Source organism: Oreochromis niloticus, linkage group LG10 (genome assembly GCF_001858045.2).
Source record: "Oreochromis niloticus isolate F11D_XX linkage group LG10, O_niloticus_UMD_NMBU, whole genome shotgun sequence".
NCBI lineage: Eukaryota > Metazoa > Chordata > Actinopteri > Cichliformes > Cichlidae > Oreochromis > Oreochromis niloticus.
The window spans coordinates 21,224,879-21,337,100 of NC_031975.2; the positions used below are offsets into that span (position 1 = coordinate 21,224,879).

Genomic DNA, 112,222 nt, shown 5'->3' on the forward strand with positions numbered 1-112,222 from the left:
ATCCATGATTTTGTGGTGTTTGCACCAAGTTTGCAGCATAATTGAGACTCCTTACAGCAGACAATGTTCCTCCAATCTTCTAAATCTGTGTGAATTGTAGCCTCAGTTTTCTGTTCTCAGCTGGTGTGCTCTTCTGCTGCAGTAACCCATCTGTTTCATGGTTACATGTCTGAGTTACGGTTTCTCTCCTATCAGCTCAAAGGAGTCTGGCCATTCTCTCACCTCTGGCATCAGCTAGGCATTTTCTCCCAGAGTACTGCTGCTCACTGGATAATGTCCTCTGTCCACTCTGTAAACACTAGAGATGGTTGCATGGGAGATTATATGCTACCATGTGATTGGCTAATTAAACATTCACATTAACAAGCAATTCAACATTTGTATCCAATGAAGTGCGTGGTGAGTGTAACAAACTTGTTCTCACTTCACAATTCCTCCAAGTTTAGCACTGCTACAATGAATGACTGAATTTGCTATACTATCTAGCATAAGTTACATAAAAACATCCTGTATATCATCACACTCCTGCGTTTCTCCACAATACTGTCCTTGTTCTTTTTAATAACCTTTCTGTGTGTGTGTGTGTGTGTGTGTGTATAGAGGAGTTTTTAACCCCATAAATCTTTTTAACCAACTGTTTAACAAAAAAAAAAAAAAAAAAAAAAAGATTATATCAGTTGACAGCCTTGATGTGTTTTCCAATAGAACAGGTAGTACATGTTACAAGGAATCTCCACAACAATCCAGCATTTATAAAATCTGCATTTATTTACAACAGTGGTTTCTTCTGAAAAAGTTTTATTCATACAGTCCCTCCACACAAATAATGTTATGTAAACTAAGGCAGAGAGTCAGAGATACAGAGCCAGTAAACAGATAGAAAAGAATTGTAAATGTAAATACTTCTGATATAAGAGAGATTAAGCTGTACCTGATTGTGGACCTGATTCAGTGTAGATCTGCAGGCCAACTGCAGTTAGCTGATGCAAACTGCTCCACTAAAACCGCTCCTCACTCAAGAAATCATGATTTTGAGCTGCAAACTTGCTTTAAGTAGAAGATTAAAGAGCTAGAGGCATCTTACAGCAGACTGAATTGTTGCACTCCCTTAAAATGATATGAAGAACTATTGTGTAAAAACCTAAATTATTGCTATTGAATACCTTAAAATTATAAAATGGTTAAATCATTCTTAACCAAAAGGCTTTTATTCACCTCCCAAAAAAGGTTAACATATATATTTTTGGGTTTAAGCTCTTCATGTTATTCTCGCTCTCAGTGCAAAGGAAGGCAAAGTTTAAGAAAAATAAACCTCTTTAAGCTTAGCAAAAAACATGTAATATTGCACATTGGTTAGCATTTACTGCATGTTGCATAACAATTGTACACTTGATACATTTTCAAATTTAACTCCCCTCTATAACATCCTGAAAAAACAAAAAAACAAGCAAACAGTATTTTGCTCTGGCTTTCCCAGTTCCCATCCAGTGTGACTGATTTCTACAGTAATGATACAACAGAAAAAATAACTGAGCAATACGGAAAAAAACAAAAACTTGTGTTCCCTTATTAGTTAAAAACAAAATCTTAAAAGAAACCATCAAATTCAAATATACATTGCATTCAGCCTTTTCCCTCATTTAAAAAAAAAAAAAAGATACAAAATCATCACATCCTTCATACCATGATTGAAAGACAAAGTAAATCAAAACTATATAGGGGTAAGCTGGATAATGTTCTTTGAGTAAAAATAAATAAAGGCAAACTTTGGCAGCAAAGGCAAAGTAAGGCACAGAGAACAGGAAATTAAAAAAAAAGATTCAGTAAATCAATACATTTCTAGAGGAGTTTTTGGTCTTATTTGAAAGATAACCCTGAAAAATAAAGGCAAGCAAGTACTCATTTACTAGGTCGTTAATATTTATAGCATTCCTTGTTGTCATGGGAAAAAAAAAAAAAATCATCTCTGGCTGGGTGCTTGGGGGAAAAAAAAACAAAAAAAAACCTGTTGCCTAATCATAAGGTGGTTTTTCTGAATATTTAGTCAGATAATTTGGTATCTTCAGCTCACCCCAATAAATGGCCTTTGTATCACATTATTGAGAAATCTGAAGCACACTTGAAAAGAAAAAGAAAGCAAACACTGTATGGGAGCAGATATTATGTCAGGGTGTCTAATGACGCACATCAGAACATGAATTAAAACATAAATATTTACTAAAACAATAAAGAAACCTAATGGAAGGATCAGTATTCTGCCATTACTGGTAAAGCAAGAGAAAAAAAAAAAATAGTACCAGTGGGTGTGTATATGTTAGTGGCCAGAAGATAATATTGTGTAATGTCACAGCATCTGTTCTCATGTGGTAGTCTCGTCTTGATACGGCATAAACTTGGAGACTCTTTTGGGAGAACTGGGGTTTGGACAATCGGAACTGTCACTCATCCTGAAGAAAGCCTCCTGCTCCCTTTTCCTTGCATTCAGCTCATCTTCAAGGGCCTGGGAATGTTAAATGCACAAGTTTACCTCACAAAGATGTAAGCATTTGTAATGTGAACAAAGTAGAAAACAAAGAGCACCAAAATTATGAATTATTTGATATATCAACGTTCCTGTCATATGATTGGGAAAGCAGTTATTACTTAACTACTATTTTGGTAAACTTTGTTTATTGATTTGCATGGCTACAGTAAAATATGCTTTAAGAATGAACCTGGAACCAGAAGAGTTGACCTCAGAATGAAAACATTTCCAAAACACCCTAGCAAAAATATCGTAACCATAATTTCATTTTTTACAATTATTTGCATTTATTACAACTTTAGAAAGAAATAGGAGCATTTTTATCTTTATCTGATACTCAATTCACACCGAGCACATTTCAGTGTGTTTTTGATAATCATTCCCAGTAAGCCTGCTCTTAAAAATATATAAATTAACATGATGGTAGTATTTTGGGGGTATTGAGCCACAGATCTTACCTGACAATGTATTGGAGCCACGACTCCAGTACATTGTTTGTGTATGAAATTGTGGGTGGAGACAACATACCTTCTTTCTGGGCTTTAGCTGTTCCCTCCAATCCTTCATCATGTAGTTGTGTTGCTCATCCAACATTTTGAGCCTCTGAGTCTCATTCTCAATCAACAGGTGACATTTTTCATTCTGCAGCATAAAATGTGCTTGTTAAGCAATGTGGGCTAGTTATTATGCTCATTAAGTATATTCTTGAAAAAAAAATACAAATAGATTTGTAATAAAAATGTGTAATTATGAGAAAATATTTGCCCTCATTCACCTGTAGCTGCAGTAGCTCTCTGATATTGCTTTCACACTGACCAGCCATCTCCCTCATCTGGTTCTCGTGCTTCTGCTGCTGATGCAGCCTCTCCGCCTTCTGCCGCTTCTCCTCCTGCTGAGAAAACTGGAGAGCCACGCATGGAGCAAGTTAATAAATAGTTAACTGAATGTGTGAATATGGAGTAAGAAAGCCCCTCTGTCTCACCAGTTTGATCTTCTCCTTGTCCTCTGCAGCACTGCCCGATGAGTTAATGCGAAGGCTCTTTTTGAACATGGTCATTCGAGTCTTTGCCTCACTGCGCTGAATCTTAGGCAGTCGGCTCTTCTCCAGCTGCTGCTTAGTTTTCAGGATCTCAACCATTCGCTGATTGTAGTTCTGCATCTGTTCCTTTTCCTGCAGTGACAGGAAAAAAACACAACAATACAGAATTGGTTAACTTGATTTTGTTAACTTGATTTTGTCATGTAATCATGATATCCACTAGTGTACCTTCTCATGCTTTTTGAGAAGCTGATGCCTCTGGAGGAAGTACTGATCTTTCATCTGCTGCTTCAACAACTGATGTTTCTCATAAAGGTTCTTCTCTTCCATCTCCCACAGTGTAGCTTCACGCTCTAATCAAATTTAAAAAGTTGACACTGAATGAAATCAAACGGTAACTACAGCAAAGATGGGATAAACACAAAATGAAGAAAACAAATAAAGCTGAAATTGTTACTGTGATCCTGTTTGGTTTACAGATGTTGTACCTCTGATTAGGCTTTGCTTCTTGTTAAGGCAATCCCTCTCCAGGTCTGCAATCTCTCTCTTGTTGTTGGAAATAATATTCTTCAGTGTGGTGTCCAGATAGTTTTTCTGAGCTACCAAGAATTTCTCTTCCTAAACGAAGGAGGAGGAGGAGGAATTGAGGAGTGGGTGAATAATCAGACAAAAATCAGCAGTTTCATGCAGGTGCCGTTTTCCTTCATACAATCTACACATGCCAATTACAAGAAGCCTGCAACCAACATAACTCAACCGAGAAACATGCCATCAGTGTTTACATCTAGTCTCTTTCCTGGTAGATGTATATTTCTAGCTGTAGTGATAAAGTTCCTAGATATAGCACCCATTTACCAGGTTCATTATTTCTGAAAAAGAAGCTTTTTCCAGTGCATTCAATATAAGTTTTTATGATCATGTCATAATTGTAAATATTTCCAAAACTGAGCAACCTGCACCACCAAAACAATGTAGACTGAAAAATAACACTAAATTCAAGAGTTTAAAAAATATACATTTGATTTAACTGAGCTGTAATTATGCATCAAAATGGCACAAATGACCTAGCATCATACCTCTGACATCTTCATTTCTTGGAAGGAATTCATCTTCTGTTTCAAGGTGTCTTTACGCTGACTTCTGGGCAGCTTATCAACAGATTGTTTTACCTAAAAAGAAAATACACTTCAGTAATTAAACCTCCGACATCAGAACTTCAGAAATATATACAAAAATCAACACAGCTGTGCAGTCGTTGAGGCTGAACACTGAAAGCTTCCTTTGACTTGCACCCTTTCTTTATGTTCTATTGTGAATCAAGTGGGCTTAAATAAAAGCAAGAATATGTGAACTGATTACTGGTTATTTTGCTTGGGTGTACACACACACACACACTTTACCTCCTTTTTCTTAAGTTTTAATTGGTCCTGGAATTTCTGATGGTCTCGTTCCTGTTCTGCTTTGATACGCCTGGTTTCTTCTTTCAGTTTAACTTTGTGTTCTTCCTCCATTTTCTCAATTGCCTGCTTCTGGTTCCTCTCCAGAGTCTCCAGCTCTGTATCATAGTACTTCTTCTTGGTCTAGGACACACCAACAGGACATATGCACATCATAATTTTAGCTGACAGCAAACAAAATAAAAAGTCTCCAGTTCAAAAGTTTATTGCAACTGAAAGTTGCAAACAACATAATGCTATGAATGATTAGATCGAAAAAATAAATAATTTTCCAAGTATAAGTACATTATCCAGTGGTCCAAAAGTGTTTGGCTCATCCTGATTTCTGAGTGTTTTGCATATTTGTCACACTTACATGTTTCAGATCATCAAACCAATTTTAATATTAGATAAAGATAAACCAAAGAAATACAAAATGCAGTTTTTAAATGATTTCATTCATTTATTAAGGGAGAAAAGTTATCCAAACCTGCCTGGTCCTGTGTGAAAAAGTAAAAAAGTAATTGCCCCTTGGCCTTCTTAAATCATGGATTAACTGTGATTAACCACATTTTTTGGAAAATACTCTGGAGTGACGAGACAAAAGGTGAACTTTTTGGAAGGTTTGAGTTCCATTACATCTGGCATAAAGCTAACACAGCATTTTTCATCCTACCAACAGTAAAATATGATTATAGTGTGACGGTCTGGGGCCGTTTTGCTGCCTCAGGACTTGGAAGACTTGCTGTGGTAAACAGAACCATGAATTCTGCCGTCTACCAAAACATCCTGAAGGAGCATGTGTGGCCATCTGTTTGTGACCTCAAACTGAAGCACACTTGGGTTCTGCAGCAGAACAATGATCCAAAACACACCAGCAAGTCCACTTCTGAATGGCTTAAGAAAAACAAAAGGCTTGTTTTTCTTGAAGACTTTGGAGTGGTCTTGTCAAATTTCTGACCTGAATCCAACTGAGATGCTGAGGCACGACCTTTAAAAGGAGGTTCATGCTCAAAAACCGCAATGTGGCTAAATTACAACAATTCTGCAAAGATAATTCCTCCACAGTGCTGTAAAAGACTCACTGCTAGTTATCGCAAATGCTTGATTTTAGTTGTTGCTGCTAAGGGTGGCTCAACCAGGTTTTAGGTTTAGCAAGCAATCACTTTTTTCACACAGGGCCATGTAGGTTTGCATTTTTCCCCTTAATAATAAAACACCTTCATTTAGAAACTTCATTGTGTGCATTCTAGAGATGGCACGATACCACTTTTTTATGTCCGATACAGATACTGATATCATAAATTTGGATATCTGCCGATACCGATATGAATCCGATATAGTGTGTTTTTTAATCAATAAAACTATTTTTTTAATATCTTGCTGCATTTTGTATAAGTTCATACTCAAGTTTAAATAAACAACACTACTAAAGCTATTCTGTTATACCTGTATGTAAAAAATACACTGCACCCAAAATATTTCATAGTTCAGCAACACTGATCAATCTAATAAACTTAAGCCTACTCCATCCTCCCTATTCTGGTATTTTAAATAGTACTTAGCAGAAATATTAAGCAACCTAACTAATAGGGTTGCAAACTCCCAGCAAAAAAGAAAATAGGGAACCACCCCCCACCCTCCACCTCATGATGCTTAATCGACGTAATCAACTTTAATTTGATGCAGTGTGAAAAAAAAAAAATGCACAGAAATAAATTATTTTTCAAGAAAAATTAAATAGATTCAACATCTTTCTTCAACAGGATTGCAGACTGCACAGAGGGTATCTTCCCAAAGGAAAAAGTACTATAGCTTACTAGGGTATATTAGACTTCATATATACAGTAATGGACTTCTATATATTTTACACAAGATTAAAACTTTGGGTGTAAGATTCAGATATTTATTTATTAAAAGCTAGACATTTTAAATGAGAATAAGAAAGAAAAATATGTCTTTGTGCCCCCTTTTCCCTGTTAATGCCCTATCGGCCCCCCTGGCTACACTTTGCTAGATCCGCCCCTGCACAGTTACCAGCCGTCAGCTACGTAGAAAAGGATCCTGGTCTAGAAAGTAATATTAAATAAATTCTAACAACAGCTTATCAAGCTTAAACATGCTGCTGTTGTTCAGCCGCTGGTTTCCTCTTTCTGGTGCAAAGTGGGCCAAAAACAAAGAAGAGACGGACTCGTGACAGAAAAGCCGATCAGCTGATCATTGATCAGTTTCATGAAGTAGCGGCAGGAGAGGGAGAGAGAGAGAAGAGGCAGTCGCTCCATATATCGGTTGTTAAGCTTAACGTGGGATTGCTTTACATTTTTTTTTTTTTTTTTTAATTCATATTTTAAATGGACAGAAACATTAACAAATATACAACAGGAATAATCATACTGTCAGTTCTCTGTCCGCTTCTTAACAACAACCAACAAATAAAGACTAACAATAACTAAAGACAAACAAACAAACAAACAAAAACCAAAAACAAAACAAAAACAAAAAACAAACAAAAAAAAACAAAACAAAAAAAGAACAAAAACAAAAAAACAAAAAAAAAAAACTCCAGGAGAAACAAAAAGATAAACCGCCTCCTGGGAAACATCAACAAAAACAAAATCAATGGGGGCTAAACCCCCGGGTGCCAAAAAAAAGAAAAGACATAACCTTGACCACTGATAACATTAGACAATTTCTTCCCTCTGCTGACTTTCAAAGTAAAAGAACAACAACCAGAATACCAACGACACATGAACCCCCCCCCAAAAAAAACCACTTATCACAATATCTAAGAGACATTGTCGATATACAACAAAAAAGGACCCCAAACCTGCTCAAAAATATCTTCTCTCCCCTTAATTCTGTACATAACCCGTTCATATGATGCCATCTTAGACATTTGTTCAGTCCATTCCCTGAGAGAACAGGGGCTGGATGACTTCCAGTGCCTCAGTATTATCCTGCATCCTGTTATGAAAGCCAGACGCATCCACAGTCTCTGTTTTTTTGAAAGAATACTGTTGTCAGGTAACAGGCCCAGGACACATACAGCTGGAGACTTAGAGAGATTAAGTTTAAAAATATCATTCACCAAGTTAATGATCCCATCCCACAAATAATCATTTTTCCGACATGTGTACAACATATGAACTAGAGTCCCGGCTTCCTCCTGACATTTCCAACAGGTGTCATTATCCACAAGCTTCAGCCTGACTAATTTACTGGGAGTCCAGTAATTTCTGTGAAGCAACTTGTACTGGATAAGTTGAGACTGTGTTTCAGGTGAGCAAACATACCATGATGAAACCAGCTGCTTCCAAGTGTCCTCTAAAATCTGGGATTGCTTTACAAACATTCAGAGATGAACTTACACACTTGCTTTACTTCTCTCTGGGATAACTTCCTCGGAGACGAAATGCCGGATTGCTATCGAGGCTACAAATACACACAGCCGCTCTATCACGTGAGCACACTGCTCCGACGTGCTACGGTTGTGAGCCGAGTTACGCCGTGTCGCAAGTTTTGTGAGGTGCTTTTTTGATATTTAATGGATCAGATTACATTTTTTATTTCTCTCTGATATCCAATCCAGTAATTTACGTCAGTATCGGACCGATACCGATACATAATATTGGATCGGTCCATCTCTAGTGCATTCATAGGTTATATTTGTCTAATATTTAAATTTGTTTGATGATCTGAAACATTTAAGTGTGACAAAAATACATACGACCATAGAATTAATGCAACAACTGTCTGACTAAGTTTTAGCTAAAGATGAAAATGCTGTTGTTAAAGCTGTTAGAGTAATGTGACTCACATTCATCTCCTGGTCAAAACGTCTTTGTATTTGTTCCCTTTGTATTTCCAGTTTGGCATTCAGAGTAGCCAGGGCCCGTTGCTCTTCCTTCTGCAACAGACGGAGCTCGCGCAGCTCCTGTCGCCTACAAAAAAAACAAAAACAAAAAAATAACATCTGTTATCCCTCCTCAAGTACAATGTATTTGGGAAGAACTGTTCTCTTTTCACACCACCTAAGGAGCAGTATTATCTATCTATCTATCCATCCGTCCATCTATCCATCCATCTATACTGAGCCTAAATCGAAAGGAGAAGCAAAGTAAAGAAAAACTGCGGAATTAGGTTTTGGATATATTGTTTTGCTGGTAGTGGTTTTGAAACAAATAAGGACACCTAAAATAACTGAAATTATGTCAGGTAAGATCTACTATAACTGGTAGCAAAATAACACAGGTGCTTAAATTACAGGTTAGAACTTTATCACATGTTAGATAAGGACACAGCAGCAGAAAAGTAATGAATAAGAGAGTAGACTAAATAGAGCTCTTTTACTTTATAATAAAAACAACGTTTATGCTGACAGAGCACTAACAGCACTTTGAATGGTGCAAACACAATGGAAGCAAAAGAAAATGCATTTTTTTTGTTGAGCACCAAGTTTCTGAAGATTATTTTCACCAAATTTAAACTAAGAATGATATCATAATAGTACTGCAGCCATAGGTGCAGTATCATAGTCCCACCACTAGATGGCAGGAGTAAAACACAGGAACTCACTATGCTTCAAAGGATGTGTGTTTAAGACCAAGTATAGAAATCAGTTGTTTCAAATACCAAATACAGATCACCTGAACTTTGACTTAACCAATAAGTAATTTCAGAGATTTAACTTTCCTCTCAGACCAGAGACCAAATTAGTCTTTTTCCAATAATAGTTCTAATCTCCAGAGACTAAAGTCCCAAAGAGCAGGATGACTGAAATAGTAAGAACTAAAACATAAAACAAAAATAAATAAATAAATCACAATCCAGTGTTCACTGTGTCATGAGAACACAAGAGTCCATGCCTCTCATTTAGAGCGAATGAAAAATGGCTTAGCTACCAGGGAATAATAAGATCACCCACATACCTGAGGAATCTCATCTCCTCATCCTTCTTCTCATCATCTCTGATGATCTTGGAGGTGGTCACACTCACCGCCACACCGTCAACAACAAACTTTCTGGTCCGCCTCAGAGTCTTATCTGAAAAGTTCTGACAGGTAGACAAAAACACAGAAAAGCCTGGTTTTAGATGTATTCAAACTCAGAGTTTAACATTTTTCATGTACTTTAAGTTTAAATGCAGGTTTTTTTAGTAGTTAATAGGTCCGTACTACCAGATTCTTTCACTTCCATAGCATAATTAGACTCTCGCAATAGACAGGTTTTCTTTTTGTGTGTTAAAAACAATTTGCAACTTTACTTGTAAAATCTCTGTGCTTATATCAACCGTGACTGTAAGGAACACCCCAATATGCCCCCCCACCCCAAATCTTCAGATCACTCACAGAAACTATTTTCATGCAAATTCCTATGAATTAACTTCAAATATTTCAAATGTGTCAAGGTTTATCTGTAATGTAGTCTTTATCTATTGAAGGAGAGACTGAGTAAGTATGTATGGCAGTGTGCATGTTTACATGGCATTAATATCCTGTAAGGCAGGTTCTACTGTAACAAGAAGCAAGATGCTGATCTGTTAGCATAATGGAGAGCCCCATGGAGGAAGTAACAACATCATATACCAAATACAGCACCATGTGACTTGGCTTCTCAACCTTCTTCAACAAGAATACTGCTTAAAAGCTTTCTTTATCCAGACTTGTGGATCTTCACATTGCCTGAAAGGTCATTTCTAACCATTCGCCCACAGAGCAGATGACCTTTTTCCTCAGCCAACGAAGGTTTGTTCAAGTTTGCTCTAGCTCAAAAAGCACAAATCAGGCAGTTCAACCAAACAATGTGCTGTGATGTAAACACACGTTTCCTTTCAGTCAGTGCATGAGACATAGCGTTTTGTAATTGCAATGCAAAACTGTCACGGTTAACTGGAGCATGTGTAACTGAGAAGTTACAGCTTCTTTGTCCCCTGTCCAAGTCATCCTCCAGGGACAATATTTGCAAAATGATATGGCAGGGTTTACTCAGCAAACACTGGGAAGTTCTGAATGTCGTCACTTCCTGGTGTATAAATAGTTCATATATAATGAAGAGGAGATGAGACCAGAGAACTAAAGAGAGCATGAACGCAAGACGGAAGGTATGAGGAAAGTAAGAGAAAGTCATTTGTGCTTCAATGAAATAAAAATGAATGACAAAACAAAAAGCTAATGACATTTTTGCTTTCACTTTTACACAGTGAATAAGAAGTTATCTTAACTCTTCCTCTTGAGAGAATGATACAGATCTGCCTTGAAATTTAAAAAAAAGAATGATTTTCAGAATTATTTTATCTAAACAATTCAGTTTGTTTTATCTTTTAATGTAACAGGGACTTTCTTGCAGTTATGGATGTCTTGTTTGAAGTACTTGTCTTAGCAGTTTTTTTTTTGTTTGCTTTTTGTATTTGTCGGCTTATTTCTGGTCTTTTCTCCATTTTGTTCGAAGAAAACAAAACATTTGGCTGAAGATTTTAAAAGAGAAAGAAGAAAAAAAAAAGAGTAAATATATCAGGACAGAAGGACCCTAGGAAGGTGTTCCCCACTCAGAGGGAATTATTTTGGTTTGCACAAACTGCTGTTTGCCATAACAAAGCTTCCCCATGAAGCCAACACAGCTGAGCAAACACGCTCCATATGAATCTGTGTGAGGCTCCTGTCATAGCTGGCAGCTACCGGATGCTAATGTCGCACTGCTGAGTACTACTGAATCATTTTCTGTGGAACTGACACACTGACGATGACAATAAATCTATGTGCTTGTGTGTTCTGGTGTGTTATTAAGCGCACACTGACACCAAGATGAAAGGATATATCCATCGCTCTGCAGTTCAGCTGTGGCGTTCATGTTTGAGGCCATCCGTGACTGTGCCGACTCCCTGTCACTCTTCATTCACACAAAAAGCAAACAAACAAAAGAAAAAACACATGTAGGTCTCACACACACCCCATGGATTTATGAGTGCATGTGCACACTGATGTTTTCACTCATTCTCTCGTGCAGAAATAAAGAAATCATATTTTAAAAAAAAAATAAAAAAAATCTGACATGTCGAGCAGCCATGACTCCACGCACAGTTAATAGGATTTTAATCATGGTCAGTCCATAAGCCTCCAGAAGCAACTCACTGACAATGGGCTGCATAGAAATTTCCACTCACAATAGTGAATGCTGAACTGTGCCCACACAAAGGCCACCACTGGTCTAGATGAACTGAAAGTGTTGCATATTTGGCTTCTCTTCCCCAACGTCTAGCCTCCCAATCGTCTCGCTTACAAGGACTGTCAGAAATGGATTTGGTGATTCTTACGCAGAGATAACCTGTCCTAAGTGGGTTTGCAAAAATATCCTTTTTAAAGCTGGTAAATCAAAAAAAAAAAAAAATCATTTTGGAGATGCCCCAATATGCTTTGTCACCAATTCAGCCCAAACTTGAGAAATAAATCCCAGCATCCTCACAGTCAATAAAAAAAGTTACTTAAGTCCTCATGAATGTAAAACTTTGGGTTCCCTAAGTTCAATGTGCGTGCAAACCTAATGGGAGACAGGCAATACTCTGTTTCAAACTCCCACACCCTAAAACAACACAATGCTGTTTCAGTTCCGCTATGAGGTCAGAGAAACACTTCTTTTTTCCCCCCAGGAGGGGTTTTCCTACAGAGCTGCCCTCTGTACATCTTTAACACTTGGGCAATGGTTTCACCATAAAGATATGTTCTGCGAAAACACTTTAGAGAATGAGGGATCTGTCTTCTCTGACCACTCCTTTCTGGCATTTTAAAAAAGTTTGAGTAAATGAATTATATGAATTCCTTTAAGTACAGAAAGCTTTGATCTGTGTTGACTCACCCGTGCAGAAATGGATGTGTTCTCCCTGTGGACAGACAAATCCATGCTCTCAGATGCCATGCTGCCTGAATAGGACAACCGCTCAATAATCCCTCCATTGAGATAAGATGAACCAGGGTCATCGTTTACTCCCATTGGTGTCTTCTCAGGGGAATCCTCTATTAGGCTGCCGTTTGCTACCTGGGTGGGAGCAGAGGAGGATGCAGACGAAGGTACAGGAATCGAAACACCACTTGAAGTTGGCAATTCTCCATTAGCTGGGATCTTGGAGACCTCTGGTTCTGCTGAACCCATAAAGTTTATCGCACGCTCCTCAGATCTCTCAGATTCCATATTAAAGAGAGATGGTGGCTGTTCTGTCTCTGGGGTGTCTCCGGCAACCTAGAACAATGATTTTAGTATTAATACTAAAAATAAATAAATACATTATCCAACTTCATAAATATACACGAGCAGAACAACTTTCAAAAAGTACCTTTTCCTCCTCAAGTGTGGGTGTACTCTTCCCATCCTCAATACCCGAGTCTGAGAAGGTAGTCTTGGTTGAGGACTCACTCTCAGATTTCTCAGACTCGGATTTCTCAATTTCACCCATTTTGTCTCCCACCTCATCTGGATCTTTCTTAGGGAGATTCTGCCGTGGCAGGGGTACAGGGACTGCCATGGTGGAGCCTGGCTCTTCCTCTGTTGATGTATCTGGCTGGTTCAGCTTCCTGGGGAATGGTACTGGTCCAGGTGAAGAGGGTGTGGTAGGGCTTGGGGTTTCTGGGGGCTGGTCACCTTCCAAACTGGTCTGACTAGTCTGGCATGGCTCCTTGGCTGAGGACTAAAGGAACAGAAGTGCTGTTAGGCACTGGTGTGACAAAACATTTCATGTTCGTAAGACATTAAGTCATGGGTGGTCTCCAAAACGTTAATGTTTTCAACCTTTGCTTCTGGTCCAAACACTAATGGAAGAAAAAAACCATTCAGGCTGTTCACCTTTTTGCTAAGGAACTTTAATCTCTGGTTTAGTATGAATGCAGTCATTCCTGTTTTATACTTGCACACTGCTACTTTTAAGTACGGCTTAGATGGCTATCTAATCTGCAATGGCAAGCTAATAATTACAGAGGTGGAAAACCTGTGTAAGTCAGCACAGACTCCCAGGACCTGAGAGTTAATGGCATTATCATTGCTATTATGAAAATCTTGATGCGAAATAAATCAGTGTGCACTCTTTCACTTTTGCATACAGCAGTGCATTCCTTAAATGTACTTTATTATGCAGACAAAGCTGCACTTCTACAGCGTCAAAAGTATGTGAAACACCTGCAAATATGCTGCAAAACCAAAGCCCAAGACTAACAATCTTAGATAAATTATATTACTGCAATTAGCATGTATAGAGGTAAGGGAATCACATCTCAGAACCACCCTATCAAATCAGACTAGGAAAGAATTAACTGATTATGCAGCTCAAAGAAAGCAAAAACAAACAAACAAAAAAGCCAATCATTTAAATGATATAAATGAATTTTTTAAAAAAGAAAATTGTCATGCAACACTCTAAACAGTAACCAGAAATAACGTAATGTGTATGTGCAAAAAGAAGATATTGCACAACTATGTATAACTGCACTTTCATGTCTCAAACATGTGAGACAAGAATTCTACATATGTGGACATCTCTAATCAGCAGCTCTGTATCAGGAACAGTCTCTTCTCCCTCAGGTAAAAAAAACAAAACAAAAACCTGTCTTGATGATTCACAGCTTCACTAATGTCTCAGCAAACATCATGTTCTCACTTTGTGAGATATATATAGAAAAAGAGAAACTGTCTGGTTTCTGCTTGTTTCAAAGTCAGCAATTTGTTACTGTATGTATGAAAATGTTGCTGCCTGCAAATGAGAGGGAGCTTTATTTGTGATTTCTAAAAAGAGATAATAAAATAACTAATGATTTTATGAAAAAACAAAAACAAACCCAGAGCTGGCGTCGTACACAGAGAAATAATAAAACAAAGTAAGATTTTAGGGAAACCATCTTGTTCAACTACCATGAAATGTGGACCAGTGTACTTTAGCAGCATTTTAAAGGGTGCTCACACAGATCATTGATTTGATTTAGTTACTTTATATAAAGATAACTGACAACTACTTTTAAATAATAACTTTCCTTTCAATGATTAATGTACAATAAGGTGCACAAAGAAGACCTCCTACAGAAAGCTATTCCAAAGACCTGCCCAAGTAAGACCTACACTATTCAATTGTCTAGATCAGAGTGTTTACTGTTTAGCACTTAAAAGCTGGCAGTTTACACATTTCCAGATTGCACCATCAGTATACTAGACATGAGTTAGTCATCCAAATAAAATAAAATAAAATAAAATAAAATAAAATAAAATAAAATAAAATAATCCTTAAATGCCACAACATGTACAATAAGGAAGTACAATGTAAAAGGCTATTTTTCTTCATAGAGAGAGAGAAAAAAAAATGTATGAAAACATTTGTCTCATTACAGCATTTGTAAGATTATTTCAAGGATCCTATAAAGACCTGCTATAGCTATGTAGAGATCCTCATGTTTTTGATTAAGGGTCAGAGTATCTTGGCTGAACAATAAGCAACCTAAAATAATTTACTCCTTTAGGGATTGTGAGGCAATAGCTGTTTCTACAGGCCTATATTTAACCATGTGCCGGTGTGGGTGAATGCCTGTGTTCCGTTTTCTGTTCCTTTGTTTGTGCTCAGGGCAGGCAGCAAACTGCACTTTCATCCCATGTTACTGTCTAATCTCCAGTCCTCTGTGACTTCATGAATGACTTCAGTGGAATAAACCATCAATCCTTCTGCAGAAAGGCTATATTTAGCAAAATATGCTTTAAGAGGAGGTCAACAAGCCAGGAGTACAAACGTGAGGGTCGGTGGTTAAGGAAGAACCTACGTGATTTTTGGGGAACACATGCAGGTAAGTGCACGCCTTTTTGTCATTATGTGTGCAAGTTGCAACTTAATTACACAGTCTGGACACTGAAATTAAGGGTAATTTCCATCTCACTGTGTGGTCTGACAGGAAAATGAGAAACGTCACAGAAATGCATTTACTTGTAAAGTCAATACCACTTCTACGTCAAAATGCATCCATTTTCTGTGCCATCATTATGTTTTTAATTTAAATCAAACATTAATAAATTAACCTATAAATTAAACCAATTGAATGGAAGAGCATGAACTTGTTTTGGAAACACCAAAATAGAAAGGACAATGATAATGAACAGGTTTGGTACCACAGTAAGGTCCATGCCCTCGTCTTCCTCTCCTTCCTCTCTATTGTCTTCGATTTCCTCCATGACTTCAGCCTTGACTTCAGCCACCAGCTCTCTCAGCGGACGGTTGGTCGTCACCGATTTCACAAAAGGGTGCTGTAGATATGAGAAGAGACAGTTATTAAGGCTCATCAGAAATTTATTTTAGGAATAAATAATATAAACACTACACATTTAGTTATTGCCTAAGAGTGAGGCCGACTAAAAGGCTTACAACCATGAAGCAATATTTGCAAAAAACACAAGAACAGTATTTTCCACAGGTTTAAATAATTAGCAGATGACACCACTGAGGAATGTGGCAGCATTCTGCAACATCTCAACTTTCAATGATATCAATTTCTTTTCAAATAATATGTAAAACTTTAAAATGCAAAATGATGGATCAAGTGATGAGTGAAGTGAAATAAAATTCTGGTGTTTAAAAACGATACACTAAACGAAGGTAACAAACCGGAGGAGAAGACAAGACAACATACTTTCACTGCTGGGAAACTCTATCTGACACCTGCCAGTTCCTGCGCAGCATTAACAATGGGAACATCACAATACAACTCTCCACTTGAGGCAACTGTTTATTCTAACAGAATGCACTTAAAATAGCAACCCGTCATCAACTCTACTATAACTAAAAAGAAAAAGCATGTTTTCCCCGTGCTTCAAGTAAGGCAATAAGAACACTAACAGGAATATAAAAAAGACAAATTAAAAGTTGAGTGCTCCAAGGATAAAAAGCTGATCATCTATTATTTAGATGCTTTGCACTCCTGTGTAATTTAACTGGAACAGCTGACAAAGGGGAAAAGTCTGCAAGGGGTACTGGACCATGAAGTGTGTAGAAGTCGGTGTGTGTTGTGGGTCTCCACAGTTGTAGGTTCAGGAGCTTGCTTGTCCTTGAGGACAGCATTAGGCTTGCGTTTTAAGCTTCTCCAATGACAAACAACAGTCAGCTATTGCCTAATGAGATGTACACAAACGAGTGCCATTTGACTGTTTGTGAGGCAAAATATGAATGCATGGATAAGTTGTATGCTTAAATGCATAGTGTCTACATTTGGATGTCATAGTTTTTTCAATGTCAGCCCATTTTATGGCATCAGTTGACAACATGAGTAACACAAGATAGAGTTTTTAAATCTTAAACTATTCCTGTACAGCCAGCCCTTTTTGATTTAGTGATTTTTGTAAGAGGAACATCAACATGACTGATGCAGCCATGCTGGTTAATTAAAGACAAACTTCAACTGAAATGGCTCCGATTTCAGCAACCACACGACCACTTCCTCTGTAATCAGCCAACAGATTTATCTTAAAGCCATGTAAACCTGTAGAGTAAACAAGTCACATGAACATATGGTGATGGCAGTGAATGCTTCAATAATTCTTCAGTTTGTCATGCTTGGTGGAGACAGTGCTGCAATAAATGCACGTTTAAACGTGAAAGGAGCTAAAATAAACTCATCTTCTGTTTCCACCATCTCAATTCGAAAATTGCACAGAGACTTTTTGGAAGTAAAATTTCAGACATGTTTTAGATTTACATTAAGCCTAAGCAAGGTGAAACATTGGAGAAAAGAGTTAATGTGAGAAGCACTACATTAGGAGTACTCCAATTCTGAGAGAAAATAAGGCATCTTATTCTTTAACATGTTACACATCCAGCAAGGTATTTAAAGCTGGGAACTGGCAACTAGTTTCATAATCAACTCATGGTTGTTGCTTTCTAATAAATTAGAGAACTATGAGAAATGTCCAGTTACAAATTCATGAAACCCACGGAAATATCGAAACATCTTTATATCAACTGCTTTAACCAAGAATCCAAATATCCCGATTTAAAAATGTTTCTCAAATGTTAAGAAAATCAAATTCATAAATCCATAAAAATGACTTAAATCCTTGAAAGAAATTCAATTATGTCAATTATGTAATCATTGTTGCTTTAGTAAAGCTTTTTATTTCATTTGAATGCCTACTGAAGACCCTCAGATTATAGATTATTTTTCTCCCATTGCCATTGAACTTATATAAGGGATGAGTATGAGTAGCTAGTAGCTAAAAAAAGTATGAGTAACTAGTAGTGTCAAGCACCTACAGCAGTAAACCTCTGAGAAATCTGCTTTAAGCTGTATAATCCAATAAATTATACCAGACCTCCCATACTCCAGGTAAACACACTCTCACTGAGGCAAAACACAGGGCAAAAAAAAACAAACTGTTAGCACAGGTGCCTTGTTACACAGACATAGATGTGGATCAGTGGATATATGCACCGTCTTATAGGTTTTGCATTGCTTTAGACCGAGAGAGGGGGGAGATTTGGTGCACATGGCTTCATATAAAGATTAAATGTTAACAATATGGACCATTAGGTGACTAGAAGAGAAACCTGCAAAAAGGCCACGTGTACATGCACAGCAATAAAAATAGAGTGTATGCTTTTGTCCCTCCATCTTTATTGACAGTTCTTGAATGATGGAAATTCTTTAACAAGTTCTAAAATTTTGGTGGCGCCTAATCTTTTTGAAGGAGGGTTTGGCAGTTAAGCACGTTTTTACGGTTAGGGCTTTAATAAGTTAAGTTCGGGGTAAGAATTTTACTGGGCAAGGTGCAATTTTGGTACTCAACTGACTTGACTTTTATTAACCCAAATTTAGTAATTTAGGACAGATTTCTGTCTCAAAGAAGTTGTTCATAGAATTAGAAGATTACATTCTTGTTTAAGATATATTCTATTAAGTTTAGACAAACAAGATTAACTCAGAGAGCTCAAAATGTGCTACATTGTTCTACTGCAGAAATGTTTATATGCTTTCAAGGGAAGCTCTGCCAAAAACACATAAAAACCCTGCACATGAGAAACTATGGGAGGAGACGCTGGATTCAATATAATACTAGTCATCCAGACAGTCTCCCGGCCAGCCACACACCCACAGTGACTGATACTGTGTCATGTTTTTTTGTATACATTCCTTACAGCCGCACATGTGGGACAGACGCAGAGTAATTATGGCAAAAAAAGGAAGAGGTTAAAAAGATGTTTATAGCCAAATCCTGTTTCCTGTGAAAAGCTTAGTGACTAAGACTTTACAAAGCTTTATTTTTATATCCCTTCTTTAGTCTATCCTGCACCAGGGATATTTTTCTGACATTTTATTCACCTGTATTTTTCCACATCTGCTCACTTCACCCTGAAGCCTGTAACATAAACTGATGGTAACTCTCAGCAAAGTGACATGATGCAACATCCATCACAAAGCCTCAATATGATCACGCCCACAAGTGCCTACAGCTGTTAGGAGGCAGCGGACATGATAAACATCTAAAACTTGCAGCACAGCACCAAAAATTGGGCCGCGCCTGTCTCTTTCCCTCCCCACTAGAGAACACATGGAGAATTCCCTGCAGGCCTGACTAGGGTTTTCATCTTTGCCTCGGTCTAATTGGCCCAAGGTGGCAAACTCAAGTTAATCCTGGCATACCATTGGCTGAGAGCAGGAATGTAAATAGCTGGCAGTTCCTCAGCTATGGGATGCAGACAGGAAACTGTGGCTCTGAATTTTAATAGACATTGCTCTTGTTCTGTAATCCACACCCTGTTCATGGTTTTGCTCATTCTACTGGCTCTGAAATCTAGAGTCTGACAGAAGCTCATCTTTAGATATTTGCATTTCATTGCCACAACTTAGAATGGCCATATGATGATGCCTTTAACAATTAATCAAACAGCTGCTTAGAACCATGTTTGCCCAGGATCGTATGTATAGTGAAGTCTATAAAGGCATCAAATAAGCTTGCTAACAAATACAAAATATGGTCAGAATCTGAATTCTGTTTCTGAGATTAATAATGTGGAAAACATTTTTGTAGGGTCATATAGTGGCACTGCAAAGTTAACTTTTGACCTTTTGGACATAAATTTCTTATCATATAATAATTTTATCATGTTAGAGATTGTGCAAAATGTAATAATCATGATAAGAATTCCTGAGTTAGAGCCAAAAGGTGCCTTGTGTGGCAACACCAACCTCAACCTAATTTTAATAAGGAAGAGCAAGTACAACAACTTGTTTTAGATTTGTATTTTTTTTTGTGGGGGGGCGGCGGCATTATTGAGGAGACCAAGGCTTCTTGTTTCTTTTGGCTACTGCACATTTTCTACCTAATAATTTTTCACTTTTACACAATCGATTTCTTATAAAGCTTTTCATTTTCACCTGCATGCCTGTGCCCGCCATGGAACACCAACCTGGCACAGATCACTGTATTCAGGTCTTAAAATAGAAGATTAAACTGATCTGTGTGTGTGTGTGTGTGTGTGTGTGTGTGTGTGTGTGTGTGTGTGTGTGTGTGTGTGTATCAGTACAAGATAAAGATAGAGAGAGTACGATGTTCCATTGTATGTCAAAGTGCAGCACTTTATAATATTCACTACTATTCAGTTACACACTGCATCAAGCCTACCTCCAACAATTGAGCTGCAGTTGGGCGAGTCTCTGGGTTTTTATCCAAAGATTTCCGCAGGAAGTCATTAAATGCCTGTGACCTTGAGTAAATAAAAGAGAGAAGAATAATCAGAAACAAAAGCAATGATTAAGATGTAGACGAGTGAAGAAACAGTTAAAACGAAAAAATAATTGTAAGTAACATTTCCAGTTGTGTGATATTGACAGATTTTAAATCATCTTTGTACGCAGCTCTGTTGTGGAAAAAAAAAAAAGAAAAAAAAAAAAAAAGGTCTCGGCAGGAACAATGAATCAGCACCTTTCCAAATCTCCCTCTACCTGATAACTTCGCTTTCACAGTAATAAATCCACTGCTACGGCACATTTAATCTCATTAAAGAAAAAGGTAGGAAAAAAAGTTATAGTTTGGCACTCATTTAAGTGCAGCCTCTGTTGGAAAATGGTTGGCAGGTGGAAAAAGGGAAGGACAATTTGATGCATGACTGTCTAGAGCAGATTACAGTATACCAAGTGTGCAAAGTACTTGGAAGTGATTGAAATTAAATGACTTGTTGAAATCTAGACAGGGAAATAAAAGCCCCCGTTGACTCCACTTGCCATGTTGTAGCTTATGAATCATGGAGGCAGGTTTCAAACTCCCCACTTTTTGGTTAACAAATTCCTCTTCGCAGCCTGTACATATTATACTAGACAGTTGCAGGCCAAATGTGCAACAGCTGAATTCAGATTCTCACCATTTCTTCGGCTGGTCCAGGCTAGGAGGCTCAGACTTTGCGATCTTTAATAGCACCCTCATAGGGTTGAGCTCGTGGTGTGGGGGCTCAATCTGCGCAAGCTCGATCAGAGTGATTCCCAAAGACCAGATGTCGGCCTTGTAGTCATATGGTGCGTCCTTCATTGTCTCACACATGACCACCTCTGGAGCCATCCTGAGACAGATAAATAAGGTTAAACATTAAAGATTGTGGCATGCAAAATCCTCCACAAACACACCACACAGTTCAGCACATAAATACTCTGTTGACTAACAACATGCAGCTCCCCATGGGTAATAAAATGATTATTTACAAGTAAAGAATCTAAAATAACCATCAAGATGTAATTAAGTAATAACACATACATAAATGTAATATAAATAAGATGTAAATTTTGACTAAGTGTAGTCAAAAAAGTAGCATTTTAGATTTTTGGAGGTTTTTTTCCCTGATCTGATCAGGACTGTGCACAGTTATGATTTAATTGAGCTGGGATGTTGGGGATGAATGATAACCTGTTCTAGTAAATGTTTAACTGTCATATTGGTATAAAGGAAGGCACAATGGAACAAGGTTCACTGGGAATCATTTCCAATTTGGAGGAGCACTATTTGACAAGAATGAAGGACTGAAATGAATACTGAGTGTACGCACAGTATCATTTTCTCTCTCTGTGAGCAGAAATCACTTTCAAAAAGGGTTGACCCACCAATTTTAAAGTTCATGGATGATGTCTTCACAAGTGCTATGTATATGAATTATATTAAAGTAAATATTTAATATAGTTGTTTTGCATAACAGTAATAGATTTACAGAAAATGTTGCAAATCAGGGAGCAGGACTGTTATATGATAATATGGGATTTAGAAAAAGCAGAGTGTAATTTATATAGTAGCTACTTGAAAGCTCTGATTTGAAAGGCATTGAATGTAGTGTACTAAGCGAGCCCCCCACCCCAGTGTTGCTGACTGAAACTCTAAACTTACCAGTATGGTGTTCCAATGAAAGAATCTCTTCTTTGTAAGGTTTTGGTATTTTTTGCAGACACACCAAAGTCAGCTGCATGAAAAAACAAAAAAAAAAGAAAAAGAAAAGTCACGTGATGGAGGAAAGATGTTGACTAGCATTTCACAGAAGGAGGGAATGAAACCAGTTCAAAAACTTCCGGCTTTCTTTCTTTTTTTCTTTCTTTTTTTAAAACCACGCCCGTTGAGGTAGACAAATACTTTTTAGCTTGTAAAGCCATCCTGACTGTGTGATCTTTGGAGTTACAAATCCAGAAACAGTAAATTTATAGCAGTCCGGTTTCCTTAAAAAAAGTTGCCAGCTTTCCAGATTACAGGGGTCTTGTTTTCACTTTAGTTTTTTCCTCCCGCCTGTCAGAAGGAATACCATGTGTACCATGGTGGGGTTAGAGAAGTGCTTGGCAGTAGCGCTTAGTTTTTGCACACAAGGCAGCGGGGTCACATCTTCAATTACAAACTGGCATGTTCTATTATGGGTTCTTAAATGACTTTTGGTTTTGTAGACTACAATTCAAAATCTTTGGCTTCACTGTCAAATGGATCACTTGAAACAGTCTGAGCTTTTGCAGCAAGGATTTCTACATCTGAGACACTGAAATTAAGCAGTCCTTTTATTTTACATTGAATAAGAGTTAACACTATGTTTTTGGTAAAAAAACAGATTATATAGTTGTTCATTACCTATGCCAGAGCTCTCATTATGTTCTACACTTCCAAGAACTAGTACACAATAGAAGGTTTTAGCAGGAGCCCCAAAAGAACAGAAGTAATGTTAGTGGCAACCTCTATGCTTTTATCTTTTACCACTTCAATTATGCCCATTAGTCGGAGTTTATCCTCATCAAATTCGAGGGTCTTAGTGTCAGAAGCTGCTTGCGGCCCCTTGAAGCCAATTTCTGATTTTTTCCTTTGTTCCCGCTGCCGCATGTCTACTACATTAGTTTCCAAGATTAACATCACTAGTTCAGTATTCGACAAACTATGTAATATGCTCATCCTCCATTACAGTGCTGAACAATGTTTTCTTTGCATAACATTTTGATAGCAAAATGAAGTAGACCATTAACTTTAGAATTTATTATGACCCAAATAATTGTTATATGAGATCACATTGACCTTTAAACACCAAATTCTAATCAGTTGATCCCTGGGTCTAAGCCTATTTTAAAGACACGTCTCAAGGATTTCCTGATGAGAATAAAATGACAAAAATGTGATGGGAGAAAGACGTAATCACTGACTCACAAGTCCTCACTGTTCACAGGTTATCATCATTTGTGCAGTACAGTTAGAAAGTGATTAGTTTTCTTGGTTTACTGGTTGGATGTGTTGCATAAAAAAATAGAATTGAAATCCACTGAGAACGACAAATGTGACGTTGTGTTTGAGAAAAATCTGTGTGAAGGTCATCACTGTAGCAAGTCTCTTTAAATTCTGGCCAGTACTGTAGGGAGTTGTAGCGACTCTTGTGAATTGAAGGACAGACGATGGATACAACAACATGGCATAACCGGATTGGCTAATCATATAGGCTAAAAATAATGTTTCCTTTATGACGATAGCAGGAAGGCATGATACCTCTGATGATGAAGTATGACTCATTAGCCTGGTGCTGCCTGCCCAATATTCATTTGCTTTTGTTTTTATCGTTACCTGGATAAAGCAACAGGAATTATGAGCAATTTTTTTGCCATCATCAACATTGTGTATAGACATGTACACCAATTCTTGGCACTGGTCACAACTGCTGTAAATAAGTTCATAAAAGTCATTAAAGACTTTTTTAATCCAAAAAAAGAACTGCAGGAGTTCTGCATGAAGATCAGACATTTTAGCTGACCTCAAAGATAGTTTAATTGCTGTCTTGTTTGAATTAACATGTATTTAGATAAGTTTGGACACTGTAAATGAGTCCATGTCATTACATAATGGGTTTACAGAGGCAACTCCCAGTGATTATAGGCAACTGTGGTGGAGCTGAAGAAGAATGTAAGCAGGAAAGATTCTTGGCATGCAGCTTAATGAGCACAGTTTTTGACAAAAATGTGTCATATGAAGTTTTTTTTTTTTTTTTTTTTTTTTGTCTTAGCTCAGTAAAAATGATCAGAGAGCCAATCAGAGTAAAGAAGGCAAAACATCACGCTACAAACAGTTATCTAAAGTTTCATATCTGAGGATCCTAAATGTTATGTAATCATTTAGACAATTCATCACTTGCTTACCTGGCACTTAGACAAAGCACTACACTAGAACACCACACTTCAATCTAAAACAAACTAGAGTGTGGATCCAACTTTTGTCGTCCAGCCATGAAATGTCAAGAATGTGAGGAATGCTTCAAAAAGCCAATAAATGAATAAAAATATGCAATGTTCGCAGATCACAGTTTTCCCACACAGTGCTTGCGATTCTCTGACAGCAGCAAAGGAGGAGTGCAGGACCTCTTACTGTGCATGTTATGTGTGGCATGCATTTATGTCAAAGAAACAATGAACCTAAAGATTAGCCAAGATCCCAGAAATAACCTTCAGTGAGCAATGTGAATGTTACATTAATCTGGGAATTAGTCCCACAATAATTATTTTGGCAGTAAAATGCAACAGTTGCAAGTCACAAATGTTTTTTAAGAGGTTAAAAAACTGCTCGAGTCAAATAAGAAAAGCAACCAATACTTTGTATTAGTCTGTACTATATTTTCTGCCTGAATATCAAATAAAATCCGAGTTTTCAAAACAGTACTGCAGTTTTCTGACTGTTCATACAAATGTGGGTGCAAAAACAAAACATCATTCTAGAGGCATCATGTCCACCATGATGCCTCTATAATAAAAAATAAGATCAATGCATTAAACTCTGCTAGAAATGAAAAACCTGAACATCACAACATCTAAAACTAAACACTTACCCAGTTTGATGTCACCATCCAGCATTAGGAGGATGTTACCAGCCTTCAGGTCTCTGTGGATGATCTTCAATCCATGGAGGTAGTCTAGCGCCTCCAACATCTGGCGACAAACCACCTGAATCTGTGGCTCTGTCAGCCCCCGATCCAACTCTGATATGGACAGGAGAGGAGGAGAGGTTAGAGCAACAGCAAAATGAAAGTGTGAACTGAGAAGACTAGCTGAGACTAGCAGGAGAGATGGAACACTGCATACTTGCAATTCATACAATCATGGCAAAATAAAGAGTACAGACCTACTGTGTGAGCTCCATGAGAAAAAAAACACTAAACCCACCATAGCAGATCAGATAGCATTACTCGATAAGTAATCCCAGATTAGAAAAACCTTCACACATCCAAGATAATCCTGCCCTGTAGACTTCGTTTCATCTCTGTCTGTGTTTGGTTAGCTGCAGATGGCGTGCAGGCAGTTACGAGGATGTGGATTACCCAGTGAAAACACCAGGGGGATTTCCCACACAGAAGGACTCCACTAAGTCTGACTGTTTCAAGGCTTCAAGGTCAAATTAATAAGACTGTAGTATGATGCTGTTTTTCAGGATTTTCTGCCTGATAAATTTGAGATTTTTAAATACATATACAGTCATGAAAGCTAAGAACTACTTTTGACTTAAAAAAAAAAAAAGACAAAAAAATAAAAACACTCCCTGAGGTTTGGAAACCAACTGTTGTGGTAAAGGAAAAAGATGTAATTTTTAAATGAAAATACAGAGACAGAATGGCCTACCTAGCATGGCGGCATCCACAGCACCTCCAGGGCAGAACTCAATCATGATCTGGGGGGGGAAAGAGAAACTGATGTTAAACTTAACACAGGAATTATAAGTAATGAAACTGACAGCTGAAAAACAGTCAGTGAAAGTCTTCATGAGTTTGAACTTAGCTGTTGATGAAGCTTTTAATGTGTCTGTCATAGCAGAGACATCAATACACAGGGTGGGCCATTTATATGGATACACCGTAATAAAATGGGAATGGTTGGTGATATTGAAGTCCTGTTTGTGGCACATTAGTATATGTGAGGGGGCAAACTCCTCAAGATGGGTGGTGACCATGGTGGCCATTTAGAAGTCGGCCATCTTGGATACAACTTTTGTTTTTTCAATAGGAAGAGGGCCATGTGACACATCAAACTTATTGGTAATGTCACAAGAAAAACAATGGTGTGCTTGGTTTCAACATAACTTTATTCTTTCATGAGTTATTTACAAGTTTCTCTTTGTTCACAGCCATTGACATGTCGAAGAGGTTAACATGTGAGGAGCGGATCGAAATTGTGTTGATATCTGGTGAACGCAGTAACCGGGTCATTGCAGCAGATTTCAATGCAAGACACCCTACGAGACCACCCATCTCCCATGCTACAGTTAGCAAACTGCTTGCTAAGTTTCGTGAAACTGGTTCAGTGTTGGATTTGCCACCCTGTACTTTAAGATGAATGATTTTCAGTGGCACATAAAAGCAGACAATCTAAATTTATATCAGAAGTGTGTCCTTCTTGTTATATTATGTCATCACTACCTGTAGAGACAGACTGCCAAACACACATCAGTTCAGCAGTAAAGTAAAAGCAAAGGCAGATGGAGGGGGTAAAAACTGAAGACATTTCCTAAATGGAGTCTTATTAGCCATGTCCTCAAACACACCTATTAGAAAACAATAGTAAGATTGAACTTCTTTCACAACACATACTTCATTTATAATTATGTTTTGAATCCAAACTTGAACTCTTGGTACTACGAAGCATACCTGCTGTGTGATCTCATTTTTTTACAATCATCAGTTTTCCTTGCTATGACAACACTGTCAAAGCATCAGCCAGGCGCTGGACAAGGCGTGGAGTTTCAGCCCAGACAAAGCCATACAAAGAATGATAAATACCAAAAGGTGAAACCACACCGTTGCACGTCTGACGGTATGAAACTATGCATACCTCTGTGTAAACGCGGTCACGTGAAGGCGAACATACTTTGCAGAGAATCAGAATATGAGGACTGCCATTCTTGGCATTCAACACCAGGGGGAACAATGCTCTTCTGTCACGCTTCATTAATTTGGGCTCTGCCATGTGTTATCAGCGATCTTCCATTTTGCTTAGTCTGTTTAAAAGTTAGTTTCATATCAGATTTTTAGTTTTTTAAAATAAACAGCTGAAAGACTGTCTGGCCTGTGTATGACGCATGTTTCCAGCTTTTAGATCTTTGAACTAGATCGACGTTTTACCACGTGTTTAAGTTGTTTTACAGTAGCGAAAAACCTGTTTTAAGATTCCACTGTTTGATCAACAAAGAAGAAAGCGAAATCTAACAAAGGTCAGGTTTAGCATTTTATTCTTCAAGTAAGAAGATTATTAAGGAAATAGGGTTTCGCACACACTTCAAAAATTAACATTTCCTTTTGATATGCATCTTTCCACCATTATGATCTGCAAAAGCTAAATAAGAACAGAACGTATCATTTTAAAATGTGTACCAACTGATGTGCAGTTTCTTCCCATCAATATTATCAGTATCAGTATATATACACTCTGAAAATATTCTGTTTATTCTGTAATATTCTGCATATTCTCAACACTACAGAGGGTGGGTAATAACACCTTTTATTACAAACCACATCCCTGTTCCTGCTCACCAATGCCCATTTTTTTCACTTCTGTTTAAAAACCACTCTCCAAGTTAAACGAACTGCACTTTAGTGGTAGCACAAAGCGCTGGCCAAACTAAACAGCTGTACATTACTCGGCTGTGACAGAGGCAACTGGTTTGTGTAGTCATCAGTGTGTCTGCAGCAAAGATTTGTTCTCGCTGCGTGAAAGAAATTTGGATGACGTGTGATGCTGTGGGTAAAGAATGTGCTCCAACTGGTCAAGCTGCATGATATTCATAACCACTGTGGGCTGAACACACACGTACACTCAGTGTCCCTGTGTATCTGAGTCAGAGTGAGACTTAAAATAAAAATAATAATAACTAAACAATAAGCCAGTGTATTTCATCCCACCTGTTTAGAGATATATCTCACATTTTACTCTAAAGGGGTGATTTTTTATCTTCAAGTGTCTTACAAACCATTAGGACAATTTATGAGTGTCTTTTTCTTCAGAGAACAGCTGGACGCAACTTGATAAAGTCTACAAACCCCTAAAAGCTTTAAAATAAATGGAGCAGGCTTAGCTGACACCGCAGTGTTCCTCCAGTTCGCCACTCTGTACCTTCACAGTGATTTCTTACCTCAATTTAACAGACGGCAAAGGAAAGTAAAAGGCTATTTGCCAGCAAAAAACCTGTTATACAATCAAGGATAACTAATCCTTCAAAAACGCAGACAAGGTGGTGTAAAAAAAAAAAAACCTTAGAAAGTCTTCTTTCTTTGTCAAACAGTACAGCGCTTAACTAGAGTAATGTGCACTTACAATTTCTCACTGTATCTAGGGCTAGATACTGTTTAATGACCCATTTAAGATGGGTCATTGAAGACCCATGGGATGGGATGATGGGATGATACAAACTTTGGTTGTAACCATTTTCACTGGATACATATTCAGAGAGCAATAATTAATTGGTACAAATCTGGCACATATTTGGCCTACAGACTGTGGCTGATCCGGATTCCCTCAACCTAGCCATAAGCCTGTCTTAATGGGCAAAACTTGAAGAGTGTAGTGGCATTTAGGCTGCACCCAGTCCACACACACACAAAAAAAAAAAGACTTAACCCATTACCCACTTTAAGCCTACCTCATGAGTTTCTGACCACTGACACATTTGACAGTGCCAAGTTGCACATGCCTTAAGTAACACAGATTTTTGTAGTATTAGACCGTTTACAGATAGATCGCTCATTAGGGGGGAAAAAAGAAAAAGAAAATTTGCATAGCTAACTATGACTAATAATACTAAGGGATAATGTACTTTTACATGCTAAATGATATGAAATATTCTCTTAGCCATCTGTTTAAATCCTCTCTTCTCCTGCGTCTTTCTTTGCCTCTCCCTGTTTGTTCTTCTCAGTGCTGACATCAGCAGTCCCATCTCCACGTTAAAGGCCCCGTTTTTCTCACGCTGTGGGCCAGGCTGCCTTGCTAACCTCCAGACCAGATTGGAACAAACAGCCTCTCACTGTCTTCTCTCTTTGTGGTAGAAAGCAGAGCGGGTGGGTCGATACTGGAATGCACTGACTTACACTGCCCAGTCCACCCAATTGGAGGTTACCAAGGCCTGACCACCAGTAACCACTGGGCTAATTGTTGCGCTTACAGCAATGAGGTGTAGAAACTTTTCCAGATTGTGCTCTTGTAAAGAATTACAGACAGCCTGGTGTCACTTCAGTGACAATCTTTAACACTGATACTTCACATAAATTTCTTTTAAGACACTGAGTGTAATTATGTGTTAGACAGAGAAACACAGTTACTGGAAACAGCTCAGAATTCACATGACGAGCAAGGCCTGTTACTCTGAAGCCACAAAACACAGGAAACATGTGGTCTGAATGCAACAGGCAGAGAGGTTTGTACATTTAACTTATCAAGCTAACCTAATAGTTGCACAGGGTCCAGCTTTCACTCATGGGCAATGTTCAACCCCCTCCACATTTTATTTAGGTCAACTACTAACTTCATTGTTGGTTTAATGCATGTACGCAAAAAAGCACAATTACATTGTGAATGTGCAATTTTTAGTACATTAATTCTTTATTAAAACATGAGTTTGGCTTTGCTGCGTTACACCTCTGGTAAAGTTTTGACTGATCAGCAGTTCATTAAGTGTTAACTTGAAGTTTAATAGCTTACGAGTTCTGTCATGCTTGATTTAAGGTTTGCAATTCTAATGCTTAATAATTAACTGATAACTAACAGAAAAGTCACAAACATGCCAAACTAAACATCTACATTTTGCACTTATAGTAACCGCAATAATCTTTATCTTTAGCCTTAACACTGCCTTGTAATTCTTCAAATATTTAAAATCATGCCCCGACATGAGGTCACCATTTGTCTTGGCCAGATGGAGTGGGAGATTACAGAGGGAGTTGAAAAGTTTACACTTGACCCAGTGTGTGTGTGAGAAGAAAAAAATGATTCAAGAGCAGGGGAAAAAATAGCTGAGATTAATCCTCATTCTTGTAGTATCATCAGGGTCACTTCTGATGCATTATGTCAGCCAGGGGTTCTTCTGTCATTCCTATTTAGGCAATAGACTCTTCTTATCACTATTTTTACAACAGAGCTTGCATACGGAGGAGAAATATACTCAAGATAAAACTGTTGCAATAAAAACAGTTGTCACAGAGTGAAACAGAACATCCCACGAGCCATTCAGCTTGCACAGTGAAAATATTTGTTTTGTCCTTCTTCACTGACTGTTGAGGTTTGTGTGTCATGGCTTTTTTGGGTCTTGGTTATGAGTGGTTTTGTGAGGAAGACGACTGAAGTTCCTTTAGTGCATTATGCATCAATCTAATTTCAGCCTAAAATCATTGAAAAAGGTCTAATTTATTTAATTGCTTTGTTTTGTTTTTCTCCATCCAGATCATGTTAAAATGTGTAAAGATAGTGTGTCAGTGTTTGTGGTTAACCTCTTTGACAATGTTCAGCCAAAGAAAAATAAAACAAAGAGCCAGAGGGCAGCAAGTCTGTGGTTTTTAACTTGAGTCTGATTTGCTCATTCAGATTTCAGCATTACCTACCCAGAGCTTATTCTCATAATAGAAAGCGTCAAGCAGCTTGACAATGTAGCAGTGGTCACATTTAGCCAGGATGTCAATCTCGACTATGTAATCTTCCAACTCTTCCTCAGATTTGGTCTCGATCACTTTGGCAGCAGCCAGAACTCCTGTCTCCTTGTTTCTGGCCTGTGAAAGAGGAAAACAGATCAATGTTAAATGAAACATGCATGAGTAATGGCAGACCTTTTTAATTCATTTTACTCCCGTTTTTGTGCTCAAAGACTTTCAAAGCAAAATTAACCAACCCTGTGAATTTAAGTGTTTCAGGTCTTCAGAGAGACCAATTTTTTATAGTTTAGTTATACAGAAAACATCAACAGTGGGGGAGGTTATTGCCAACATTTAATTTGTTATGGCCCATATAACAGGGAAAAATAAATAAATACACAGTATGACCAATGTTAAGATTAAGGGCCACATTTACAGTTCAAAGGACCCTTTTTTGTTTGAAAAACTACAGTTAGAGATTAACTAAAGAGGTGCAGTGTCAAGGCGTAGTCAGATGCATTTTTCCAGCTAGCTGTAATTAATGCAAAATGTGTTTGTAGGAGATTCTGTAAATTTTCCACAGTACTTAAAATCATACAAATGTGAATTTTGCAACGTGCAATTTACAATAAAATGTGCTAGGGGCACGTCTCATTTTGCGCCTCATGTGACTGTGATAGTTTCCTGTAAGAGTGGTAATTTATTTGGAATGTCAGGCGGAGAAATTATCAAAATGAGCTCACAATTGGCAAAGATGGATGGCTCAAAGCTCAGAGCACGGTGCTAAAGCATTAACTCCATCCTTAAATGAGTCCCTCAATGAGTTCTCACTCTGAGTTTCTAGAGACAGAACAATGCCTGAGATTAGGCACACAGCACAGGAACATCTAACGATAAATAAGGTTTCTACTTTTTCTGCACATCATACAGCTCCACTTTTATACACACTGATATTTTATAACCCTCCTTTGGATAAATGCTGGACTCCACCTGAGCTGTCAGTTTTATGCAGAGATAAGATGAGATGGTCCACAGCGAATTCTAATAGGAGAGTTCCTTATATCAAAAACATATTGATTCTCCTTCTCCAGTTGCCTCTCTTTTATTTGAATTACAGTTTCCAGAGAGAAACACATGTGTAAAACCTGAGCCTACACTATATTATCTTACTACCTTGTCAGGTCTGCTCATTTTTGGCCAACTAATTTGCTCTGCTCTTGGTAGACTGCATGAATAATCTTTTTAAATGAACTGGCTGCATTTATAAATTAGTACAGAACTTTCCACTCCCATCAATGCACTGAGGAATCATGGTAACGTGCCCTGCATAGTTTATCAGGTGCCAAGAGTCTCAAGTTGTTAAAGTCACAGTTTGTTCAAAAGAGATAACTTTAATCACAATGTGTGCTGGACTTTATTGTCCATGCTCTAGCCAAACGGAAGATGTCTCCAAGATCCACACGACAGCAATTAAAATGCTGACTAACATTTACAGGCAAAACTGGAAAGGAAGCTCCACACCCTCCCCTGAGCAACTGAAGAGTCAGAGGAACTGAAAAGAAGAAAATGCCACTTTAGCCAAACCCATCACACGCACAGACAAAGAATTCCTCATCGATCTGAGTGGTAAAGAGAAGAAAATAAAGCAACAAAACATTCAAATTGCAGAGTGACTCAAACAGCATCAAACACATGACGCTCTCTCTCGTGTATGAGGTAGACTTTTTTCAATGTTTTTGTACAGTCAGAAGTAAATATTCACTACAGTCATTTTTAGTGTTCAACTGGAGACAACAAAGACTTAAAGTGGAGTCGACAACAAAGAGCTAAAGGCGGGGTCATCTGCCACACCACATTTAAACACCCGCCCTAAAAAAATACCAATTCAATTTCTTTGCTGTAAAAATCTAATATCTAGGAAGTGATGGTTTCATCACAATCATGAATGTTGTCTGATTAATGCGGCTTAATATGACTAAATAAGGAAAAAACAAAGAAAAAGAAACAACTGCCTATGCTGGTGAAATCTGGACCCTGTTGTGGTCTACATCCACCCAGTGGCCTGCAGAAACAGACTATATTAAGTCTGGTATCTGAATCCTTCATGGTTTACAGAGGCTGTGGGAAAACATCTGAACAAACACATGAGGTTCACAGCAACACATCCTCATCGCAGTACTCCAAGGACTATGCGCGTTTACCTAACAGAGCACCGGAGAAGTTAAACTTTCCCCAGCAGATTAACCTAAAGTGTGACTCAACAGGACGCGATCTCTTGCCATCAAACAATCAGTCTGTTAACAAGCCTCAACTGTAAACACAGACACCAAACTCTTGCAACTGCTTTGCTAACATTACAGCTCTCTGCAATGGCGCTGTGTCAGCTTCAACAAAGTCACCATCTGGCGTCAGATTTCCGAAGAGATGCATGTTTTGACAAGCTAACAATTGCAACTACATGTCTGTGGGTGCCATGAGAAAAACACACATCTGACACACACAATCAACACTGTGTGAGGAACCTTACTTTTAGTACAACAGATTTTTTTTTTTTTAAAGTTCTAAACTTCCTTGTACAAAATGAAACTCTGCACACATGTAAGAAATTTGAAACAAGATAGTTTGTTCTCATTTAGTACAATTCTTCCTCGTCAGACCTGCCTTCCTTGTTAAGTAAAAGGTAACTTGAATTCCAGAAGCTTTATTGGAGTTCCAGTTACTAGTAGAGTGTAAAGTAAAATGATTCAGAGAAAGGGAGTGTGTAAGTTTAACCTAAGCATTTTTTACCCCATTTACAAACGTATGTAAACAAATCAGTTAGGTTTCCCTTTAACTATACCAGTGTGGACATGAAACACAACACCAGTTTCACTTTTGCGTGAAAGCAGCAGCACTAAAAACTATCAGTAATCATAGCTAGCGTCCAACTATTACCGATGTTGGGATATTTAAAAATCCAATATTTCAAATTTTTTTCCTTTTTCAGACATTTGCAACTTCCCTGTTGGCAACACACATGGAATACGTGTTTGGAATATCCCAACACACGACAACGATATCGCAAACACGACAACAGGGTAGACCCGAACAGTTGGTCAAAGCATAACTGAGTGAGCAAATAGCTAAACATGACAAACGTTAGGAGAGTCTGTGCAGTTTTTGTGTGTTTGAAAGAAAAAGAATACAAATATTGACCAATACATTGAAACATTTGGTTTTTTAAGTCAAATATCCGTATCAATCGTTTAATTAAAAAGAAAAATCATACATCAGTCAGACTCTACTCAGAAAGGCCGTCTGTCTCTCATGCACACATGCGGGCATGCACGCGCGCACCCCTTTACATCTCAGTGGGAGCAAGGCAGAGGAATGTGCCTCTGGCGTTCAGCTGGTTGGGGGTAGACTCAATGGGCAGACTGAGAGAAGTGAGTGTCCGGCAGTTATGTGGTCCTTTTTGTGTGGAGTGAGGAATGCATTACGTCAATGAGGATCCTCAAGCATGGTATATAAACACAAACGTGTTTATATATGCACCTTACTATCTGTATACATTCCACTAAGAGGAACAAACATCAAATCTCACAAAGGACAAGCTGAATTTCTGGAAACTAGCACCACATCAGTGCACAAGCGTATGCAGTCAATGTGCACGTTTTGGTGTATAAATGGTAGTGCGCTTATTGCACCCAACTAGAAAACTGAAAATGTTTTGCACCACATCATCCCATATAAGGAGGATTGTACCTTTTTTGCACTTTATGCAACAAATATGACAACATTTTCTAACTTGTAACAGTTTTCCAACTTGCAACTCCTACACAACTCATCTGTTATAGAGCAGATGACACACACTGATATCAGCTGGCCCAGGGGCCACCTACAGCATTCTTAACATGTTCACTCATGACATAACCAAAGTTCCTCCACTTTTTAAAAAGCATACTCGGGCACCAGATGTTAAAGTTGAATAGGGAAAAATATCACGCTTTATTGAAAACATTAACATCTAATTTATTACATAACGACGGCACACCCACAACCCCTTAAGGAGCAGAGATATAGTCAACTTGATACTGTAGCCGTTGCCATCCCACGAGAAAACACTGTTTCAAACCCGATGACTCTTTACTTCCTCTGACTCTACTCCAGAGGAGAACAACTGTCTTAGGCTTTGTTTTGGTCTGGTTTCTACCTAAAGAACTTGTTTCTTCTCTGTCCTCATGGTTCAAAGCTGTCTGTCTGTTTTTACCATTTGCTCTTGTGGCATTTAAACAGACGGCCTAAGCATTTGTTCACTTTGAATTTTGTAAATTCTGAAAATATCTGATTAAACCACACATCAACTAACAGACTACATAATGCTGAGTTATTAACCTGGACCACAGACTTATAATTTGGGCTGTTGCAATTAAATACTGCCATTTTTTAATCTGCAGATTAATTTGGTTTATTAAAAACCAAAGAGTTGCCAAAAAATATTTCGTTTACTCCAACATTGCATAATTCCAAAGATTGCAACAGAGTTACCATTTGTGATCCTGTCGCTATCAAATTCTTAGCATTCAGATTGGAAAAATTATTATTTCCTTATCAAAATAGTTTCTGGCAACCTTTAGAGCAATAATATCTCCGAGACTGTGAAAAGAAAACATTTCTTCTGCATCTTTTCATTTTCTTTATGTTTTTTTAATCAATCATCCACCAACCTACTATCAGAGTGCCTTTGTACCCATCTTCCTGAGGGTGATTTAAGTCTCTCATATGGTTTTCAGTCTACTTAATGTAACACATGTGCAATAAACCCAGTCCATCCTCCTCACTATGTACGCAAAGCTGTAAATATAAAATGTGTCTGCCAACCCTGCCTGACTAGTTTCCCCATACTACTTTCTGAAGCTCTTGCTAGACAAAAGAATTAAAAAGGGGCAATGACAGATGTTACTGTCCTATGTGTCCACCTACACACATACTGTAGGTACTGATAGACTAAGTAAACATAAACATACAAAAGCACACACTTCCAGTCTCCTGTGTTTGTGTACCAGTCTTTTCAAAGTTAATCAGGACTGGAAGCAATAATGTCAAATATTCTGTGTTGACTAAAGTATTAATGATTAATGTGGGTGTTTTGATTCAAAAGCACACGTCTGGATAATACAGCAGCTAAAACCCTAATCTCAACCTTAACAATAAACTTAGATTAACGTTTTCCCCCTTTTTAAAATGTATCTTTGTTATTGTTAAGAACATAAAAAACTAATTCACTGACATGTCAAGGGACCAGGTGACCTTATGTGACTGATTAGACAGACAACTTTCTCTGGGGTCACTCACCTACAGGCTGAACAGGCATTAAACACATACAGCTCCCTTCAGGAGAATGTGTGCATGGTAGACCTTTGTCCCTTTATAAACCTGTGAACCGTCTCGCCCCTACAGGCCCTTCCCACATGCCTCCGAGCAAGAATGTGGTTCTTAGCGCACACCTCTTATTGAGATGCGAAGTATGGCACAAGCAGCACATGTTAAACAGCTACATGTAGGATGTTGACTTATTTATCTCTTGTTCTGTGATGGCTGTCTCAAGTGCCAAGTGGAATATTTGAGTATTTCTGGTTAGTCAGGCAACAGTGTCAAAATCAAAGGTGTTATTACTCCTGGGGATGCCTTTGACTCACTTTCGGTAGTACTAATTTCTTTTTTATTGCCTCTGCCACCTTCACATTTCCAGTATGAATCAGAAAGCAAATGCTTCTAAAGTGGGCTTGACACTCGCTTAAAGGTGGGAAAGTAATGAGCTGATCAAAATAATTAAAGCTCGTCTGAGTCATCTTTTGCTATTGTTTGCGTACAGCAATTAGACCTTACAGGAAGTAGAAGTGACTGAATAGTGCATCTGCCTGGATTCATCCACCCAGTCAAGTCACCAGCTCTCCGATCTTCTTAGTAGAGGTTGTTGTTTGCAGCTTTTGAGGAGGGCCCCAGCCACTATCTTGGAGCCCCCCCATCCCCAAGCTCCCTACACTTTAGGCCAAACTGACGAACCACTATGGAGTAATGGATTGTGCTTTTTGTGATAAAAAAATAGAAAATACTGATTGGGGGTAAAGGTCGACAGTATAAATGGTTTATGTGGAAGTATTTTACCCAGTAAAGTATGAAAACCAATGTAGTCATCATCTTTTATTTACTGGATATGATGCATTCATGTGACATAGTAAAAATGTTCTTCCAAAAAAGGCACAAGGAAGCATACCTATAACTCTCACATGACATATTTTGAACAGGAAAGGAAATTACTAATTTGCCACTGTTACTGTGTATTAGGATTATTTTTAAGTTCCAAGAAAGTAAAGATGAATGATAAAAAGGCTTCAGTGTGGTTGTCACTGCTCCTAAGAGCAGGTCTTCACTGGGTCTAATCTCAAGAAGAAAGTAAAGTAAGTAAAATAAGTTTACTTATTTTACAGCAGAGAAGAAGAAGAGTGACTAAAATGTTTCAAGGCTGTGTAGCCAGTGCTTACCTTTCACCTAGACATATGAATGGCTCTGCAAACCCAATCATTATGGCTAACCCCTACCTTAAAAAAAAAAGAGCGATTAAAGTCATGAATGTAGCTATGGCTCTGTTGCGAAATACCAGAAGCTCTTACAGCGAAATGCATCAGTGAAGAACAAAGATTGTTTGACATATTTTCTTCTTTCAACGCCAGAGCATGACTCTTCCTCCTCTATCAAAACCATTGACTGTAAAGACAGCACAAATCTATGAATTTACAGACTACTGGGCAAAGGATACCTGACTGGAACAAATTTGTACAAAAACTGCCTAGCAATGAAGCAATGAGCCTTTTCAGGATGTGAAAGTTGTGATCAGCATTGCAACATGCCCCAAATTCAACCCCGAAGTCACAAAAACAAAGCAGGTCAGTGAGGCAGGAAGTTATAACATACAATACCACAGAAAGCCTTGGAAGAAAACCTGTAACACTTAATTCTTTAATCAGTGATACACAGGCCTTCAAACCTTGACTTTCATGACAAAGGAGTCAAACTTCCTGAGTGCAGACTAGAAAAAGCAAGCGCCACACTGGAGGGTTTACACGGTCTTATTTAAAGCACACCACAAAACCAAGCTCAGGCAAGTACTGCACAATTACCAGATTAATCAGTAAAAGTGTACAAGTGACACATGAGACATTATGGTTTGATGTTAAATTTCCAAAATGTAGAAAATCTGATATAACTGAAGAAAATTCTACATCTTTCATTTTCTCGATTGCTAATGCTGTCCGAGTATGAACTCACACATATCAGAAATCTCATGCAGATCATTAACCTCAGACCTACAACTAGAAACACAGATCAAGGCTTTTGTAAATGCCACTGACAATGTCATCACGAGGATAACAGGGACTCCAACCATTCTGAGCCCACACCCATCCAGCTGGGCTCTTATCAGTCAGCGTGGGCCCAGCTGCTCCCTGAGATTAGACCCAGGGAAACCCTGCTCTCGGGAGCAGTGACGACAGTGCCACTGAAGTCTTTTTAAACATTCGTCTTGGAGCGATTCTTGATAAATGTGAGCATTTCATATGAACCTTGCGGCTTTCCTTCACAAAAAGGAAGTTGCAACCTTTGCCCCCTCCCACTCACCATGCGAGTTTCTCTTTGACTTCACAGTAGATGGTAATCGTATTTTAAGTGATTTTCTGCAAGTCTTACAAAAACACTACATAGAAGAGAAATGTCTTGTTTTATGCCTTTAACCAGTCCAGGATTTCCCACAACATTTTGGCCCAGTGTATGACCACATTTATCCAACCTAATGTGCATAAATACAGTTTTTTAAAAGTTTTAAAGACGATCAGATCCGTTACATTAAGTACTGTGGCCTAAACACTTGGCCGGCTACCGTACTCGTTTCGTTTTTGCCATAGTTGAGGTCACCTACACACTTTCTACTACACAACATCCAGGCTGAACACACTGTCAGACCAACAGGGACAAGATTCACTGCGCTTTTCATCCCACAAAGGGAATTTGACAGTGCGTAACCTTAAAGCCTGTGTGTGTCTATGGAAACATTTCACTAGCAGCAGCAGGCTAGTGTGCTCAGTGGCACGTGGCTCATTAATTAGTGAGAAGGGCTATACAACTCAATTGTTTCATGCCTCACATGCAGCCACAACACCTTCATACACAAGCGCAGGACTCCTTCCAACAAGTGCAAACACGCACAGTGAGACAGAGCAAAGAAATCATCCTATGACACACTGGATCTGCAGGAAGTGGAATATGAGACTTGATTAGTCAGTGATGGTTTAAAAAAAACAAAACAAAACAAAAAACAGGCCTACAGGGAGACAGAAGTGTCACAGTATCGTGGGTGTTTGTGGGTGTGTGCATTGCATTGCAAACAAACCAGCATGTAAATGACTGATAGCAAGCATCAAAATGCAATTTAGCATAACCCATGCTAATAAAATTTAACTGCAATTTGAATATAAACGTAGCACTGATTGCACACAGATTTTTTTGTGGTCAAAGCTAACTTACTGACAAGAAAAATGTGCTCTAAGGTTAAAGATATGTTTGGCCCCCGAGTGATAAATGGAGTGTTAGAAACATCGGCTTTCCATTTAGCTGCTCTATAATCCCATTTAACCGCTGCTGGACAGTGATACTTTAACCTCATTAACAGAGATCTAGAAGGTGTAAACAACAGCATGTTTGAGTACATGTTTGCATCTGCGGCGTCCTGTGATACTCAGACTCATTTACAAAATGAATATTCCCCATTTAGGTAATTTATGCATCAAAGTATCAACCAACACACGTGCACGCTTAAAAAAAGTACTTATAGCACTTGGATGACACATATTTGCACAATATTTTGACCCTCAATCTCCAGCAATAAAAAAGTTAGAAACACAGGCTTAAGTTTTCTAGACAGTCATATTTTTTTTTTCCTAGCAGCCTTTCAATAATGGAAAAGTACAGTTTCACCTACAGGGAAGAATATATTCGATAACTGGGGGAGTATATTGCATTTTATGAGATCCTTCTTTCACACTGTTCCTGGGTTACAGCCACGCACACACACAGATTGATTTGTCCTTAACACTACCCTTAAGCCTGGGAGTTGTTATTCTCCTGCTGGTGACATTAACCTTTGGAGAATCAGCCCGTGTGGAGCACTCTGTACTCTCTAGCAAAACTGCACAATTACACAAATCTGTCCTCAATCTTGAAGACAGAAACAAAAAGAAGCTCTACAAGCAGGGGTGTCCGACACATGAAATTTATACTTTCTTCTCTTGCTGCCCATTGCACATGAACAACTATCTTTTTTGTGACCCCTGCCCTCCCCCAAACAGTTTGACAAGTAGATGATCTCACAAGTGACAGGACACAGAGCCTCCTTCCCTCACGCCTGCTCTATCAAACGCTTCTAACATCGGAAAGCATGTACAATTCACCGCACAAGGCCTTTCCCTCCCACAGATGGGCCAATTATTCTGAGGTCTGGGAGCTGCGAGAGGAAGCCGTCCCCTGATGCAGTCCCACAGTTTCCTCTCTTGGCCATCGTCTGCTCCTGCTCTGCCTCCCTCCACTCCATCTGACAGCTGCAGGTGTGGAGCTGTCCTCCTCCAACCAACTGAAGGAGGGGAAACATGAACCCAGGCAAATATAGTGGGGAAGGGACATTACATTTTGTAAGTTTGCCAGTTGTCTAAGTAGCACTTAATCACACTAAAGGTACCAGCCACATTTGTGCCTTTCATTTGGCTTTAGCTTTAAACACTTTGGAGCTGAAGTGGACTGTGTGTACTTCTGCACTGAGAAACCTGAGTAATCCCTAAAACCTAAGTAATAAACAGCAGCTTATTAAAGGTTTCTTCAGATTTAAAGAACCTTGTACCGGGTCCCTGCCTTAGCTTCTCAGGAAGAAAACTCAAAGTACTGTGTGTTTTCATAGTATGCTTCAATGTTAAAATAAATTATGCAACTTCACTTCTAGTTCTATAACTTCATTGCCATGTTACTATTTTCTTTTCATTAATAGCTTTGCTGGAATAGTGGGTTTTATGGTGCTCTTCACACCACTTTCCCCACATGTATGTAAACTTTCCAGTAAAAACAAAAAAAAGAGAAAAATCTAAACAAGGTGGGGTCCTCTGAAAAGACTGCGCTCTCTGTTCAGTGTAGAATTCTGCTTAAAGCATCACTTCTTCCACTGAGGCCCCTGATGTCTCAAAGACCTTCACTGTGCTCCACTGGGCTGTGTAGACACAGAAGGCCTGTGCCCCGCTTTGCAGAGGGCAGTGAATGTCTTACAGAGCCAGATTAAATATCTCCACCGAGTCAAAGTGCTGATGGTGGTGGTGGTGCTAAGGTGCTTTCACTGTCCCTGCAGGCTGACTTAACAGTGGAGTCACATAATGGCATTTTTCTAAATCCTCCACATGGCATACATAATTTCAACTGCAATCACACAAGTTCTGAGAGGTCAGACCTGAGAGAGAAAAGAAGAGAGGTGCATCGAGGAGCCACACAGAAGTAGTAGTCACCCATGCTGATTCTAAAGACTTAGCGAAACTTTTACACGACACCCAAAGTTAACAATGTAATGACCGCATCGGTCTGTTTAACAGTAGAACTCTTGACCAGCAACATAGTTCAGATATCTGTCATATTACAGCAATGCTGGGATGGTTCAGCACCCACAGGTGAATGGAAGTAGTCCACGCCCAAAGGATGCAAGTTATCCTAAACGACAGTGTGTGACACGTGGGGGAAAAATACACAGAAACACCCATTTGAAATGAAACTGGTATAAAGTATATATTAGGTCGTTTACTACATTTCGTCAGAGTAAACTTAAGTAACTTTTTGATATTCGAGGAAGTTTTCATAAGCTTTCAGAACTAACAGCCAACAAACGGGCAACTTATCAACATTTCGAGAGGACTACTTCATTTGAGGAAAAATGGGGTTCTTGGGGTTCTACAGCATTGTCAGACAACAGGTGCCTCGTGTCTTTTGAAAACACACTTACCTTGTAGACCTTTCCAAACGCACCGTCGCCCAGCTCGCCAATAATTTCCCAAATGTCGTTGGGATTGACGTCCCGGTTGACGTGCTCGTACTGTTTGGCTTTCTTTTTCATATCCATGGCGGGTAGACGAAATAGTTTACTGAATCTACCGAACGCCATTATTTATAATGTACTAACTTCAACTTTAAAAAGAAAAAAATATATCAAAAAAATAAAAACTGTCAACAGTCTTGAGCACGAGACCACTAGGCACGCAGAAACGTGCAGTCCGCTAAAAAGAAAGTCTTATCTATCAATTTACAGCGTCACTTTCAGCGTCCTTGAGAGAAGAAAAAGAGAACTGGGCTGGTTCACAAAAAAAGAAGAAAAAGTTAATCTATTCCGTCCATTTCAGCCCGTGGGCTCTGACGTGGAAACGTGGCGTAATCCAATTAACAGACTGTGGTTAAGTGCTGGGCGCGCAGTGACCACCTGCCGCTATGAAGACACGATGGAATTGCTGCTCGCCTGTCTGGCTGAGCAACTTGTTGATTCAAAATAGCCCCACCTCGTTTCTGAACAGCGCTCGTGCTGCCGTCATGGAAATGTAGGAAATGTAGTTCTTTGGGTAGAACGAGTCGGTTGATATACAGCGTCGAGGCGGTAAAACAGGACTTCATGTCCGGGTTGATGCTTGGTGCTCTCTGACAGCGGCGGCGTCTCCTTCAACTTCAACAGCTGTGCTGTTTACCAAAGTATAACCCATGTATGAAGTTAGGACTTCATTATACACAGATTTTGTCTTCTCGTTCTCCTGTTTAGGTGTTCTGTTTGCTTTTTAAAAATATATCAATAAAGGGCAAAAAAGAAAACAAATTTGGGTGGTTATTTATTACAGCTCGTTTACATTTTTTTTAAAGCTCATTAATAAATATTAAAAAGAAAATGCACTGGTTTCTTCTTACTTTCGTTTGTATTTCCTTTTAATTTAATTTCCTTCCTGCATGCTGGTTAAACTTCACTCAACTGAAAAAGCAAGGTCACACCGCCCTCTAGTGGGAAAGTCATTGTTTTTCTGTGTAATATGTGGGGATTTTGACGTCAGGAGCTGTGCAAATGAAGAAAATGATGGACATATTATCAAGGTGATTTGTCGTCAATCCTGATATTTGTATAAATAAGTAATTATATAAGTGGTGTCCGTGGGGCCCTTTCCCAAAAGAAAAATTATGTAATTTATTATTATTTCAACCTCTGATTCACTGCCATTAGCTCATTTTCTCTGAAGAACCTATCACATGACACATTTTCCATGACTTCACACTATGGTGTAAAAGAGAATGTTTACACCATGGTAGTGTGAACTGTTATAATGTAAGGTTGGAGACGGTGGCACTGACAAAAAGAGAAGAGGTGGACTTGGAGGTGGCAATCAAATCACTCATAATCAAGATCTGATCGTAAATTGATATCCAAGAATTCTGCAGTCACTTTTGCAATCAGTCTGACACACAGCCAGCTGTCCACATCAAACAGAATATCAGGGAGGTTATCTATGTTCCTGAAAATGACCTTCCATGACAACTGAGCAAGACTGTTTTAAAGAGTATTGTAAAATTTCTTTGAATGCTGAAATATCGGTGAGAAATAAAACAATATAGTAATATATATAAAAACGTGGAAACATACATGGAAATGCAATATTTAAGGCAAAAACAGAGTGTGTACAATTCTAACAAGCTTAAAAGTCAGTATTTTATTCATGAACTCTCTTAGCCAGAGTTTCTACTAATTTCTTTAAACGGTCTTCAGGATTAGTTCTCCATGTTTCTTGCAGGACATTCAAAGCTCTTCCTTGGATATTGGCTCTCTTCTGCTCTGTTCTCTGTCCCACACAGCTTCAATAATGTTCAGGATTGGGCTTTGGGGAGACCAATCCATGACTGATGTGTGTACCATTATGTGTTTTTCCATCCAGGTATGCTTTAACTGCAATGGCAGTACGTTTGGAATCATGTTGAAAAATTAACCTCTCCCCATTTCTCCTACAGAGAAATCAGGGATGGTTCAAGAATTTCGCACAATATTGTAGTCATCTTCTTTTTTATTTGCATGGCTAGAGGCATAAGGAGAATACATTTTTGGACAACTCAACTGATTTAACTTCTATTCTTAGAAAGCCAGCTTGCATCTTCTTCTTTCAGCGGCTCCCTTTAGGGGTTGCCACAGCAGATCATCTGCCTCTATCTCGCCCTGTCCCATCCTCTTCTGTCACACCAACCCTCTGCATGTCCCAGAAAACCAGCTTGTATATTACAAGAAAATGTGTCTTATACTTAAAAGTATAAGTTCTGAATAAATCAGCTTGTTTCACACAATAGATAAAACAGGGGGATGTTTGTTTCAAAAATGTAATGACTTAAGAAGTGAAAAAGACCGGTGCACTGTCTTACTGGGGCACTAATGATATTTTCCTGCTATGGCAAATGAAAATGTCTGTTGCAGATACTTCACAATCCTTACTGTTGCGTGTCATGTGATCCAGTTTTCACTGTATTTAAAACATGTAAGGCACAAAAGAATGACTGTAATATCTCCATCGTAAGATGCAATAAAGCTTACTGCTGGATCATGCTGGAGCTTACTTTTAATACCAAACCTTATATTGTGCTGCAAAGTCCATTTTACACATTGAGAACATATAAAAGCAGAACAGTCACACCTCAGTGTCCATTTAGTAGCTTGTTTGTGGCTATTACAGATGTTTTTAAAGATGACAAAAGCAAGATAGAAGTGTCTTGGCTGACAGATCTTTTACTTGTCTGTTACTGTTACTTAAGCGCTGCCCTAATACAGTCAGTATGACCTCCACTATGCACTATGCAATATGGTTATCTGGCAACCTGTGTGTGAAAAAACCCTGGAAGAAATATAATGAATGCTGTCTTTATCACATTTGGCAGATCAAAGGTACTCAGAAGGCTCAGTTTTAATTTGCTTCCATAGGGGTTTAACTCATTAGTCTGCATTAAAAGTTGTTTCTTTGTTGTTGTTTTTTTGCATAATTATTCAAACAACTGTCTATCAACCAAAAATGTGACTGTATTCATTCTATAAGAGGCCTGTGTAATTATTAAAAAAATAATACATCTTATTCTGTAAAATATTTTGCTTTATCATCTGGTTGGTAATAAATGTTATTACAAAGAGAATACATGCTTATAACATCAGAATCACAATATGGTTTACTCAGGTGATCTCAGACTCGTGTCTTCCAGTTTTTATTTTTTACAATACTGTCATTACTTGAAGAAATAAAGAATGTCCACTGAGACTCTGGCTGTCTCTCTATCAACGTTCTTGGTGAGCAGCTTGAAATATTTCACCATCCAGGATGTCAGCGCTCCAGGGCAGAGCAGTCAAAGCCTGTGAACACCAAGTCCTATGAAAACAAAACACACCATGGGACACTGGTGAGGGAGGTGTGAACGTTTTAGCAGTGACTTGTTTTTCACTTGGTAAATAATGTTTGTATATGCTTTATGTAAGCCACGCAGAAGGTTACCCTTCTCTCTAATGTAAGTGAAATTACTCTGACCCTTCTCTGAGGCATTGTGGCCTCGGCTAGACGGGCAGATCAGTCATGTCAGGACACCAATAGCAGACCCAGATGGGTCTGACATCACAGATCAGGTGAGTGGGATCAAACGCTCACAGAGCACAGAAGGTTATTCATAATCTGCATCATAAACCCTGCTTAATCCTGTGAAATCACCAAGTGAGTGACCCAGTAAACAGCAGTTAGTTTGAATGCATCTCATCACTGTTAGCCTGTTTTCAGTTTATGAAACTATATCAGGTGCGTGAGTGAGTTAAAAAGCAGCTCGGTGACTACATATTCAATAAAAATGTGGTTTAATCAGAGCTATACGTTTGATCTTAACTATGAATTGTAATTTACTTTATGACGTTTCTAGAGTTTCCAAGCACAAACGCACTACACCACACTTAAGTCCCACAAGATGGGATGTTAATATCTGATATATCACTGAGTATGGCACAGTTTACACTTATTTAGACAGCTTGTCTTGTCTTACCCCGTGGCATCTCTCTGACATGATGATGAAGAGCTGTCGCATAGTGACACCCAGCTTCCTTACGTCTCTGGTGTAAGCACAGCGGCGCTGTCGCAGGCTCTCCACCATTTGGAGGTAGGTGCTCATTTTGTACATCACACAACCATTCTGTCATGAGTAACAATTAGTGTCCCTGCGCATGATTTACTGCAGCTGAAGTTTGCAGTCAAAATACCACATAAGTGAGCGTCAAAAATGCAGGGACGGCCAGATTACTCAAAACAATGTGTGTAGATCATCGACAGAAAGGCGAGCGCAGAAAACATTTTCTTTTCGTAATGTTATATGGCAAAAATCATGCCATTTTATTATTCTTTTTTAATAATAAAGACATACTTACATGAACATCAATGTAGAGATTTGGCATGCGTGCCATGCAGTAACTCTGGATGAAAAGAATGACAGCTGTCAAGTCGCACAGATTTTACAACCTTTCCTGACTTTCCATGATTTCTTTGAAATCATGTTTCTCATGTCACTAAAGTGACTGAAATAATATATAATTATTTATGTAAAGTACAGAATCTTTATTATTTACAGGTTTTTAAACAGTTAGAATAGTTATAAAATACCACTTAAGTGTAAAGTAAAATAAAAAATTACCAAGCTGACTTACAGTCTCTGGGTCCCTTTTCAAATCTGCTGCCCACTGGGTGAGGTCCCGGGCCATGCTCAGCACCTTAGTATAGCATGTTGGTGGGTAGAAAGGGTAGCTCAATACCAGCGGCATCAAAGATGAGATAAACAACACGCGTTTAAAGATCGCCATGACTCACTGACACCTAGTGTACCAGCAGAGCTTTAGTTTGGTTGTGTGACCAATGCTCACATGGAGCCACGTATGCATCTGGATGGATTTTAACACACCCTTTGTTTACTCCAAAATAACTGTGAAGGAATGACAGGGGAAGGTCCTTTGTGATGCAATAAGGCAGATTTGCATGCATTGTGTGCATTTGGGTTCAGCATCGATTCTCCTGTTCTAGTGCATGCAAATTTGAAATAATTAAAAGATACAACTTTGAAGTTGTATCTGCATTACTGCTCAGTAGCTGGAAAATATTTTTTTTTATTGTTATATATGAATCTTTAGAAACAGTATTTTTTTTCACTGACACTGATACCTGTTAGGAAATGAACTACAGATTCTGATTAAGTTTGGTAAGTGTTCTCTCCACCACAGATGATACATTTTCATACACTTTTTAATGTCAACAATTTTTATTTGTATGATACATACAAACTGTGAAGCTAACTGCACAATATCAATTTTCCAACTCAGCATAGAGTACTTTTTGCATTAAATTGGCGCATGTCTTAGTCTATATATATATGTTTTTAATATCTTCTATGCAGGAGGAGATGAGTCCAGATAGTTTAGATGTTGAATGAATGAAGGTATTTGAACTAGTTTTCCATTAATGGCTGGAGCATCAGCTTCAAAATGATTTTTACTAATTGCATCATCAGAACTAAACTAAAATACCAAATAAACAAATGAATAAGTAAATAAGCAACAGAGCAAACTCTTCTTTAACAATCTAACGTAAGAGCTAGTGATGGACTTTAAAAAAAAAACATCACTATATATTACTGGTTAATTTAGAAAAAAGCAGCTGTTTATGAATATGGGAACAAGTGATTGTTAATGTTATGTGTGGTCATATCAAATAGCTTCACTGCAGCAACTATCAATTTTCAAAATATAAAGCAGATGAGGTGTGGCTTAAGACTTGTACACATTTTTAAAGCTGGCATATAACACTTACTTAGCCTTGCCAACTACCCTTGCTGTATAAAGTTTGACTGGTGTTAGGCAACAATCTCACTTTTATCCATTAGATGGGGCTAATTTCACAGACTTGTAGGCTCTATAGTTTCTGCATAAAAGTTCTGCAAAAAAAAAACAACCAAAAAATCACCACTCCTCTATTCAAATCTGTATCCAGTATAAATGGGCATAACAATGACAGCTTCCCTTTGCAAATAAAAATCTCCCATTTTCACTTATAAAACTGGGACAACAGGGACACATTTTATGGCCTCAAGCATGTTATGTAGCTTTACTTCGTCTCTGCCCACATCTAAAAAACATGTACACTTCCCAATGCTGCCAAATGCCCAGTAAGGGACTGGCCTGGTTTTGAATGATATCTGCTCCCACTTCATAGCGTGGGGCGATCTTGTCAGTAAGATGGATGGCCAACACTGAGCGTCTTAGCATGACGGGCATAAAGAGGAAGTGCACTGTAAGCATGTCTTGCATCCCCCAGTCCCACTACTCAGCCATTCTCCTCTCGACCTTGGCCTGCTCAATTAGCAGGGGGAGGCAGGAAATAGTGCAGTCCTGACTATGGATGGATGTGTTTTACAGTTAGTAGTTAATGGCTGCAAATGTTAATATATAATCAGTGGCTGCACTAAAGAAATATGGCCAAAAGGAAATCCAACTGCATTGCAGTAAGCAATATACTTCACATATTTAATGAAGATCATCATCTACATCATCATGTATAGGTGAGGATGTAGGTCTCTGCATAATTATATATTATAAAATGTGGAAAGACTGTCACTCCCTATGTGTCTGTTCTCACAGGTAGGCAATAAGAAAACTTATAACGCTTTTGACTATTCAAGAATATTGATAGCTGGCATGAAACAATACAATAAAGTACACTAAGATCTGCACGGACTCAGAATGGAACACTAGAGGGACATTATACGTGGAGAATTATGGACGCTAATTACTATTTCCATATAATTTTAAAAGCTATTATGGTGCAGCAGGCTCAGCTGGACTATAAAGAGACTTTCACCTGGGGCACCTGGTGGAAACAGTTGTGATGCCTTTAAGGAGTGATTACAACTTCTTGTCAACACAGTATGACCCCTGACTCCATGGTGGCAACTATAGGGAAATGAGCAATATGAGGAAATTTCAAAGTGATGGTCTATACAGTAAGAGAAGATCAGCACTTGGTGATTTTTAAGAGCTGAGCGGGGGGGAAAACTGAATAGGAAATCTGATTTGTCTCAATGTGGAAATTCACTAGAGAAGTATTAATGAGTAAAGATTCGTGGAAAAAAACAGAGGGAAACCTCAGCCCCCACTACAGCAGCCTACGAAACGTGCCTCTCTCAAGGCGCACGCGGGTGGCCAGCTCTTAAACAGGAGGTCAGCCGCTCATCAGTGTAAGCAGCCCAGTAGCAGTAACCCCCCCCCCGCCGCCAAAATATCAGTGTTTCGTCGGCTCTGTCGTCTGTCCTGTTGTCCTCCAGAAACACAGCGCAGGATTTCGCATTGCACGCATTCGGCACATCCCGCAAGTCACGTCTTCCCGTGTGGTACCATTTGTTTCCCGTGGCAGATGTCCCGGTGCGTCGTCGTCCGAACACGGGACTACAAGTGATGCTTTGAGCAGCACTGTTGCTCTTCACCTCTCTGCAGCAAAGCGTACTAGAAATGGTCCTATGCTCAACTAAGGTAGGTAGGTGCCCACGGCTGTCCTGCATGGAAGCGTGGGGGTACTTTCTATTCAGCGCATGCTTTCCTATTTGATCAGATAAGGGCTCCCGGCACAATGTCCTCTGCGGGGTACTCGGCACTGCGGCTTCCCGCACTACTTTTTTGAATATTTCATATTTACCCAAGAGGGACATTCACATTCGCGGTGGTGACCTTATCACGCAGTCTCAGGATGACATTCATTAACGGGCTTCCCCAAAGGACTGCATGCAGGCGGTTTACCTACATCTCACAATTTAGACCCTCGTTTTTCCTAAAGGTACTGACAAGCACTAAAGCGTGACATTAAAGGATTTAATGGAAAACCACTGAAATATGATACGATATGTTAGGAAATTATCATGCCATTTAATCACTTCAAGTCACTTCTTTGCAACTCATAATTGCATTGTGCATAACTGTTCTGTAAAAACTGAATTTTTCTTTTCTTTTGTTTGTGGAAAAAAAATGGAGAGAGAAACTTTTGAAATCTCCTGTCCTAAAAAGGGCATCTGAATGGATTCCATTCACAGTACATAACACCACCAGACAATAAATCAAGCCTGCAGCTTTTTTGCTCTTAATGGAAAAAACCTTACCATTCATCACACTTGCACTGTTCTGTGGGATGTGCTTATGATTAAAATATAGAAATTCAATTATTGATAAATGATGGTAAAAGTAAAGGAGGAAGGAATGAAGGAGTAAGAGGTGGAAAAGAGATCTGCATATGTAAGAAATGCAAATAACAGTCATTTCCTAATCAAGCCCCAGTGAGTTGTTCATTTACTGCTGCTATTAAAGTTTGTTTATTGGTATCTTTAAAGTCTGCTGTCTCTTCCCTCCCTTCCTCTCTGTCCCGCCTTCTCTCACTCCGATGGTGGTGTCATGTTTGCCTGCCTTCCTGCACAGGTTAGACTCTCAGTCATCAGAGGGTCAGAGGCAGAGACACATCACCCACCCTCCTCCTGGCTTGGAAGAGCTGCCCGTCTGCCTGCAGTCGCCTGAACAACAGCGAAGACAGACAGGGAACGTACGCTGTAGTTGTGCTGCCTCTGTGTGTGTGTTTGTGTGTGCGTGTCAGCACTTCAGTGCCTTTAGTGTTTTCCCAAGTCCTTCACTCTCTGTGGGCGCGTGTATGGATCCAGTGATGTGTGGTTGTGTCGAGGTGGGCAGTTAAGAGGAAGACGGGACCTATTCAAGTCAGCAAAACGCAATCGAGCACGTGAGGCTGTCTGTGTGTATGTGTGTGTGTTTGGGGCTAGTTGTTGACCAGGCTATGAGTGAGTCTCAGAGGGAGAGCTGTTCGGTGCTGAGTTGAGTTGAGCACAACAGGAAAAATCCGCAAGAGAAGCAACCATGGGGCTTGGACAGTCCAGTAAGGCTCCGGTCACGGAAGACACAGATGAGGGTGAGTATTAAACCTTTAAAATAGTTCTTCTTTCACTTCTTTTCTACTTTTAGTGTCTTTACTTTAGTGGCTCAAAAAATTGAGATCTAAACAAAACCAAAGACAGCAGAGGATGGGAGCAGGATTCACCACCACTGAGTGATTGGCTTAACCCATCTTTTCTTCAGCTTTTTTTTATGTGCGAAGATGTTTCCATCCTCTTTCCAAGATTAAGAGCACTTACAGTTAATGCATAGAAGTGTAATATGCTGATTAGGTCTACCGCCACTCCTCATCAGTAAGGAAAAAGAGGAATACCTCTTGATATACAACTGTTTAGCTTTAATATGACCACAACAGTGTATATTTTTTGCAAGTATTCGTATAGTTAGGCGTACAGGAGAGAAAAACAAAAGCTGTTTACTGAATGCCGAAGACATTCATCAAAACTCATCTGTTTTTTTCTTTAATTCTTTACTCTTTACATCTATCATTATTGATCACCCAAGTCTTGCATGGTTAGGAATTGTCTTTCTTTTTCAGGCTGATTGCAGTCAAGGGAGCCTTTGATAGGACTAGTACTTTACCTCGGGAAGCTCCTGGTTTGAATAAATCTTCTTTTTCTTTGTGTCCTGAGTAGATAATACGTTGTGATGTTATTGATCGGAAATTAATTCCACTCTGGCTGAACCCCAAGGCCTTCAAAAAAGTCTGTGTTACATGAGTCCGTAATTTAGTCAGAAGTGGAGTGGTTTTTCCAGGTTTTCTTACCTTGGAGATCCTTCTCTTTATCCAGTATATCAGGTGATGTGATACATTTGTGTCTTTTTATAAAGTTGCAGACTAAGGCTGCATTTAGCCAAAGGTTTAAGCCAGGGCAAGATGCTACTCTACTCTCCTAATTATCATTAGAATTTTAGAAACGCAGCTATTATGCGACCAACCAGAGTCAGATTTTTCACTCTGGCCCACACTCTCTAATGAAATCTGTTGTTTTCTCTTTTTCAATCGAGGCAACCTTTATCAAAGATCAAGTAATTATTCATGGTTAACCCTGATGCTTAGTCATCTCGTGTGCTATTCTGGAAATGTCATTCATAACGGAGCTCCTCTGAACTCTCGAGTTAATGCCATAGTGTACCTTCTTTTACACTTCTCTTTCTCACAGATAGAGCGTGGGTGATTTCACTGAGAGCAGGGGAATAATAAACACATTGTTGAGAAACATTGTTTTGACTTTTTTTTTAACAGCCCTGCATCCCCGAAAAAAAGTCATCCTGTCACTGATGAAAGTCCCGTGAGTGACAGGAAGAGATAGGTGTCCCTTACTTTACTATTGTATCCCCTCATTGCTCTATACTGTCTAGATTACCTAAGATACCTGAAACCCAGTGTAATTAGGGGAATGAGGGGGATATTAAAGAAGGTGAGGAAAGATTATTGGAGAAAGAGACAGAAAAGTAAGAGACTGCTCCACATACAATGGTACAAGTTGTTTTTTTGTTTGTTTTTTTTGCATGGCTTAAAGGTAGGGCAAGCATGCCTTCCAATATTATTTGACCTCCTAACCTGCCAAGAATCTCCACTTCTAATCTTTTCTTTTGACAAGTGTCGGTGGTCCGTATGTTAAGTATACATAATGTGCTTGCTGCTTTGAGTAGCAATAAAGATGCAAATTGAAGTGTCACTTCATGCTTCAGAAGCGTCAAAGGTCGCTTTGAGGTGATACCAGTCGCAGTGATTAAGTTTATTTGTAAAGTGAACATTTATAAATGGTCATATTTCAAAATCTTAGACTATCATTGTGTGTCAGATTGAAAAATAATGTGTTGATTCTCCATATATTACACCTGTATATAAAGAGATAAATGATTTCTCGTTTATTCTGTTGTTAGCCTTAAGGGAGCTAACAGTAGTTTGGAGCTTCTAACACTGCCAACAAATATCAGGCCCGAGGCTTCCTGTTGTGTCTGCCACTGTTTGCACATGCAGCTAATTTACATTTAAAAAGCTATTAAAAAACTAAATAGTTGCTAGATAACAGCCGATGGTTTCAAAAGTGCACTTCAATAGATGCAATCTGTTGTTTGCTCTTGGTTCATGCAGCTAAAGCCTGGTCAAACATGATTGGTCAGTGCAGCCCAGACTGCAAACGGAAACCAGAAACCTTCCACTTATCTTCAGGTTATTTATACTCACATGCAGAGATTAATGGAGATTAATAACTGACACAAATGAATGTGAGATTGCGCGCTTAATCGAAATACGCAGCTATGCAAATATAGCTATATTTCAGTTTGTGCCATTTTCATGTGCATCCTCTTTCTTTTGTCCCTGCTCATTTGCAAATGCATTTAAGGCAACAGTAAGAAAACGCAGAAAAAAATAGACATAAACTAAACACAAACATTTTTTAAATGTATTTTTTGCTCATTGATTAATCCGACCCTGTAATCAATTTATTTGTGGCATAATCTGTTTTCTGTGCTGGCTTCAGTGCATATTTTCTAGCTTACGCTCAACCCATATTAGGTGATTTACACAGAGGTGTGTGCATGAAGGTGAACTCTGTCAAGACATGTTTATCTCCCCTGGGGAATGATGGGTGTACTTCATGTGTCCCTCATGCGACACGTGCACGTACTACTTTGTTCAATCCGAAGACTCTAGTATATTGATGAGTCCTGTTTACACCTTCCCGTACTATAGTGAGATTAGAGCGGACTGACCAGTGGGTTCTGTTTTAGTTGTCAGAGCAACTGTTCTAGAAAAGCATGATATTTGAAATGTTCCCAGCCTGGGCACTCTCGGACCGAGTAAGAAAGAGTACGTAGCAGTCATGCTGAGAGTGTGAGAGACTGTGCGAGGCTCAAACTGACCAAGCGTGATTATTTCAATCCAAACTGATAAGCACATGTCAGTCAGATTCAAATTGACTAGCAGATGACTGCCAGAGTCAGTCACATGACTTCCTCAGCTAGTTTAAGTCATGGAAAGGCTGTCAATTTGCCAATTCCACTCATATGCAGACTTGAATCATTACATGCTCTGTTACTCATGTGTCCATCACATTAAACCACTGAAAGCACTGCTAGTAAATTACGAGTCTCCACCTTGCTCTCACAGCCTCTCTTTCTGTGTCTGCCTTTGTCTCTATCACTCACTCACTTGCTCTCTCTGTGGTTTGTCTTCTTCCAACCACAATCACAGCTGTCTTTCTAAAAAACCCCAAAAACTAAACAAAAAACATAAGCTCAGCAGAAAAAATGACCATGTTTACTAAAAGTGTTCCTCTATATGCTGAGTTCATGCAAGTGCATCAGTATATCGGCTCATACAAGCATGCATGTGCATCACAAAGCAGACCTCATATGGAATAGGTTGTGTAAACACTCCAGCGCCGAAAGTGTGAGACGAGGATGTGCCAGATATACGTGACTAACAGAGCATAACATTAACTGTCACATCCAATACATCTAGTGACTGCAGGCTGAGTGAGCGTGTGTGCGCACGGTACACTGCTGCAAAAGAGGCAGGTAATGTTTTAGGTCAGCGCTATATGTCAGAAAGCAAGCGTGTTTTTGATAATGATTGTGAATGCAGCCGATAATACACGTGCGCGTGCCTCTTCCCTCTGTCTGTGTGTGAGTGTGTGACCACGCTCGCGCGCAGACAGATGAGTGGAAAGAGTGGGCAGCAGCTGTTCCATCCTCGGGGAAACAGCGGAGAGGGAAAACCTTCTGTCCTGGTTGTCATGACAGCAAGAAACAAACAGCCTCATCCGGTTCCAATTGGCGATAAATGTTGCTGATAAATGGAGACTGAGATATGGAGTTAAGCTGCGGTTCAGGTTGCGTCTGTCTGTGTGTGTGAGTGAGACACAGGGAGCGAGGGAAGGACGCAGAAGCTGGCAGCAAAGAAGCAGAGCTACAGAAATGCTTAGGTTGTTTGAAATGGGTGTTTAGGAACAGACATCATATCAGACATCTTTGTGGCTGAAGGTTATTTCATTTCTCTGTCACATTAGAAACCTGCGACTTCTGGTTGCCCCGGAGACCTCCATCTGCTTCAGCATGACTGGTGCATTGTTCTAAAATGAGCTTAAAGCAAACCTCACAGTGAACCTACTGTAACTGGTGTGACACATGCAGGTTTTTGCATTTATAATACATCAGTGACCTAGTTTTAAAGGATGTGCACTTGTAATTTCACTTCCTAAAGGTTTGTATCTTCCCCTAAGTTATTTTCAAGTAGTTCACTTTTAGTCCTCCAGGAGCAAATTCATAAAGCTGAAATCCACAACTTTCTCAAGCACAGTGCTTATCACGTTTTCTAGCCCACCTGTCATGAAAACAACAAAACAGAAATGCTTTAGAAATCTGCCAAAAACATGCTTTGACAAATGTGTTTTTTTTATAAAACAGCAAAGGCTATAAACCTTACAGTAGGTTGTGATCCAATGACTTTCATGAACACAGCACTGTAACCGAGGATACAATGTCATGCCACGGACTCATTTTGATAGTGAATGAGTAAAAATAATACATCAAAAAATCTAAAATATAACACCATCTTGTTACAGTTACGTACGTAATATTTTAGGTCTGAATTTCTGTTTTACTTTTGTGTTGATTCTAAGAAACTGTTTTTTTTCTCCTTGCTTACCCCAACAGTTAATTTCGACCATTTCCAGATCTTAAGGGCAATAGGAAAAGGGAGCTTCGGAAAGGTAAGTTTCTTTTCATAATAAATTAGATGGAATATAAACCCAGATTAGCTGGAAACAGCAGTAAAACACAATCTTATTTTTCCCCAGAGAAGAACATAATTATTATAGCAATAAGAAAGTTAGGTGGGTCACAGCAATGAAAATCGTACTAGACTGGGACACCAATACTGGACTGACATACACACACACACACACACGCACACACCTTGTTCTGGTGTTGCACTATCTGTCTTTGTTTTGTTTTTTTGCAATTTTTGCACACTTGCACTTTATGTAGTCCTGTGTTGATTGTCTGTTACACGTAGCACCATGGTCTTGGAGGAACGTTGTCTCGCTTCACTGTGTACTGTACCACTGCACATGGTTGAAATGACAATAAAGCCACTTGATTTGACTTGACAATACACACTTTCAGAAGACTAGTGTTGCTTAAGATGTTGCCTCGCCAATAATTTGAGAGAAAACGGCAACAACAAATATATAATGGAACTATAAAACTATCAGTTTTATGGGTGAATTATTGAAATGTAAAAAATCAGTCACAAAATATTAAAAAAATAGTTATTCCATATAAAACTAAGTCTGTGTTTGTTGTGACAGCATGCAGGCAAACCTCTCAGGTTGTTCCTAAGTTCCATGTAATCCGAGAGCTGCAGCCACTGATTAGTGTCATGGCTTATTAATTTGCTAATTTTCTACATTATTCACTGTGAAATTAATGGCCATTTTAATTCCCTAAAGCCAAAGTAGATGGATGTTTTTCGACCAACAGTCAATCCAGTTTACCGTCAGATTATCTGATAGAATCTGCACCATGTAGAAGCTGAAATGAGCAAAATTTGATGTTTTGCTTACAAACTGATAATAAAACTAATAATTAATTCTCAGTATGGCCCCCAGTTTTTTTTTCAGCAAATCAACCACTTGTTTGAGTTCTGCATGATTTAATTTCCTCTAAGCACACAGCACAGCATGTTGTCGCAAATGAAACCACACCCCAAGACGTGGTAAAAGTTTTAACAGCAGCACCATGTTAAGCCAAGTGCCGCATAGTAATTCACATCAGCACCTACAGTACATGTAAGCTCATACAGAGATGCAGGCACTCCCATGCACATGCATGCACACAACAGAGACCCACAAAACATCGACACTCTGTCCAGTGACAGATAAGCAGTCTAATCACAGTAGATGGCAAGCTGTTCAATGGGAGGAGTGATGTGATCAGGGTTTGGCTGATTAACTGTGCCAGCTGGTCCGCAGATCACTCTCTTAGCAGCAATCACTGGCTTATTGACGCTTGTAGCTCAGACAAACACGACTACAAAAAAAGTGTAGTGTTATTACAACTCTGCATATTAATAAACATGCATGTGTTTCCCTGTTTGAGTCGTCATATACGGTCTGTATGCATTTGATACACAACAGCAGCTTTTCACATCACACCCGGGTTGTTATATTCCGCTGTTTCTTTTTGCTGGATCATATAATTAATGCTATTTATTTGAGAAAACTGACTGCATTCCCCACTGACACACACTAGCAATTCTAATGAGTGCTAACCTGATGTTTCCCATCTCTAAAATGCTAAATATGCTGGTGTGAAAAGTTAAACATCTTAAGAGGGGATTAAATTCTTGATCGCGGGCTTAAAGACAAATCTTTTCCTCCCAAACTTTCCATCCAACCTTTTTCGGTAGACTGTGTTTCTGGTTATTGCAGGAGTGTTTCAAATGCTCCACCTCTTCCTTTATCAGTGGAAAAAAAAAAGGTTTTAGATAAGTATGGATGAATGATGGAAAACAAAGTCATATTGTAAATTTGTCAGTTTGAGTATTTTCAAAACAGAATGCTGTTTTTCGATTCATATCACAAATAATGAATTAATAATCAACCGGGACACAATGTGTCAGAGCAATGAGGAATTTACCTTACGCCATGTTGTCACATGTGATCTTGTCACTTAAGGTCTGCATTGTGCAGAAGAAAGATACCAAGAAGATGTACGCCATGAAGTACATGAACAAGTTAAAATGCGTGGAGCGGAACGAAGTGAGGAATGTCCTCAAAGAACTCCAGATCATGCAGAACCTTGAACATCCTTTCCTGGTCAACTTTTGGTAAGTCATCATGCTTTAATAAGTGCAGTTGTGGTCAGAAGTTTGCATGCATTCATCATGGGCAATGTCATGGTAATTAGCATGCATCAGCATACATCCTTAATGATTTTGAACAATAAGAATTGGGTGCACAAGTTTGAATTCATTTTGGATTTTCTCTAAGCCACATCTATACACTTAAATCTTTTATTAAGTGATGCTGAAGGTTCTACAGTGTCTTTTAACTCTTTGCTAGCATAGAAACGATTTGTTTGACAGCACTCATTGGATTGACCAATGCACAGAACAATGACAATGTCCAAGGAACTCAGTGAAGATCTATCTATATTTTATATTTAATCAAGTTGGGAAGGAATTTTAACTGGAGCCTTTTCCAAATGAGTGCAGATTCCAAGACTGAGCGCAGAAGTGGATAAAGCATTCTTACATTAAGCTTACAGACTTTTTCCAAAGCTCCGACCTCAACCCTGTTCAAAATTTGGGAATTAAACTTAAAGCTGAGTCCGTGCCAGGAACGCGAGCAGTTTAAGTGAACTCTACTAATTCTGTCAAGAAGAGTGGTCAAATATCCAGGCAGAGTTATGCCAGAAACTTGTTGAAGGCTACCAAAAGCATCTGGTTGGGATGCAGCTTTCTAAAGGCGATTTAACCAAATAAGAGTGGAGGTGTGTGTATATATTTTGAGCCTGTATACATACTTTTGATCCAATGTGGATAAGAGAAATGATTTCAAACTTGTGCATCCAATTCGTCCTGCTTAAAGTTGGTAAAGATGCATGCTGTGCAATCATTCCACCCTGGTAGAGGAACATTTCAAAGGCATCATTAAAAACCCCAAATTACCGTGATATTCATGCCCATGATTAGTGGATGTAAACTTCTGTAAACAACTGTATTTAGATGTTTGGTTGGATCTTTCTTTCATTCTGTATGTGTGTCTGATAGAGGATTGCTCATTCATGAATGAATGAATGAGCAATCTTGCCAGGGTCATTTCTATCAGAGAGTTTGGGGACTCTGACAGAAATGTGTGTTTTTTTTTAAATTCCAGCTCAGAGTGTATTGAATTTAGCACTAAGTGACTTTAGCAGACTACTGCTGAATTCATTAAATATGTACACAAAAGGCTGCTGTGAAATTATGAATGCTTTCCATTTCAGCAGCTGATCTCAAAGGCTTGTGTTTCACACTGGTTATTGCCATCAGCTATAAATGCCCCGTCGTTGGTTTAGTAATGCATTCTTTCTCACTCATTTATTTTATATGGTGACTGGATCCTATCAAATCAGTAAATGCACAGACCCAATGAAAGAGCGTCATCAATTAAACAAAACAACAAAAACAAACCCTTTTTACACAGTCTTGGAGTGAGCCTGCAGATTCATCCAGAAAGCTGTTGACCACTGAAGAACAGCACATATGAGCAAACGTATCTCCTCTCTTGGCAGCTTCCCATTTGCCTCATCGCATCTCGGTTTGAGGAAATCTTTTACTCGACAACTGTACAAGCTCATTCAAACTGGGAATGCTAATCTAGGATGACTCATCAGGTGCCTTTAACCAGCCATTCGTCATAATTTGAAAGCTAGAGTTTATTGAGCACCAAGAATCATACTTAAGATGCCTGATAAGTATAGCTTGTTAAGTTTTCTTCTGAAAGGCGTCATTAATTCTTGATAAGCACTCCCACACTGCAACGTTTGAAAGGAAGCCACCCTGGTCTTCTGTCAAGCTGAGAGGCAGAAAGATGTCTTTCCAAAGACGAAGAAAAACAGCAACAACACATGCAGTCTGCTTTTTAAAGATTAAAACATAGTTGTTTGTTCAGTTCTGTTACAATGATAGTGATTATTATTATCATTTCCTCTTACATGTTTTTTGATTTTAAGGCTGTTCCCACATTAGGTATGTCCTTCTGAACACTTAAATGAGGTATCAGGTGTTTTCTACTCTTTATCCATTGTGTCACTTTTACATCATAAAACCTAATTTGGTGAGAACGAATAACAAGTCATTTAAGCACATTTAAGCACATTTTTTCAAAAAAGGAGAGGAGGAGAGGATAGATGGACACATGAAAACACAGAAAAAGATAAGAAGCCACAAGGCAGAGTGCAGTGCAGTCTGTGCAGTGTACAGACTCATCAGACAAACAATACCAGTGCTTGCTTTCTTGCTTGATTGCATGCTGTGTTGGACGAAAAAAAAAAAAATTGGAAGTTAATGCTGTTGGCAGTGTAAGCCCCCCAGGGTGGGGGTGATATCCTCCAGAGATGTGCTTGGGTCAGCGCTATGCCCACTCTCTTTCTTTCCCTCTCTCCCTCTCTCTCTCTCTCTCTCTTTCATGTTGAGTTGGCATAAGTTATGATTGTCCTGAGGTAAGTGCTCAAGGTCAGAGAGAGGGAGAGATTACCTGCAAGCGTATGAACTGCACTGAGCCAGTTAGATGCAGAAAACTGCCTCCTGGCTGTCCTCTCCTCTTCCTCTTCTGTCCTCTTTTCAGTCACCTCTTATGTGTCTTCTCTCACCTCTCCTATTTCACTCCCTCACCACCTGCTATACTTCCCTTTTGCTCCTCTTGCTGCCACTGCACTTGCGACTGGGCATTACCTCAGAATGTCTGGAAACTGGGCAGCCAAACAGCAATGCATTTGAGAGACAGGAGTGAAAACAAAGCTATTTATGCTATGTTACCCATTTAAAATGTAAAAAGTATTGGTTTTGATTGCACCACAAACAGTAAAGCAGCCAGTTGTGCATGAAAGTCATACATTGTGGTGTCAACCACTCGTTAGCATTAAAATCCTTTGACTAAAAGGGAAGGGATACTGTACAGTCATGCTGCGAGAGACACAGAGAGGCTGCAAGTTTCAGCTTTTAGGCTTGCTGCCTGTTTAACTGTGGATTTAGCATTTGATTTGTTTGTTGATGAGGGTATAACACAGAGGGAGAACTTTTTTCAAACAGCTTGTTTGTTGCTTAGTGTATTGGAAGTGTTGAGCACTGGTTGCGCACTCGTTTTCTTTGTGAGCAACACTAGCCTCAAGCAGAGAAAGTCAGTCATGCAGTAATTTTGACTGTTGTAGACTTACTTTAGTACTTCAGAAGTCTCCATAATGACATCTAGGGCTGATCCAATATCCCCGCAATAATGCTGGTATCATCTTTTACAAATTTAATAAAAATGTCATATCGCTGTATCATTGCTATAGCAATGCTAATTCACACAATAATGAGACGAGCCCAGGCATGTCTGAGAGCCAGAGCGGCCTCTGGTGGCAGTTTAGTAGCTAAGAAGGGAGCTACTTCAACAACCTCCAGCAAACCACATTATGCTGCAAAATATGCAACAAAATTGTTCGAGCTACAGGTGGAAACAACAAACTTGTTTCACCACTTGAGGCAAGAACACACACTAATGAGTACAGTCAGCCTACGAAGGAGGAGAGACTAGCACTAGTTATACTCCATATGACAGAAAGGGCAAACAGTAGGTGGAAAATACTGCTGTGGTTACGAGGTGGAAAAACAAGGCTTCAGGCAGCTGGTTAAAAAGCTCAACCTAAAATGTAACATCCCAGGCATAGATAATATTTTTCAGTTTAATTACATGACAATATCGTGCAGACTCCTGACATCTTGTTTCCATTACGAACTGTGTCAACAGTGACAGAAGCACATAGGAAAAGAAGAATGGAAAACGCTCTTCATTTACTTACACTTAAACCTGTAAGTTGCCTGCATCAATGAAAAGTTGATACAAATTTAATAGCTTGATATAAATTTTGACCTCCATTTGACATTGCTAAATTCTGGGACCAATACCTTCACGATATAACATGCCAATTATAAAAAAAAATGTTGTATAACAGTCAAAGGCAGAAAGAAAGAAGTACATTAACAAAAGTCTGAGACATTGTGAAGTAAAAGCTTCATTTGCTTTAGGGAGTCCCTCTTTTGCATTATGTAATCTTACTAATGCACTAGATTTCTATGCAGAAAAAGGCATCATTCATCATTTCTCATTCATGTGCATCTTTGTTCTCAGAAGCCACGATGCCCTCCCACACACACACAGAAAAAGGCAAAAAAGAGGACTATTCGTCTAAGAATCCTTATATAAAAGGTTCCGCAAACACATTGTATTCTGCAGAACTACAGTCTGCTTAGAAACAGGATGCATTTTAGAAGATTGGTACAACCAAAGAAAAGCCCAGCTCCAGACTCGAATATCACGATTACTGTAATGAGGCCTTCTTGAACGTCAGGTACAAACAGTATCCTCGTGTATCTGCGAAATTTGTGTGTGAAACCCTCAATTTACTTTTAACACTGCAGCCATCGCTGAATGCTTGAAAGCAACATGTCAGCATGTCAATTATTTGGTCTTCAGTCAAGGTGACCTGAATCAGAAAATATGATAATCAAGCACTGTTACTGATTCCCTGAAGACGCAGGCACACAAGTAGGAAAACCTGCTGATAAAAAAATGCTAAAAAAGAAGTTAGTTGATTAATATTTTTATCATTTGCTAAATGATTGAAGTACTATTTCTTATTGCTTGTTTAAGTGTATTAGTTTATATATGTGAGGGCAAGAATTTAGCAATGCACTTCTTTTTTTGTATGTGCTGAAGGAGCGTTAGACGCAGACTGATGGAAGCTGTCAGTCACAGGGAGGTGTTGGAAGATTGGGTGGGAGGAAGGTCGGCGGGCTGTCGGCATCGATCCGGCATGTCACAGTCTGAGCGGTTGACTGTCTCTGCCCATTTCAAACAAGGTGTGGTGGTCAGATTAGGCGTGTGTGCATCTGTATAGTATTTATGTCTGATCACTATAATTGCATTACTCTTTGGTGAACAACAAAGTCCTGATTAGGCATTTTATCACTGAGATTCACTGGTGTGGTTGTTATGCTGCGGGCATTCAATAGATAAATGTTAATGACCAAAAATCACTCAGCAGTTTAGAGGGAGTTTTAGTTCATTAACTTCACAAAAGGTGTATGGAAGATGGATTACTGCAAAGACCAAAAGTCTGTCATAAGTGCTTCAATATTAAATTTAGTGTTAGAAATACAAGTGAGGCAGTGGCTATATTATTTTCCTTTTATTATTTAAGTATGTACTAGATGAGAGTTCCATTCAATACCGTATAGAAATTCAATTCAGTTTTATTTATATGGCTCTGATTCAACATAAAAGTCATCTCAGGGCGCTTTATATTGTGATGAAAATATAATTCCCTTTGGAAACTGCAGCACATTCAGTATTACTTCATTAACTGTGTAGCCTTACATGTCATAACTGTTACCTTTGACAGAGGAAAAAGGGAGTCTTTTTGTAAGGACACGTTACCATTAGGTTGTGAGCCCCTGTGGTTTCTTCCATTACTAAAGTGGCCCGGGGTGTCTTTGCTTCTAAAAGCTCCGTGGCGGATGCTCTCCCATCAGACCGGCTGCCTGGAAGCCACCAAAGGGGTCACATTGAAATGCATGTGTAGCACAGTAGAGATAGGCACAGAAAGAAAGAATATTATGGAGGTGGGAGCGGTTAAAACACAAGCTGAGGAAACAGAGAGAGCGAGCGCGCCACAGAGACACCAGGCTCGATGCCAGGAAAGCGAATGAAAAGTTTTTCACAGTTTCAACGTAATGCACAGGTGCTAATCTGCAGCCTGATGACTCTTGGCTTCTGTCAGCCCAAAACTGTGGTTGAAGCATCAACAGCGTTATTTGCTTATGGATGTCTGTTCTTTCTGCAGGTGCAAAGGCAAATGGAGACGGGACTCCCATTACTGACTGGCTGATTATTTTCCATTTCATTCTTGTACAGCTTTTCATCTTCATGCCATTATGTTGTTTATGTCATCCATTATTAACAAGTTTTGTGAAACTTTATCTGTCTAGCTGCTATTAATCTAGGATACAACAAAAAATGTGTTGAGAAAAGAAACAGCAAACTACTACAGCTGTGATTGGACTACCACTTTTAAAAACAAGGTTATTTAGAAGGGGGGTTCTCTAAGTTGTTAGAATTGTTTTCGTTTACATACAGTGATCAGCGCAATGCACAGTTTTAATATGAGACAGCGTCAGTGGTAACTCAGGTAGCTTCTGTGACCCAGACTCTACCTGTGGCAAACAACATAATCAGTGCCATTTCTAATTCATTTTGACAGCAGTGGCAGCAGGTCACTAAAGACTTCATTCATATTCAACTGCCTTCCAAGTACCAGCTCCCCATGGCCAGAGAGCGACTGAGATGGAGAGCACATTCACAAGCACTGTTTCTTTCTTTCTTTTTTAAAGAGACAGTGCTGAAATAGCTGAATTATAGAGCTGTATTAGTACTAAGTCAGTCATCTCCAGATCGATGTTGTTTATTATCAACTATCATTAAAAAAAAATACCTAATGCACTCTAATCGCAGCGCAAAATCCACAACCATACAAACAGAGAGGTCTGTGTGAGTGTACTATGGTTTGTCTCTTTTATGTGGAAGACTTTGGCAAGTCAGTCACTCCTCCTTTTCCTGGAGGACAGAACATTTCCACCCCAGCCCCCCATCCCCACCCCCAATTATGGCTAAGCCCTTTCAGTTTTTACCACCTTGTCTCTTTGACGGAAATCCTACTGGGACAGGAAAACATGGAAACATCAGCCAAGCGTGAGAGTTGGTTTTCTACTCGATTAAACTGGTTTCACAGACGGCTCTAGAGTGATATCGATTAACTTGATGGCCTCGCTGCCCTGAAGCCAACACAAAGTTGTGAACCAACTCATCAAGTAGTTGAAGAAGTAATACATTGAACTTTCGTATTAACGTGTGCGTTAATACAATACATGGTTTATTCTGACCATTGATAATCTACCAACCAACTAAAAAAAACAACAAAAAAAACTCTTGTATTTCTTTTTCCTCTAACAAGTGACAAGAAAATTTAAATCCTGTAACGCAAGTAAAGTGAGAGCGCCATCCACATTTAAAAAAATGCATTTATGCTCACACACTGCTTTATTAGATACACCTTGGTCCCTTACCTTCATACCTGCTTTAATTCTTCATGGCATTCTGGAAGGTGCCGGAAACATTGCTGCAGATTTTTTTAGCTGCACATCCATGATGCAAATCTTCCTGCTCTACCACATCCCAAAGGTTCTCTGCTGGATTGAGATCTGGTGACTGATGTTTGCTTTGAACTTTTGCAGGTGATCTTGACCATATCTGCATGCCTAAATGCATTTGGTATCTGGCAAGTGATTGGTAATTAATGAACTAATTGGATGAATAATGAATTAAAGGCAAAGAATAGGAATGTCCAATATTTGTTACCCTTTTTTCTCATTTTTTTTAATCTCAGTCTATTAAAATATACCTAAATCGACACAAACAGAAATCCACAAGATTGGCTCATGATATCTCTAGTATACATGACATAAAATAAATAATTATTAAATACTTAGTAGTAATGAATAAATTAGCAAGAAGCACATTTAACTCAGATGTAAAGATCAATTCCCCTGTCTTGAAAAAGTTGCTGAACTCAGCATATTAGAAGAGATCATCTCATTGTATACATATAAAACAAGTAACTCCTTTTTTTGTTTTGTGGCCAAGAAAAAAGAGGAATTAATGTCCCGTTTGTGTCTCCTAAATACTTGTGACAGAGTCCCGTTGTATTCTTTACCTCCTTAAATCGGCTCAGTTAGAGGTATTTACACTCCGTGTGTGTGACAGAAAGAGAGAAACACTAAGGTAGAATAAGAGAGAAGGGATGAGAGAAACAGGAGACAGCAAGAGAGCAAATGAGAAGCAAAGACAGTCAATCAAACGATTAGTAGATGGAGTAAAAATAGAGTCTATCCGGCAAACAGTAAAAGGTGTCTGGCGGACACTTTAAACAAAAAAAGGCCTATTTTTCCTATCTTGGTTTAAGAGTCTTTGGCAAGATTTTTTTGCAACTTTATCAGATTTTCAGTCATCAGTATTTCACACATTTTCAGCATCGCATTTAAAAATTTGCATACATGTTCCTGCTATTTAACTCCTTACGGTTTATTTTTCTGTAATTCTTCTGTAATTGCTGTACGCAGTAACAGGATAGCACCTAGACTGGCATATCCAAATGTGTGTTTCATTAGTTCTTCACGTATCTTTGTACACAGAACTAGAGGAATATAATTAGCTAGAACATTTTTACTCTCCATGATCACAGTTGGAGTTGTGTCATCTGAAAAAACTACAAATCCTGCATCAAAGTGAAGCAATGCAGAGAGTGTGGCGTTAATATGATGCAGGTTTGATGTGTGTCTCTTCCTTCTGTGCCAGACTCAAGCGTCATATCGTTTTCCAACTCACTCTCCCTTTCTTTCATCACACACACAAGCATACATGCCAAACCACTCTTTCACTCTAGTTATATCTGCAGCAGCTGAAACTTTTCTTTTCCAGAATAAAATCTTGGTAGACTCCCGTTAAAGGTCTCCTCTTTTCCGAATACATTTTTATTCTCATTGTCCCAACGCAGCGACGGTTTGTACAATGCAAATGAGCTTTAACGTCAATATTCTGTATGACCAGTTTTATTCTTCATCGCAACCTGAACTCTGTTAGACAAGCTTTTCTGTAATTTCTTTAAGACATAGTTCTTTAGAGTTTTTGAAGGACATTCAAAGTTCTTCTTTGACGTTTGGCTGCCTTTTGTTCTATTCTGTGCCAAGATGAACCCCCCACATTATTGAGGTCCAGGCTCTAGCGAGACCAATCCATGACTGATTGCGTTCCATTGTGTGTTTTTCTATCCAGCTATGCTTTTACTACATTGGCAATTTGTTTGGCATCGTTGTTATACTGAAAAATGAAGCTGTTAACAATGAGATGCTTTCCAGATGACATTATTGGTGGATTAAAATCTGATGCGTTTCTGCCTTTGTAGTTCCATCAATCTTAAAACTATGACAGAGCATCCACTGTGTTTTACAGATGGCTGTAAACACTCACTGTTGTACCTCTTGCCAATTTAAAATATAGGTTTTTCACTCCATAAGAACTGTTGCACTAAAATGTTCACTAAAATTCTTCTGTAATATGACATGCCTCAGCCTTTCCTACATCTACACCCACTGAGACAGTTTCTGATGAGGCTTTGGTGAATTCTTGAGGTCCTGTGTCACGTCTTTGCTGGATTTATTTTCTTATTCATAAGGACATGACTTCCAGATACTGTTCATCTGCTGTAGATTTATTTTGGCTTGACACATTTTTAAGGATACGCTGCACACCATACTGAGATATGACAAGTTTTTGGCATAGATCTCTTTTGGAATCACCTTGCTGGTGCAAAAATACCATATTTTGCCTGATTCAGTGTAGTTGACTTTGGGGTAAATAGGATATCCTAAAGAGGGTCAGAAATAGGATTATCTTTAGGATAAATATTTATTTTTGCATATAAATATATGCATCTCCAGGATGTCCATGCCACAGATAGTCTTTCCAAACTCGGAGGCTGCGGCAATCAGATGTTGAGTGGTCTCAGCATTATCTGAGCCATAGTAGACAGTTTGGAGTCAGCTCAATCAATCTCCATCCATCCAGTGCAGAAAAGCTTCACCTTCAGTTTAATGTGAAGGGTCTAGAGGAAGGGTATTCACCAAGACAGCCAAAGCCATCCTTGGCCATTACACTTTGACTTTCTGCCAGCAATAACAGAAAGACTCTTCTCAACAATACAACAATTTAAGCTGTAGGCTGTTTGCATCCGATTAAATCCACATTTCAATCGAGTGTAGCAGCAGATCTGATATTTTATGCAAGATATGAGCGTGGAAATGTAGGACATTGTGTTGCGAACTGTATGCAGAACAAAACCCTAGGCGAGGTTTGAAAAAAAAAAGTAGGCAGCTGCGATTTTTTTATACAGTTTTTGCATAAATTAATCGTGGGTGAGAAACTAATTAAGTCATTGTTTAAATGAAGTGAATAAAAAGCGCAGCCCCGGTGAGAAACTCAGCATGTAAAATCAATTATTTGTGCAACAGCTACTCAAAGTGCAACGCAGCGGACTTCTCGCTGAGACAGGCTGGCTGTGCATGCTGGAGCTTCAGGGATGAGCAGACTGATGACCGCAGTCACACTCAGCGCATTCTTCACAGATTAACACCAATACTAGACTAAGCCATATACAGGCAAATATTAACTACAGTGTACTGTAAAAACTATGCAAAATTGAGCCCACGGAAAATTTAAGAGGAAACAAGAATAGTTAGAAAGCTATTCATGATACAATGACATGTGGAGACAACTAAGAAGGCACATGTTTTTATCCTTGCCATACAAGTATAAGGATGATGGCTGACATTATATTTTTAAATCGAGTGATGATGGATGGATGGATGGATGGATGGATGGATGGATGGATGGATATTTATTACAACTGACTGACAGGTTATTATGATTAATAATAATGACTCAAACAAATAAGGTTGTAAAAGTAGACATTGTCCAGAATGTCTACTTTCTGTAAACTGTCATCTGAGAGGAGATTTTCACGTTTCAGCCTGGCATTTTCCCATTATTATGACTTTTCAGTCAATCCAACAAACCCCATTTCCCTAAACATACCTGTACCCATGGAGCCACATGGATGGGGGAAACACCTGGAATTCTTCTTTAAGCTGTACAAAAGTGCTCAACCAGGAGTGTTGTTTCAGCTGTCTCACATGTCTGCTGTGTAGCCACTTCTGTGGGATTTTCTCAGTTCTCTGAGCCTTAAAAGTGTCATAACGAGTAAAGCTTTGTCAAAGGACTCTGAAGCAGGACCTAGACCAAAGCGTTCAGTTTACAGAAAGATTAGGGAACTGATCAGGGAACCATCCCAAACTTCACCTGAGAGCACAGGAAAGGGGGAGAGGCAAGAGAGAGGAAGGGAGAGAAGGAAGAAAAAAACCAATGAGCTCAGGACCCTGACAGAAGGTTAATAAACTTTGCCACAGGCATCACGTAGACAGCATGTGCTGCGAAAGACTGTGATGAGTATTTTTCTTTAAGGCCCAGACTTAGAGGAGCACCTGTCCTCGGAGAGTATGTGAGGCTTCCGAGGTTGTTTTTAATAGAGATCATGTTGTTAAAACCCCGAAAGGTTTTGTTGAACCTTTTGTGCTTGTCAAACTTTGTATACTAAGGTGTTACACATTATGTTAAAAAGGTTGATTTGCCTGAGGTGCACAAACCTGGCATGAGTTCAATTTGCGCTTGTTATCTTATGTTTTTGCTGATGGGCTTATCACCTCTTGATTCCCTAGTTCTTTTCCCTCCTTCTCTTACACGTCTCCTCAATTTTTATTTCTTTCTCCAGTTTTCTCGACATTTCCCTGGCTCTTTGTTACCATCACTCTTCTCTCTTCAACTTATCTTTCCTTATAGGTATTCCTTCCAAGATGAGGAGGACATGTTTATGGTGGTGGATCTGCTTCTGGGCGGAGACCTGCGCTACCACCTGCAACAGAATGTGCACTTCTCAGAGAGCACCGTCAAACTCTACATCTGTGAATTGGCTCTGGCTCTGGGATATCTCCGCACCAAGCGCATCATACACAGGTAAGAGGTGTTTCTATAAACTGACATTTTTATAACTCAATATATAGTTTTTTTGTAATAACCTTTAGTGATGAAGTTAAAGGTTTGTTGCGTGTCTTTAAAAATAACAGGACAGAAATAGTCTTCAGCACGTGTCCTCCTTATGCTTCTCTGCCTCATTTTTCACCAGAGCCTGGGCGTTGTGTACTCTTCTTTTCTCCTTGGCTGTTTTCATCCACATAATTTTCTAATACTGCTTCACCACTGGGCAAGGTCAAGATGTCTTGACATTAAGGTCATCCCTGACACAACAGTTTACCCTCTGCCAGAGACTATGGGCATCATCAAATGCGCCAGTTTCATCTATGTTGCTGTGTTGATGCCTTACTTAATTTTCAAAATGCAAGTTAAGTGCTTTTCAGGCAGAAATATCTGCTGGTATGGCAAAGCCACAACTCACAGAGCCAATAAAAGCGTGCCTACTGCCAAATGTTATTATTTTAAGCTGCTGAATAACTCAAAGTGCATGAGATGTTCCATTATTGGCTAAGGTGTGCTGCCAAAATACATTAAGTACATTGAGTGTGCAAAATGTAAAAAAAAAAAAGCCTTACTCATGACATAACAGACAACAATACAGCAACCCTGTATCATACAAAAAACTCTATTCATTTACCCGGTGCATGCTTTACAGGAAAGTTTTTGTACATTTTTTGAATTAGCAGTCCATGAAAATTAGCTATCACTATTGATGTTCACTGAAGCAATGAAATTTCTGTATTCAGTGCACCACTTATTGGGAATCCACATTAACTGAGTTAAGTCCCACTGACTCAGGCCTCTGTTTAGTGTTTCTGTCCCTGAGAACAAGCTGTCTTCCAAAGCGGACCTTAAGGAAGGCAGCCAGACCCACTGTCTACACCAGATTGATGGAAAAATTTCCCGTATAAAAACGGTTTTGATGATGGCTCAGCAGAATAAATCATCTTTTACCGATTTTCATTCATTGATTTTAGAGGGCACGACAGGTTTTAGAGTGCGTGTGGATGGGCACACTTGATGAAATCCAGACACTACTGATAGACAGCAAAAACAGTTGATAAAATGCTTTCTGTGTATAATGGTCTTTGGAATTACTCCTCCACTCTGATGTCTGAGCAAAGACACAAACATAGGAAAGAGAGACCTTCTCAGATCATGACTAATAGGAAACATCACTGTAACAGAGAACACTAATTTATCAACACCCCCAGATAACAAATTACACCATTTAACGTTAAGCAGGCTACTTGCTCTTGTCCACGCTCTTAAACCTCCACAGGAAAGAGAGGAGGAGAAATAAGTGGGACGGATTAATAATTTGCTTATTCATTCAGCCCATTGAGGGGTATGAATATTTAAATTATGTTTTCTATTTCAGTCCTGGAGAGGACAGTCTTGCCAGTTGATGCGCAGGTGTTGGGGGCGTTTGTTTAGATGGAATCAACATCTTTTCAATCTGCATTCATTAGCTTCAAATAGGAAGAGGAGCTGAAAGTAACTCTCAGCTCATCTGTATGGAAATTGAATATATAATTTCCTCACTCAGACGTGGACGTGCTGACTTGGGTTCGCCGAGCGAATGCTTTTCAGTGGACGTTTGTGTGTGTATGCACCTGTTTAGATGGCTATAAGTACAGATTCTCTTTCCGTTGGTCTTTGATGATTTTGATGATAATTAGGGGAGCAATGATGATAATGACATTAATCGCATGCAACACGATCACATGTTAATTATGTTATTTACAAGTTTGATCATGCAAGAGGTAGAATACGCATTGCATTAGCTTCTTCCATATGATGTCTGGATATCAGCAAAGTACTGAAGCTTCTACACACACACACACACATACACACACACACACACAAACCCCTTTACTATTACATATGTTATTTAAGTTATCAGTTGGTAGAACATTAAAATTTCTCAGATTGTGTCTAGTTTGAGTTCATGTTGCAGCTCGTATGAGCAACTATATTGTATGTATGTTTGTTTTATGAATCCGCAGCCAGTCAGATGCTTTCCAGATCGTAATGCATGGTGGATGAATATCTGATGGTACTTTTATGTATTCATAATTCCATCTGTTTTGAAAAGATCTCCAACACTACTTGCTGAAAGAGCCGACACCGTTTTACTGTTGCACTCGCTGTTAGACTTCTCTCCTGACCTCCTCCGTGATTATTACACTAATAATAATCACTCGTGAACCAACATTTTGTAATTTGGATTCATGACTTCATATGATCTTCAGCCCAGTTCCTGTGTAATTTGGCATACCTCAGTCTTTACTTCCTCTTTCCCTTCCTCAAGAATGGCTTCTTGACAGCCACCCTTCCACTGACAGCGTTTCTGATGAGGCTTTGATGAACAGTAGATGGATAAAGAGCCAATGCATCTCTCAGGTCCTGTGTCAGATCTCTGCTGTGATATTTTACTGCTTTTTTCTTAAGATCTACCGTAAATAGGCCTGGCAATTTGCCTTCCACTTATCCAGTTTTCTTACATTTTTTGAGGACAAACTGCACACACTGTTTATGATGATAGCTCCTTGAGGATCACTTTGGTACAAAAATACAATGTGATCCCTGTAAAACTATGTTATCTTGGCCATTTTTCAAACTCAACTAAAGAAATGAGAAGAAATTATATGTTTTTTACATCAGGCTGCTAGAAATGAAGATACCATTTAAAATTAGTTATTTGCCAAGATGTCCGCTATGTGTAAACACAACGCTGGTTCATCCATTGAGTTTGGACCTTTTTTTTTATGCTTGAATGATTCATAGGTCAGTGTTAAGTGGCTTAACAAGCAACAAAAAGACATTCCCTCGCTTTGAAAGACCTTCATAACTAGAGAACTATTGATCAAGAAATACAAGAAATTACAAGAAAGTCTGATTCCTTAGAAGCAGAATAATGACATTATATTGATAACTAAATAATGGGAGGTGGCTCAAGGCTTTTACCCTGATCTCAAACCACACCAAAACCTACATATGCAAATGTCTTTTATGCAGTTATGTCCCAGTTATATTCTGGGTACCATAATAACGAGACAACAATGGCAACATCAGCAGACATATCTATGTAATTTTCAATAATGAGTTCTTGCACGGTATAGTTTGCTGCTATATGGGAATATGAACAGTCCCATGGGAGCAGTCAATCTTAGCAACAGTCTTTCAAATATGTTTAATGGAAAATAATATTACCTTAAAATAGACTTTGTAAGTTTGATATTGTATATGCTATTACACTACAGAGGTACAGGTTTTAAACAGGTTTTTAAACATGGGGCCGTAAAACATATTTGTACAGTAAAATGAAGATGGCACAGTATGAGTGCTTTAAATTTCATTTGTCAGATATAGAAATTCTGCATTCTAAATGGTCACATCTTGCACTACCACATCACGTCCTTTAGACACTAAACTAGGGAGAACTGTACCCAACCACCTGATCCTTTTTACTTCTACCTTTTACCCATTTATTTTTTGTTTTTTGTTCAGTATCAATCTTTATAAAGCAGTTAAGGGCATTTTTGCATTTAAACAACAAAAACTCTCTACACACATGCGCTTGTTGGAATATGTGTGTATCCATATTATGACTAGTTCAAAAGCACATACATATAGTATATACATAGTGCTTAACACGTTTATTAAGCCACCTGTCATAAAAACAAGCAAACACAAATATTTTTGAAATATGTCCAAAAAATGATTTAAAGCAAAAACTTGCTCAATTTACATTTTGATGCCATACTTTTTGCATTTTAATAAAAAAAACTAATGGGATTTACTAGTCCATAGGCTTTATGGGCCATTAATATTTCTCAGTTTCTGGTTCTCCTATATCTTGTAAACCTAATTCTGCATTACTTACTGTTTAACATAAATCTCTGTGGGAAGTCTGAATTATTTACATTAGACTGAGTCTCAATTAGATGACATCTTCAGAGACTTGACAAATCCTTCCAAACAAGTGGAAAGATAAATGGCAAGAATGTCATGGTGGATGTGTGTGTATTTGTTTGTCCGTGCACATGCGCGCGCGTGTGTGTGTGTGTGTTCTGTGGTTGTTTACCTCATCCCATCCTCTTTGACGTCAACAACAATTATCTCTGGATCCTCAGGTGCATTTCAGTGTTTCTTAGAATCCTCATAATGGAAAAACTTACATGTTGTCAACCAGTCTATGCTCTTAACGAGTCAATATGTTGCAGTCAGGAAACAGACTGCCCATTAAAGTCGTTAAAGGATTAATCGTTTGGCTTTTTTTTTTTAAATGCCTTTTAGGACTCCCCTAAGTTAAAGCTTCAGTTGCAAGTTAGGAATTATAACATATAAAGTCTGATTTTTTTTAAAGTGCATTTATTGGGCTTTTAGCCTTTATTGTGTTAGGATAGTGGAGAGAAGACAGGAAAGCCCACAAGGGAAAGCATGCAGGCCAGATTCAAACCAGGCCTCTGCTTTAACATTATGGGTCACCTACTCAACCCAGTAAGTTAAACCCAAGCTACATGCAAACGTAGTAAATAGTTACTTGACATTCAAATGAGGCATTAAGTTCAAAGGTTCTTCAGATGCTCCTTTATTTTGAAAGGGTCCCCACATGAGGCAGAACCACATGTTTGATTTGACACAGATTTGGGATCGGCACTAGGCTTACACTTGCTTGTGACCCCTTGAAGCTAGGTTTGTGTCTCATCTTAGTCTCAACCGGGGGACTTTTTGTCTGTTAACCACTAAATTACAAGCAGTGCATGAAAACAAGCACTTATATGATAGCACTTTAATAATATGTTATAGCACTGATTGCTGCTGCAGTGCATGCAATTATGGATTCTTTTATTAAAAGTTGTCTTCATTTGCTATCTGCACTGCTTTTTTTAATGTACTGAGAGATAGCGATGTGACTAACTCTGAATGAGTGAGACTGGTAGTGCAGCACATTCATCTTAAGCACCTGTAGTAGATGTTCTCTTTTCCATTTCCATCATCTTACAGCATCCGAATGTTGAAGCTTCACGAGGACACTGTTCACTTTTCTATTAAGCTTACTACAAAACTCAGTCTGTCACACCTAATCACATCTCCTCATTTCAAGGCAAAAGTCTAAATTGCATATACTTGCATCATCAGATAGGCGTGGAGCTTTCGATCAGATTCCCTAATGGCAGCCAGACTGATATAGAATGTGATGATTTATTAGCTAAGCTCGAGCCAGAACCCCACCAGGGTACCAGCTAGCTGCATTTTGAGTTGGCTGCTCACCACGATGGCAACGAGGTGCTGGACATTGGCTTAGACAATTAAAGGATGAAAAGGAGGGTTTGTATTCAGGCCAGTATGCCTTTGCTGCTATGCCAGTTGGCCAGGATGGCAGCAGAGGTTCGTGGACTCAGTTAAAGGGGGTATATTTGAGTGATTTTTGGGCTGTAGTCAGTTGGTCACCACCACATTTTTTTCATCAACCACTTCAGTTGCCCATTGTGTCCTCATGATAGCTACAATGCACTAGAGTGCTGGGGGGATTCTAATTGTTTTGGAGAAAGATCCAAACTACAATAATGGTACATTTTGTTTGACCAAGTCACTTTTTAACTGGCAATAAGATTAACATTTTATGACATGAAACATTTTTGCTCCTTCTAATCCGGGAGGAACACCCTTCTTTCAGACAATCTGTGCAAGGGGAAGGAGTATCTCTCACTTGCTGTGCAGCACGCTGGAGGATTGTGCTCTTAGTAAAAATGGTGGAAACAACTAAATTTTCAAAAGTGTGGCTATACTTAAATATAATCAGTGCTGACACTACAACAAGAAATTTGCGCGTACATTACATCCTGCAATGCATGTATGGAAAAATTCATACAGGTATGTACCTTGGCTCCATCTGTTGCTGTCATGGATATGCCTGATAAAGCTGTAAGGACCATTAATATACAGATGGTTTCTGTCATTCATATAGATAACTTCAAAGTTAACAATACAGTGATCTAAGACTAACAATACAAAGTAACCAGTAATACAAAGTCTAATTGCTTTAATATAAACAATTTCTTATTAAAAGGTCATGACAAATGTTAAATTGGTCTTACATTGTTATTATGTTGTATTGTTTCCTGTGGGATAGACCTTTGTTCTTGTCCAAAAAGTATTTTAAAAAGCTTCAAACTAAACTACAGATGCAATGATCAACGAGCCAGGAATTGGTATTGGCAGATTTTTAAGCATTCTTGGCCCTGACCCGCTGGTTAGCCTCATGTATAACCAGTTGCTAGCTGGTCGCTTTCATGCATGCACAACATCCACACGGTGCTGCAGTTAAGTCGATACAAACACACACACTTGTAGCCACATGCTATGTTGCTAGCGTGAAAGCTCTTCCCTCTGAGTTAAGATGAAAGTTTGCCAAAGTGGGACCACCACAAACAAGATTGTAAGAACAAACTTAATCAGATACTTAAATTGCTTTCATTCAACTGAACACAAACATTTGAAAGAAGCCAACAAAGGTTAAGTGGCTAAAACTATCCAGAATTTAGAGTCAGCCACAAGCCAGCAGCCTCAGAAACAGCCTCAGTATGAGCATAAGCATAGGTAACTATCAGACCAACTGACATGAGACATTTGAAATCACTTTCATCATCTTCTGGACCTAAAAACTAAGTCAAAAGAGTCAAAAGATACTGAAAAAACTGACAGATCCCATTGTTTGCTTTTGCCTCTGTGGAAACTAACCAGTCTATTTATTGACATTACTATTTCTTATTAAATGAACTGAAGCATACTGAGACCCATCTGTTGCAGCAGCAACCCTATTTCAGCTAAAGAGGCTCTGCTTTTGCAAGCTCTGATCTCTTCCCCTCATCTCCTCTTTGAGCCTCTCTCTCACATGTATACACACATGCAGTACCTTTTCCCTCATAATCTCTTTCATTATTGCTGCCTTTTTTCACCTCTTGTGCCATTTCCTCTTCCTACTGTATTTCTTATCCATGCTCTACTCTTGTACATCCTCGTTCTTAGTTTTTTCTTGTGCAGGGTCTCTTTCTTTCTCAGAGGGAGTGGCACAAACATAGCTGTGCTTCAAATAATTTATTTGCTCTTTCCGTCCTCTTCTCCTCAAGAGACCTTTTGCTAAGCTGCCGAAAGGGAATATGATCTTAATTCACCTATCTGCTTAAGTGAAGGTGAGAGGAAGTGGGTCTTCTCGTGCTCTAAAAATAAGGAGAAAAGATAGTAAATGGTATGCATGGATGCAGACAAAGTCATTACTCTTACTCTCCATCAGCTGTTTGAGATGGGGAGCATTTGTCAGGTCTTCAAGTGAAGTATCCTTTATTCATGGAGTGTGTTAATGTTTTATTTCCCAGCAGATGAAGAAAAAGAAAAAAAACAGGAGGGAGGGAAGAGAGGGAGAGAGAAATTATATGCTCATATTTCATAAATGCAGATTAAAGTGCCAGCTGGTACTAGCTTTCCTGATTTCCACCAAAAAACAACAACAAAAAAACGGTGAATTGAGCATTATCTTTGTCGAAAATCTCCTTCAGCTCAGCCTCAGCTCACAATAGCAGATTAAAGGATGGGAGGAGGTTTGCGCTGTGAACACGATAGACTGTTTACAAGCAAGTCTGTTCCAAAAAGATCACTAATTGGCTGCTTGTGTATTTAATTCACAAGTGTTCTGTAGAATTTAAAAAAAAATAGAAGGAGGAAGGAGAAAGCAGCACATTCAGGAAATCCGAGGCAGACTGAGAGACAAAAGAAGGTGATAAAAGACAAAGAGGCAGGGAGAGAGAGAAAGATGACATTTTATTTCTTTTGCAACAATCTCTGAATGTTTCTGACTCTGTGAATTATTCATCACCAGTAATTGTGATGCGAGTTTTTAGGGCTGACTGGCTGCTTCTTGTGTCTGCTCGCCGCTCTCCCAGAGTCCGGGAACTCGTCAGGGCCAACTTTGTTAACCGGGCCACAGTCGGCATTTATTGATGAATAAAGAATGAACATCTCTCTTCTCAACTGTTGGTGCACGCAAAATATTGTTTACACATAAACAAGAGGACGGAGACACACACATACACACACGCACACCTGTCTCTTTCTCGCACTTGTCAGAGCTGCTTGCCGTTAACAGGAAGAAGAAAGGGTGGATGAGAGATGCAGCAGTTTGTTGGATTGGAGCAGTTAGTCTCTGTGGATCAAGTTGGGCTTTCAATTCACGTTCAAAGGCAGCGGCTGTCTGACTCGCTCTTCAGTGGCTGGTGGGCGTGGGTGCTGAGAACTGAGGGATTCTGACACTGTGTGAATCTGTGGGCGCGTGCATATTTCTGCACAAAAACTGTGCATAGCTGTGTTCATGTGTGTATTGCTTGTTCGGAGAGTGTGGGATGTAGCTGAGCTGAGGGCTTTCTGGGGCTTCCAGAGCTCCTCCACTCTCCTTTGTGACAGAGGGGGAGCGGCACGAGCTCATACAGCTCCCCGCTTTTATTCCAGAGGGGAGAAGCTACTAAAGCGGCCGAGCCATGAAAGAGCCTGTGATTAAACTGCCAGCAGAAAACTAGTACCGCCAATTTCAACGTAGCAGCTATGAATCGCTTTCTTTTTACGTGGAAAACAGCAAGATTAAAGGTTTCATATCAACAAATTTTGCATTTTGTTCAAAGATTTAACAAAAAAACTAAAAGGATAAGTCATGATGCCAGGGCTGGGTGTCTAGTTATTTAAAGGTTTTGCCCCTCTAGTGATTTTCATTATTTCACATTAAATGGACTAACCGACTGTTAAATAATCAAGAAGATAATGGTCAAGTTAAATTGTAATAATGTAATTGCTATGTGGCTTTAAATGCTTGATTTGGCTTCATTCTTTAGATCTCCCTGCAAATTAACAATACAATAAATACAACAATAAAGTCATAGTCACAGGATGTGCGTGTGGGCTAATTTTAGACCGACTGCTTAGTGTTTTTGTCATCGCATGTGGCAGATTGTTTGCCACTTTTATCGCAACATGTCAGAACAAGTCTGGCTTTCTTCCCCTAAAATCCCCCCAGGAGCCCTTACTGCTTCACAGTTCACATCTAATGTAAGCAGGTGTGCTTCTGTCTTGTTGGTTTCAGCATGTGTATTATTACGTGTGCTTTTTTAATGGTCTGACCTGTGTGTGTGGATGTGGGTGTGCGCACAAGCCTCTGTTCTCAGGTGTGTTGGCCTGGTCGAGTATCAGCGTGGTGTCGTGTGACCAGGTACAGGGCTCAGTTACTCCTCTGCCTCTCATAGCATGCTGTAATGAGGCCATTAGATCCTGCTAATAGCTTGTAGGGTCAGTCAACTGAGAGAAAAGCTAAGGGGATCAGCTTTCACTGAGCTTCTCTGGCCCTTCATCACATTCCTCACTCAGAGGAGCCCAAAATTTTGGTCACTTTTTCTATTTCACACTTTATCCCTTTAATCCTACTTGCTTAATTTGCTCTTTGTTCCTTTCTTACTTAATTTGCCCCTAGCTTCCTATATTTCTTCCTATTTCTTATTCATACCAGGCTCTCTCATTCGTCCTTCGCTTCATTTTCTCTGTTTATCCATACAGAATATCAATGATCTATGCATTCTGTGTTTTCTTAAATTGCCACTATTCCCGCTGTTTCTCACGATTTAATGCTCTAGCTCTTTATTTGCATGCCTCAGGAATTTTATAGGTTTTTTGACTTAAACACTCTTTTAGTGTGGCTATTAGACCTCAAACTATTTCTTCAAATTTAGCACTTTTATCCCCTCTATTTAAATTTGTGTACAGCATATAAACTTAATATCTCTGTGCAGAGATTCACAGCTGTCAAATTATATGTAAATTGTCATAATACTTTATGCTTTACTTTTTACTTTTGGCTGAAAGAATTTATTTTAAAAAACGCCTTGTTCATCTAAGCAACAATTTTGCAGTACTCCAGCAGTGACAAAGAATGGCTGATGATTACAAGTTGTTATCTCACACTTTGGTGGTTGTCAGTGCAAGAAAGAAATACATTAGTTTTTTTCCCCCTGCAATTTCCATTATAGAAAGGAAAGGAAACAAGTATAGCTCTTTCATCCCTTTTCCTGTGGGTTAAGGTGTAACTTAACCAAGCAGTCCAATCATCACACAGTCCTGGTGTGGCTAAGGCTAAAACAGACCCATGTGTTTTTTAGCACTAATAGATGCTGCATTGCAGTTATCCTGGGTAATACACACATGACAAACAGCTAGCTGAAATGACCGGGTGAGATGTCTCATGTCCTCTTTTAGGCCATAGTGACCAGATACCTCACATCCAGATCACTGGAAACTAAATAATGGGAATTATTTTTCAAAATCCCAAGAATACTGAATGGGCTTCCACTACTCCAACTGTGATTATGTGGTCATAAAAACAAGGTAAACGGCAGAGTAAACATTCTCTGATTTAATGCTGAGTCAAGGAAAAAAAAACCCTGTGAATACTAACACTGCTTTTTTCCCGAGACAACATTAGTGCAGAGCCGTCTGACCTACTTTTGATTATGTGTGATTGAATTTATGTCAGCTGCTGTGAAAGAAAACTAGCATTTAATTCATGGATCTTTCAACTGAATGCAAATGAGAATTGGTCAGTGGGTTTTTTAATCCCTAGGTTTATAAAAATATTGGCACTTCTTTTGCAAAAGCACTTTTATAAAGGGTTCAGCCCAACCAGCGTGTGGGACAATTCATTCTTTTGTTATATTTTAAACAAGCATATGTTATGTTATTAGCTTAGTTCCCTTTAGCTTGTCTAAAACTGTGACTTGAAGGTGAGTTGAAGAGTTTTAAGTAATCAGCAGAAATCCTTGTAACTGCAACTGTAGCTGGATGGATGGATGGATGGATGTAAGTTACATATGTATATTCACTCTCTGGACCATTCATTATAGGCTCGACACCTTCCTATTTCACCTTCAGAACTGCTTTAATTCGCCATGGAACAGATTCAACAAGGTGCTGGAAACATTCCTCAGATGCCATCGTCCATATTGACATGACAGCATGACACAGTTGCTGCACATTTGTGTGCTGCACAAGGCAAAGCTCCTGTTCCTGCACATCCCAATGGCCTGCTGGATTGAGATCTGGTGTCTGTGGAGGTCATTTGAGTGTTCAAGAAACCAGTTTGAGATGATTTGAGCCTGATGATTTTTACTAAGGGTCCCAAAGTATGCCAGAAAAGTTGCTGTGTGGGAAAATCCCAGTAGATCAACAGTTTCTGAAATACCTGACCAGTCCATCTGATACAAAAACCATGCCACATTCAAAATAACTTAAATCACCTTTCTTCTCTTGACTCTATTTAAGTGCCTAAATACACTGGGTTGCTGCCATATGATTGACTGATTAGATATTTGCATTGTGCTATTTTCCACTGCTGATGTGCAACTTTTTGCAGCATTCTATGGATCATGTGAGTTTTTGAAAATACAAAGGGAATATTTTCAAGTCAAAACTTGCTGTTTGCTTACTCATTTATGTCAACTGCCAAAAGACAAAGTCGTTCGTGGTCATCACCGTCATCACCTCTATCTCAGCAGCTCGGCTTTTACCATGCACCAACTCCTAATGAGACTTGCCGCTTTGCTTTATCTCTTAAGCCAGGTGTCTCGGCCCCTGCTGCCTCCCGTGGCATCACAATGACAGCTTGGCCTTTAGCAGTAAAAGATGCTCCCTTTTTCTCACTTGCGGTGTGCTTTTTTAGTGGCGACACATGCCCCTCCTCTCCCCCTCAGTGCCAGCCTTTGAGGCAAATGTCAGCTAATTAAGGGTTACATGGTCGACCTTTCTTACCCCCGCCTGGGCCTGTGCCACTCGATCTGCCAGAGCGCCCAAGAGCCAAGTCTAATGCTACAGGTTCTCCTTGTCTCCAAGAGTGTTCAACACACACAGACACATATGCACACAAAGCCACACAGAGAGTCCAGGTCAGTGTGGCCTTTGATATGCTAAGTCCTGCTGTGCTCCTATAGGCAAAAGACATAATTAGATGAGACACCCACTAACAGTGAGGATGCGCAATCCAGTATGTGTAAGGTTTTGCAAGGTGTTCAAATACTGACAAAACTTCATTTAGCATGGACTACTACTATACTATTTCTATCTCACATTATGAAATACACCCATAGCCTGATTACAGATCAAATTTTTACATCAAAAACACTCAGGTCAATTGATTGTGTTATCCGGATCCCATTTAATGCAAACACAATATGCTCCTCTTAGATGTCTTCATTTAGTAAAGTTGATGTCAGAACGAATGCTGCTTGATCATCAAGCAAAAATGGAACATTTGAGGAGGGCTCTGAATATTGAATATCATTGCTCCAGTTCAAAGCATTTTAGAGCAGTGGTGATATGTTCCAGAGACAAGAGAACAGAGTGAAGCTGAGAACACAATGTACCCTTCCAGTCTTTTGAATCCAGTCTGCAGCCACACCGGCACATCAGTCTCACACAGGGAGGATGGTAATTAGCAGAATATGACACTGTCCGCCACTTTTAAGTTTGTGCTTTTGTGTGTGCCTGAAGAGTTTTAGGTTTCAGTGTGTTTGCTAGAAGGCACCAAGGTGAAAAGGTGAAATGCAAAGAAGTGTGTAAGCACATAGGATATTAGGAGTAGTCCCAGTGGGGCAGACAGTGTCATGGTATGGAAAAGACAGATGACGGTGTCAAATACAGATCAATGAAAACAAGGAAAAGTGGAGAATGACGATGCTTTGAACTTTGAAAATGGCCAGGAGGGATGTCATTGGACACTGAACTGTTCTTTGAAGTTGCTGATTGTCATCAGGGATCTTGGTATTGTTGCAGATGCCTTTGTCACTATAACAGTTTGGGAATCGGCAGTCAGTGTTTCTCTGTTCAAATTAATTTCCACCCTGACAGTTAACTTCCTGTAGTTCTATGGATTCTTTTTTTTTAGCATACGTTACTTAGTCCTCTTGTTTTCAATGATGAGGAGAAAAGAACACACTATATTAAAAACATAAAACTAAAAATAGGAACAAAATCTCCTAGCAAAAATAATCTCTGTGATAAATGAATAATTTTTTCCAGTTAAAAATAAAATAATAAGATAAATAAAATGTCTGAACTAAAGTAACGACATTTAAACTTTCACTGGAAGCAGATTCTTTCTTTCTTTTTGTGTACTTTATTTTATTATATGCTGATTAAATAATCTTTTAAATGCTTTGAATACCTCATAAGAGTAGAACAGGGCTATTTATATTTAAATTACAATTTAGATCTAATTCCACAAACATACATTCAGCAGGACAGTGAGGTGTTACTGTGGTGCTTCTTGATGATAAACACCCACCGGCCACTGTTAATTACATCTGTTAAGCTGCTTATTAACACAAATGTCTCATCGCTTGGCAACTCAGTTTATCTGGGCATGTATAAATGTTTAAGACGACCTGCTGAGGTTCAAAGCGGGCATCAGAATCGGGAAGAAAGGTGATTTAAGTGACTTTGAACACGGCATGTTTGTTGGTCTCAGACAGGCTGGTATTTTCCTACACAACCTTCTATAGACAAAATATCCAGCGAGCCACAGATCTCTGGCTGAAAATGCCTTGTTGATTCCAGAAGTCAGAGGAGATTGGCTAGACTGCTTCAAGCTAAAAGGAAGGCTCAAATAGCCACTTGTTAAACCAAGGTATGAAGAATCTGTGAGCACACAGGTCAAACCTTGAAGCAGTTGGACAAGAGCACACTGAGCGTCACTCCTGTCAACTAAGAAAATAATCCTGAGGCCACAGTTCACATAGGATCACCAGAATTGGACAATAGGAGATTGGAAAAACGGTGAGGAGTCTGAGTCTCGTCATCAGATCTCAAATCAGTAGGCCATCTTGGATGGGAGGTTTGCCTCATGGATGTCAAATTTGCAGCAAGTGCATAGTCCAGTACTAGTCAGCTATAAAGTGCCTAGTAAGTGCATGTTGGGTTAAAAAACAAAAATGTCCCCCCCCCAAAAAACGTGGTAGAAAATGGGAGAAAAACAAGCACATGGTGAGGAGAAGCTGTGACTTTTGAAAGGGTCTCAGTCCACACCTGTCACTCTTCTCAGGTTTCAGGTTTCTGCTTCCACAGTTTAACCTGACGCCCCCCATTCTCTCATAAATGGTTAAGATTCATTTGTGTTCATCACACAGCGAATGTAAGAGAGCACCATTTTAAAGTTTCCTTATAAAATATAGTTTTTTGCTTAAGTGAAATGATTCAAAACGACAGCATGTCAGTCAGCTGTACATTCACCTCCTTTTTTAAGCAGATATAAGGCCTTTTTAGGATAAAGAAGAGAAGAATTAAGTAATTAATATGAGTAATCTCAGCTCCTTGGCAGAGATGACAGTGCCACCTACAGAAACTCAAACGTCACCAGCAGCAAATAAGACATCAGAGTACCACCCACGCTGTTTTATTCACAGGTGAACTGCGGGAATTGCTATGCACACCAGAGCCTTGTGCGCTTATCACAGGGGATGACGCAACACACCAAAGTTTCAGATTTCACAGATTACTACCTTAAAGAAGAAGTTATTACACAATTCCCCTGACTGCACTAAAATGACAATAGCTTCAAAGTTATATCCTTACTTGGATAGAATGTTTAATGTGAATGTGAATGTGTTCTTATTATTGTGATTTTGATGCATTTGAAACTCGCCGTCTTTCATTCTCCTGATTGGATCTCGAGCATCATAGTCATTTTCTAAGGTGTCTGTTCAACAAGTAATCAGTGCTTTGATCCACTGTTTATTTAAGAAACACTGCTTTTTATTATTTGGATTATTTTGGGGTCTGCAAATCCCAATTATGCTTCTTCTACAAATTGTGCTGCATATCTGCACAATCACTTTGTGATTTGCAAACACAAATCTGATTCTGATTTGTGATATCCGAAGATCAATTTTACCGTATTCTTTGTGTCCCTTTTCAGAGACATCAAACCTGACAACATACTACTAGATGAACATGGTAAGATTCCCTGTTTCTTTATATTTTTTTATTAATGAATTAATTTCAGTGTCAGTGAATGAAATTTCCATCAAAAAGACTCAACGTTAGAAATTCAACACTTCAACTGCTTCTAACTAAGAATTTCACCCAACCTCTAACCTCTGGGTTGCACAATTGCACAGATCAAAGTAGCTGCAATGCACAGAGACAGCTTTCACATTTACTGACTAGATAGGTCTTGCAACACAAAGCAGCACAAAGCAGGAAAATGCCTCTTACCAGAGAAGGCCTGCACAAGTGAAATCTTATGTTTTGTCCAAACTGTCAGTTTGAGTTGGCTGAAGCTGTGTGACATTTAGGTGAAGCTTTTTTTCTTTCTCTCTGAACTATGGGATGAAATAAAATGGAGTGATGTAACAGGGGAGTGGAAAACAAGGTTATATTCATCATGTCTTCTCCATGTGCGAAAAGACAAACTTACTTAGAATTCTTGTGTGTGTGTCAGAAGGATGGAATTATTGATAGAGTTTCATAACAGGTTTTAGTGTCAGCTCTCGATTCAGTAAGTAGACGACGTTTTATTATTCTGTATTCTTCACTGTGAAGAAAAGAATGGGAATAGTTCTTATGTAAGAACGGCAAAAATAGGCTTGAATTCCAAATTTTGTTATACGAGGGAACACTCAATCATGACACTATAACACACAGTCACTTAAAGTTCAGGGATTTAATCTAGAAGCATAAGCAGACAGTTGCGAAAGAGTCCGGAGACAAAATTTCAAATGCAGCATCGTCCAGGTGGATGTTTTTGTGAGGTATATTCTTGGCAAATGCAAACTGAGTTGGATAGATTTGGTTTGTGAGAACAGGTCCCACTAAAGGATATCGGGCTCTTGTGCCACCTTAGTGGGTTTTTTCTGACAGATAATTAACCTGCTGGAGGTCAGTTTGTTGGGCTCCGGTAGTGCTCCTCCTGTTCCTCATACAAAAAAGCAGATTCTAATCCTGCTGCTGCGTTGATGGCCTTTTGTGGCCCTGTCCAGCTCTGTGTTTGAAAGCACCCATCTTTGTATCTCCACCCCTTTTTAAACTGTCCTTAGAGACACAACAAACCTTCTTGTGAAGAATGTGATGGGTGCGCAATTTTGAAAGATTTGGCCTATCTGTGCAACCTGAACGGGCTACAGGTACCACTCGTACACAAGTAAAAACATGGCATTATTAACAAAAAATGATATATCTTATTTATCCATTTATCATATTTTTATTATTATATTCATATTTATTTGCACTTGTCTTTTAAGGTCATGTTAGTTTGTTTGCCATATTCCTGTTTTCTCTGTTTCACCGTGTTACAGGACTGTAAATGCATTAATTGCTTGGCAGTAGGTTTTAAATCTAGCTTAACAGGGACAAGACTTTACGGTGTTTTTGTTGGTTATCATTATAGGAAAGGCTGTCTAGCAGTGCACTGCTGATATTTAAATCAGTGCATAACTAATTCACTAACTACACTGGAGAATTATTTCCTTTGTGTTAAAAAGTCGCCTCACATCAAAGTGTCCGTTTTGTTCATATACTGCAGTGTAGTGCACACATACACAGACACACACCTCTAAACTCCTTAGATATCAGAGGGCATGGGGCAGCTGCTCAAGAGAGCCAAGGGGATATGTGGGATGGCAGCCCTGCTGTCACAACAAGCAGACAAAGAAAGACAGACAGAGAAAGAGCGTGAGGCGAGGATACAACACAAAGGAGGAAAGTGATGAACACACATTTCTGAAAAGATTTATCAAAGGAGAAAAAATACAAAAGACAGACAGAGATGCATAAGGAAAGAACAGAGATAAAAGTGAGAAGCAGAGAGAAAGAGCATTTGAGGGAGGGGAAAGAAAAAAAGGCAGCATTGCCAGCTCCTGCCTAATTTCCACAGGACAACAGACGTTCACTTGTGGTTCCTGTCTGTATGTGTGTGCGTCCTTTAAAACTCACTAAGCACTTCTCTCCTCGTCATGCATTCTGCCCACACTCTTGTTTTGTTTTTTTCCTGCACAGACCTTTAGTTTACCTCTTCACTGAAGTCTAAAACAGCATGAGGTGTCAGAGGGGGGTAGCAAGCTGTTTGCTTCTGCATTTTGAAAGCTGGAATTGACCTGTGCTCCTGTATCCCTCTGGGAGCTGCTTCATATAGAGAAAAACAATTTACTCGTGCACATGTGACGTTGCTTTGTTAAACAGCATAGCACTTAGGATGCTGAGTGAAGCTCCAGGAGGCCCAGGTCTATTTTATCCACTGTGAGATTATATGCACCTTTCCTACGAAAACGGACACACAGCACATTAAAAGAATATTGTGATTGAAACCACGAGTCTCTTCTCCACTACCAAACAAACACTGATAATTGCCTCTGCATACATATGGCACGTCAGCTCACATCTGACTCATAAAAGGTAGAATGCGATCGTTCTGTTTTAGAGAAAGCAGGGCGCTTTCAAGCTAATCCACACCTGCAAGCTAAAATAGTAACGACTTCCATGTTTGTGTCAACTAGCAATCTTCACGCCATAAAAAACGATCACTGTGCTTGAAATTGGTGTTGCGGAGTACCGGCTTTTACCTTAATGAGGAACATTAATGATTAGTGTGCTTGAGGTTACTTTAAGTCTCTGCATGTGTTGAGTGAAGGCAAAGCATGTTTCCATGGCTAAATAATGTCTTCATTAAAACAATTAGGTATGCTTTATTTTTTCATTATTTCACCATTATGATTTGACAGCTCAACTGCTTCTTGTTCATTGTGGTATTATGTGGCATAAATCAGATTCCACAACAGCGTTTAGGCACACAGGGATTTGGAAGGTGGAAAAAGTGGCACCTGATTGCAGAGTTTACACACACTCCGGTGAGACAACCCGACACCGATGTCACGAACAAAGATTATTACACTAGCGAGATACTGACTGAGAAAAACCTGGGATGGCTTATTTCAGCAGACTTCAATCCATGGTCTTTGTTTTGGCATTACCTCAACAACAGCTCACAGATCAAAAAGATTATGAATATTAACACATTAATTCCAAATATTTCTGATGCAGAACAAAATCCTTTTTGGCTCAAATGCTTTCAGTGTAATAATATTAATATAAAAAAGACTGAAACGAGGCAACAGTGCTGATTTAGTTGAGGTTCTAGACAGTTTTTTTAGGAAAAAAGAGAGATGCACTGTGTTATGCTGTTTAAATAACACTTAAGAATAAACTGTAAGGGTAGTTTTCTTTCAGTCCTCAGATGGGCATTTTACCTGAAAACAGTCATTGGTTAAAAGTGTATTAATGAAGAAACCTCTGGTTGCTTACATCTCACATCTAGTGCACAATTTACTGGATGATGTCACTTTTTGGGAAAAGTTCAAACTTTATGCTGTATGGCCCTGCAGTAAGTGTTAATACACATAACTGTGGCTACAAAAATGGATCCAAGAAATTGATTTGGGTGCATGTTGTGAGGTATTGGTAATGAAAGCCATACTAAAAATAGAAGAGCTATGCAGCAGCAGGATATGGCCTAAGCAAAGCTTGACAGTTGTCGTGGTAATCCCATAAAACACATTAGATAACTAAGCCACCAGGCCTCCTGCTGAACCATTGTTCAGTGGCCACTTAAACACTCACAAGCAGGGACAGTGGGAAAGGTACTTTAAAATAAAAAGAATCACCCAGGGATCCACTTAAGCTTAACTCATAATGCACCCCACGAGTCAAGAGCCGCTACTTTATTAAATCCATCCACTGTAACTGGCAACTATTCCATGGATGCCCAACTGTTGTGACGCACCTCTTATGAGGTATTCGAAGCAATTCATTAAAATCCTGCTGCTTAACACGATCAACAATAGGGAGTTGATTGTTGATTTGAGAAAAAAAAAGTACTCATACAAATACAAATACACACTCCACTGTTAAATCAATGTATACTACATTGCCAAGTGTATTCACTTATTCATCCAAATCATTGAATTCGGCAGTTCCAACCACTTTCATGGCCACAGGTGTATAAAATTAACTACTGAGGCATGCAGACTGCTTCTATAAATATTTGTGAAAGAATGGGTTGCTCTTAGGAGCTCAGTGAATTGTAGCATGGTACCGTGATATGATGCCACCTGTGGAACAAGTCCAGTCGTGAAATTTCCTTGCTGCTAAATATTCCACAGTGAGCGGTTAGTGGTATTATAGCAAAGGGAGTGAGAGCAACAGCAGCTCAGCCACGAAGTGTTAGGCCACATAAAATCATGGAGAAAGTCAGCGGATGCTGATGGACACATAGGTCACCAGCTTTCTGCAGAGTCAATCACTACAGACCTCCGAACTTCGTATAGGTTTCAAATTAACTCAAGTAAAGTTCATACAGAACTTCATGGAATCGGTTTCCATGTCTGAGCAGCTGCATCCAAGCCTTACAACACCAAGCGTAATGCAAAAAAGTCTAACGCAGCAGTGTAAAGCACTTTGCCACTGGAATCTAAGGCAGTGGAGACGTGTTTTCTGGAGTGACAAATCATGCTTTTCCTTCTGGAAGCCTAATGGATGAGTCTGAGTTTGGCAACTGCCAGGAGAATGGTAATTGTTTGACTGCACTGTGCCAAGTGTAAAGTTTGGTGGAGGGGGGATTATGGTGTATGGCTGTTTTTTAGGAGTTGGGCTAAACCACAGTTTGGGGATGGTCCCTTCCTGTTCCAACATGGCTGTGCACCAGTGCACAAAGCAAGTTTCATAAAAACATGGATAAGGAAGTTTGGTGTGGGAGAACCTGACTAGCCTGCACAGAGTCCTCACCTCAGTCTGATAGAACACCTTTGGGATGAATCAGAGCCAGGACTGCAAGCCAGGCCTTCTCACCATAATCAGTTTATGACTGATATTAAACCCTATGGATTAAGAACAAGATGTCAATCAAGTTCAAATGCATGTGATGACAGACGAGCGAATACTTGGCAATATAGTGTATGTGAAGTGGAGTAAGCTGAGCTCTTTGAGGTTCCTGGGTTTTTCTATATCACAGAGAACTTGTCATTGTCATCACACTTCTCCATTGTTGTAAACAAAGCTCAGAAAAGACTGTAGTTAAGACAGGAAACGTACAAAGCAAAAGTCCTTTGCCAAGTTATTGTAAACTTATGCAGGAGGAGCACTAGGAACTATCTAAATTCCCAAACTCGTGCATAGCTCAAAACTAGAAGGCTCTGCATCTTTTGATTAATGCTATTAACACAGTAATATCAGTGAGGTGTCTGCATAATGCCAAAACAATGTCATCCACATCCTGTTCACCCTGCTGCCACCATTGTCCCTGTTGATTGAGAAGTTTCTGCTAATTCCTTCCTCAGGCTGAGACTGAGCTGAATTCATTCTCCACATTTCATCACTTATAATATGTTTTAATTTTTATCATTATTATTAATTTGTAAATTCTGCTTTTTTTTCTTGTTAGTAGCAAAAATGGAGTAGATCCATTTTGTTATATCCTTATGAAGCACAATAATTACTAAAAGGAATCTTCAATCTTGAGAAATTAACAATTAATAATACCGTGGCAAAACCATTAGCCTAAAAGCACGTGTTACCGGTCCTCAGAGACTGTGCTCATCCTTAAACTCAACTCAGCCGAGGCAATGGAAACCCCGGTTCTCAATGAGCTGGTCTGAGACTGACAGTTTGCTTAAAGTCTATTCAAGACAAACTAGATCATTTTGTCCTAGCAGTGCAGCATTTTGAGGACAGCTGTCTTTTTCTTCTCACTCTGGCGGTCTAAATCTCCTGTCTAAATCTGTCTCCTGTAAAGCAAAAACAGATGAAAACATAGAGAGATCATTTCTAACTGCTGATCTATTTTAGGTATACGGGGGTCTTGGACTTTTCCAAGCTGTGCTGGGGTGAGAGGTGTGGTACACCATGGACAGTTTGCCTGTCCACCACAGGGTTAACAGAGAGACACATACAACCACAAACGCTCTCACATTCATACCCACAGCCAAATTAGGGACACCACTTGCCCTATTCAATTTCAATTCAATTTTATTTATATAGCGCCAAATCACAACAAAAGTCGCCCTAACATGCAGACATACAGAACGGCCACATCCGTCCACGAGCTTCAAATCAGGAACCTTCTTTCTGGGAGGTGACAGTGCTAACCACTGTGATACCCACAGGAAAAAAGGTGGAAACACAAAGAAAAACAATAAAGCCTTACTCGTACTCAAGCACCATTTGAGTGTCAACCGATGTTTAAGCTCTGCTACACAGCTGTCACAGTGATCCAACTTCATTAACAGAGCTCCTTTGATAATAACAGAAAACCAAATATTCTTCCATGTGCTTTAGAAAAGTCACACACCAGTACCTGAAAATACTTCAGACTGCAAAAAAACAGCAAAAGAAATGGGAATTAATAGAAAAATGCATTTTAAACTTCTTGGTTTTATAACACACTATATCAGTATCTGTGTGCATGGCAATCCCTGCAGTATGTGTTATATTGCAATGCAAGATGACACAGGTCAGTTGTCAAGAATGAGACACGGTCATTTGAGGTAACATAATCTCTCTGTTCTTTAGGGCACGTCCATCTAACAGACTTCAACATCGCAGCCATTGTAAAAGACGACCTCAAAGCAACATCCATTGCTGGAACCAAACCATACATGGGTAAGAAAATGACATTTTGACAAGAAAAGGCTACTGGAATTGAAACGGTTTGAAACTCTGCCCTTTAATCTTAAGAAATCAACACAATAAATCTTTGGTTAGTCAGCTTTCGGTGAAGCGGGCTTCCACCGCTGGATGTTCCAAAGGCTGCTTCAATTTTCAGTTAGAAAAAGAATTGTGCAAATGCTGTTGCAGGGTCGGCTCTGAGATTGAGGCGGTAGTTTTAAAAAGAACAAAAACTCTTTTGTTTAAAAAATATTTAAATACACATGATAAAGAGATGAAAGATGGATAGTTCACAGAGCTTGACTGAGTGAATTAACATCTGTCATTTTAATAAATTATTAATAAAAACCAAATCCAATAAATAAAACTTTATTTTAAGGTGAACAAGGTGAAGCTACATTTGTATTTTTAATGGGGCCAAAAAAAATAACAAAAAATATTTGTAGTTAATATATATGTAAATATATATGTAGTACATTATTGAGTCTTTATTGCATACTGTAAAAATCATACAATAAAATTAAATAAAGGACTTGCTTTCACTTGTTTCCAGCACATCTTCAGTTTTGTCCTTATCATGAGTCTTAAATCAGGCTTATGTGGATTCAGCTCCAAAGAGATCAGATAGGTTGAATAGGATTTGAGGCCAGTATGAATGATGACCACGTGTTTGGATGTGTTTGCGTGCATGCTTAAAGGGGGCATGTGAATTGTGAGCTTTTTTGTTTTCTTTTTCCCTTATAAATTGTGCATTCAGGTTACAATATGATCTTGGAACAATGTGCGACCAGATTCCAGGTGAATTCTCTTCGGTATAATAGATAATTCATGGCTGCTCTGGGAAAAAAAGAACCCTCCCTCCCCTCCTCTAAGAACCTTTAGTAGATAAGCTACACTTTTTCCGTTTCAGCAAGAAGGCAGAGCAAACCTAAAGGAGAGGTGGAGGATTTGTGTGAAAGCGTGCATGTTTCTGAGTATAGTTCCTCACAGTTCTGCGTGTAATATAGATAAAGATCCGCAGACGAAAGGGTAAGAGATTAGTCACAGAAGGCTTTTCTACTGACTATTAAAAATCACAGATGACTAGATGATTCGCTTCCACAGAGGAAAAAAAGCTATTTTATTTGTTTAATTGGTTGTTTTTCTTAATCTGTTATTCATTACAGAGATATTCTGATGTAATATAGTTCAAAGAGCATGTCAATATATTTATTTTACCCCTGGGAAAAAGAATGAAATTGATGCTTTCCATCATTGAACCCTAAAAAAATACTCAACAGAAAATGACTTCATCTCTTTTGTGCACAAGCAACCAAGGCACCTTGTATTAAACAACTTAAATGACATGTACAGACGTTATGCCTGTGGGTATGTTGATACAGATGCTACGCCTGTTTTAAATTAGTCGTTAATTAAATTACCTAACCCTAACCCTCTGAGAAAAAAGACCAGGAATCATTATTTTATCTGCAAGAGAACATTGACCTAAACATTTGTAATTGTGTAAAAAAAAGTAACAAATAAATACATCCAAGTATATAATTTACTGAACTCATGATTATGATTAAAGAAAAAGTAGAGAAAGAAAGAAAGAAAAAAGGAAGTGTTGAAAAAGATACAGGTACAACAAAATAATAACAGTTGAGATGATGACACTTAAGTTACCTCACTTGACCACTGTTTGAGATTGAGTACAAAAGTGCTACCAGGCAAAGAACTGTTAGCCTAGCAAGCGTGAAATACCTCCAAAGTGCTGACTTCACTGTTAGCTTCCTCTCTGCTGTGTTAGTGCTCTTGCTAGCTATCTTTTAAAAAGGGGCAATTCTGCACATGCTCATTACGGTTCTCTCGCTACCTGTGAAAGAAATGGAAGGTACTTTGTTTCATATTTGTTAAAATAATATTATCATATACATATAAATATAAAAAAGTAAATATAAGTAATTATATTGTACTGATGCTTTTAAATACATGTCGGCAGCCTTATGAAATTTCCCCTTGTGGGACTAATAAAGGTATATCAAATCAAATCAAATATGTTTTCTAGTATATTTGCTATATGATATATGTTCTTAAGTAAGAGAAGATTTGAGAGAAAAGGTTTTCATGGGCGCAACTCTGCTGGTCAATCCAAAAATGTATTTTCTTTACAAATGTGGCATTATTTAAGGCAGGGATAGGTAACTCCAGGCCTCAAGGGCCCGTGTCCTGCAGGTTTTAGACGTTTCCTTGATCTAAAACAGCTGATTTGACCTCCTCAACATGTCTTGAAGTTCTCCAGAGGCCTGGTAATGAGCTAAACATTTGATTCAGGTGTGTTGACCCAGGGTGATATCTAAAACCTGCAGGACACCGGCCCTTGAGGCTTGGAGTTCCACACCCCTGATTTAAGCGGAAATAAACAATGGTAGAAGATTTATTGCCAAGAAGCATTGTCACAACAATGAAAATGATCAGCCAAACATACATTTCTTTTTTGTGCTAAGTTTATTTATCTCTGGCCTCCCCCTGTTTCATGTCTGGAGGAATCCTACCGTTAAAATAAACCCATCCAAACAGCCCGAGAGAAGGGAATGAAAAAACATTAATAACATAAGATGTCATAAGATGGTATAATGCATTATTTATGTTGTACAATATTTTTCTGTCCATCAGCGCCTGAGCTCTTTCAGTCCTTCGAGGGGTCCCACCCCGGCTACTCCTTCTCTGTTGACTGGTGGTCACTGGGGATTACGGCCTATGAGCTACTAAGAGGACAGGTAATGTAGACACATACGGAGTACACCACAATGTCTACATCACAGATTACTTCTGTGCGGTCTGACACACTTAGCTGCATTCAATAATGCATAGGACGCTGAGTGCTAGAAAAATCCTGTTAGTAGGAGTTTAGACAGCCTCGACAAAACAAAAGGAAGATGAAGTTATAATTGAATCTTACGTTTAAGCTGACCTTACTGGGAAAGATGTTTAATCGTTTAGTCGTGGTGCGAGACCAATCGCTGCAGGAGAGTGAGAAAATCGAATCTGAGTTATTCAGAGAGCCATATAATTGGAATTGATTTTCAAAATAATATTTATTTATCTTGTGCGCTTCCCACCTGGAGAGTTTAGTTCGGATGTCATGGAAGCAAACACAGGACATGATCTTTTTCCTCAGTCCTCCTACTCCATTAGGCTGAGTATTATTAGAGCAGTGTGTTTGTTGTGGACTCAGATCCAACTGCAGCTGCATAATTTCTTCTCTTATTTTAGGAGGATTACATAAACTACAGTAACCTCCATCTGCACTGACAAGGATTCTAAGTCTTTGAAACTTATGGGAAACTGTCATGAACTTTTACTGAAATTTTCTCTTCTCACACATCTATGTATCTTTAACTGTTCAAAGTTATTAGATCTCGTCAACGTTATGGATTTTTTTGGACTTGACACCTCTCTTTAGAGAGGTCTCACTATTCCCAGGAGGCCTGAAAGGGTCAGGTATGATGGAGTCTTTTTTAGAACACTATGACCTGACCGTCTTCTGTTTGGTGTCATCAGTTTTGTCTCTGTAGAGGCTTCAAGGACAGTCCAGGTGCTTCTTGACAGTGTAGAAACTCACTCTGTTCTCTTATCTGGAGCACTGGAATAGGAGGGGGTATAGGAAAACACCCTTTGGAAGGATAAACTGCCTTCCTTCCTTCATACCTGCTGCAACATCTGTGCTTCTATCGCTTCTTCTCGATATGAAGTGTGTCCGTGATAAATGCATCTATATTTTATACTTCATATTTGAGTCTTCTGTAAGATTATTTCTGCATGAGGAAAATCTGTTCTCACAATATTTCCATAACAATCACTTTCCACTCCCCTTTATAAAAAAACCCATTCTGTCCTCTTTCTGACTTTAGAGCTGCGTCTTCACTCTGGCTGTAATATCTTCTTTCTAACCCTTCCATTACCTCCTCTGAATTTTTTGTCCTTTATCTGACCTCAAAAGTTGCATATTCTTGCTGCCTTCATCATCCCACAAAGCTGTGTCCTCTGCTTTTACAACCATCACTTATTCAGCAGATTATTAATACCTAGAAATGACATAGCTTCACTTCTGTAGTCTTTGGGTAGTTCCTTTAGTTATCTCCCCTACTTTCTTTTATTCCTCTCTCTGCACATCACCTTTACCAAGACAATACATATTCACCTCTTCCCTTTGTCTCCTCTGGGTTTTAACACATTTTTCATTTGACTGACACGTTCGAACATCATCCATAAGGCAAAAGTCAGTTTCTGGGTGTTGAAAACTGGTCTGTTGGATGTGACAAATTATTTGCCTGTTATCTACTTTCAGGCATCTTTTCAACTTCCATTCTCTCGCTGAAACTCCTACCACTTCTTAATTATAATATATTACTCATAATATTATAATAATTTAATTCAATCTTTACTTTCCCCCTGGGTTTGACCATTGGTTGAATGCTGAGAGTGCTAAATAGGTCACAGTTACTTAGCCTGTATTTCTCCAGCCTCAGTTTTTTGCTAACTAGTAGCCGAGCAGTAGTAAATTTTGAAGACTGACACACAAACCTTAGCACTGCAGCCAGTGCATTTAATAAAAAATGCAGATTTTTCTTTAAAAGCAAACAGCCTCCGTTTCCAGTTTGTATTTCAGCTTTTACAGCTTATGCAAAGTACAGGTCATCACAGCAATCAGCTAGGGACCAAAGTAATCACAAGGAGGTTTTTGCCAATCAGTTTGGCAATACACATTTTTCCTGCGTGACGGTGGTTGCGAGGAGGTCACTGGTCTCGAGGCCTCTGTGAGTGGAGCTTTAGCAATCGATTTCCCACTGACAGTCTCAGGTTGTCATGTCAGTAACACCATATCCCCTCACCTGCCTTTTGCTCTACTTTCCTTATTTCAGAGGCCATATGTGATGAAATCTAGTACACCAGCCAATGAGATCCTGCAAACATTTCACAAGGTCCATCCTAGTTACCCAGCAGCCTGGTCTTTGGAGATGAAGTCTCTTCTCAGAAAGGTAAACAAGCAGCAAATGCATAATAAACAGCAACATAAACAAATTATATTGTTCATGCCTTTGTTTCTCCTGGTACTCTTATTGTCAGTGGGTGTCTTTGCTATTTTGTATGACATGCGCTATTTTGAATTTTTCTCCGGTGTGGGAAATCTTTATCTCCTCTGGGAAGACCATTATCCATATCTGACACCAGCACACTGAGGCTACAGAATCTTAATTAGGAGGTCACTTTCATTGCTACAGCTTCACTTGAATGCAGCACAACTTTAGAATTATAATGGAATACAATCAGTATTCAAAACATTTAAATTAGTGATGTAGGTGAATGACAGTGTTAACTGTTAGCTGTTACTTGCATACATAAATCAATAAGGTGCTATTCCAGAACAAATGCTAAAGCTGAAAACGTAGAGAGACACAGAGAAACAGACACAGGGAAGCTTATACTTCAGTATGTGTGAATAAGCACTATAAATACCAGCCTAAAATTAGAATAGTTTACGTGTTATTCAGTATGTCATTCAGCTGTCAAATGTGTCTTCGTCTTGTTGTAATGCTTAAAGGCTGCACGGCTGTTGTAGGATTTGGCTTTTATCTTGGCAGCGATCCACTGCAGTCAAACTGTTGCATTGCTTCGTGCTCAGACTCCTCGAAGCTCATTGGCATTCCAGTTGCATGTGTATATGTGTATGAGGGAGTGAGCAGGAGAGTATAGAGAGAGACGAAAGAGATGTAAAGAATGTGAAAATGCAAGGGAAGAATTTCATGCCCACAAAATTTGTCCTTCATCTTTTATCCTTCACAACCCACTGCGTTATCCCGTCACCATTAGCTTTCCATATGAGTTTCATTTTTTTCCACCTCTTGTTGTCTCCTCCCTCTTTCTCAAGCTCCCTCCGCATGTCCCTTCTCCAGTACTTCCAACCCCCTTTGTCCCTGTATCCTCATTCTCAGACACATCCTTAAAGGCAAACATGTGCTCATGTCTCAGTGGGACTCTGCTCCTAACTTTTCAGCCATGCCTCCCCGTGGACAGTTGTTCTTACTCTAATCCTTTTGTCGCCTTCAGTTGCTGTGCATAGATGTCCAGAAACGCATTTCCTGTCTAGCAGAGCTACGGGATCTGGACTACATGTCAGACGTCAACTGGGATGCTGTGCTCAGCAAGCAGGTCCCTCCAGGTTTTATTCCAAATGTGAGTATCAGAAATAAACTCAGCACTGTGACAGTGTTGTGCACAGCACAATGCTCACATCTGAATGTTTATTTTTCTGCTGTATTACATTTAAATGACACAAATGCAACATTGCTGTAAATCAAAGTAAGGAGCACCTAAACAAACCTATACCACACTTTATATAATCCATCCATATAAGTCTTAAATGACCTTAAAGCTTATTTAGTGTATAATGACACAAGTTTGTTTTTTAAAGTATTGGATTATGAATACCAAAAGTTCTTCTTCCGCAGGTTTCCAATACTTATTTCCATACCAGTATTTCAGGTATTTACCCGAAAGCGGGTAGTGAGATATGAAGATGAAGATGTAGCCACTGTTCAGTTAATCTTTTGTACCCTGTCTGTAAACACTGCCCCCTGCTGTTTAAGTTGGCCCAACTACTTAATGTAGATATCCAGGCAGAGTGTGCAGATGCAGAACAACAGAAAGAGTCTTACACACAACTGAAAGCAGCTAAAGCAGCTAAAATGTGTATCTACCAGCAGCATCTACCAGCATAGAGATTAATGACTGTTGGAAGTAAACAGTTAACTAAATGACTTTATCTAGTTTCAGTCTATAGCAGAGCAGAGCAGCTGGTATCCCCAGCGGTCAGGCTACCACAGCAGAGGAAAGGCACAGAGGATCGATGGGGAATTGACGGTGTCTTTCTGTTTAATTATAGGCACATGCACAGTCTTTAATCCCTTCCACACTATTAATGTTTGAACACTGAGGGAAAACTCAGCCCTTATGTTTTGTTTCCTAACTTTATAGCACTCAACGTTTTTTATCAGTCTTACCTTGCTTCAGTTTGTTTTTATCACATATTCCTGTGTTCTGAAGCACTGGTGAACATTTCATTGTCAGATATTTACTAGTACAAAACATTTATTGATGCAAAATTCTAAATTTTCCTCATCATGTTTCTAATACAACATGGAAACCTGCACTGCCATTTGTTTTTTGTCTTGTTTTTTGACACCAAAATAGCCACATCTATGCCTTTGATTATATGTCTTTCTTTATTTGAATATGTCACTGTAGAGGCGAAGACTAAACTGTGACCCCACATTTGAGCTGGAGGAAATGATCCTGGAGTCCAAACCACTTCACAAGAAGAAGAAAAGACTTGCTAGAAAAACCAAGGAGCATGGCTCTGACGGCTCTCCGCAGGTAAGGCCATAAATTTATACATTTAGATCATATTTACATTATGTTATGTTAGGGTAGTTAACATATGTTTGATATTGATGATTGATAATGCATTTTTTACAACTGTGTTTATTTTAGGAAACTAACATTTCACTTTAATTTTTTTGGTTTAGAATATTTTTCTCTCATTATTTTCATTAATGAGGAATGAAGAAAAAGACTGAAAGGTAAAAGGTCGAGTGAGATATCGGAGAACATACCCACACAATGTTTTCATGACGACAGTATGAACTCAGAAAGATCAAACTAGAATAAGATGCATATAAATTGTAGAGGAATGTGTGTTGGATATGTTCATACTTTACCACACAACAGAAACATATCAGATACTTAACACCTACAGTTGGCACACACACTTCAAAAAAAGGCCCACGATCTAACCTGTTGCACGCACGCATACAGCCAATGCCAGAGTTACTAAGTTTGGCTCGACTCTCACCCTTTGGCACAGAGGAACAATTTATGGAATTCCTTTTTTAATAGAAGTGAAGCAATCTGTGTGGTCTAGACTCCAGAGCACACTCTTTGCCAGTTTGCAATAAGAAGTGTGAGCTGGCTCAAAGTGCACCATGTTTTATGAAAGCTGACAGCTGCTTGTGGAGGCTTGTCTAAGTGTATATATCAGTAATATCTCACTGTGTGGCCAAACAACATTTCTAAACACTTGGTCCATTTTGTCAGAGAGAATGTCACCTGTTCTAAAGAAATAATAATAGCAGACTTTCAAAGAAATGTTTCTTCTGTCTAAGGGAACGCTAAAGGGAAGCAACTTTTGACTCATTCTAGTAGTATTTAGGCAAAATGAAATGTAAGATGGCTATGTTAGAGCGCTAGTGACTCCCAACAAAGGTATCTTTGGGTTACATGGAACAATTAGCCGTAAAAATCAGAAACTGCATTTTAGTTTAATTTAGTTTTAATGGGCTGATATTGGAGCCAATTTTAAGGAAGTAAAGAAGCTAACTAAATGGTGTGGATTAGTAGTAGATGTGGATGTATGTGTAGAAAAAATAAGATGATTAAACAAATTAATTAAACATAATAGATAAGCTTAGGCTGCTGCCCCCGCGACCCGGCCTCGGATAAAGCGGATGAAGATGGATGGATGGATGGATGGATGGATAGATAAACACTTGAAATTAGTAGCCAAATGTGGGAGTTAAAAATCTGGGATGTCTTTACCAAAATGAATGGCTAGCAGTTGAGGTGTTAGCCAACAGTATGGATTATGTATTAGCTGTTACAACAACCAGGTAAAATTAAACAGAAAAAAAAAATTGCTAAACACAATAGATAAACTGTTGTTTGGCAACTGAGTGCAATGGAATGAATAACTCTTTCATAGAAACGGATATTTCTATGTGTAGTTAGTTGTTAACTCAAACTCTGCAGCTGGTTGATCTGAGCAGAATCAACCACATCTGTCTCACATTTTTCCTTTCCTTTATTTATTTGAATTTATTGGCTGCTAAAAATGCTGATACAGAAAGATCGGCAAGTAGCTAATATCCCACTCTGCCTGCTTTATTAGTAAGTAAGGGATGAATGATTGAAGTGATCATTTATGTGAGCACATTACACGAGAAAGATTTGAAAGCATCACTTTAGCCCACTGTGACGTTTGTACCATAATGTCACTGAACAGTGGGGCATTTGTCTTTCCTTTTAAATTGCTTTTCAAATACCAAACAGATTTTTTTTTTATAAATGTTGTGTACAAAAAGCTCAGGTCTTCCTGCTATTTTCCATGTACACCCATTTCAAGTTTTCCCATCTTATATCTATTCAGGGATTCTATTTGCATGCAGTTTTTGATGTTTGGAGCCTATTCAATATGATGTGGCCAAACATCCTTTTCTGGAATCATATTTTGCAGTGTGTGCTTAGCTGTCAGGAGGAATACTCACTTTACTGGCTATAAATATCAGTTTGTGTTTGTGCAGTGCTTTACCATATCCATTTACGCAGGGCTACTGGGGCCACTTGTGATGGATGCTTATAAGAGACAGACAAAAAAAGATTGTGCGTGTTTGATATATGTGTGTATGTGTGTGTGTGTGTGTGTGTGTAAGAGAGAGGGTCTGTGTACCATTGCTGAAGCACAGCAGATCAATATTGCATGAAGAAAACTACCCTAATGCCTGTTCCAGCCTCTTACTCATTACCTTGAAACCGTCTGTATTCTTTTTTTGTATGTTCCTCCTCTCCTCTTCTCCTTTCCAACCTTTGCTTTCCTCCCCTTTCTGCTGTATCCCTGCACAAAGTGTCCCGTTCCTCATCCATTTTTCTGGTTGAACTTTTATCTTTCTGCCTCCCTCTTCCTTTCATTGCTCTCATAATGTAGCATGGAATTAGCTCCGTTAAACCACTGATAATATACAGCAGAAAATTGGACTGCTGTGAGAACAAAATTAATTGTCACACTGAAACATACAGACACACACACACACACCTCGCCTAATCATAGGTGCCATTCAAGTTTATTGCATGCGTGAGATAAACTGGAAACTTGACATATAGAATTAATTTGTATAATGTGTTCAGGGCTGGAGCTGTTTTTGCTGCTCATTATGTTCTCATTGTTTGGACATGTGCCTCTCTAGGTTGCTGTTACTATGTGTGCATCAAGTTGTAATTTTAGGTTTGCTACGCTTGGTTTTCTTATAGTGTTGGTGTACATTGGTGCCGTTATTTTTCATAATACCAAGGAAGTTTTAAAATATGAAATGGGTGAAATCATCTTCTATCTGATTCTCAGCATATTGCAATCACAGGAGGTTTCTAGTATGTTTGAATTGCCTGATCTGGTGACAGTAAGTTGATGTTTACCATAATAGTCTAGTGATTGTATTGGGTGCAACATTTTTGCTTGTTGTAGAGTTTTTACTGCAGTGGCTATGATCATTAACTTTATAATGAGAAATGACTATATGAACATTACTGTGGTAATGTTGAAGAAGTCATTAAAATGAACATGCAGAGATTTACCACCTACAGTATTGTGCAAAAGTTCTAAGCCATCCCTCATTTCCTTATATGTCTGTGTGTCAGTTTACATATTACAACAAAGAGCAATAAGAATCATTAATAAGACCAGCAGACAAACACAAGCTATATGTTTAATAACTGGCTGTAAGATCTTGTAGTAAATACAACAGTATCATAGTCAGTGGAGTAAAGCTGTGTGATAACTGCACGGAGGAAATTAAAACCTGTTTGTCGCTGTATACTGTAAGTTCATATAACTGTATGAAAACAAAACAAAACTATTATAGCCCCTTTTCCATCAGTATCTACTCGGATCGACTCACCATGACTCACCTCGGATCGACTGATTTTCCATTACAGTCGAGTACCACCTAATGTGTGTGGTCGTTCGTCCTGCTGCTCGGTCGACCTGATGCTTGGTCTGTGGCTTTTCGTCAGACTCGGGGACCATGGCTTTGATTTTTTTGTATCAATTTTCCTTGTTGCCGGGTTTCAAAAATGGCAGTTTTGATTTTCGTGAACGAGACGTTCTCGTGACTCACCGAGTGACACCACTGACCAGCCAATAGGTGGCATGCAGTCTGACGACGTCACATTTTAGTGCCTGCTCGGATCGCTTGGAACCCCAGCTGAGCAGGTACTATTTTAGTACCTTGTACCAGATACTATCACCTATTGGAAACTCTGAAAACCGTGGCTAACCATACGGAGTCCTAATTAGTACTAATTAGGTACTAATGGAAAATGGGCTTGCGTGAATATGAGGATTATTTGCCATTTGCCAATAAGCCATTTGGCTTTTCCATTCTCTGGAGTTCTCATTTTGCTCATCTGGATATTACTATTGTTCATTATTATTGTTCTGTGCACATATCTGTAGCTAATGAGAATGTAGGCAGCCTGTATAAAGTTTAGTTTGTAGTTTTTTGTTTGTTTAAGATCTCTACCTACTCCCTTTCACACTTAAAACATTCATTTACACCATTATGAGTTTGTTTATGTCTGATTCCAATCTCACTGCTGTATCTTGTTTTTGTACTTTATTTTATGTGTTTGTTCAAAATAATCTATTCTTCCAAGGAACCAAACCTTGGAAGAATAGACCTATTTTTTAAAATTGGTCTCGAGAAGCAGTGCTCCTGGCTTTCTGAAGCTCTGTCAAAGTTTTTTTCTTTGGACATTGATGCTTTTTCACTCATTTTCAGTCCGGTCCTTGTATCCGACCATTTTCAGAGGAATTTGTGACTTAAGTCATTTGCACCATGTTTGGTTTTGGTTCAGTCTCACCACTCACCTGTAATTTTTGTTTAGATCCATTTTCAAAAAGTGGCTAAAACCTACCACATACTATCTGTTTAGCAAAACATCAGTTAATGAAAATGAGATATAGCTGAATGAAAATGCCATCAAATATGGAAATAGCAGGTAGTTGGTAGTGACCAATAATAGGGCTAAAAAGAGAGTGAATGCTTGATTAAAAAGTTACTGCTGAAACTGTAAACAAAGTAAAAGTACATCCATTATTTTCAATGCAAATTTCAAAATAAACAGCAGATTTTTGGGCGGGGCATTGGGAGTGAGTTGGAAATAAGGCACTAAAAGGTGCGATCAGTGCCATGTTTCAGTATCACGGAGTCCCATGGAGAGACACACAAAGAGAAACAGAGAGAAACTCGGCCTAAATGCCTGTGTACCATGAGAAAGGCTGTCTTCAGGCTGACATTGAGGTTTTCACAGGATATAAAACAATTTTTGTTCTTTGAGTACAGAAACAAAGTATAGTACAGTGACAAAATGTATATGTGCTTGAATGAAGTTTTTTCTTTAAGTAAGAAAAACTGAAGAACAGATTTTTTTTTCTATTGAGTCTTTCAAATATTTCCTATCTCTTTAAATTATAGCTTAAAAAATAGAATGTCTGGTTGCTCTGAGTAAACAAAAGCTTCATAGGAGTAGTGCAAAACCAGTTAATTAGCACTGATGTCAGATAAATTGATGGCTCGTTGGAATAGAGAGAGAGCTGCACGTGCATCTGAGGATGCAACTCTGCGTGTGCCACTGGTTAAAAAAGCAGAGTCAGAACTTGGCTTTGGTTTAGTTCTGAGGGAATATCATCAGGAGAAGTCAAACACATGCAATTTAAGAAGCACTACTTGTACAGCAGAGATTTCTACGCTCAGCAGTTGAATCTGAGCTGAAGATTTTTGTCTGTACTGTTTAAATTATGGTTAAAGCATTCCTTCGATCCATATTTCATTATTCACCACTAACTTCACTATTATGTCACATACGGTTCCCAAATTACAGCATATCAATCTTCTCAAATGGCTGTGATTCAATATGCCATGTATGTGTCGGGCAATCTACATATTTTAATACTGTTGCTCATTACCAGTCACAACAAACATCAGCCTCAGCCTTAGCCATGGACCTTGAGAAATGTTCCTGTTAGGCTTTCATCCAACAGAGCACTCCCTGTTGGTTTGTCTCATTAAATGGAAAGTTTAATCTACCATTTGGAGCAATTAGCTTCTGAACTGTCTTTTTAAAAGCATTAAATAAAGAAAGAAAGGAAGAGACAAAGAGGAGAGAAGAAGTAGTGAAATGTCAGCATGGCCAGAGCCTTCTTCTGTCAGATTCCTTTCTGACCTTCTCCCTCCTTGTCTCCATCAATTTATACATCTGCCCATATTGTACAGTTACAGAGGAATGAATCAATTTACATCTAACCCTCAATATTCAAGACAGAGTAAAAGCTCAAAATAAAAGGGAGGTTTTCTCATGAAAAGTGAACACTGAGTTACAATAATCAAAGATGTGATTGAATAAATGCATGAATAGCAATTTCCAGTGCAGAGCCTGATACACTGGAACTCTATTTGTCAATATTTTTTAAGTGATGAAAGCAAGATCAAACTAGGACAGGATTCAAGCTGTGAGCATCCAGAATGAAAACTGAAACAAAAGTTACCAAAACATTTCTAATAGAAGATGTAGCTAATGCTGGAAAGGCAAACGAGAGCTTAGGTACAAATCTGTCAGGGGGCACAAGCGAGGACTGTTCCTACAACTTCTAGTAGAGTCTGAATACCTCTGCAAAGTCTGTAGCTTAGAAACGTCTAGGGGCTTAAAAGAGATATACAGTTGAATGTTGTCTGCATAGAACTGATAAGAACTATGCTTAAAAGTGCTCAGAATGTGCTGAATAGGGATCCAATATATCAGAAAAAGTAAAGGCCCCAAAACAGAAACATGTGGCACAGAGACAAGGCAAGACAAGTGGAGGATGTCCTATACTTAGAAGCTGCTAAAGAAAAAGCGAAACATGATGATCAACAGTGTGTAAATGTCAAAGTGTCTAATCATAACAGTTCCATCTGGGTTCATCATAGATGTCTATAGTTGTTTAACTTCTCATTGCTGTCACTGTTCTTGAATACAGATGAATACTGATTATCAGCACCCTGTGGATTGGTGTGACGTGGATGTATTCAGTCAAATTTGGATTTTATAAATAAATGATTAATAAATGTTCTTCACAGCTTTACAACAGGAGACCATATGGAAAAGACCAGGAGGTACCACAAAAGTCAAAAGTGTAAATCGGGCCCTGGAAATATATTTTCGCATCAAAAAATAAGCTTGCATAAAATGTATTCAGTCAAGTCTGACCGGCGGTACCCTAAGGAGAAGCTCCATGACAACTTTGAAGGAGTGCGTTTTTTGTTCAAGCTCCCCCTGCAACTTGAACAGACACTATATGTCCTATCATGGGTTATAGCAGTACAGACAATGTTGGACAAAGGTTTTTCTTTCTTTTTTTTCATGGGTCCTGTCATGCCTTTAGATCTTAGATGCGATGCATCATTTTGACACTGTTAGAAAGAAAACAATATCTTTCTTCATGCCTCATCATGATGTCTTTTATGTATCAGATCTATAACTCATGCCTGACAAATAATGTGTAACACTGCGTTCCCCCACTCTGAGAGTCTGCCTGTTTGTTTCTTTGTCCTTTTTTTTGTCTGTATCGCTCACACAAAAGCGCACCCTGTTCTTACAGTCTCTGTCTGGGTGGTTGTGTCAGTATCTTTTGGGTTCATGCAAATCTGCTGTTTTTCTTTTCTGATACTGCATTGAAAGTGTCCCTTCACTAAAACTCAGAGGCTCACTTGCAGTCAAGATGTATACTAATCATAGGGCTGTTTTATACTTCTACGCTGTCTCCCTCTCTCTCAGGCATGCTTGCAAAATCATAAAATCCACTCCCAACTCCTTCTGCTCCTCCTTTCCTCCAGCTTTGCCTCTCCTCTCTCTACTCTCCAGTCTGTCTTCCTGCCCTAAATTAGTTGATGGCTTTCGGATGCCAGTTGCTCCCCCCCTACTGTGACAGCACCTGTACAGAACCTCTCTGCTAGGCTGTGTGAGTGACAGCTTTGGCAGGAAGTAAGCCATTTCGAAGTGTAGAGGGCCAATCTAACTGAGCTTGAGGGGGAAGCACCACATGCCCATACATGCATGTGCAACTTTGAGTATGATTCTTTTTACTAAGGATGAGGCCTTAAGACACCCTAAAAATTAAACAGTTTAGGAAATTCAATAAAGGCTTAAAGGTCCTACAGGGGCAGCTTTATTACACTGAATTTAGGGTTATTACATATTCAGTTTTTCTCTATTTTTCTCTCTTGTGTTGTGTCTCCTAGTCTCTCTCTATGGTGCCCACACACAATGAATACAGTGTGATAATGATGATGTATTTCTATGATCTGTCCTCACTGCCTCTTAGGGAAAGTGAGAAAGCACCTGTCTCCTTGTCTTGGCATTAGAGTAGTCTAACATCATTAAGTGGCCCAAATATGTCCCGAGCAGGCCTGCATGAAGCAGGTTCAGACATACAAGTCCTATAAGTTGGGTGAATTTCTTCAGCTGGCACCTTTTGCACTATTCAAACAATTTGCGCTGTACTGTGCACCAGCACATATTACAAATCCACGGCACCAAGACAAGAAGAATAACCATGACTAATGGCTGGACGTGATTTTATTGTTGCTTCTTCACAACTGCCAGTTTTGAGTCACAGTTGATTTTTTTTTACATTTGTCTCTCCCCCAGAATGGGCAGCTGCAGCAGCGTTTGGATAATGTCCAGAGAGACTTCATTGTCTTCAACAGAGAAAAGTAAGACCCTATTCTTTCTTTACCAGCTAATACTGCCTTCTCATGGAATAAATAGCATTGTAGCTTTCAGTAAATGTAAGTAACACTGTAAATACTATGCCTTTTCACCATCATTATCATTATTATTATTATTATTGATAATAATAATAATAATTGTTTGGTTTCTAGCTGTAACCAGGAATAGTTTTTAATTAAAAACGAATAAATAAAAATCCTTGCTGCTTGGTGGAAGCATCAAGGAAGGTATTAAAAAAATCAGTAAAATCAGTAAAATGTCTCCTTGTGGGAAAATGATCAGAATGTGTAAAATAGCAACTGGCAAAGCCTGCCCTGTACTGAATATATCCTGTATATCAGAAGTTTCTGGAAGTAATAAGAGATGTGATTCACCACCAATTTGCATAAGGAAATGTTCAGGCAGGTGCAATGTTGACTCACGCAGTGGCATATTCTACAAGAACATAAAATAATTCCATGATTATTTCAGTCTTTCTAAATCACTTATCAAACCTTATTATCCCAACCCAAGCCACAGTACACAGAAAAGGCATAGAAACAGATATTAGAGGCTATAAAATTGTTGCTTTGAGGAAATTAGTTTGACTCAATTTGCTGTACAATAAAATGGTAATTTAGTCTTCAGCAAGCTTAACCTGAAAGTGTAAATATTTATACTTTATTTCATGAAATTCTATATTGAATATATGAAATTAAATGATATGTAGTATTATCAACATACAAATAACAAATTAAACAGTTGGAAAGCTGGAAAAAGACAACAATAGAAAAAACCTAAAAGCCTAATTTAGAAAATATATTTTAGTATCATTTCAAATGTGCCATTGTTATTTTACAGGATTTAAGGTAGGACTTAGATTACTTATGGACTTTTGGCAGTATAATGTATGGTTAATGATGTATACAGTCTTGTGAATTGGTTCTATTAGGGTGTAGATCATCCCTCCAGTAAAACAAATTGACGTTGTCCATAAAAGTCAACTCATAGATGCCACAGAGTGAGGACAGTCAGGTGTGCAAGCTCAGCAGGCAGCTGGAATGACCAACTCCACGGCTCAGAGTAGAAACTAGAGATGAAAAGCTCACTCTTCTTTACAATGTTGCTTCAGGTCATTAAAGTTTGCAGGCATTCTTTTATGCACAGTTCTCTTGATTTCTTGACACAGCTCATCAAGTGGATCGAGGTCTTGACTTTGGCCCATTGTGCCACCTTCCTTCTTTTGTTTTTCAGCCATTCTTTTGTAGATTTGCTGCTGTGCTTGGGATCATTGTCCTGTCGCATGACCCAGTATGGAGTTTTAGTCAGACATATGTCCCCATAGTATATTCTGAAATGTCTACATATAGACTCTACTGTATATGTATAGAGTGGCGTTCATGGTGGACAGGGTGCCCAAGTCCTATGGCTGAAAAACAGACCCAAATTATGATCCCTCCACCACCATGCTTGACAGTTGGCATAATATGTTTGCCATTTGGAATGTTCGATGCAGCTTTGCAAACCTAAATTGAACTGCTGTGTTCTTTTTAGAGACCATAAGATTCTTGCTTGGAACCCTTCTGAACAAACCTTGTTCTTGTTCAATCTTTTCACGCTAACCAAGGCCTGTAGAGTCTCTGATGTAGCTCTTGGCTTTTTGGGAAATTTTCTGAGCATTGTGGTCTGATCTTAGAGTGAAATTGCTGGGACGTCCATGCCTGAGATTTGCAAGAGTCTTTAATGTTCTTTACTTGTGAATAATCTTTCTCACTTGACTTCAAATTGGTTGGAAATGGCTTATAACGGTTCCTAGGTTGGTGGGTAGTGACAGCTCCTTCTTTAAGGTCATTGTGTTACATTGTGTGACTACCAAACTGCTAAAACCTCTGCTTTTACAGAGGTGGTCACACTTGTTGGTGATTAGCTAATCAAGTGCATTTAATTAGCAGCACCTGCTGGCTACCTACCCTCTTAATTCCTATGGACGCTAAGCTAAAAATTGATGCTCCTGTAAAAACATCAATTTTTAGATTAGTGTACAAGGAGACCAAATTTTAAGGTAACAAATGGCTAAAATTTTGGTTGATAAGGTAGGGGAAAAGGTCAGTAAATTTAACTTTAACAGAACAATTATTGTAAAATAGGACCAGCTACGTGTTTTTATCATCACAGGGAATAATATCAGTACCACCAGCTGATACATGTTTCCCTCTTAAGTATACATTTAAAAAAAATCATAAAATGCCAGGCTAGCAATTACAGGTTGAATGTCAAGCTAAAATGATCCAATTTCAGTGCAATTAGTTACTAAGTCATTGCATGGAAGATGAAAAGATGTGTTATTGTTAACTTTTACAGTGTTCTTGCAGAATATAGAAACACACACTTAACCTGACTTAACCTGCTTCTTCTCAAACAATCTTAGTGAGCTTTTTATATCTACTCAAATAAATCTTTCATCAACAGGTCAAGAAAAGCAGTGGCGGACACCGAGTCCTCTGAATTGTCCACAAGTGAGAAGAACAAGGCAATAGAAGATGGACAGAACAACAATATTGAGCCAGCTGCCTACTTATCAGGATAGATCTCATGATGCGAGATCCCTGCTTACTCCCTCATCACTTGCACCTGCCCACGGCTTATATCTATCTGCAATTTGCACCCAGACACATATTATTCTATGAGCACAGGCACTCGAAACTGGTCTTCAGTGTTCCTGCACCACTTTGTTATCCACAACACAAATGCGCCACAGTATGCACTTGTGCATCTCTGTTCACACACAAAAAACAAATTATGAAGAACTCCAGGACTGCAGGAGTGAAATGGACTCCTGGAGCAGCAGCCGTGCCCGAGCGAGGCATTTTTCCTGTCACCAAGAAGAATGGCTCTCAGCAGAGTGTCACTCATTTAATGTCCCCTTACATCCATCTGGTGCTCTAATATCTGCTCAGCCTCTACTCTGAGCGGTTGCTGAGGTGAAACGGTAGTCACTTCCCTGCCAAACACAAGACAAAGCCACATCTGATCAGCTGGTCAACCATGGCCAAAAGCTATATGTGCTGCTGCTGCTGCTTGGATGGGAGACTTTTAGTCTGTGGTGGTTATGTAAGTGTAACATGGTTCACCAGTGCTACATAAAAAATGACAACAAGAGTGGTTATAAGATGGAATTAGACCGACAACATAGCAGATGGGCAGCAGGTGTTGAAGAACACTGAGGATGACGCCATTGTACAGTGTGCTCTATTTAATATCGGGACATGAGCATGACAATAGGAGTGCAAAACATTAAAACTGGACAACTTTGAAACATAAAACACCGTATTTGATTTAACACAGCAAACACCAGTTCCTCTAAGAAAAAATCTGTGTAGCTAAATTGTAGAACTGAGCACGAATGGCTCATTTTATCAGAGCAGCAGGTACATGTTGGTAGTGGTCATGTTGCGTAGCTTTGCCAGTTAACAAAGATGATAGGATTTTAGCATTTGGTTTGAAGTCCCAGTTTAAATCAGCAGCAGATATAAGCAAAGCATCCCATATGTTTCCTTGACTTGCTTATGGGGCATTTGGAGTCATGATGTGTATTTAAAATGCAGCTACCAAACTGTAGCTTTTTTCCTCAACCTTGGATGTTTATATGGAGCTTTTAATTTTCATGCTGACTTTAATCAGTGTGTCCTGATGGAAATCTTCATCAAAACGCTGACATTTTGGACTAACCTTTGCTTCAATCTGCAAATGACAAACTGGGTCTTCAGAAAAAGGTTCACTGCGATGAAAACATAGAAAAAAGCTAGAGGGTAGATGTTATATGTTCTGCACTGAACCTCGCTTTGCACACGCTTCTTCATAAAGTGTAGCATTTATGCACAGAGAAACAAAAAAATAAAGATCTTATGCTGTGAGTGAATATTTATCTCCTTAGGGTGGTTTTCTAGATGATGATTAAGCTGACTCCTAGACTGCATTCATTTTTCAGTTATTGTCTGCACTCATGTCTGTTTTTGTATTTTTTACTTATGTTCTTCCTCTTTTGTGTTGGATACAACCAAATGCATATGTGCCACCAGATAAGTCTGCAAATTTGTAATCGCTGTTAATTGCTCCCATAAAAAACAGAATCCATTTGCAATCTGTCGCTGCATCAACACATTTGTGCAGCTGCTACAACACTGATATAAAATTCGGCAGCAGCCAAATGAATACAAGGCGTGAAAACACCCTTCATTCATTCAGTAAGATTTGCCATAGACTTGTTCAATATTATATCCCGAAAACCACACCTGCCTCTGAGCTTTGCAGAGGGGTGCCTTAGACCATAGATGTATGGCACACAGCTGGTTCCCGTAGCTATATGTGCATGTTTTAAAAACCTGAGCTCTTTTCACAATCTGTAAGTCAATGTGATTTATACTAATCCCACTGTGCCACTCTATTGACCTTGAGCTTGTCTAGCTGCAGTATCACTCAATCCTTTCAAGTCTATGATCTCTTGTAATTACATTTAAAATATAGTTTAATCTCTGATTGAATGACTCTTGGCACTTTTCTACTGAAGACAGGTGCAATGTTTTTCAGCTTACTTTTGTGTTGTTGTTGTTGTTGTTGTCATAGATGTGATTTTAGAAATCCAATGGTGGGTTTCTGTAAAAGCTGTCTGTATATTATAAGGTGGGATAGTTCAGTAGATGGAATAATCCTGGATACACGTCAAGCAAACAGTATTTCAATTTGATCTTATATGGGTATCAAAATGTTGGAATTATTGCCTCAATGTCACGATCTGAGGGGGCAGACCGTGCGGTGGTGTGTGTGGTGGACCCAGGTGCGAACACACGAGAGTAGACTGGAGTAAACTTAACTGAAAGCGAGCCTTTATTGTGGCTGGTGACAAGGAGTGCAAACAAGGTAACTAAACTGGGAAAGTGAAGCTAGGAAAAAACTATGAAGGCACAGGAAACCATAACTAAGAATACTAAGACTGGCTGTGACAACATGGCGGGTGGGAACACAGACGACGCGACACAGACTGCATGGAACACAGAGACTAAATACACATGAGGGATAATCAGGGGAAGTGGCCACACATGGGAACACAGCTGACACACATGAACCTAACAACAGGACAGGAGAAGTGAAACTAAATACACTGACATAGAATACAGACTTTCAAAGTAAAACAGGAAACATGGAGATTAGACGTGGAGATAAAATATGACATGAACTTA

The 112,222-nt window shown here is 39.0% G+C and overlaps 3 protein-coding genes across 4 annotated transcripts; 1 reads left to right on the plus strand and 2 right to left on the minus strand.

Moving 5' to 3' along the window:
* Nucleotides 1–744: 744 nt before the first annotated feature.
* Nucleotides 745–42,678, minus strand: stk10 (serine/threonine kinase 10). Its single transcript, XM_013272449.3, has 20 exons — nucleotides 42,151–42,678; nucleotides 31,062–31,226; nucleotides 26,101–26,149; nucleotides 25,314–25,463; nucleotides 22,370–22,442; nucleotides 21,363–21,557; nucleotides 20,627–20,708; nucleotides 16,124–16,258; nucleotides 13,323–13,673; nucleotides 12,848–13,228; nucleotides 9,928–10,052; nucleotides 8,817–8,940; nucleotides 4,964–5,143; nucleotides 4,640–4,732; nucleotides 4,052–4,181; nucleotides 3,792–3,916; nucleotides 3,507–3,695; nucleotides 3,300–3,425; nucleotides 3,053–3,166; nucleotides 745–2,500 (listed from the first exon to the last, which is right to left on the minus strand). Exons 1-20 carry the CDS (start codon nucleotides 42,307–42,309, stop codon nucleotides 2,360–2,362), a joined length of 3,087 nt encoding a protein of 1,028 aa, XP_013127903.1. The 5' UTR covers nucleotides 42,310–42,678; the 3' UTR covers nucleotides 745–2,359.
* A 2,118-nt stretch (nucleotides 42,679–44,796) lies between these two features.
* On the minus strand, nucleotides 44,797–48,971 carry cytl1 (cytokine like 1). The gene is made up of 4 exons (XM_005452547.4): nucleotides 46,882–48,971; nucleotides 46,606–46,650; nucleotides 46,227–46,373; nucleotides 44,797–45,571 (listed from the first exon to the last, which is right to left on the minus strand). Exons 1-4 carry the CDS (start codon nucleotides 47,032–47,034, stop codon nucleotides 45,527–45,529), a joined length of 390 nt encoding a protein of 129 aa, XP_005452604.1. The 5' UTR covers nucleotides 47,035–48,971; the 3' UTR covers nucleotides 44,797–45,526.
* Nucleotides 48,972–49,466: 495 nt separating this feature from the next.
* stk32a (serine/threonine kinase 32A) lies at nucleotides 49,467–111,769 on the plus strand. 2 transcript variants are annotated; one of them, XM_003446931.5, is made up of 13 exons: nucleotides 49,467–49,749; nucleotides 50,683–51,181; nucleotides 55,834–55,889; nucleotides 57,858–58,009; nucleotides 69,435–69,608; nucleotides 84,634–84,671; nucleotides 91,275–91,364; nucleotides 94,026–94,129; nucleotides 96,275–96,391; nucleotides 97,461–97,586; nucleotides 98,658–98,786; nucleotides 106,926–106,990; nucleotides 109,455–111,769. In XM_003446931.5, exons 2-13 carry the CDS (start codon nucleotides 51,130–51,132, stop codon nucleotides 109,570–109,572), a joined length of 1,221 nt encoding a protein of 406 aa, XP_003446979.2. In that variant the 5' UTR covers nucleotides 49,467–49,749; nucleotides 50,683–51,129; the 3' UTR covers nucleotides 109,573–111,769. The 2 variants fall into 2 exon arrangements, with proteins under 2 accessions (XP_003446979.2, XP_019219723.1); XM_019364178.2 differs by lacking the exon at nucleotides 49,467–49,749 and adding an exon at nucleotides 49,831–50,050.
* Nucleotides 111,770–112,222: the final 453 nt, after the last annotated feature.

What these genes read in the sequence shown, in the direction of transcription:
- stk10 (XM_013272449.3), bottom strand. Translation starts at nt 42,309, where the DNA reads ATGGCGTTCGGTAGATTCAGTAAACTATTTCGTCTACCCGCCATGGAT. An exon ending in ATTATGAGAATAAGCTCTGG is followed by an intron (nt 26,150 to 31,061) that starts GTAGGTAATGCT and finishes TTCCCCCCCCAG; the next exon opens with ATCATGATTGAGTTCTGCCC. An exon ending in ACAAGGAGAAGATCAAACTG is followed by an intron (nt 3,426 to 3,506) that starts GTGAGACAGAGG and finishes GTGGCTCTCCAG; the next exon opens with TTTTCTCAGCAGGAGGAGAA.
- cytl1 (XM_005452547.4), bottom strand. Translation starts at nt 47,034, where the DNA reads ATGGCGATCTTTAAACGCGTGTTGTTTATCTCATCTTTGATGCCGCTG. An exon ending in TGAAAAGGGACCCAGAGACT is followed by an intron (nt 46,651 to 46,881) that starts GTAAGTCAGCTT and finishes CTTTTCATCCAG; the next exon opens with AGTTACTGCATGGCACGCAT. An exon ending in ATCTCTACATTGATGTTCAT is followed by an intron (nt 46,374 to 46,605) that starts GTAAGTATGTCT and finishes TACTCATGACAG; the next exon opens with AATGGTTGTGTGATGTACAA.
- stk32a (XM_003446931.5), top strand. Translation starts at nt 51,130, where the DNA reads ATGGGGCTTGGACAGTCCAGTAAGGCTCCGGTCACGGAAGACACAGAT. An exon ending in CTCCAGGTTTTATTCCAAAT is followed by an intron (nt 97,587 to 98,657) that starts GTGAGTATCAGA and finishes ATGTCACTGTAG; the next exon opens with AGGCGAAGACTAAACTGTGA. An exon ending in GCTCTGACGGCTCTCCGCAG is followed by an intron (nt 98,787 to 106,925) that starts GTAAGGCCATAA and finishes TCTCTCCCCCAG; the next exon opens with AATGGGCAGCTGCAGCAGCG.